This window comes from Hippoglossus stenolepis, chromosome 19, assembly GCF_022539355.2.
Source record: "Hippoglossus stenolepis isolate QCI-W04-F060 chromosome 19, HSTE1.2, whole genome shotgun sequence".
Classification (NCBI taxonomy): Eukaryota; Metazoa; Chordata; class Actinopteri; order Pleuronectiformes; family Pleuronectidae; genus Hippoglossus; species Hippoglossus stenolepis.
In genome coordinates, this window is record NC_061501.1 from 10219640 (window position 1) to 10343705 (window position 124066).

Sequence of the window (124066 nt, forward strand, 5' to 3'; positions counted from 1 at the left end):
GGATGCTGGAGGCGGGACATGACGTATTAATCCCACTGTGGAATTCAGTTTGTTTTGTTGACGCTGGTATTAGTCCTTTTCTTCAAAAGCTCTCAAATCTCATTGTGTTTCCAAGTGGACATCTTCATCAGCATCTACGTGTATGACGCGTGCTGGAAACACCATCAAAATGCCCACTCGCTCAATGTGAATTCTCCTGCTGCGTTCTCACATGGATTCACTCAGACATTTTATCAGGGTGCTGGCAGGAAAAGTTCCAGGAAATATCCTGACCAAGTGATTTGGTCATTTGTGTTCTCAGTCTACAAACCACTTCAAGGCCTGGTGATGAAGAATAAGAAAAGAAGTAGTTTTAACTTGTGGTCAAAGAGACAACTGCTTCCAGTTTCCCAGCAAGACTCGCGTGTAGACGTCATTTTAAACAGCACAGAATTACTTCTGATTACTGGGAATGACTTTGTCTTGCAGGATAGAGCAAACTGCTGATAGAAATCCTTTATGCTTTTTCATTTCTACTTTATCACTCCGCCTCCATATCTGTAATCCTCATCTCTCTGTTATCTGTTATTTCTAAAGGGCTTTGCATCAGTGCATCAAAATAAAAACGCCAGTCAGCATCATAGATGTATGATGAAGAATAAAATGTTCTGTGGGACAGATGTGAAAGAAAAAGCAACTTTTTTGTGGCTATTGTGCCCACAGCTTGTAAACTCCCTCAAAGTTCAACTCCAAGTGCATGAGGTCTCATGGGTGTCAGCCCGGGCAGAAGCGTTATTAATATTTCATTTTGAGGCTAAATCTCTCTTTGAACATTATAGGGGAAGGCGAGGTTGGTTGGCCCTGGAATTTGGCCTCACATTGAATTTTGAAGTCATAAATGGATGTTTCAAGACTGCAGAGCGGGTGGCACTTTAAAGGACCCGGGAGGACAATAAATCATTTGGTCACACGTCAGTGCCCGAGTGTCTCGGGATCAAAGCGCTCTCTCAGCATCTTTGTACCACTCAGCTACTCAAGTGAGAAGTGCGAGGAGAGATAGAGAGAGAACTTCAGTGTGGGAATGTTTATCTATGTGCTGTATAATCCAGTTGTGATGCCACAGAGGGATCTGAGAGAAGGCTATGACAGTTCCGCCTCACTTAAATTGCAACAATTCACCCTGGTAGAGTGAAAATACGAGAACCAGAGAAACAAAACATCTGTGCTAATATGTAGGAAAGCATTGTTGCATTCCTTTGCACTGTGCCAACAACTAGATATCTTGTTTCAAACCATCTATATGGGAATATTACAAAATGTGCACAATAATATCTGCGTTTGCATGAGGCTCCTATGATTTCAGTGCACGTGGCTCAAGTTAATAATGTTGCTGCCAATATATTTCTTCCATTAGTGATCTGCTGTCGATCTGGTTGTCAGTGAAAAAATAAATACACTCATGGTTTATCAATATGTGTATCTCATCTGATCCCTCGTGTATTAACTGTTACTGATTATTTGTGGTAGACAAATCCAAAGCTTGTTAGAGACAGCCCTCTTGTGGTCATATTATATACTGCAACAACTCTGAACCTCAGCAGAGAAACGACAGATTGATTGATTATGTCCACTTTTTCATCTTGATTAGAGAAGAGATTGGAAATAAAGACATTTTAAAAGACTTTAAAATGATCAACTGGATGTCAGATCACATAACTCTGACTTATCTGACTATTGTCATGTTTACAAACCCCGACAGTAACGCTAGACTGATCAATGATTATTTAAGATTAAACTTTTTAAAATGTATGTAAATTGGTCAAAGCTTCCTTTCCCACAAACTTTACACTTTACTGAGGGAATCTATCCAGTATGGAATGAGGTGGTAGATTTTCTCAATGTCTTCCTGTGTCCTTGGATCAGGTAGATTGTGACTGGCATGGAATCATCATCAAAATAAACAAATAAAACAACTGGACATCTTTTTATTATCTTTAACATAAATTAATCAGAAAAAGCAGTTTTTACATGTAATACAAGGGGTTTGGTGTATTTGTTAGTATCCCAATGGATTTTGGGCACTATATAAAATGTATACAACATTTCATTATCTCTGTCAAGGAGGTTATGTTTTCTCCCGTATGTTTGCTGTTGGTTGGTTTATTTGTTTATAAGCAAGATTACACAAAAACTACTGGAGGGATTACCAGTAAGATTGGTGGAATAATGCAGTGTGGGTCAGGAAAAGAATCCATTCAATATTGGTGCAGATCCAGATTAGGGCGCAGATCCATTAATTTTGTTTCCACTTTCAAGTGGGTGCAATTTGGTGGAGATTGATTGAATTGAAGGGGACTATTGGCCCTTGGTGGAAGTACGCGCTCTACTGAGTGCACTCCTAGTAACATCATTTAGATGATTGGGGCATAAATTCTTTCTTTACTCACCTCAACTGGCCAAGGCAGATGGTCGCCCACATCGAGTCTGGTTCCACTTGAGGTTTCCTCCTGTTAAGAAAATAGTATTTTTCTCTCCACAGTTGCTGCTCATTATAGGATCTGTTGGGTTTCTCTATAGTTTTGCACCTTACTATGTAAAGTGGCATGACATAATGTATGTTATGATTTAGCACTATATCTCAATTCATATTTTATATGCAAATATAGTTATGACATTAGTTGAATGGAGTGTGGAGCACAATATTTCGTTTTGTAGTACAGTACATCCATAAAGTCTCAGGTTACTTAACACAATTACTTCAAGAAAGTGTTAGTACTTAAAGGTTCAGTGTGTAGAATTTAGTGGTCAAGTTGCATATTGCAGCTGAACACCCCTCAACTCACCCTCCCCTTCCAAACATGACAGAGAACCTGTGGTAGCCTTCAGTTGTCATAAAAACTCAAAAGGTGCTTAGTTTGTCCAGTATGGGCTACTGTAAAAAAAAAACATGGCCAACCACCCACTCCGGATGTGAATATAATGTATTTAAATATAAAGGTGCATATTCATACAATTAGGATAAAACACAATAGTGAAAACATCACTAGGATTATTTTATATTAAATGACTGCCAATAGATCCCTTTCACCTACATCTTACCCACTGGACCTTTAAGGGACCAGCATACATGAAGACAGTCATGAGATCTAACATTTATTTATTATTTATTATTTATTAGAACATAGATGTGTTCAGTGGTTGGGCCTCAGTGGGACTGCTACAGGGGGTGGAGGTGTGGGAGGCCAGGGCCGTGTTGTCACTGGGTGTGTGGTCACTTTGACCCCGTGTGCTGAGCGGACTTCACCATTGTCCCTCTCTGAAAAGTCTTTAAAACCGCCTGGTATTTCTCGTTCATCTTCTGCAACGCGGGCTCGTAACCGTCACACTGAACCTTGAGCATCCTCATGTCCGCCACCAGCCGGTTTTTCTCCTGCACAAGACGCGTGAGCTGCAGCCGCTGGAGGTCCCTGGCTCTCTGGGCCGTCACCAGGGCCTGGGCCAAGGCGGTGGCCTCCCGCCTGTACTCGTCCCTCTCCCGCCGGGCGTGTTTCAGCTCCGTGTCCAGCCGCTGGTTGTCGGTGTAGACGCCGGGCACCACGCCGACCCGCCCTGCGTCCACCAGCCCCTTCTTCTCCATCTCATTCCACTCGGCCTGGAAACACTCGAGGGTTTGTGTCATACCTGCGTGAAGGAGGAAGTTGCGTAAAAAGTCATCCACGGCTTCCGGTCGGCGTGTGTTGCCAGTAGCGACGGGCCGAGCGTTGGCCTCTGCCTGGGTTTGAATGGCTTTCAACGTCGCTTCTAGATCTTCCTCCCCCTCTGTCAGACTCCAGTCGTCTTCCAGAGAAACTTCTTCATACTGAAAGTCCTCCTCGCTGTCGATGGGAGCTCCCCCGCCATCTTTCTTAGTGTTTTTCTTAGCTGCGCTCATCGTTTCAGTGGGCAAGCTCCAATAGTGGCAGCGGGAGCTCGTATAGGGACTTCCGGTGTCACCAGAAACTCCCACTGATGTGTAAAGGCATCTGCCTTTGTGGCCACAATGTTTAAAGGCATCTGCCTCAGTTGCCACACTGTTTGGGGTCAGCTGTCACAGGTGCTAGCTGCCGCGGCAGGTGCCCTAATGCAGCCTGGCAGCAGTGTGATTTCAAGTTTCAGTTCTATGACACAAAACATAGGCGAGGCATAACAGCATTTAAGCTGAATCGGTACAAATATGACAAATAAATCAGATATAAACGAGCATGTTTCACAATGCAAGTGGAGAAATAAAGATCAATTATTCTTGGTGCTCAGAACAGTAACACGCTGATAAACATTCATAAACTACGTATAAACCTCCCTGAATATGTCACAAACAGCGGTGTAACTGTAACAGCTGCCTTGACACATCAGTGGCAGTTTCTATTGCCACCGGAAGTGCCTCTACGACCTCGCTGTCACTCCATGCTTTCACGTCCACATCTAGAGAGTTTGGTGTTACCATGGTGACGGTCACCGCGAGATCTCACCACTTCTCGTTCCCTCTCGTTCGTCCTCAAACAATCATGGCGGACTACCGAGGGGCGCCCTTGGCCACTCTGCCCAAAACACTGGACCCCAACGAGTATTTCAACGTTTCCCCGGAGCAGAGACGATCTGAGCAGCAGCGAGCGGCGCTACGAGCCAACCTGAAGAGACAGTACCAGACACAGCTCAACAGCCCGCTCAGGAAAGAGCTCATCGTGAGTAGCTAGCGGTGTTACCCTTGAAAAGAGTCCAGGCTAATGGCTCCAATGCTAGCGGTAGCATGTGAGGGGAACAGTCGCTCAGACCAAAACTACACACGCTACAGTGGACTTGTTTATTTCACTGCTTGTGTTTAATTCCTGTGCGAGGGTTTGTGCAAACAATGACACCCGCAACCATCTTATTTAGACAAAAACTGCGCACTGACGCTAGCTAGCTAACACTGATCAGACCCACTGTGACACCTTTCATCAATAAAGACCTCAGGTCAACTTCTGAAAATAAGTAATATTATGTATAATGTTATTTGCAGTTTAACTGTATTATACAGTATATTATAAATGCCATTTATCTTTCCTTATCTGCCAATGCTACATTACGGAGAACAAAGTACTTACCCTACAATATTCGTAAAGTGCTGCAGCGTTACTAATACACGCTGTAAAAGTTAATGCACCATAAAGTACATTGCAGTATTTAAATGGAATGGAACATCGCCGTCATCATTTGAAACATCATTTCAAAAGCCACTGTTGATATTTGTTAAGTTCTCACCTCCAGACCCTGCAGGTTAATTTACCCGTTTCCACCTCCCTGGCTGTTTCCACCAGTATAATGCAAGTAATGAGCTGATTTCAGTCTTAAGTGACATTCGCATTGTGTAACTGTGCATCGAGCACTAACACAATTCCACTTTGCCTGAAATATCGACCTTGTTTCAAGAACTATACACAGTGTAATTCTGCCTCTGTATGCTCTGAGTATACCGTTGCATGTCTGTAGTATAAGGTTGAGATTTTGACTTCTTTCAGTCATTTTTCCGTAGTCAGCATAGAGAGATGTTTAAGTTTTCCTGTGTCAAATTCTTTTTATTTTGTATCTTGTATATTTCTGCAACTGTTTGACCTTTCTCTATTGCTAAGAATTAGTTTATGCAGGTAAATCATTTAAATTTAAACTTCATTGCATTGTTTTGTCTCCACAGGAAGACCCCGCGCTGACACGCTGGGTGTATGCACGCGCCAACCCCTACCTGCACTTCAAGCCCACGTACAAGACGTCTCTGATGGGTGCCATGTGTGGAGTGGTGCCTCTCTTCGTCCTCTACTACGTCTTCAAGACCGACAGGGTATGAGACAAGATGCAGTGGTCTATCTTGGCTTGATTATCTGAGTTCATGTTTTTGGCACATGTTTTCACAAACAAACATTCACTAGTTCTGGGGATATAATTAAATTACTGATAGTTTAGAGAAAGATTTATTGACAGTTTGGGTCCGGCTTGCTGTTTTTAGGCTGTATAGAGACCAAGCAACAGAACAGAGCCAAATTTAGATGTAGACAAAAAAGAAGAAGAAACATTTCTATTCATGTATTGTTGTGGTTAAAGTCCTTTTTCTCAGGGGCCACCATTGTGCTGAAGGCATCTTCGTTTGCAATCAATACTGCTTTCTTCATTTCATTGCATCTATCTGCTGTTAAATCGATATTACTCGGTAGCAAACTGGGTCATCAAGAATTTTACTTGATCTAATGCAGCGAACAACAGACTTGGTACATGTTACAGCTCTAAAAATCTGTTTTATGAGGGAAACTCAAACAATGATATTACCATTTAGAAGAATATTTATTTCTAAGAGAATACCTAAAATGTGATACTTTGTCATGAATGGCATCATAGACATGTGAAAAGCTTTTTTAGTTATGGATTGGGTACTCATTATTTCCTTGTAGGTGCACAGTTGATCTTGCTTTTCTTTTTTTGTCACCGTTCCATTCGCAATAGAAATTAGTTTTTTCATTTGAAATGGTGCCTGCTTTCATTTTCCTCCCCATTGTCATGGAGATTCCCCCTCGCAATCCTCTCCAATAGAATCTCCAGCCAGAAAGTGGTGCAATTGTCACACTGCTGAGCGATCATGTTCATCTCCCCCTCTCCGCTGGGAAGAAGGGAAAAAAACTGCTTGAAAGTCATACGATGCTTGCTTATAAATGTGTGTTTGAGAAAATGTCAGGAAGGTGAAGAGGGTGAGGGTGATATAACTTTGTCACTATGGAAACTGAACTAACCCATCATCTGTTTGTCGTCTGGTTTACAGGACAGGAAGGAGAGGATGATTAAGGCTGGGACCCTGGAGCGCAAGTTCAGTTTGTCATCATGAGCTTCGATGTATCGAGACCTGTATGTTCTAGTGAGGATTTCAATGCGTGTAATTATTATTAACTAAATAAAACTATATTGTCAAAAATAAACATGGTGCTTTTATTACTGAGGGGAAGAATCTGCTGCCGACATTCATCAGGTTTCTTTTTGCAGTTTTGGTAAAATTTTACGATTAAGGGTTTTCTTCCATTGTCTTATACAACTAAAACTGTTTCAGTTTGTGTTCAGTAGCCTGATTCTTCTACCTTCTCCCATCTATATAATGTCTAACAATCAATATCAAGTGGAGCTAGCTGATATACACACAAGCCCAAGTTATTGTATAACGGTGATGCAACAAGTCTAAATCTACAGTGACAGATGTACTCACTTTTGTTGCATTAATATACTTTGGATCTTGTATTTACAATGTAGTCTATACAATGAAGTTTGTATTTAATTATACATATAATTAAACAATCAGTTTTAAAGAGACACTTCAACACTAACCAGTAAACGGACTGTATTTATATAGCACTTCTCCAGTCTTGACGTGCTTTACAGTACAAATCACATTCTCACACATCACTTACATATCTGTATATCTATTAGCCACCATAAATTACTGGTCATACCAGAACAGCAAAACCTGTGTGTGTGTTGAAGTGAGAAGAGTTTCTTTATTTAGCATGAATTTATCTTTTTATTTTTAAGAAGAACAATGTGTTATGTCACGGCCTCTCTAATGTAAAATTCAGTTTTTCACTTTACAAAGGTTTTCATGATTTCTTTAAGCTCCAAACTGTTCAGGTAAAGGAGATACACGAAACACATTCATGTGCAGCATGGCTGACGCAGGCAGAAACAATTTAAACACCCCATTTTTCCATCCAACATAACAAATCGCACAGGTTTTATTTTTTATTGTGCAACCCCAATCATAGTTGTTTGTATAAAATAAATGTCTAAATTACATGGCATGGTTTTTCATTCCTCCTGTATTTCCAATCAATACATCTGATCAAATAACACAAAGAAAGCCAAGGATTGCAGGTAGTTACATAAAATTTTGCTTTAACAGCTGTATTTGGTAAGATTTTCCCTTGTCTACTTCTTGCTGGGCTTCCAGTTGGGGTTAAAGTGGCTGCGGAGATGTTCCCAGCATTGGTAGTAGCTCTTGTCGAGCCTCTGACACGTCTGTAGACCCCACTTGGTCACTGCCATACTGAAGGACGACTCAAACATGAAAGCCTGAAGGAAGGAAAAGCCACATATTATCTCACAGATTTTACAGAACAAACAATTCTTAATATCCAATTAATCTGCCCTGGTTAAAATTGAAACTTTATATATTTCTTTTTTACCATGGTGCCCTCAGCCACCCTCTCAGGCTTGAGTTCTGCAGTGCTGCTCTTCTCGAAGCATTCGGCGTCAGGGCCGTGAGGGGTCATCATGCTGTGCAGGCTTGCGCCTCCTGGCTGGAAACCCTCCTCTTTGGCCTCATAGTGGCCTTTGATCAGACCCATGAATTCACTCATGCAGTTACCTGAAGTCACAAGAACACAGCACTGAGCTGGGAACAAGTGGTGACTCTGTTCACCACTAGGTGGCGTTATAGATCTGTGGTGAAACCAGACCAACTGCACTGTGGTGGGGCCTCAGTTGGATACAAGTCATGCAGCAGGAGTGCATCACCTAGAGACTGGTTGGGTAAATACAGATGTTAGCTTATGGTTAATTACAAAATTAGCCAATCTCGGTAGAATTTGAAAGACAATTCAAATCCTGTCACATCCAAACAACCCAGCTCTAAAAAGAATTCTTCTTCTCCCTGGAAAAATGTGCACAAGCCAAGCCTGTTTAGAGTTGAAGTGAGGCCTGTGTGTGTTTCTTACGGTGATAGTACGGTGGACGTAAGGTGTGGTCGGACACACCCCACCGAGGGGGGAAGATGACAAAGTCAGCAATGGCCACCCCCGGTCGTGTGGATTTGGCAGTCAGCACAGTAAAGATGGATGGATCCTGTAGGAAGATTACAATGTACCAAAATATGTGATGTTTTGAGATGATGCTCACAGATTGTAGTGTGCATACATTAAAAGCAAGAAATGAAGTCAAAAATTAACAATATACAATATGTTTATACTAAAAAGCCCTGGTATTGTGTCAGTGTCCTCACCGCGTGGTCGAACGCCACACAGTTGATCACCATGAAGTTCTTCAGGTCGTATTTGTAAGGCGTGTAGTTCCCGTGCCAGGCGACCACGTTGAAAGGAGAGAAATCCTACGTGAGGAACGCGAAAACAAAACAAATAAGACGAGTCTGCCCGAGCAACAAACACAAAGGACTTCAAATTGAGCTTTTCACTGGGAAGAAAAAAGGAACAATGAATAATTTCTTTGAAATCTTAAATTCCCAGAGAGTACTTCTTGACATAAAGAGAGAAAAGAAACGGTCATAATGAAAAGGGTTGATTGTGAAAAAGAGGGTGTGCTTCTTTCATTCTTCGTTTTCTTTCATTCCCCCCGTTCCTTTGCGATACGAGGCTCCAGGTATTACAGGGTAATTGGCCTCACAATCAAACTTTCCCAAACTTTGAGCATTTTGCTGTAACAGTGGGCGCAGAGATATTTCTTTGTCTTGATTGTTAAAACCACAGCAATTTTATATAGTTTCTCTGTTCTGGTAATGTCACTGCGAAAGAAAAAGACATTCAACAGGAGCTCTAAAATCAATATAGTTCATTACAACTCAAGCTGCCTCGTGGCTGACCTCCGTGCTCCCTACACACACATGAGCAGGTGACACACACTGACAAAAAAACACGTACACACATATTCATGCATAGACTTGTGCATAAGTAAATTCACAAATAACCAATAAACACACAAATACACACACACACATACACACACTCAATTTACAGCAGTTGCCATAACAAAAAAAGGTCTTTGGGGGAACCCAGTGAAGGTAATTTCTTGGACATTCATCTGCGGTAACTCCACTACATTCGATTAAAATGACGGGGAAAATGGAGGAGAGCGAGCACTGGCACACACATGCACACAAAACACAAACATATTGGCCCAGTCAAGCAAATAATAAGTTAATTTGAGCAATTTCAGCGCGCTGCAGGGGAACAAAACAGCAGGAGCAGACGGGAGGAGCAGCAGCAGCAGCAGCAGCAGCAGCAGCATCTTCCCTGAGATGAGGCTTGTGTCCTCCCTCCACCTTATTTTCATACCCCTGTGGCCCCACCATCCAGGCTCGGGGACCGGTGGACACCAGGAAGAGCATGTCACCTCTGACCTCCAGCACATAACGGGGGAAGATGCTCAACCAGAGATGAAAAGTGTTTGTTTTGCAACAGAAAAAATCTGTATCTCACCCTTGTGTACTTCCAACGATGAATAATAACAGTGTGGCTTGACACGGTTTCTACGGTTACAACCCCCCCCAACCCTCCGCCCCTGACGAACCTCTCCTCCCACCTCCTCTTTGTCTCAAAAACCTCCTGGCAGACGTGATGTGTCGATCCAATTATGCACCGAACAGGACATTTTCTGTTGAGGGAGGATCGCTCCCCGAGAGAAATCTAGTGAAATTAATGCTTAACTTGTAAAAGGTTTTTCCTACAAAGTAAAGCTTCACAGGGAACACTGTGTGTAACTCCAGAATGCCTTAACTAATTACCAGTGATTAAGACTCATGAGGGAGTTGAGGCGGAAACCTGCTGAACAGATAACAGCCAACGCTGCCATATTAAATCATAAGGGACGGTAACATCGGCAGGAGCGGCTAATGGATTATATGCTTCACTTGGGCAGTTTCCTGTTAGTCCCTGTTGCGCTTCGATGGTGTTTACTGAAGCAGACGCAAACTTAAATAGGGTAAATAGGGTAAATATGCCACATGTGTGGGCCACTGTCATGCAGCCTCTGTGCATATGTGTGAGTGCACTAACACACAAAGTGAAATGTCAGTGAGAGGAAGCACCTGTTGGCAGGCAAAGAGCTTCCCCTGGTACTTGTTGATGACGGAGAAACCTGTGGCCACCGTGCGATCCTCATAACAAGCAACTGGACACAGGAAATCTCTGGGGTTGGCCAGACCATTGGCTCCTGCAAAACACACAAACAGTTACACACAAGGACACGCACACACAGAACTAGAATGTGTCTGAAATAACTCCTGCGCTACTGTATTTACGTAGTCCAGCATTTCATTTCAAAGGCCGAACTCCAAATAGGAAATGTATGCATTATATGGTGCCCCTTCAAAATACCAAGAAGGTAGTTATGAGGCCACGTGCGCTAACACATGAGCAACGTTTGACAGAAAATGGATCCACTGCATAGCTGTCAGTGATTTTGCTGAATGATGATGATGATTAGACTTTTTACTGCTGTCTATTGAGTAATATTATGGATGGTCTATTATATAGGGGGTAATGGATGAGCAAATGAGGAAGTGATTTCTGATACAGCCCTCATGCTAGTGGCTCTGTCAGGGTATAATTAGGCGTATGAGCAAGCTAATATTATCACAGGTCTGTGGCTTACTGTGTTCACCAGTTCAATTTGCTTGCTAGCATATTAGCATGCTAACATTTCGTTATTAAGTACAGCTAAGACTGATGATCAATAGTTCTGCAGGAATTTGATCATAAATCAGACATTTGGGCAAATAAAAATAAACATTTAACCTGATGATGGAGCTGAATAAAAAAGTCACAAGAATCCCCAAGGTGAATATAATTCATTGTGAGTGCAACATGAATGTTTTACCCACATTTCAGAGCAATCGATCCGGTAGTTGTTGAAATATTTATAGTTTTGACCATATAAGTGGTGGATCAACAGACCAGATAAGGGGATGGACTAATCCAGACTATAAGATGTTGCAGGAGTGGTGGCGTCATACAAACACACACCTATGGGTCCCAGGTCAGGGAGTTCATAGTGGGCTCCATACACCTCCAGTATGTAACCTCTGGTTTCTCCAAACACGTCCACGCTGAAGCGCATCCCTTGCTGGAGAGGATACATGAGAAGAGGAGGAGAGAGGAGGAAATTTAAATGTCTGTGCTGATGTCGCCAATCCTGAAGATCAGACTTTCTGCAGCTCAAATCTCTCTAATTTTATTTATTATTAACACTTACATAGAAAGAAACCAGATTTAACATTGGCAGCATGTCAATTATATTTGTATATATAGAACAGAAACATATGATGAGAGTGTGGGAATATAAATAAAAATAAAAGCAGGGGTACATACATTTACATTAAATAATGTATTTGATTTTAAGGTCACTTTGAAAAAGTACCAAACTATGTCTTTCTAAATATGGTATATTATTTGGCGTGGGGGCAGACACTATGGTAGATTTCTATAAAAAACTGTATAAATGAAAAAACATGGCGCTCACCTGGATGACACAGATCTCGTTCGGCTCCACCATCATCTTCCCAAACTCCGTAGTGATCAGGATCTCTCCCTGCTGCGGGACTAGAGACAAACAGACAAAAGAGAGCGATGGAGAAAAGACAATCTGAGGCAGGAGAAGGACCGAGGATTGAGCTATCATTGTTCTTGTGATAAATAACAGTGAAAACATCAACAGCCCTTTTCCTCACCAATCAGAAAGTCTCCATCTGAGTTGTTGAAGCACCTGCAACAGGAGGAAAAAATGTTTTTTTTAGTTTTTGCCGATATGAGAAAATACATCTATATCTCACACAATCGGCTCATTTGCACACAAACACACACTCACCTGTCGACCATGGAAGTGTTGCAGGTGTACACGTGGATGCCAATGCCATTGCGAGATTTGGTATCTCCAGCACCACAGAGAGTGTGCAGACCCTGCGAGATACACACAGCCACAATCAATCAACTGACATTATGTGATTAAAGAATAATATTAGGAATAAAAAAGATTTGAACTTACAGCCACGAAGTCCACTTTCTTGTCTGTAGGTTTGGGAATGGTGAATGGAAGCCATCGCAGCTGGGAGAGAAACCTCGGAGTCAGAATCTACTTCTACAGTAAATACAGACAATTTAAACAAATACATCCTTTTGGCTGAAGTATTAAAGGCCCCGAAAACACGTTTCCCCAATTAGTTCAATTCAGTTTAGTTTATTTAGGCCAACAAAAGATATTTTAAACAAAGGATTTGTTACAAAAAAGCAAGGCAATAACTTTACAAAAAATGAATAATTCAGTAGAGGAGATAAAACTTGTATTAGACTTATTAGACTCTTAACTTGAGCCGTGAGTTCCCAAATAAATACCATATTCCTATTTTTAGGGTACGATGTTATTAGCAGCAGGCAATTTGATTAGCATAAAGACAGAAAATAGGGGAATACAATCAGTATCTGTTAAGATAACAAAATCTCACTTTTAGTCATTAATTAACACATAATATCTTTGTTTACTTCTTCCAAAATCTGAGCCAAGCAGTGTGTATCATGCTGTTTTCCTGTTTCCTATAAATTAAGAAGGACTCAATGATCAGGGCCTCCTCCTGTTCAGCCTTGATGTACCTGGTTAGGATCAGGCTCCACTTCATCCCAGTTCTCTGACAGATTCCCACAAGGCACTGCGGTAAAAGGCTTGTGTTTGACGGATGGGATGATGCGGTACAACCAGCTGGAGAAAGAAAAAAGGACCAGTATTAAGTTATTTCACGTGTACTGTGCATGGGCTGGTTTTCCTGTCAGAGACAGAGGGGTACCTCCTCTTATTGGCTGGTCGGGGGCAGGTGAAAGCAGAGCCAGAGATCTGCTCAGCGTAGAGGCCGTAGGGACAAACCTGAGGATTGTTCTGTAGAGACACAACACACACACACAACACACAGTGTATTCAGACAGGATGTTAATGGTATAAACTGTGTGTTATGGATTGTGTAGTATTATCTACAGCTCATGTGTGACCAAGGGAGGTTTTGCCCTTCTTTAATCTACTATAAATGCACATAGGGTACATTTTTGACTTGCCTGGTCAGCCTCTATTGCAGTTCCATTGTAGTTATATAAGTGTGGTTCGTCAAATGATGATGGATGTAAAAAGAAAAATCTAAATACAGCTGAATAAACAATACTATATATCTTTATTTAATTTTTCCTTTGAAACCAGGAGGAATCACTAGCCTTTGGTTGGTGTCACCCCTCCTAACGCTTATGGTGTTGCATTAAGTATTTGTGCAGTTCACCTAAGCACAAAATCTATAATAAACTATTGGATTAATAACAAAAATTAGCACAGTGTGTTTGTGTGTGCATAAGCTATATACCTGTCCCTCGGGTAACGATCCAGGACAGCGAGGGTCTTCAGAGGAGAACTCGTTCCCGAAACCGCTCATGTACTGAAACAGACAGACAAACATTTAACACTCCCGGCAAGTGAAAATGAAAACAAAAGAAAACTCACCATGCGGCCTCATTGTAATGCAGGATAAATGTGTTCATGCTGGTTATAATTAAATCTGAAGGCTTGTCATTAGGCCTTGTCTTTTTGTTAATTGTTGTCATATTGATTCACATTAGATCTATGATAAAACAAACTGCAGTCACGCCAAATTTCTCCCCTTGTAGTCATCCATTGCTTTTGTGCTATTGTGTTACAGAAGCAGACTAATTATGCTAAAATCCTCCACAGCACAATTTGATCAATACTTCAATTATGACAAGATTATTATTCCGCTATTCTCCTCTGATGACACTGATCACCAGCCCCCGCAGTGTTCCCTGCCTCTGGGAAACATGAACTTGGCAAGAAGGTAAAGAAATCTTGCTGAGTCACTGTTAGTCTGCAGAAAGCTCACACACACACACACACAGGCTACTTAATAGGTTCCATATGTGTGGGTTTTGAGTGTAGGGTGCCTAAAAACATTTAGAAAGCTCCAGTGTTTAGAGAGTGGTGTGTAAAGTAGGATTTTGCTGAACTTGCGCTGTTAAATCGAGTTAGGGTGTAGAAAAAAGCTTTTTCCCAACTTTTATATAGATATAAAGACATATTGTTTAATTAAGCTCCTTCTTAAAATATAATACAACAACATATTTACCCAATATTATAAATCTAAGATATAAGCATGAATAACTTTAAGTACAACAGGTCACTCAGCTGCTTCAGAGATGGTTTCCACCGTAAAAACAATGAAAACAAACCCACTGTAAACCAGTATATAAATGGTTTGTATATATGTGGAAGCCAATAGCAGAACATAATGAGAATATAACGTTTTAAATGGTTTTATATTTTTGTTCTACTGATAAAACCCCCCACTAAAATACGTTTGTGCTGCTTTTGAGGCATCCTGCACCACATCTGGGCAGCTGCTGAATGCAGCCCTCTGATTGGTCAGACTGAACACCTCCCTTCAGTCAGCCGGTATGTCTCTGTTTAGTAAGTATATGTAAGTTATCACGGTTTAATTGTGCACGTCTGGTGCAAAGTATGCATTAACAGTTTAAATACAACTTTTGCTTTATTTTCCAAACATTTAACCCCAGGATATTTGCATGTTCATATAGTCAGATTCTTGGTTTGTGGGGTTTTAGGTCTAAACTCTGGAGAATGAGCTTTTCTAAAGCTGCAAGTAGTTTTAAACAAACAAAATGCAGCCTTACCTTGAGTCCAGCCATTGTCTTGTCTGTTTAAGCGTCCTCGCAAAAGTAATTTAGCAATTTTGTGTGACTCCTAATGCATCCCCCCTTGGACTAAAGTCCACTGCAGAAAGAGTGCATGCTGGTATGAAGTGAGCTCAAAAGGGGGCTGGATTTATACTCTTTCCTCAGTCTGGTTGTAATTAAGCATTGACAGACTGGGTGACGCAGCAGCAGCAGCAGCAGCAGCAGCAGCAGCGGCGGCGGGGTGTCCAGCAGCGGAGGGGAGAGGACAGAGAGGATGGCCCAACTGTGAGCAAACAAGCACCAGTGTCACTGGTCACTGACAAAATAAACAAGGACGAAGGCTGCAAGAAAAAAAGTTGTAGGTGCAACACAGGTAACAAATATAGGACACACAGAATAAATGAAGCAAAAATACTGAAGACATCTCATAGGTAATGGTGTCTGTCAATACAAACAGTCTGCACTAGCTGCAGTGGTAGAAGAAGTATTCAGAAACTTTACTTTGGTAAAAGTACTGCATTCAAAACCTTACTTAACGAAAAGTGTGCAAGTATTATCAGCAAAGTATACTTTAACTATGAAAAGTAAAATCACAGTGCAGTGAAAGGTTTTACTAGTGATATTTCTGTGTATGTTGCATTTTACTACAAGATTGAGCTCATTTGAAATACTTCATGTACTGTAGAGTAGTTTAATCCACATCAGTGCATCATATTCTGTAAGATCATCATAAGTCTGTGAGAACAATGTATCTCGAAAATTGAACCCGTATTCAGCCCTGTGACGATGCATTTTATAGTTAATAAAGAGGCTTTTTAAAGAGTTGAACACATTTAGGACCAGTCCATCCTTCAGTTGATCCCAAACAGTGAACATCAACACATGTGGTTTACATTGTCATTTGAAAAGTAACTAAAGCTGTCAGACAAATGTAGTTGAGTAAAAAGTATTTCCTTCTGAGATGTGGTGGAGTAGAAGTAGAAATAACACTAATGTAAAGTACAAGTGCCTCAAATATGTACTTAGTTAGAGTACTTGAGTAGATGTACTTTAGTTACTGTCCACCACTGACTAGATGATAGATTATCATAAATAATGTATTATATTCTCTCAGTGAAATATTAGTTAATAGGTCTATGAAGGTTATAATGAAGTAAGGAAAAACCAGCAGACTATAAACTGGTAAAATGCCAGCAGACAGTATTTGTCTGCATTATACTATCACTATAGTGACAGTCACCCCGGTCAAACTGTGGTGGCCTCACATGCTCTGCTTGAGCAAACAACTGTGTCGTGCACATCCTCACGTCCTTCAAAGAAAACATCTCAGCAAAAGAGTCTTTAGAAAAGAGTAGCCATAAATTCCAAACTTGCGAAAGCTTAAGTTTTATTCATTCATTTTTTTTTTTTTAATAAACTCTATAATATCCCAAATTGGCAGGGGCGGATCCAGAGTCAGGGCCAGGGGGGCAACGGCCCCAGCTGTACTCTGGTAAACTACACTTACCAATGATATATGAGTATTTCTTGATAATGCTATAGAACAAAGAGGAATAACTTAAATGTGCACCTTACTCAATCAGAAATTGTGCATGGACATACAGTGTAATTGGCCCAAAATTGCCCCAGATTAAGAAAAATCCTTGATGCCACTGCAAATTTGTAATGGGTGTTTATTTTTGTAGAATACAGGGCGTGCATGCCACCAACCGGCAGGCTGGGGACATCATCTCTCTGGATTTAATGCACCACCAGTTGATCAGATTGTCCATAATCGCATCTCTTATGCTTCACACATGCTGCGTGACTGTTTTATTAGAAGCGAGTTATCATTCAGCTGCATTATTAATTGACTTCTCTTTAAAAACTAGCACAATCCACAGACACAACCTCTGCATGCTGCAGTGAGCAATCCCCTCTTGGTATGAACAACAGCAAAGGCTTCCAAAGAGGCCCTATACATTACTTTAAGCAAAATTTATTCAGCTCATTTCTTGAAAATAGATGTCCAAAACGATGGGTACCTAATGTCCCCCATGCAGCATGTATCAAAAAGAATCAATTTCACCTTCTCTCATTCTTGGCTCGCTTCCCCCTCTTGTCTATTTCTTTTCTTTTTGGGAGGTGTTGGGGAAGGGTAAATGATGGCAATTCTCATAGCGAGGCGCAAATAAACTCGCCGCAGCAGAAGTAACTGTTCTCCGGCGAGGCGTGCAGGCAGGCCCGGGCCCCCCGCTGACAGCCAGTCAAGGTGCTGTGCCAAAGACGAGAAAACCCAATGGCAGGAAAATATCACGTCCCGGTCTCCGGAAATTGATCTGCTCCTTGTATGGAGAAAGAAAATGAGCGATTTTAATTTCATCCCCGAGTCTGATGATAGAATTCTAGAGTAGCCTATTTGGGTCCGATCTGGGCGGCGTCTGTGCGTTTTAGGAGAGGCAGGAATAGCTGGAGACGGTGGAGACAGTTATATATCTATGCATGCGTGAGTGGGCCGTAAATGCTTTGTTATTAGATGCCTGCTGAACTCAATGGCTTGATGGTAAATGGTACACTCACCTGGCAGAGTCTATCCCCCATATGCATAAACAGGAAATCTGTCTCTCCCTGTGTGTCTCCCTCACACACACACAGTAAACTGTTGTGGGATGACATCTTTAGCCTTTCATAGTAGATGGTGGACACAATTTCACAACATGAAACACACATAATGTTACAGTATGTGCTGTTTTTTGTGCCGTCTGACCTGTGTGGGTTTAGCATGGGTGTGCCAGGGGGTTCAACACGATCAACATAAGGTACTGAAGCTTCCGACAGGCACCATAGCATCTGCAATGCATTACTATACAGTGGTATGGAGGATCGAAACTGCCAACATTTTAAACAAAGAAAGAAATATTTGAATGACAGAATAATATATAAATAAGCAAGTAAATGCAAAAAATAAATACTTGAACAAATGTAAAATTGTATGTTCTCTATAGTCAGAAAGTGAATATGATTTAATTTATGTTAAACTTTTTGTTCCTTGATGACAAAGGTGTAGTGTATAGGTCTATGTGCTGGTACTGAGCTGCTAATAGTCTCTGTCCAGTTTAATTTCTGTTGCATACCATAATAATGCAGATGACAGTCGAGCGCCGTCCTCATCCACTCCCTGCAGAGGCCCAGGAAAGACGAAGCTGTAACCGATCCAGGTTTTAGAGTTGAGCCCAACTTCCTAATTAACATACAGACACAGAAATACAGGTATAATTACAAAATGTAGAAATACAAAAAACATAAATATACAAATAAATATATAACTATATAAATAAATGAATGAATAAATGTAGGAAAACACGTTTTACTTATTTATTTCTACATGTTATTATCGTTTTTTTATTTCTCTATTTATTTTGGTATAGTCGCTCCTCTATACAGCAGACTTTACAAACAAACCTTTAAAGGTTAGAGTCACAGTGGCTAAACGGTGCTTCGACCAGAACCAGGGCAGTGCATCATATCTATACACACATGCACACATGCACGCGCGCACACACACACACACACACACACACACACACACACACACACACACACACACATATACTGTATATCTCAAGTGTACTTCTGATTAAATTAATCAGGCAGTAGCAAGTAGCAACAACTAATTAGCGTGTTCTTACACACTCCTGCTTTTGTTTCTCCGCGGTAATGAGATTCCGTCGGCTTCTCTTTACTCGTCGCAGAGCTGAGAGCAAAGCAGATGTCAGACATTCTCTTATAGGCAGAAAACATCACATAATACAGTATAGATGGATGTTGCACCGACACAAGACACGAGATTGAGTCTTTTGTTCGTCTGCTCATATCAGATCAAATTAAACCACATCGGCAATCCGAAAAATTGGCAGAAGTGCGATTTGTTCCCTTGAGCTGCACATTTTGATGAAGACGCAGAGAACAACAAATATCAAAACTTAACTTTGTGAAGGACATGAGTGCAGATGACACCTGAATTGTCATCGCCTGCCCTCATCTTGTGTATCACTGGAGGCTAACTGCTGTATTTGGATGTCACATCTAACAGGAAATGGCTTGGATTCGTGTATTTTGTAATTATAGCCCTGTTACCCACTGTCGCACTTTAATGTTAAATGACTCCTGACATGATCCATCCAGAGCCAGAGCCCCACACACACACACACACACACACACACACACACACACACACACACACACACACACACACACACACACGTCTGACAGCTCCATTTAACGCTGATTAGATTTGCAAGGACATGTAGTATACCCTCACTATGTCTCCCTACTCTCTCCCTGTCTCTCCGTGAGTAGGTTGAGTATCTCCTGAATCCTATCTGTCGCCGTAATGTTATGCAAATGGTTTAATATGAAGATAAAAGACTGTTGCAGCGTGTGGCGCTCTCCTGGTTCACAGCCTCGTGTTTCCAGGACGATAACTCTGGCGACGAGGGCACTATTTGGGAGTCATTAAATGATGGCCTTCCTGACATGCACCCGCTCACCACCGCCGCCACCCGCCCTGAGTTGGCCATTAAAGCGGCCCACACCCACACCAAGAACCGCACACACACACACACACACGCACACACACACACAGTACAGACGCCTTTTAGCGCCAGCTCCCAGTTTCTTACACATCACAGTGTCACAGAATAGAAAATTACACTCTCCTCCCACAGAGAAAATTGCTTTGGAATTGCTTGGTTATAAAGATGTGCTTTAAAGAGAGGGGGTGCATGCAATAAAAAAAAGGACACACACAAACACAATTACTTAAGCACTCTGAGGACAATTCTTACAAGTTAATCAGAGGATTTACCAATTATTGATGTCAAAAGGATTTTGCTGCATATCTCTTCTGTGGCCTATGTTTATGCATGTGTTTGTGATTTGCATTCAAGGTGTTTAGTATGCATTTGTCTTTGTTGTTGTGCTGAATAATGGCCGAGCATATACACATGGATGGCAATCTCCAAATGAGTTGTTTTCTGCACAGCCCCTGTACTGGTTTACGTAGCTTTTCAAGTAGCTTGGGTTGTAACTGTAGCTGTTTGGGAGTATGTCCAGATGAGTTATTAAACAAAGCGAGACATAACAGCCCCAAACATTAAGGCTGAGGAAGGTAAAATAATAATTCCATGCACCACAGGAGAGACACAAGACGTATCAGCATCAAGAGACAAGAGAAGCGTGACTGAGAGGAAAGTGAGAATATACAAAGTAGAAAATGGTAGAGAAGACAGAAAGAGGCAGAGCACAGATAGAAGATTAAAATAAATCAGGGAGGACAGTGGATGGATGAGGCACAATGAGACTTAGTAGCTTCACGAGAGCCAAATGGCCCCTATAGCAGAGAGCGTGTGAAGAGGATGTTTGTACTGGAAAGCCGACAAAACCAAAACACATTTAACTGCACAGTTGGTAAAACTGTTGAACAAAACTTTAGCCTATTATGTCAAAGAAATGTCAATTTTTTCTCTTTTCAGCTTTTTCAATTTGCAGTAAGTGCAAAACTAAGAAACATTTTGAAACAAGCCACTGCAGCACTGCAGTAACTTCATACTTTATATTATTCTGTGGGCTCTGTTGCACTTATTGCAGCAGTGTCAGCTTATGTAGACAGTATTTAAAGATGGACGACATGACTGGCACCCAAAAGTGATGCCAAAGCGTTTGGATCGCCACCCGGTGGCTGGTTGCAGTACAGCTCATAAATCCTGCTTTTCTCCATGTTAGTGGGTGGGACCTAACTAAAAAGTCAAAGTACTCATCAAATAGGTTTTCTCAAAGATGGCCTCTGTCTTTTGTACACTTTTCTCGTACACTTTTAATTTGTTATTTGTTGCTTTGAAAACAGGATGAAACGTTATGATTGACAGCTGAGACTGACTCACGATTGGTCGAGCATGTGTATCAGTGGGACCTTCAATCACTACTGCACAGATACTGACTCCAAATCTGCAAAATGGCAGTGTTTGTATCTGGGATATTTGGGCTTCATTTCTGTATAGTAATTTCTGGAGTCATTTAAAAACATTTGACGTCAGTGCTTAGTTACTGCTCTGTCTTTGTAGGACAGTGTAGGTCATTCACGGTCCTTGCCAAATACCAACATAACAATCTATTTTGAAAGACTGAGCCTCTACTACCTGTAAGAAGTAAATTGCTGTAAAATTGTTGATAAAAAGTCGCTCATGCAGCTGCATTTATTGTACGTGGATTAAAGGGGCAGGTTTGAAAAGTAAAAGCAACAACATGGTTTTCAAATCATCCACAAACTAAGCGATTCCTTCTGTCAGTTAATTAACAAAACACAGAGTCGTGAATATCTTTGTATTCATCTCTGCAACCTGTTACTCTCTGGAGTTGGACGCTGTGGTGGCATGCGGTAGTGAACATAAAATGCCCGGTGAGCAGGTAATGAGTCATAGTGAGCCCCAATTGTCTGCCTATAGGATATTCTGTCCCACTGTCTCCGTCTGGACCCGGCCCAGCAACTCACCAGACACCTCATCACAAATAGAATTAGCTCCCCGGACAGAACCAAAATGAGATTGGCTGGATGTTTGGCTGGAAGCGTAATGGCATTGGGGTGCTGGTGGTGTTTTCCTTGCAGGGGACCCAAAGGGCCGGAGTGTGTATCAGTTCAGACACTTCGTATGGTGCCAGTTATACTATTCACCCCTCCCTATGAAGCATGTGGACAGGTGGTGAGGATGCCTCCTCTAAATCTGTAGTTTAGCTTGGTAGTTTTGAGGAGTAGTCTGAGATGTGAAGAGGGAAACTTGAGGTGAATGGTCTTTGGACGAGGAATGGGTGTGTTCAGCATCAGAGGGCGAGGAGGGTGGGTTTATATCTGTGTGGTTTTCTCATCCAAGTGTGTGTTTGCCTGGTGCAAGAGTGCGACTGATGTTATATCAATCTGGGCGATGATTGTGTGTGTATTTTGGCGTGTATGTGCACATGTGTAGAGCTCCGTTGCTGTGTATGTGTGTGTCCGTCCCCAGCACCATCATTAGGTCGCAGGCAGTCCCAGTGTTGGGGGTGTAGCTCGGCTGCTCCTGCTCCTCTCAGGCCAATTTAGGGGGAGAAAAGCACTTCGATCCTGGCCTGCAAGTCTGAGGGTCCCCAGCGGGAGGCAGCGCAGCCCTGCAATCTATATTGGATTTATTCCTTTCCCATCTACAGGCCCCACACACCCCACCGAGAGGAAGTCTCAACTGCACTCTCTGTCCCCTAAGACAATATGTTATGGTACACACATGAGTACACATAATCGTGTAAACACACACATGCGGACACACTTTGGGAGGCACACACACCTGAGTCTATCTTCAGGGCACACTCCCCCACAGCAAGGAAGTTACACAGGCACACTTTCTGTCCCTGTGGGAGTTGCACTGAGGTCAAGATACTCTGAGGTTCGTGAGAGAGAGAGAGAGAGAGACACACACACACACACACAGACAGACAAACAGAAAGAAAAGAGGATCATCCAAGCTGTTGAGTTATTTGAAGCTGACCATTGTTTCTCTCTTAGAAAATATTGTTCTGATTTCCAAAGGCCAAGGTACAAAATGCATTTTTATCACATTAAAACAAGAAAAAAGAATTTACATAAAACTCAGACAAGGTCAGGGAGAAACGAGCTTCTTAATTTAGTCTAATCAACTGTCATTTGCATCGCGCCATTTGCGCAAGGTATTGCCACTAACTGAATAAATGGACTTCTTCAGACTCAAGGGGGGGCACTCCGGCTTTGATAAGCTGGCAACATAACTGATTTGCATATATTACTTTGATTATCTCATTACTGGGATGATTCTTGCGGAATTTTTGACACTCGCGCAATCGAATTAAAATGAAGGCACGCAATCAATAAAAGGGCAACGCGGCTGAGACAACACACCGCGCCCCAGGTTTGCATGGTCAACTTGTGGTGATGATGATGATGAAGCTGGGGATGATGATGGTGGTTATGATGATGATGTGGCAGATGACGGTGATGGCCATGATGATGATGATGATGATGATGATGACCTCTTCAGCTCACGAGGTCCCAGACTCCGCGGTGGGTTCACAAGAGCATCGGGCTCTCGATTCCTGCGATCAAAGCAGTAATCAGTGGAGACAATGGGGGCCGCGAAATTGCCGCCTTCGTTCGGGTGACCTCTGCACCTGCCATGAATCCAAGAGTGGCCCGCAGGCGGCTCATGATCCCCCCCCCCCAACAATCGATAAAAGAGCTCACATCTTTTCGTCCGACTCAACCCATCTGAAAATGATGAAAGCATGCGTAAAAAAGCGCGCACGCCTCTGATAATCTTGCAGTGCGGTAGCCACAATAACCTGATAACACTGTTGGGGAGCGGGCGAGGCCATGAGGGCCATCACTCCGGCTGCAGCTCCAAGGTGTGATCAGGGTATCATCTGTCACCAAAACCATCACCTGGAATCATGAGTGACACTAAGTAGCCCACGAGATATATATCATTTGGCTTAATACAGTTCTCGGTGTTCTACAATCTTCAAAGCCTCCAATGAATTATGACAAGAGGCTCGTTTGTGGCCACACACAATTTGCTTGAGGGATTTTGGCTGCAGCTCCAAGGTGTGATCAGGGATCATCTGCCGCCCAAAACCTTCAAACCTGGACTCATGAGTGACACTAAATAGCCTTTACGGAATGCATCGTTTGGTTTATTTTACTTCTTCCGAAATTATGCCTAATGTCCTTTGTGTTCTGATCTTCAAAACCCTCCAATACATTATGACAAGTGGCTCATTTGTTGCCACACACGATTTGCTCTCGGGGAAGAAGATTTGGAGACTCCTAATAGACTCTAACCAGAGCAGAGGCACACGTCCATGTTTTAAATCCGTGGTGCAAATAATTACAGGCCTTGGAAATTGATTTCCCTGCGACCTTCTCCGGCACACGAGGCCCCCCGAATCCCCCTGGTAAGCTACTTCTGCTGAAGCATTAAGTCATTAATTATTTTCCTTACATAAGGACAAATTATCGAGTCAGTTGAACGAAATTAGAACCCTTTGTTTCTGATCAGACCGCATTACCGCTGGAAATTACGGATGATGGCTGCGTGCGCGCTCGGCTTTGTTGTTTCGATCATCGCCTGTCGCTCTGAACCCGCGCTAACAAAGTCATTAAATTGACTCCCTCTCGCTCTCATTATGCGGGCTGTTAATAACCGCTAATTAACTTTGCTTACGCGCGCCTTAAAAGCCTGCCCCCCACCCCCCCACCAACACACACACTCCCCCCTCTCTCCTTCCCGTCTTTTTCCTGCTCGGCCTCTCAAGCTGAGAGCAAGTGTCCAATTATGTCAGAGCGCGACGACGGATGGAGGATGAGTCGTCGAGCCAGTTGATGCGTGTGAGGTGGCAGATATTTACACGTGTTGCATTTGGAACAAACTTGCATGAACACATATTATTTCCTGCATGTGCAAATGCATGATATCTGGTATACACGTGGATTGGGTGCATTCCTTCCAATGACTTCTCCAAAACGAACGTGCGTAAAAGAGTAGCCGATTAAGCAAGAGGCATTGGGTGGCGAAGATGACCCCCTCGTCCTATGATGCGTTCAGGTGCATGGTTCTATACATTATAATTACTCGGCCTCACCTGTTGAAGCAGTGTGCTATTCCAACCAGGAGATGGCGCCAATTGAATGACCTGCACGGTGAAAGGAACCTGCTGGTCCTAAATCAACGGAGCACTGTGGCCTTGGCCTGAGAGCAGAGACATGGAGCCGGAAGAGAGGAGATATAAGTTACATGACCTGTGGGAAACTAGAGATGTGCGCACACTGTGACTTTTCAATGCACAAATACACAAATGGCGAGCATGGCACTAAAAGGGACTTCGAGGGTAAAGAAATGCACCGTGGCTCAGTATAAGAATTGCGCATATGAGGATATTAGGTCTGTGCAGTTAGGATGTTATGAAAACACAGGGGAGGCGGCGGGGGAGGATGGCGGCCTCTCGCCGTCATCTCCTCACCTGCGCGTCAAATAGACGGCAAATTGAAAATGTGAAAATTGCGCTCGAGGCTATTCCGGCCCCCACTAATGTATGCGCGTAATTAGTGCATTTAAACAAAGCGCACGCGGGTGTCCTGCTGGCTGAAATGGCTGCTGACATCTCCTTTTCCACAGGGTTAATAACAGTGTGCGGATAAATGAATCAAATCGTGCCCCCCCAAATTACAGAGCGTCTCTAAATACTCGTCTGTATTACGCACGTCTGTTCGTGAGCGCGCAGGGGGAGAAAGAGAAAGGCATAACATTTTGTATTGTTATTACACTCATTACGTTGATTTGCGCGCAAGTAAACAAGCTCGGAAGTTTGTGACACGACTAGAAAAAAGTTGCAGATGCACTAGTCCTATGAGTCCTGCTTATTATATATAAATACATAAGGAAAAACAATATAATTTTTGTATTGTCTTGTAACAACTCAGACCTCATGATGGAGCAAATCTGCAAAATATTCATTCATAAACATGATTATCTTATTTAATGTTTTTTATGATACGTCTAAAGTGTATTTTTTAACATTTTGCACGTTATTAAATATAAATAATATAAATAATAATGAAAACAAGAGCTTAACTGTCGGATCTACCTCCACTAGATTACCAAGCGGCCTGTACCTTTACTAAACCTTACAGATATGTTGCTCTCGTGTCCCACAAAAAAAGTTACTGCGTCAGACAACCCAAAGAAAATAAAAGAATAACTTTCTGGACATATATATTTTATTGTTATTTTTCGTTTGCCGCATGTGGCCCGGGCGGATACATGGCGGAGGGGAGGAAGAGGGGAGAAAGGGAGCGAGGGGGGAGACAGAAGGAGAGAGTAAATTGCAGCTTGCTGAAGTTTTTGGATTGAATTCTGAAAATGATCCTTTTAACAGTGATGGGCTCTGAGGCGAGGATAGGGGTCACGCCATTCACAGCGGGTTAAATAGACTTTCATTTAAAATTACATTCTCGATCCATCTCTCCATCTCTCTCTCTCTCTCTCTGTCTCTCTCTACAGCAAGGCGGAGTCCCCCTGCGTGCGTGCGTGCGTGCGTGCGTGCCGTGCCCCCGGCTCCCCGCGTCTCATCACCGCCGCGCCAGCCTCACTTTTTAAGTCAATCCGCAACTCCAGCATAGAGCAGGCGAATGATGGGAGAGGAGGGGAGACAGTGGGGAGACAGACACATACAAAATCACACATTAACCGTATTAATGCTTTATTTTATGTCTCTAATTGAAATGCTGCAGCTTGAAACTGTTAAAAAAAAAAATCCTCATCCTAGTTTGGATATTTCTGTTTCTGTGTGACTCGGTGTCTGACAGGGTTTTTTCACAGGTGCTCTCTGGGGTTGAGCACAAACCCCGAGCCAGATTTTTTTATTTTCCATCTCGGCACAAGGATTCAACACAGTGTTAATAACCTGAGAGACATTATTTTAACCTGACCAGAATAAATGTTTTGTCCTTGTAGGAAAAAAACACCATGATTTATTATTATTATTATTATTAAATAATCACAAAAGCATTGCCCTGTTCTTTTTAATGGCAGAGGATGGATTGTTATTATTATTACTACAGGTAGCAGTAGTAATAATGATTTACAACAAAGTAATACAAATAACATGAGATAAAATAGTGGCAGCAAAAAGGGTGGAATAAATGTGGAATTGATTAATTGTTTATAAGCAATATTAGCAGTTATTAGCCTATTGTTAATGCTGATGTATTACATTAGGCTATAATACTGTATGCCACTGACATGAAGGCCCATGGGCATGAATACATTTGTCCTTTTCTCCAACTAACATAAAAAAAAGACACTAAACATGTGTCTGTTTAGTCCCAGGAAGACATGGAAGGGACACCCTGAAACTGAAGCAGCTAAATTTAATTTAACCATTATTTATTGTAATATTTACAACACCATGATAAAATGTTCTATATATTAATAAAATTTATTTTATTATTTTGTAGCTTGGCCAAAAAAAAGGATCTGTGCTGTTTATTGTATTTGTACTAACCCTATATTTTTGCATTTTCCCCTGCACTGGTCTGACTGTGTTGCCAAAACCCTGTTTATATTATTTAATAATTTCACTCAAGTGGAGAAGATTTTCAATGGATCTTTTAAATCTTAATAATGTTACACAAAACACATATGTCAGAGTAAAATATAAATCAAACTAACAGACGGTAAAAGCTGCTTTAAGTTGCTTTGCTTGTACAACTTTATTTTCTGGAGTTCGTTCCACGAGGCGAAGGGAAAGAAACTCCATGTCACGTTTTGTTGTCCTTCCCTCAAATTAACTTTAATGTAAAATATATAAAGCCGCCTCGCGCTGCCTCTCTCCCCGCATACACACACACACGAGCCAATCAGGCGCGCGGTGACAGCCTCCACGTTTACGCAGAGCACAGCGCACGGAGCGGAGCAGCGCGAGGCACACCGGAGCGCAGCGCGAGGCGGAGGAGTCAGCTGTCTGTCATCAGCTGAGAGAGAGAGAGAGAGAGGGAGAGGGAGAGGGAGAGAGAGAGAGAGAGAGAGAGAGAGAGAGAGAGAGAGAGAGAGAGAGAGAAAGAAAAGAGAAGAGAGAAGAAGAGAGGAGAAGAGAGGACAGGAGGGAGGAGTAAACGCTCCGGGTTCAAACTGACACACCGGCCTGACAGAGAAGAAGACCAGAAGAATAAGGGACAGACGAGCGCAAGAAAAGAAAGAGAGAGAGAGAGAGAGAGAGAGAGAGAGAGAGAAGGGGAGAGAAAGTGACAGGCGTTACCGAAACCAGACGAACCAAAGCGTCGACATGAACGGCCAGTTCGAGGAAGACATCTACGACCGGGGAGAGAGGAAGAGCAGCAAGTCCCCGACGCTGCTCTCCTCTTACTGCATAGAGAGCATACTGGGCCGCCGCAGCCCCTGTAAGGTCAGGCTGATCGGAGCGCAAAGTTTGACGGGTCTGCCCGGCAGAGGAGAGCTCGACAAACCGGCGGACGGTAAGTTCCCTCTGCACTGGTTTATTGGAAACACTGTGGAAGGTGAACATGTAGACGTAACAAGGAGCTTCCGTCCGTAATTCCATGCGTAAAAGTGTGTGGTTAGCTTTATGTCTCCAGAGGAGTTTCTTTGCAAAGCCAGAAAGTCAAGAGAATAATCTCATCAGTTTCATAATCGTTGGCTCACAGGCCTGAATGTTGTCTCGTGGTATTTGTTAAGTCTGATGAAAATGTTTAAAAGCATATGGAAGTTGCGAATTTAAAGGATTTGCTCTGCTCTTCCCAGCCATGTTGTTATTCAGTATTTTGATATCCCTGCCATGCTTCCCTCTCAGGGCCAACTAAAGACCCCCTGTCTCTCAGCGCTGACATCCACCTGCCACCAAAGCTCCGCCGGCTGTACGGGCCCGGCGGCAAGTACCTCCACGACCACGCAGCGAAGCTGGACAGAGAGCGGCTGCTCCTGGAGCAGGCCAGCGACAGCCTCAAGATCAGCCAGGCGCCCCAGGTGAGCATCAGCCGCAGCAAGTCCTACCGGGAGAACGCGTCCCTGAGCCGGGGAGAGGGCGACCAGAGCCCCGTGGAGGGCTCGGAGGACGGCAGCCTGGGGCTGGTGGAGCTCGGCCCACTGAAGTTCGAGGAGGACGCGGCGGGAAAGGAGGAGGAGAGCTGTGCGGACGCGGCGAGGCTGTCCCCGAAGGACGAGGAAAGGGAGAGCTTGAACGCCGGGGATGGGGACGTGAGGGACGGGGAGGACAGCGTGTGTCTTTCGGCGGGCAGTGACTCGGAGGAAGGGATGCTGAAACGGAAGCAGAGAAGATACAGGACTACGTTCACCAGTTACCAGCTGGAGGAGCTGGAGAGAGCTTTCCAGAAGACACACTACCCCGACGTGTTCACCAGGTAAGAGAAACTGAGATAGTAAAATATAGTAGTCACATTATTATTATCATTATTATTTTAAAAATGTATATTATTATTATTGTATTTATTATTATTGTTGTTATTAGTATAGCTATACAGTTTAATGCAAGTGCATATAAAACGCAGGTAGGCTTTACATTTTTCAAAATAAATTAGTCTACAATAATACTTTCTCATGACAAATTATTATTATTAGAATTATAACAAGGTTTGGCTTTAAATGAAACTCCCCAAAATGCAAAAAGACAAACATGCTATTTATTCTCTTATATTTTCCGTAATTGAAGGTGATAATTAATTGCATTTATTTTTAAATTAACACCTCCCAGGCCAATAACTTTTGCCCCCAGTAATTCCACACGTGTGTAACAGGACTCTGCGCCGATCACACCTCATAAAATGCCCCAACAGAAAAAAACCCGTGTCTTGCACAAGTGAGCACAATGGGCCTGGAAGTGCTCACACAATGGAGGATCTTTTTTTTGTTGCTACACCTGAATGATGCATGACAGCGAGATTATTCTCAGGGAGGATAATTAACCGGTGCAGCTCAGGTTAGCTGATGCCGTACATGATACTGAATACATGCTGGAAAAAAAAAATGTCAGGGCCTAACTTCAAACCCAAGGGGCAGGTGTAAACACAACACACACACACACGCACGCACACACACACGAGCACACACACACACACACACACACTCACACACAACACACACACACACACACACACACACGCACACAGTGAACTAGAGGGCTCCCTATGATATATTTCAGAAAATTATTATTATTACTATTAATAGAAATTTTATATTTATAGAACATAAAAACAAAATAAATAAAATCCACTTATAAATAAATAACGTGTAGATGTTTGGCTCCTCTTTACGCACAAATAATAATAAAAAAAAGGCTTCTCTAAATCTACAGGACACAAGTACCTACATTTTCTATTTCTTTCTCTTTTTTTAACCTTTGGGATTATTCATATTTTCCAATTGATTTACTTTAAGACGACTCGCGGCTGTAATTTTGCACCGCAAGCCCATCTCTGCAGCTGAAGGCAGCGCCAATTGCTTTGTGGCAGGCTAGTTTGGATGTCATTATTTCAAACCATTATGTTGTTACAGTGACAGGCCCGGGCTAAGGGAGAAGGGAAAAAAAATCCAACAATCACTAAGGCCTATTTCTACCCATCCGTGACAGGGGAAAATAGAATATGGCCGTGGCGTCTTTCTGCAGTTCATACCAGGGAGGAGAGGGAGGGAAAGAAAATCAAGCCTATTTTGGTCGTCTGTTGACAGTGAACAATAGGAGGGGACAAAACAGAAATTCTTCCAAACGTTGGCCTGTAACCTTGAATCTTTTCTTCCCCTTGCCTTTTCTCTCTTCTCCTCTTTCTTTTTTTTTTTTTGACTATTCTTTTCAGAGAGGAGCTCGCAATGCGCCTGGATCTCACCGAGGCCCGCGTCCAAGTAAGTGTCTTGTTTATCTTGTATCCGAACAGCGATGCCTTGTAAATCAATTTTTTTTTTTTTAAATGCAGCATCCTCATAATGTTTTATACGTGGAGGAAAATGTCCCTGGCGCACTTTGGCGCTGCGTAATAGCCGGTGATATGCGTCACTGATTGAGGATCAGCGATTACGGGCCAATTCGAGGCGGTAATTTATTACAGTAAAAACGTGTTAAATGGCCCCAGCCGCCGCATATGGGGAGGGTCCTTTCCTGTTATTGGATGTTATTACGCGCGGACGAGGGAACGTTTTAGTGGCAATTAAGCGGATTCATAAAAAGCTCACTTAGCGCACGGAGCAAACACTGTCCATGTTCCCTGGGACGTTTGGATTCCCATCAGAGGGGACAGAGTGTGTGTGTGTGTGTGTGTGAGGGTGAGACAGAGTAAAAGGATGTGTGAGAGAGGGAGGGGGAGAGAGAGGGGAGGGATAATGCTATTTGATTTCCCATTATGTGATTGCAATAGACCTGCATTGATCCGATGCTTTGCACTTGGGAGCGAATGAGAGACCATTAAAGGTGTTTGCTCCCCTCCCTCCCTCCCTCCCTCCCTCCATCCCTCGCCTCCCTGGCACTGAAAGCGTGGCCCTGCATGTCGAAAGCCCGGGCTCATAACCAGAGAGACAAGTCAAACACGGCGGAAAAGCTCCGGGGAGGTTATGGCCGACGGTAAAACAACAGATGTCTCTTTAAGGGGCCGTAGGTGAACAAATCACTTAACGGGCGCCATCAGGAGGTGATAAAAACTCATAAATTCCCGAGGGGCTGTGTAATGCTAAACAGCCCTCTGGGAATAATGTGTGTGGAGTGTGAGAGAGAGAGAGAGTGTGTGTGTGTGTGTGTGTGTGTGTGTGTGTGTGTGTGTGTGTGTGTGTGTGTGTGTGTGTGTGTGTGTGTGTGTGTGTGTGGTGCGCGGTCCCTGTCGCTCAAGCTGGCTCCGTTCAATCACTTCCCCTCGTGTTGACATTTTGCTCATTGTGCGCGCCCCCGTGCTTCAGCAGAGCAAACTGTCCAGCGGCGGATGCGTGGGAAAGTTAAATAGTCGCTCCGGTGGAAGTCGCTCGTTCTGCGGCGTCTCCAAGAAGAATTTAATTTAAAGCGCATTAATTGTTATTGGAGCCAATGTTCTGCGGATCTTTTGTTAACACAGCTCTTAATTATCTCTCCCCCCACCCCCACCCCACCCGCCCACCCAGAGGACAACCCACCACCACCACCCCCCCATCCTTTAATTAGACATTTAAAGGATTTACCTTCACAAGTCATTACCGTTGACTTTCCGCCTGTTGGCCACCACCTGAACTACACGGTTATTACCAAGTGCAGTGACACAGCATTCAAAGTCTGATCAGAGTCTGCTCATGTGAATTTCAATGAAACACTGCTGGAGAATAATGCCAAAAATTATATCAAGATAAAGAAAAAAAAAAAAACATAGAAAATTATCACGATAAATGATCGGTCATTTATTGCGATGATTATAAATATTGTGTTTTTATTTATTTTTTAGGTTTTTTATCACCCCACATAGTAGAGGTTTAATGACTAATTAGTGATGAAAATTTTGATTTGTAAAAATGGGCTGTACAAATACAATTTGATTTGAAATGTCACATGATTATTTCTTTTTAAACTTTTGCTCTGTAGTGAATGATAAACACTTGATAAACAGCAAAACATTTTACAAATCTATAGAGCAAAAAGTTTTTGCATGGTGCATCAGAAATAAATCTATATATATTGAACCTTTCTTATATTGCTTTTTATAATTATTGATATTGTTTTATTGCCCAGTCCTATAGCGAGCAGGACAGGGGGTTCGAGCATAAGCTATTTTTATCCGTCTTTTCTTTTTTTATCTTCTTCACTTTATTGGGAAAAGTGATAATCTGCTCCTATTTTTTTCCTTCAACTTTGTATTTATTTGGCAAAGTTAAACATACAAATTTTAAGATACTGCTTCCATGTCCCTTCCTCCTAATTTACAGCCCCCCTCCAGCTTTACGTTTATCTATGCAGATGCATGTTCAAACTCTACAACACATTGCTCATATTAATCAACATTATCATCTTTGTGTGCCCCTCAAGGTGTGGTTCCAGAACCGCAGGGCCAAGTGGAGGAAACGCGAGAAGGCCGGGGTGCAGGGCCACCCGTCGGGCCTGCCCTTCCCAGGCTCCCTGACGGGGGGCCACCCTCTTAGCCACTACCTGGACGGAGGCCCCTTTCCTCCCCATCCCCACCCGGCCCTGGAGTCCGCCTGGACGGCTGCTGCAGCAGCGGCCGCGGCTTTCCCGGGCCTGGCACCGCCACACAATGGCGCCGCCCCACCCCTGGCCACCCAGCTCGGCCTGGGCACTTTCCTGGGCACGGCTGCAATGTTTCGCCACCCTGCCTTCATCGGACCCACTTTTGGCAGGTGAGCTTCACCACAGGACCTGATATCTGATGTATATATTTACATCCCGACTGCACTGATCTGGACTTGTCAGACACATTTATCCCTGTGTTTTCAGTTAAATAACTACAATTTTGTAGTCAAGCACATGTGCAGAACAATGCACGGCAGTAACCGAGCTCCAAATATACTCCCAACACATCTATACACTACAATGACTGATGGTAATCTTCATTCACACTGAATTAGACTACTGTTTCTCTCAGTGTCTGATTATAAATATGCTATAGTGTTAACCGTTCACAGTGGTGTGTAATCACTCTGTCAGACGCCTTAGTAAATTAACAAAACGTCTGATCCTGCCAGACAAGCTGCGAGGAAGGGTGGCACCGCACACTGCATGTGCCACAATTAGCTTCTCATTTGCTTTCCTCTGTTATGCAGCTTTATTAACCTTGTCGTCTCTGCGTTATCTTTTATATTGAGAAGTTGACATGTAATTGATGCCATAAATCTAGGTCGGGAGAATTTTAAAAGAAGCAGATGAACTTAAGCGCAAATAAAAGGCATCAAGGGACAGTGGAACTCTTAATCATCAGTTAATTGGTTTCTCCTCCGACTGCAGATCGTATTTTGCTCACTAATGAGGCTGTGTTATTTTTTGGCTGAATTATTTAACCCTGAATCTTAGGAAATACGTGTGTTATATTCCAGGCTCTTCTCCAGTATGGGTCCCCTGACCAGTGCTTCCACTGCTGCAGCTCTCCTCCGCCAGCCCGCCCCTCCCGTGGAGAACCCCTCCCACGCGGGGCCCGTCCTCCCCGACCCTTCCGCTTCCTCCTCTTCCTCCTCCTCTTCCTCAGCGGATCGCCGGGCCTCCAGTATCGCTGCGCTCCGCCTCAAGGCCAAGGAACACTCGGCTCAGCTCACCCAGCTTAACATCCTGCCCGCCGGAGCCTCGGGGAAGGAGGTGTGCTGAACACTCCCAACACCAGCCCTCGGCCCCCCCCACCCCCCCTGTCCCGGGCTTGCGTCCCATTCCATGACACCCCTGCTATGTCCCCCTTGTCAAAAAAACCCTTCATACCTCTGGAGGAAGCTGTCTCCTTGTCTCCCTGTGTTCAACCATCCCCCTGTTACCTCATGTGTCCCCAACAAAATAGCATGACCAAATTCAAAAGAGCACCGGCTGAGAAAAGTGTGTGTGTGTGTAGTACAACATTGGTTAACCCATAGCACGAGAAGACGAAAATTAGCATAAAAATATTTCTATTAATTATTCTTTCACACAAACTGAAATTAGCTCCTCTGTCATTTCACTTGAGCTATAATATATAGATTGCCCATGAAATGTTGTTCTACATGGATAGAAAACAAAACACAAAGCACAACATCAGTGGAGGAATGTAACAAAGTACACTGACGTTAAGTTTGAATTTAAAGTACTTGTTGGATGCCACTTTATCTTTCACCATAGTTCAGTGGAAAATGATCTAAACTCCACTACATCATTTTACAAATTATTTAATTTTAATTAATATTTCCGCACAAAATATATCTGATGTCGGGCCTTGTTATAGCTGGAACGAACAGTTCACGCTATTCTTAAATGAATGCCTCAGTAATTACAATAACTCTGTATTGTATTGCTGTAAAATTAAAACTATTTAATAGTTAATACTAAATAATAATAAGTTAATTTTACCCATGACATTTGTGTACATCCACTTCAGGAAATATCTCAAATCAGGAACTTTTGGTATTTTACTGTGTAATCTGACTACTTTTACTTCAGGATCTGTCATCACACACACACACACACACACACACACACACACACACACACACACACACACACACACACACACACACACACACACACACACACACACACACACACACACACACACACACACACAGAGCTGAAGATCCGCCAGGGAAAGCCGAGACTTTATAAAAAAAAAAAAAAAAGGATTCTTCTCGTGCCACTTCACACGTGCACAGCTCGAGTGCTCGACATTAAACACTGCTCTGCTTACTCTGTATGCATGGACGTGGGCTGAGCCGGCCTGCGTCTGTAATAAAGGTGAGTTGGAGGAAGTACCCCCCCCCCCAGAGCCAAAGGAAACCTGTCCATAGACCTTCCATAGCCTTCTCTCGACGAGCCTGACTCCTTGACGCTCTGCACGCCAGTCCCACAGTGACACTCAATACATATACACACATATATATATGTATCAAAGATGTGTACGGCTCTTTGACTGCAACAGCGGTGATATTCCTGCTGTTTCCGAGTCAGGACGTGCGAGCAGACTTGAGACTGATGTGTCTCCTACTGACGTGACTGTACATATTGTGTAAAGAAAAAAAAGAAACAGAGGGGGAAAAGTACAGGGAGAAAAAAAAAGGATGATTTTCAAAACAAGGTCGTGTATATCTGAGGGAGACCGTGTTTTGATAATTTGCACTCGGTGTAGTGTTTTAATGAATGTTGCCCTGTGTAGAATTTCACCTGTGTTTATGAATTATTATTATTATTATTATTATTATTAGGTTTTTAGAGAATTATTTATGTCAACTCTTTCCCCCCCTGCCCCAACGTGAGGAACTGAGTGAAGGACAGTTTTTCTGTTTTCTTTATAAGTGATTGTAAGTTTCCTGGTTTATTAATGCTAATTTGAAAATAAATAACATTGGTAAAATGAGTTATCTTTTATTATTTCAAATTCCTTTAGGACTGACATATAGGCCCTGAACCAGGAAAAAATAAGCAATGTGAAATAGAATATTATAGAACTATTAATAAAAGGTGTTATGAAGAAAATGTGCTTTTCTTTGCTTTATGTTTTTCGTGTTTTCCAAATATAAAGAGCTTACTTAAAGGGACTTTCTATAAATGAAATATAAATAATCTTGACTACAGGAATGTGAAGTATCTATATGTTCTTGCAGCTTCAGTAACAGGTTGTGATGCTCAGGACACCTGCAGAGCAGCTTACATGCATCATTTTGTCACCGCCTCCCCCTGAACAAGGGGGAACATGCATTACAGCTGCATAATCCAGTGCACTGCATGCGTCTATATCCTCCTCAGCGGAGTTGACAAAATACTGACCATATATTCATGAGCTTAATCCCCCCAACATGAGAAACGTACGACAAAGGGAGAGGGGTTTTCAATTAGATCGCCCACTTTATCTGTGGGTGAGAGCTGGGGGGTTGAGGCGGGGGGGGCGTCACAAAAGTTTCCTTTAAGACCCTTTAAAGGCGCTAAATTGGTCTTAACATCTGTAATGCAGTGTCGGTGGAAGCGAGTCCCCCCTTTGTTATTAATGAAGTAACAAACCACTTCATCAGACGGCGCACACTCTCTCTCTCTCTCTCACACTCACAGAGTTAATTCCCTCATCACCCCCCCAATCCTCCTCCTTTCTCTCTCCATTGGGTCTCACCACTGATGCAGCACCATTACAGCAATCAATGGTTATTCTCCTGCGTTTGACCCATCCATGGTGCCCGGCCAAATCGCGTGAAATTACCCCGCGGATTAGACTAGTCCCCTCCTTTTTTTATTGTCTGCATTTGAGAAAAACGGCCTTCTCCTCCTCTTAATTCCCTCAGATCCCTCGTTTTTGTCTTATATATGTGAATCCACAGGTCTCATACCTGCTAATCATTTCATTTACTCCCGAAATGATGAGGGGACAGATGGAGAGATACATGAATTAATCCTGACGCACACACGGCAAACACACTCAGACTCAAAAAGCCACAGAGCTGCTCTTTGGAGCATAATGCGAAAATAAAATGAGGAGGAGAAAAAAAAGGGAAAAGATAAAAACCAATTTTCCCCTGTGTGCACAGACCACCATCCACCATGTTTTAAAAAAACCTATTCTTTAGCTCAAGCTCAGTGGAGCGTGCACGTATGTTTTTCTGTGTATAGGGTTTTTTCTCCTCCTGTATAGGGTTTTGATGAGATTGTCTGGGCCCGGGGAGTTTTAATCTTATTGTGAATATAACTAATGAATGGCAAACCAATTTGTCCCTAATATCTGGGGAATGCCTGGAGGCGGATGACCTGCTGGGAGCGGGGCTTAAACTTTCTTTTGCGGCGCAAAAAGGCGAGAAGATTGAAATGCTGTGGCAGGAGGGGTGGAGGGGCCAGCTCACGGATTTGCAGCCACACTTGATGATGGTGCATGCTCTTTCATTCAGGACAGGGCCTGCACTTGCGTATATAGGCTCCATGAATGACCATCATAATGAGTGTTGATATTAGGGTCAACACAGTCCAATCATTTCCCTTCAAATTGGTTCCAAAAAGAAGAAGAAATCTACATTCTTTGAACAGTTTTGTTCAGTGTAAACACCCTAGTTTCTCACTAGTTAATCCAGGTGTCCAGAATAAAATAAAATAAAAAAGTCCTCCCGCTGACTTTTGCCCGTGTTCATTCCCCACATTTACATCCCTGCTCCTTCCCCCCCCCAGCTGCTGGATGTGATTTGGCCCCTGATTTGCTACCTGGCCTCCTTTCTCTCCACCACGTCCCCGCCGGAGAGAATAGGCCCAATCACTCCACAGCCTCAGTCAGGATCAGTTCTCACTCAGTCTCCGGGAGAGGAGCTCTAAAAAGCTGCTTTGATGAACACCTCCCCTCCCTCCCTCATTCCCCTCCAACCACCCCCCCTCCCTCACCAGGACCTGAATAGCGGGGGCCATGGCACTCCGCTCCCCCCTCTCGGATCGCCCCTTAATTCCCCGTCTCTCTTGCTCTCATCCAATTAGCTCAGTGTATTAAGCGGTTTATCGTCTCATAACCGCCTATTCAGCTCCAACAAGGGAGACACTTTGCAATGGGACCGGCTCTCCTTTTGACACCCCTCTCTGGTGCTTGTATGTTCCGCCGCGCCATGAATAACAGGGACAGAATAGGGGCCTAATTCCCTCATCAAAGCCTACCTTGTCCATCGCTGGTCAAAACGACAAGCAATAAAGCTTAACGCGACAATACAAAGAGACTTGTTCGACCTTATTAGCTTAGCAGGGTCGAATTAATGCGGGGACTCAATTTGACTGGGTCCGCTCCAAGCCGAGAGGACAAAACGGGGCCCTCACTTTCAAAAAACCTGCAGCCCGGGTGCAGTGGGAATAGCAGGCCTCCATGTGCACTTCCTCTGTGATTCCGAGGTTGATTACGTCTCAAGGAAAACAGAGCAAAAATATAAAATAAAAAAAGAAACTAAGCAACTGTGGGGAGAAGTAGTGGAGCTGATATGATTTAATAAATATGTAAAGTTATAAGCAATTGGCTGTAAATGCACCAAGACGCTTCCTCCCTCACACAGCCCTGTTCTATCTATTGCATAGTGAATCATGGTTTAAGTGTTCAGCCCACTTAAGGTTGCCTTCACAAGTCACAGCGGTTTGAAGTGATTTGTGAGGCGTGCAGTGTTTATGGAAATGCACACCGCAGGATGGAGTAAAAAAAAAAAACAGCCTTTTTGCTGTATTAACACAAAGGAGAATTCTTGGAGAAAGATGGTGAAACACGTCACGAGGCAGGAAACTTTAACTGCATACAGTATTTAGAAAGTGCGGAGGAATATGACAACATTTCCACATGAGATAAACGTAGAATATTTGGCAATGTCAACACTTGTGTATCTGTGTTGGGAAATACGAGTGAGCACTGCTGATTAATGGCAATATTGATTTCAAAAGTATTTAATTCCCCAGATTAAGTTTTTTATATTTCCCACAGAATGAACTATAGCATGATACTGTGACTTGAAATGACTTGCACTATAAAACAGGACTGTTTCTATACCATTAACTCAGAGAAATAGCTTAAATCTCTCATTAGAAATACAAAGTAGAAGCAAAGCAAAAGCCACAAAAATCACATCAGTATTTTTAAGGGACAAAACGTGATGGTCGCCGTTTTTCATCCAGCAAAGAAACAACTGAAACCAAAGCCACATGAGCTCAGTCACTACTACAAAAGTCGTGAATCTTTGAAAAGAACTCGCAAAGATATACTTCAGTCTTTAAATCTTTAAAAAAAAGGATCTTATCTCTCAGGGAACTACAGTTTTGCTGCATTAGTCAGAATTTACAGCAGCAGGTCACTTTAATAAACTAGAGTATTTATGTTAATGGTAAATAAAGGAACGGGTCATGTTTCACAGGTTATGGACAATGAAATTATCTTTAACACATAAGAATGAGCTGTATCAGGCTCTAGACATGTTAGTGGAATCAATTCACTGAAACTTTTGCTTTGTTGACGATAAGAAATGTATTATAATTTTTTTTTTAAATATGGTTATAAATAAAGCTCAAAGATTCTTGATGTACCGACCAAGATGCACCAATTCTAAATAATCAGTTATTTGATTGATTTTCCCCATCGTCTTCCTTAATAGATTTCACTTTCATGGCACGTTAAGTGTATTACAGTGAGTAGTTGTAACACAGGAAACATGAGGACATCCCATCTGTCAGCGGTGCAAAAAAAATAACAAGATTAACACTTTATCCATTTAGCTTTTTTATTGAAGTTTCAGTATCAAAAAGATTTTCATCAATATCAAAAACACCCAACATGGAATATTCTAGTTATTACAACAAAAAAAAAATCATTACACAAACCCTACTGAGCAATATGAACTGGACACATGGAAAATTACACACATTAAAGCACAATCTGCACAGAGAGGAGGGGGCCGGGGGGGTAGAAGTGAGGAGTGAAATGGATGAAATGACATCAGTTAAACAGAGGCAGCGGAGGAGAAGGAGATGAGCTGTTCGATATGGAGACAAAAGAGCGAGGGAGCAGCGCGTGTGGCCTCCTTCACCCCGTCACTCCCTGCATCCTCCTCGCTTCTTCCTTTCATCTTCTGATCCGACACACGGGAGCGTGCACGCGCGCTCACACATGCACGCTCGCACATGCACGCTCGCACATGCACGCTCGCACATGCACGCTCGCACACTCACATTCGGGGATGAATGGTGGTAATCAGAACAAGTGTCCGATCGCTGCAGGCATCCAGTGGTCTTAGTGGCCAGAGTCACTATCATTGGCTAATTAGCGGCTTTTGGAGGACGCTGGCTGCTCCGAGAATAAGTCATTTTTTACACGCACTCGCATTCACACACACATCTGGACACAGCCAGCCTCCACACACACACAATAGACTGTCATTTAAGTATGATTGCTGCTCCCCCCTTTAGCGGCAGAGTGATGGGGTCAAGCCACAAGAGCGTGCGTGTGTGTGTGTGTGCGTGTACCGAGTGCCTATGTGTGGTAGAGGAGAAAGGTGTGATTTGATTTTAAGCCATACAACAAGCCCATTAGGTCCAGGGAGGGTGATATGAAGGTCAGAGCCCAAAATCATTCATACCGGCTATCATCAAACCCCCCCAAAAAAAGCGTAGAGAACACATGTGGATGAATGTGCGAATGTCCAGCTCCGAGTCAGACGTCAAGGCCGCCTGGTGGTGGTGGTGGTCTTTGCAGATGTGTGTGTGTATTGTTTTACTTGAGGGTGGAGAAGGCCTGGAAGAGTTTGGCCAGGTTAATCTCCGAGTAGCCGCTGGTGGCCAAGGCTTTGTCCGACACTTCCTTCAGCCTGCGATACACTTCCTTCTCCTTCATCCACCGGGAAAGAAGAACTGCAGGAGAAGAGAGGAAAGAGGAGTTACCACTGCCGGAGCTCAACAGAAGATCAACAAGCTCCTCAAACGTGGGGACATCCATACGACTTCGCTTTCATTTAGAAAATGCATCAAACCTGCTTCGGAGTTTAAGAGCCACTAAAACAGAGAAGTTTGGAAATGCTGCAGGCCCCGTTCTATTTTGTAGCAATCGGTCGTGTTGATGTTGTTTCTAACACATGAAGGAGTGAAGCTACTTTGTTCTTCTCTCTGCTTTCCTTTATATCGCTTTTGACTTTCGTTGATTTTGTGGATAGGTCGACCTCTCGCCTCTCAAAATGTTCCTGTTGATGTGAACGTGACTGACCTGGACAATTCATTTCCCCGGACATCTTCCACAGGATCATGTATAGTATGTCCAGCCAGTGGAGCACATACCCAGCATCTTTGTCTCCTCATTAACCAACACTGAGCGTTTCTCGCTGAACTTGAGAGCCAACAGATCTAATGCTATCTGCCAGTATTCCTATCACTCTGAGGGCCTGGAGACGTCGCACAGAATTGGACTGATGGGTCGATGACGGGCGCGCGCGCACGCACGCACGCACGCACGCACGCACGCACGCACACGCACACACACACACACACACACACACACACGATCATGAGATCGATAGAAAAGCCCAACGAGCGCATGGAGTCAATATCTTGTCCCTGTTATCCCTTCAGGTGGGCCGTAATAAAGCCAGAGAGAAGACTGAGAGCTGACTATCGTGGGCTGGGTGGCCACTGAAATCAAATCTTTTCAACATTATACTGAGCGTCAAGTGTAGATGAAGTATCATGAAACCAAGTAATAACACACTATCAAACCAAAAGCATGCGGCAAAGCAGCCACATCTGGAATAACAGTGAGCTGACAGGAGGTCAAGAATAACAGGAAAGTGGAAATAATTGTTTTGCAGTGATTTGATTTCACAGCTAATTCCTTCTCATTTATATTTATCATGAACTGGATTTTAAAAAACGTTTTTATTTCAAATAAATTCAAAAAGACCCCAAATCTCATTGAGAGGGTTTGTTTTTCCACGATTTCTGATGCAGAAAAACAAATATCATATAAAATGGAACCAGTGAATGAATAATTAATCAAGTGATCAGTTCATTGTTTCAGGAGTGAAAGCAACAGTCAACCTTAAAAGACAAAATTATTTTATTTTCTAGATTTACTGATTCTATTTGGATGCATGTCTGTGATTTATTGAGATGACACGCTGTATATAAACACATGAGAGCGCACACAATCATACACACGCACACACACACACACACACACAGTCCATATGGCCAGTTGTCATGTCCTCGCCATCTCCGTAGCCCTATCTCCTGTCTTCCTGTCCATTACATTAGTGGCTGCTGGATAAATACCAACCCACCGACTGCCCAAGGGAACAAAGGTTAGATACACAAAGATCAACAGTGTCTCTCACTCTCACTCACACACGCACACGCACACGCACACAGACACACGCACACGCACACACACAGTCAATTGATGGTAGTTAAACACCTATAAAAGCACACTAAACCAAAGTCATGGCGACTAAAAAACATCCACGTGACAAACTAATCACACATGCATGCACTTGTACTCTCACACACACACACACACACACAGGAGATGGTGTGGTTGACTTAAACGTCAGCAGCAACTATTACCAGATAATCCCCATGTTAGCGAGGACAGGGATGGAGGGAGAGAAGGTGGGAGAGGAGAGGCAGCAAAAGACAAACTAGTCTATTTATCTGGGGAATAGAAGGGAGTGATGATGCATGATCAAGCGAAAGCAATCATGTCATCATTTCTGAAAGGTAGGAGAAAATAATTCTCCCCCTCCTCTCCTCTTCCTCACTCCTTTCTCTTTTTCCACCTCAATCACTGTGTGGCGAACAGATAAAAGAATGATTTAAGAGTCACAGAGAGGAAAAGAAAGAGGGAGAGACCTCGCAGCGAGTCGGAGCACAGTGGGGAGTGTAGTTCAAATAAATAGCCTCCCTTAAAAAGCTAGTAAGAGGCAGGAGGAGAGAAGAGAGGGGAGACAGTGTTGTTGGGAAAAGGCCGAGACATGGAAGAAACAGGAGGAGAGGAAAAGGAGAGAAAGAGATGCAAATGAAAGATGGAAAACGCCGTGCTGGTAGAAAGCATACTGTGGAGGAAAATGCAGCTTTAGGGGAAAATGCAGCTTCAGGGGAAAACTTTGCGTGATTAGCAGCACGGGACAGAAAATCGGTGGCGCGGATTCCACGTTTCCCACTGTCTCACACACATATTTCACAAAGACTCACACGCACATGTGCACAGTGAGTGTATCAGGGGTTATCTCTCCTCTAACTAGGTGTTGCCACACACTCATGCACACTGGCGATGCTGGGCACGAGTAGATCGGGGCTCTGCACGCTCTAACTAGGTGTAAATACAATAACAAGCCTGTAATTAAGTGAGCATGATGAAGTTAATGGAGATCGGCCATTCCGTCGGCCGCCTCCATGAATATTCTATTAGGCTGGTGGCGACGGGCAGCTGGAATAGCAGTTAATTTAATCACCACTCGGAGCACGGGGAAACTTCTTTGTGTGAGTGTAATTGCACAGAATGAATAATTGATTTGACAATCGCACCCGCAGATTTTGCCACCCCGCTTTGTATCGCCGGAGAAAGGGAGGGTGGAAGATGAGGAGAGAGAGAGAGAGAGAGAGAGAGAGAGATGGAAGAAAATGGAGAGTAAAGCGAGGGAAAGGAGGAGAAGAGAAAGAAGAGAGAGGGAGAGGAGTGGGAGGGTAGACAAGGACCAAATGCGGAGCGCTGAGAGGTGGCAGGGAAGCTGTCGGTAAATGGATCATTAGAAAAGCGCGGCTCAAGGACAATTTATATTTTATCAATGCGGCGAAATTACGTTATTGCTCACACATGCAATCATACTGCCCACACTCAAGACGGAGACCTGGAGGGGAGGAGTGACGGAGGGAAGAGAAAAGGCAACAGATAGAGCGAGGAAAGGAGAGAGGGGGGAGATGAAAAGGGAGAGCAGGGGGGAGACGGAGAGAAGAAAGGTGGCTTGAAATGATTTGAAAGTCATTGATACGGGATGTTCCCAGCAAAGGAACGGACAGCATGTTTATTTCATAGCGTGTGTGTGTGTGTGCGTATAATCTATTAGAGATCTCCTGGAGCGGGTGAAATTACCTCCATGTTTTACTCAGTCGCAGCAATCAAGCACAAAAATGCAATGTACATGTAGATAAGACAGACACACAAACACTGTGGCACTGCGCACACGCGCACACGCACACACACGCACGCTATTCTGTGTAAAGCTATTTTACTTTAATGTGCTTTATTGTGTATGTTCCGAACACATGTAAACACACACGCTCTGAGTGGCTCTGCGATACATAAATAACCAGATATGATCGAGACTGAATGACGGCACGAGTATTCCAGTATAACATGGCGCTCCTTTACCTGAGGCTTTGGTAAACAACAGTAAGTGTGAACATTATAAAGGATAAGGCTGCCATGTTTCTTTGTTAATAAATCCTTTCAAAGAACCAACACGTTTAGTTTGTATCTCAATTCTCTTCTTGTCCTCAGCTTTAAGCCCTATGAGGATGCATATGTTTAGATAGAGTAACATCAGAGCAAATCCACTTTTTGAGTGACTAAAACACATGTACAGTCACCTTACTGTGAACTTTTTGTATTTACTATCTGATGATCCAGGTCCTGTTTTGTAGTTTTCATTGTCCACATGAAATATATAAAATACGCAATGTACCCTGGACACTGGGGTTTGTTGACATAGGGAAAATCTGTTTAATTCAGGTAACATTCTTTTTTTATTCCAGAATTCCAAAAGTCATAAACCAAGACCTCTGATTGCATGCATCAACTACTATTGATCTCAAATGCTTCCAATTAAAACTTATATCCACTCGCACCTCGTCCACCCGTCTCTTCTAGTGGACACTGCTGCAGCTTGGTCGTTCACTACAGAACATTATCACCACATACAGGAAGTCAAATCGGTGTTGCAAATCACTATAGGCCCCACAGAGATACTGGTCTGTGCACAGAGTCAAGTCAGGTGTATAGGATTGTATGTCTCCTCCCTGTAATCGGAGCAGTGTGGCCCCTGGGTGTGTAATGCAGTAATATGGGGTATTACTGCCCCAGGACTGAGGGATAACACCGTAAACCTATATTTTATAGCAGCATGAGAATGTGTATACATGCATTCTCCTCTGCCCGATGAATCCATCTGTGTGTGTGTGTGTTGGATTAATCACTTGCTGTAGACAGTGTTGCAGCACGGGGCTCACAGATATCAATGTGAAGCATTATGAGTGACACAGTGACCTACACCTGCCCTATAAGCTCACATGCTTTGTTCAGGGGTGAAAACACTTGCGGGCTCAAATATCTCACTCTCAGTTTTGCAAATTGCGAAATCAAACCAGTGAATCTCGGTATCAGCCATATTTATGTAAATAAAACAATCAAAACGAGAGTTATGAATGTTTAAGTTCACTCTGATGAACTACAATTGCATGTTTCCATTTACAGTGATTATAAAACCAAATTGTAACGTTTGAATTGTGTCCATATGATATATGAGCTCATGAATCTTAAAGGCTTCGGTCAAAGGGTTGTTGTTGTTATTGTTGTTGTTGTTGAAACTGACCTGTGGTTCTGCCACATAAACTTTTATTTATTTATTTTTTTGTAAAATAATAAGTTTCACCCTTTTAAGGCCAATGTAGGTTGTGCTAAATGAAACATGATAAATAGAATCAGGAAAAGTCTGCGGGAATTTGCACTTTTTAATTGGTCAATCAACCAATCTGAGAAGGCAGAGTCCAGAGTATCTTGTTGTCTGCAATGCACCAAACTCAGAGATATTCAAACTGTAACATACCTATCTAATAAATCAAAAATCTACATCTGTCTGTATGTAGAATGAGTCCTGCAGCCGGTCTTTAGATGCTGTGGCTCAACCACTGCAGGTCACTTCTACAGTTTCAGAAAGAAAAGCTGCAACCAGCGTCATCACAGGCCAAATAAACAGCCCATTCCAAACAGGCCGGTTTAAAATGATCACTGCACTCGTCCCTCATTTATTTTGAGAGCTCTCTAACCCAAAAAGTTGGCGACAGTACATGTGAGGTGTGTTTTGTTTCAGAATGTCATCAGTGGACCAGTAGATGCCTGCTGCCACAAACTTAAACTGCTCCACAACCATCAACCATGTGTGTTCGCTGTGCATTCTACATGTACACTAAACTGTGAACACACATGTCCAGGGCTGCAAGACCAAGTGAAGATTGCATTGTGTATTGTACTGTATCGTTTTGAAGGGAACAGATAAGCCAGACACTCAAGAAGAGAAAGTGCAGACTGGATCACAAACACTGCAAAGCCAAGGAACATAAAGAAAGGAGAGTGAAGAATTGATTGGGGATGATTTCTCAAATCTTGGAAAAGGCAGAAATAAAAGAAGGCAAAAATGGAGGCTATAATCATGTTAGTACTCCTTCCATTCCCTCCTCCACAACAGGCCAATCCCTCTATTTCAGCTCCCTCCATCTTCTGAGTGGTCATCTGTTGATTACACAATATATTTACCTCTGCTGTCTTACTCTTTCGCTGCCTCGTTCAGGTCCAGCCCAGCGCGCACACTTTGCACCATTCAGGCATACATAAATAACATACATACATAAATATTTAATCAAATAAATAAATCACTCGGCCTAGCGGCCCTTTCTAATCAAGTGACATCAATCAGTGAGAACTATGGGTAAAGAGGCCTTGTAGCTGACGCCTACTGAGCGCGCCCAGAGCGCTGGAGTAGCGTCTATTTGAGTCCAAGGGGGGAAATATACGCTCCATGTCCCATTATAGGAGAAGGGCTATCCTTTCGTCAGCGCGCCCATTACTCCCCCTATCATTTCCCCAAATCTAAAACCTGTTTTCAATCAACACAGCCAAACGAGTGCCTGTCCAAGAGAGGGAGAGAGAGAGAGAGAGAAATGAGAGAGAGAGCAAAGCAGCGAAAGCGGCAGAGATGGACAGTGAGGGTCGGGGTAGAGGGAGAGCAATGGAGGGCTCTTTCCGTCTTTCTTCCAGTGATTGGAGCGTTTTGCATTCTGTATGTGTGTGTGATTGAATCCGTCTCCTAAATTAGGGCTGTCGAGTCGAGGAGCTGAATGTCCTTAACCCCCTCCCCGTATCCAATGGCCATACTCTGTTACTTGTGTGCTGAGCATGTCACATCATCGGTGAATAATGTAAGTGCAGCCTGGGTAAAAGGTTTACGTTGAGCCATTGATTGCTAATGCTATGTTGTATGCCTATTTGCGAGGAAGCATTGTTAAGGCATCAAAATTCAAACTTCCGACAGTCACACTGGTAACTTGATATTAATTCCAAAGGAGGAATCATAAAGAAATGGCAAGAAATGAATAACCTATAATATAATTTTTAAAATATAGGTCTGGTTTTACAGCTACTACAGTGAAAAATTTATCCTGCAAGACAAAGTTAAAGACTGAAAGTTGAGACGGAACACAACAGTACAGTGACATGTATGATGTGTGTGTGTGTGGTCTTACTTTTCTCATCACCCTGTAGGACTTTGGTAACGGCATAGTCCCAGTCAAAGATGAATCTGTAGAAGCAGAGCTGGTTGTAAAGGGCCTTCTCGGAGTACTGTAGAGAAAACACACACAAACACAGTTCATATTAAAACAATTTCCTAATCTTCCATCTTGACATTATCTCCATTCTTTGGAAGTGTTGGACCTGGGTCAGTTACATGTAGTGTAAATGTGACGTTCACTCCATATCGTAAAGACCAGAAATTCAAGCATCAAAAAGATGGGAAATGAATGTTCGTGTGAACCTTGTATTTCCAAGTCAAATCTTGACATCTTTAACACATTGCATGAAATCCATCTGACTGATCTTGATGGGAGGTAACGTGAGGCCTGATCTGACGGAGTGTAATTCACTGAGAGCAGATAAACTTATTTTTAGAACATTATTTTAACTGTGGATTGGTCACATGGCCAGACCCCAAGCTCGGTGGGGAATGGGAGGTATCATCCTAATGGAATAAGTCATGTAGCGCTAAATGTATCTGTCAGTTAATCAAATGAATCAACATCTTAATCTAGAACCTCAAATGTTGTGTTCTCGACAATTGATCGAAACATGAAACACCCGCAGACGTCATCTTAGGCCTTTCTCACATATTATAGAAAAAAGAAATATATTTTGTCAATTAATTGAATAATGAAAACTTGGAATCAAAATGGAAAGCAGTTTTTGTTCTCCTGATTCAGGCGACATGGTGTAAATACAGCATCTGTCTCGCGTCTACTCTCTGATCATGTTCAACAGAAACACACGATGTGTGAACTGTATCCAACAAGTGGTGACACACCAACACTTCTACCATCCCTGTATTTCCTGTTTGTATAAGAAGGTTATTAGTTTCTATTATAATCATTTGTGAGCGGAGTCAGGATCGTGACGGGGTGTAAAAGCATCCAAAACAGATGAATAAACCCGGTTTACCACCTGAAGAAACATGCTGATTGAACGTGACTCCGCGAACGTGCACCCTGCTCGTAGGACTCTACCTCCCTGACAACATTTCCTTTCCTCTGTGTGACACGCTAAAGCAAGAAAACAAATTTGCTTGCTTTGTTAATCTCCACTGCAATTAACTGGAGCCACACGACAGCCTGCCAGAGGGAGAGAGGGAGAGAGAGACGAGGAGGAGGAGGAGGAGGATGAGCGAGACAGAGAGGTGGGAGGGAAAATAAACGAGAAGAAAAAAAAAAAGAGAGAAAATGGTAAAGATACAGAAAGAAGTGAGAGATGAAGAGAGTCAGACAGTGAGAAGGAGAGAGAGAAAGAAAAGAGGGGATCGGGCCTGAAATACCCTCCCTCATAATAGTTTGTTGTGATAAGCCATTGTGAGAGAGGTATGCGAACAGCCGAGGCTGTCAATTTGATTAGCCATTATACTGCATGTTTAATTGCAGTTATTGGCTCGTCATTTCCCTGCTATGCTGGAGAGGGCACGCTAAGCCCCGACCCCACACTGCCATCAGGTGTGCGCCGAGTGCTTTATTATTACCACCAGGAAGAATCCCCCCAATTCGTGTGTGTGTGTGAGAGAGTGTGTGTGTGTGTGTGAGTGAAGTGAATTTGTGTGTGCCCATTATACCTGCCAATCGGCAATGTGCGTAATTGTAATTTCAGTTTTTACTACTGCGGCATAATCAAGTGGCAAGAGCATCTAATGCAACTAAATGGAAACTATGTGATGTGCGAACATGAGTGAGTGAGTTAATGTGTGTGTGTGGGTGTGTGGGTGTGTGTTAAATGGCGCAGTATGGCTGCCCACATGGCACACACAGCTGTTGACCATTGATGCACTGCCTAGTCAACAAACCAAACCATGCGCATCCCATAATGGAGCCTCGGTTACGGTTGCCAAGGTTGAACAAGCCCAGTCGGCACAGACACCGCAACACCGCTTGTTCCTCTTGAAAATAACAACACACGGAGAGCACACATGCATGTGCACACGCTCGCACTCGGCGCACGGGCACATTCAAACAATATAAAGCTGATTGTGGGCGGGCCCCTTTGCTGCAAACTGATTGACAGGTGTCAGAAAGGCGTGGCTAAAATTTTACAGGGTTGTTATTGAATTTAGAGCCCCTCAACCCCACCTCACTCCCTCACTCACACACACACACACACACACACACACACACACACACACACACACACACACACACACACACACACACACACACACACACACACACACACACACACACACACACACACACACACACACACACACACACACACACACACACACACACACGCCTACCTCGTCATTCAGCTCGGTGCTTTGTTCCTGCACTGACACCATTTCAATTTGCTCCACAAATCTGCAGCATTTTCAGCCTGACTGCCTAAGGAGCAAACCAGCTGTGAAATTGCCTCTCTCTCGGAGCGTAAGGCCCCCTGCACCCCCACCTTGTGCCCCCTTGCTCCTTTGCCTCCCTGCTCCCCGACTGACTCCCCCCTACGGGCACGCACACACACAGACCCGGTCCTGTTGCATGAACACAGTTAGGCTAAAAGGAAGAGGGAGATTTGTGCACGTGTGTGAGAGTAGAAAGACGCCGTGGAGACAGGATGTATAGAATAAAGGGAAAGTAAAGCATAAGAAAAGGCGGCTAAATCATACAAATTGATCCAAATCACAGAGCAACAGAGTCTAAAACGGCTCGCACAATAAAACGAGCACTCAAGTCTTCCTCCGAGTCTTAAAAACACCTGCCTCTATCTTTTAGGAAGACGCACACAAAGACGCACATCCAACCGCCAGCGAGGTTTTGCGCACTATACTGTCACTCGGGTATATCACTGCAGCAGTTAGAAAAGCTAGACACACAATATGTCTGCGAGAACGTAAGAAAAGTACAGGAGGCCAAACAGAGTTCATAGAGGATGGAAAGTGTGCAGCTGCTGACAGACTACAACCATTCAATCCCTTGACATAGATACGACTTAGAGGGAAATATCGGCACGGGTGACACAAACAAGGCCTCGGCGTTACGCACTTTTCCCTAAATACTGTTCTCCAGCTAGGATGCAAACACGCGCCGTAAATACCGAAGCCACAATATCCCGAGCCCTCGCACAACCGCAGCTGCAGAAAGAGAGAGGGTGTGAGAAAAGAGAGGGAGACGGAGAAACAAACATACATTTTGCCTCAGCTGTGAGGCCACGAGGCTTTGAAACTCTTGAGCTTTTTAGATGCGATGAGCATTATTGCCGGTTGTGGTAGTCACGCCGATCAGCTTCACAAGACACCATAATGAGTCAATATATGTAAATCTTTACTAGGCAAACACGGCAGGAAACAAAGGCATTTAACTGGTGCTCTCGCCCGCAAGCCTCCAACGATTCAGCACCGGTAATTTCTCCCCATTGAAAGGCATAATTGCCTGCTATTTGAAGATATTCATGCTCAATTTTTGAAATTAATTTCAATTGGGGGGAAATGTAGAAATGTCAGCTCCAGTGAAAGGGATTTGATTTCAATTATCCTCACTCAAAGGACTGTGATTTCCAAATACACTTAAGCAAAATTATGACAAGAATTTTTGTTCGGCAAAATTCAGTGTTTAAAGAGCGATTAGGCGATAATGGGGCAGCTTTGAGCTGGCAGTGAATGCAGCCGTCTCCCTCTGAAAGGCACTCAATTATCTCTGATTGCTCCCGCTATAATGTATCAAATAGAGATACCTGCTATTGCCGTAATTTGTGTGAAAATTAACATGCTGCAATTTCCACTAGAGGGAAAAAGGGAGCTCTAATGGGCGCCTGAGCGTACATCAATAAAACGAGAAGAGAAAAAGAGAGAGAGACAGAAAGGGAGGGTGAGAGGAGGAGAGAGAGAGCGAGCGAGCCAGGAGAAGAGAGAATGAGTGGAAGAGCTAAGGAGGGAGGGAGGGTGGGGAAAGAGAATGAAAAGAAAGGAGCAGGGGAAGAAAGCATTGAATAAAAAGGGGGAAAGAAAAGGAAAGTTGGGACAAAGATTTGAGACAGGGTGAGAAAAAAATATATATATATAGTCCATTTGAGCTAAGCGCTGTGGAGGGAGGGAGAGACGAAGAGCAAGGGAGAGAAAGAAATTTAATTTACTGAAAATATTACAAATTGCACCTGTGCATAACTCCCCAAAATTACCAACCAATCAAGGCAGAGTGCCTATTACTCTCCCATTACATGGAGATCAGATCACGCTCTGAATCTGTGTCCAGAGAGAAAGGGAGGGAGGGAGCGAGCGAGGGAGGGAGGAAAAGAAAGAGGCAGAGAGGGAGAGACGGATGGAAGAGGAGAGCGGCAGCACCCACAGCGATGGTAAATGTAGCATGATGCGCGAGAGGGAAAGGGAAAGCAGAGTTAAACAAGAAGAAGTGCCTTCACAGAGGCTCTGGCACAAACAAGCAAATTTAGCGTAGCATACGCAAAGACAAAACCCTGCATGCCTCTCTGGCTACGGCTGATATTAGCTCCATAATCTGCAATGAAAGGGAAAGCAGCCAAAACAGAGCCTCTGGCTGGATGCACAGAAATATCATGGAAGTTCTAACAAACCAAAAAAAACTTTAATAAATGTATCTATAAAAAGAAAGACAACCTCTCAGCAGGGGCGTGTGGAAGCATCATCATCGTCTCTACTTGTTTGAGTCACAGTCGATCTACCACCAGCTCAAAAAGCCATGAATGGCCTCTTGAGTACTTTACATAATTGGCAGCAATTTAATATGTAAGCTGCAGGGCTATTAATCTCCATTCAATAGCTTGATTCAGACAACAGTGTTACCTAACACTGAAAAAATGAAAGTTATGTTAATGCTGATTTCATTAAAATACTCAAAAGGCATTTATATTTAACTTTTTCTTCTTTTTTCTCCTATTCCACATTTCATTGATTGACTGCTACTTTTGAAATGTAATATTATACTAAATATTTAAACAAGAATTTTTCATTAAAAATAAACAATTACATTTTAACACATGTAGCTGCTTCACCAGGTCGAAGTATCTTCCGTCTGTGGCTGCACAGTTTGACACCAACAGATATTAGGGGTTGTTTCTGTCAACACTGATGGATAACGGTAGGAAATTCAGGACACCCAGAAGAAAAATATATTCTGCATTCCAGCCCCAAATCATCAATTTCAAAACTCGCTCTGTGCTTAAATGTCCCATGAGTTGAATTTATGACACAAGCATCACAGAAACCAATTCAGTGGATGAACACGATGCTGTTTTTTGCCAACTTCTCATACCATCTGTAAAAGTCGAGTCAGTATATTGTCATGTACTGAGATGCTTCAGCCAGATGGTAGGACCGCCCCACAAGAAGAGACACAAGAAAGAAGGTGCTGAGCCTGACCACTGCACACGTACAGGTACCCGTTGATGGCCTTGGATACTAAAGCTGTTTTCAGACATATACTTCGGAAAATATCGGATAAAATGGGTCCAGACATTCTCTGGAGTTTGCCTTTCACATATGAGGAAGGCAGCAGGAGATCGTCTGAGTCGTTCCCAACAACAGGAAAATGTCCGGAACATGCCCATTCACGGACATTTTGCTGGGGGTCTTGCAGGAAATGTTCCAGAAAACCAACTCAAACTTTCGTGTTCTCACATACAAGCAGCTTATTTGATACTTACCCCACTGATTTGAGGGAGATACGTGTATTTGTGTGTTTAATTACTTCTTTAAACCATTTATATTGAATTTAGATTATACATTTTTTCCTATTTTCTACCTTTATGCAAAGTACCTAGTGGCCTTTGCTAGGTAAGTCTCGTGTCATAATCGTTATCTGGGTTCAATAGATGTATATAAAAGACTGTATAATGATAGAGCAGGGAGTCGAGCAGTGTGGCAGAGACCAGGTAAAATAAGGACAGGCTACAGGTTTTTAGAGTAGAGAAAGGGTGCATGAGTGAGCACAGAGAGTTAAATGTTTTATTCAGCCCGCAGGTTGAAAGTGCCACGGCCCTCAGACACAGCAATGGCCGCGTAAGTGGCTACAGAGACAGCAGAAATTGGCCTTCTGGTTTACAACATGTCGCCACAGAGCCAGGCACAGCAAAGCAGCCAGTGGGGACAGACAGGAGCAGAGCATGCAGGGTAAAAAGAAAAAAAACTGACAAGAGTGAGTTAAGGCCAGGATTTAGACAGAACAGTACGGGAGAACAAAAAAAAAAGAAAAGAAACGTCATTCTCAAATTGAAAGGGAGAGTGTTTCTCTTAAATCCAGTGGTCAAGCTAACAAAGTGTTCATAAGGCAGAGGCTGGACAGACAGATGCTTTTAATGGTTCGACTACCATTCAGCTCTTAGTGCCTACGCACATGTGAGGGGAAAGTGTGTGTGTGCACGGACGCACCATCACACACACACATACACACGGAAGACAAAGATAAGATCGATGTTATTGGTGCGTATACGTGGTGTAATCTGATCCTAATGAGCAGAGATGTACAGAGACTATATGACAGAGACTTCAGCTCTATAGCACCATCACCTGGTCAAATCATACAGAATGCAGAGCGTGTCTTAAACAAGAGTTTTGTGGTGTGCGTTTCTTTGGTCCAATAAGAGGATGCATAACTATGCAAGTGTGTGTGTGTGTGTGTGTGTGTGTGTGTGTGTGTGTGTGTGTGTGTGTGTGTGTGTGTGTGTGTGTGTGTGTGTGTGTGTGTGTGTGTGTGTGTGTGTGTGTGTGTGTGTGTGATTACCTCAGGTCTGAGCGTCGCCCTGGTGCAGGCGGGGCAGATGGGTCCGTGGCGGGAGAAGGCGATGGGTAAACGTCTGGTCCTGTTCTGACAGGTCAGGTCCTCACACACCAGCCAGCCCTTTCAGAGACATATGATGACATATGATTGTATTAACTGTGACACATCCAACATTAAACAATAGAAACATAAATGGCAACTGCTTTCATGATTGGTTGATGTATTTCCAATGAAAACTGCAAACATTCTGTGTTACAGGGTTTTCTCACATTCTACAAACCATTAATCAGGACAGATAAGTTACTGCATGTGACCACCAAGGCTGAATGTCCACTCCATCATCATATTGCCTCAACTTATTGAGATCAGATATGAACACACAGGTTTTCTGCAAACTGTTTACATTACATTCAGGCAATTCATATAATTGTGAGAAACAAACCAAAAGATTAGAACATTATGTCAATCAACTGACTACAGATCAAGGAGAATATCAATATGAAGCACAAATCTAAAGAGACACAGCAAATTTTTCAAAGTTTCCTCACTGTAGAGTAACTGAATAAAGTTAACGCCCTAGAAATATTTATTTTAATTCACAGAATCTGGATCATTATCCAGATCTGCACCAAATTACGCCTGTAATTCAAGACATTTCATGAAAAATTCACAAAAGGTCAAACAGAACCCCATCGCGTGGTTTTTAAAGAAAGAGAAATTATTTTCCTGGATCCACTCCCTTGATCGAATATGCTCCAAACCTTAATGACGTCTTCCTTGGCACAGACCCCACCGTTACGCCAAGTTTCAAGAAAATCAGTATACAAGTTTTTGCGTAATCCTGCTAAAAGTCAGACAAACTGACACAAAATTGAACACATCCTTGACCTTAAAGGCTCCATTCTCACTTATAAAGCCATGAGCATTCTGGTCTCTATTCTGGTTTCGGCTGCTCTGAAGAAAATATAAAACACAGAAATTTAAAAAAAAGTTTTTAAATACTCTCTGACCCATCCGTCAATTTCCATTCTCGCAGCACTTTGAAATAACTTTGAATTCCAGCTGTTTCCTGTCCAAAGGGACCCCTGATGTAAATATCTCACAACATGCGTCAGAAGAAGACGTTCACAGCAGCTTTTACTCCCCTGCATGATTGCTTAGTTATATCACACGTGTTCGTGTGGGTGTTTATATTGTCAATAAAAGGTGCTCTTAAAAATTGACAAAAAGAAAAAAAAAAAACTTTTGATGCCTTGAAGACACTTTAAAAACTGTTTCTGGTAATGAAAAAATGCTGCTGAAAATTGTTGCTTCCATTTAGCTGCTATAATTCGGCACAACACAGTGACAAGAAAAGTACTCGGGAGTAAGAAAAACAGGAGCCGTAAAACAAAAACAAGTGCGAGCGACGGGCAAAGAAAGAGGGATAAGAACAGAGGTTAACATCTGACTTCACATCGCGCCGGCCTCACTCAATCACTCTTTACGTTTCAATGTAACTTCAGCTGCCGTGCGTCGCCGCCCTGCTCTGGGAGTGCTTGTCAGACGGGCAGAGCAGCGGACAGCCAAAACGGCAGTAGTTAGGACCCCCCGGGGTGAGGTAGTGACCCTGGGCAGGTGCTGTGGTATAACCCTCTCAATCTCCCTGTATTCTTCCAGAGCCCTCCTCCCTCCTGCTTCTTATGCCCTGTCATTACTAAGGGGGGTTTAAAGGGGAGGGGGGTTAATGCCCAACTAATGACAGAGGATAAGACCCACCGCTATCAAAGCTTTTGAGTCCATCCTCCATCCATCTTTCCTTCCTTCCTTCCATTCACTGCACCTGTCCCTCCATCCACGTCCCCCTCACGCACAACGTTTCTCCGATTGATTTTTACGTTTGCCTTTGTCTCGTCTCTGGATTAGTTTTGAGCAGCAGCTAAAAAAAATAAATAAACGATTCGAGAGATCATTTCTTTCTTTTCAACCAACTCTACAGTGTGTAATTTGTTTTCCACTGTGAAAGAACCTGCAAGAACCTTTGATAGTAAGAACTAGGACAAAGTGTCGCTGGTTACATGAGGAATCTGTTTACACTGTACGTGGCTTTTTAAAATGACTTTTCAAAGACAAACAAACATTTTACACTAAAATCAGCAGGTTTTTTTAAACGCAGGTAAGCCCGCTGCCAGTGGAGGCGTTTTCAATGATGAAACCAACATGAAACCAACATGTCGGAAACTGGAAACACAACAGAAGAAAGCACCAGGGACACCAGTGACCATGTTACGGTGGTTACATCTTTCACTTCCAAATCAGGCACATTGATGAATCTTGCCTCTTTCAGTCAGTAAACTTACATGGGGACAGTGAGTGAGCAGCAATTTTTTATTCCCGCCACTGAATCTCAAATGGACTGAGGTCTGTTGTCACTCAATAATAAAACAATAATTGTATTAAATCGATTCTTCGGACTTTACATTGGGGCTTTTTGTTTTCATGCATTATATATTTCTGCTACTTTCATGCTCATAAGAGCAGCTTGCTCCATTTATCTGGATTTGTTCAACACATTTTCCACAATCCGAAGAGTTTAATGATCTTTAATGATCCAATATGTCTCGTCTATTAAGCAATGTAAAGACAAACCTCATGTCTTATAATGAAATTTTAGTACGTTTTTCTGTGTTTTTACCAAACTAAAACAAGAGTAGGCGGGAAGAGGAGTGCTTCATTTCATCTACAGGCTCACACACACACACACGCTCGCACGCTGTCAATCCCTTCCAAATGAAAACCAAACACACACGTATGTCCCAAATCAATTAGAAAGTCCCAGAGTTCACAGTTATACCCACAAATCCGAGCTCGGGGACTAATTATCTAAACACCTACACCAAGCTTGTGCAAAGAGCTGAGCTTCATGGGAAATGAGACCGCGCCACTGTCTCTGATAAAGACACGTCCGGGACAATGGCTCGTAGTGGTGACAGATAAGGAGTCCGAGAGATGCTGTTTGACCTTCATCGTTTTTTACGTGTATTTCTTGTGACACAAGCCTTGGTACACACTGCTGTTCCCATGACACACCACACGCACACACACCAATCACTGTGGACACAAAAATATTAATCGCTTCCTATTCTCCTGCATTAAGTTGAATTACTGACACAAATCAAAGACTCAAGTGGCAAATACACACACAACTGAGAAGGCTAAAAGCAGGAAAATCTACCCACAATGCCACTCTGCTCTGCGACTGACCCAAAACCCACCCACACACACCAAAAATAAAAAAATAAGTTAGGATTAAGTGCAGCAGATGTGTGCGAGCTGCACAGAAAGGATTAAAAACAAGAAGCACACATGAGGAGCGAGGCAGAAAGAACAAAAAAAAAGAAAGAAACCTAATTGAGGCATTTCGCTGGAGCAAGGGTGGGGGTGTACAGTTGGACGCGAGAGAATAAAGGCTCATAATTACATAATTATAGCAGTGGATATCTGACACATTGAATGTAGACGTCAAATGAGTTCCACATAATTTAACCAAACAGAGGCAAGACCAGGCCACGACAGAGCCCACCAGGAAATATACCTTCTCTCTCTGCCTCTCTGCGATGGTCTGTACCTTTTTTTATTTACACTCGTCTTTTCCAAAGTCTTCCTGCTGTTGCATTCAAACAGTTTAGGCTCTGATACTTAAACCTCCTCGTATTTCTGTGGTTCTATCAGGAAACTAAAGAGGTGTATTTGCAAATGTTGCTTCTTTGGACTTGGTGCTGTGGTTTTTAAACTCCTGAACTCCTTTTTCCGGTACCATTGGGTCATACTTATTTAATGAATCATGGCAAGGTATTGTTTGTAAGGGGTGCAACCATAGACTGTATGTAATAATAAAGATGGACAACATTTCTTCACTTACCCACTATACTCTGTATGAAGCCAAATATTCCGGTTGCACATTTGGAGCAGAGTCGGCGTAGTAGTGATCAGGGGAAGGAGCCACGGTATTGAGGTCCCGCCGATACACGCATTTGACCAATAGCAAGTAATTCTCAGCTAAGTCTCAACAAATAACTAAAATTAAACCCAACTTACAGGAAAAATGTGCACTTTAAGAAACATCAGTGTGATAAGAACTACCTAAAACATGTACTTAGACTGTTTTCTTTAGAACATGACAAAATAACTTTTAAATGAAGTAAATATTTCAGCACCATTTTTAAATCAATGGGAAGCCTCTCTGACGTGAGTCCTGTTACACACACACACACACACACACACACACACACACACACACACACACACACACACACACACACACACACACACACACACACACACACACACACACACACACACACACACACACACACACACACAAGCTCTACAACTGGTTTCATCAGTCAACACTTCCAGCTCTAACGTGAATGGACCTAAAATCGGTCTACTTCACAAACACTCTCACACGCACGCACGCACACACACACACTCACGGAGTGAATAAAGCTCAAACGGTTCCACTTTGTACCTCCTCCGCTTAATCAAAGCTTCTCTATTCAACAATTTGACCTTTTGTTCAAAACAGGATTATCACCTTCTCTGGTCTTCATTCACCCTTTCTCTCTCCCTCCCCCTTTCTTCTCTTGCCCCTCAGACCGTTTCCAGGGGCGACCCACATGACGAGGGTAATTGCAATAATTTGTTAAATGCCATGGCAACGGTGGTTAGACGGGAGGAGTTTAAAAAAGAAAAAAGAGAAAGAAGAATTGGGTGGTTCAGGAAACAAGCAAATCTCTCATTTTGCCCAAGACAGTGGGATGAGAGGATGAAAGGATGACAACAGTGTGTTTATGAGAGAGAGAGAGACACACACACACACAGTGGGAGGGAGAGAGAGAGAGAGTAAGTGAACAAGTGTTTGCCCATTCTCAGGGTGCTGGTTTATTGATAATGGTGGGGATGGGGAGGACATTACTAATGATTAATGTCTCTGTGGTCCAAGCTTAGGACGCCAACACACGCACGCACACACACACACACACACACACACACACACACACACACACACACACACACACACACACACACACACACACACACACACACACACACACACACACACACACACACACACACACACACACACACACACACACACACACAGAGAGAGAGAGAGAGGTGCAGAGCTTTCACTCTATCTGGCCAGACAAACAGCTCTATTTGAACTCTCCCTCGGCCTGAAAGGAATCCTTAATTACACAATATTACCCCTCTTCATTGCCCTGCTGTGTGTGCGCTGTGTCCACTGCTGTTCAGCCTCCACTGGTGTGTGTGTGAGTGTGTGTGTTGCTGTGTGAGGTGTAAGTATTCAGCGGTAGCAGCTGTTTCACACATCGTGACAAAGGGGTTGAGGGGGACTCGCTCCCCACACATTCACCGCACTAATTGATTTCTGTTCAGCACTGTGGGAGAGTAACCCTGACACACACACGCACACACTTTTACAGACAGTGCATTCCACTCACAAGACCAAGGTGTTAGAAGCTACCAGGAGGGAGAGAGTGCTCGACAGACAACACAGGAATCCAGTTGAATTCACTCTCGAGATGCTCGTCAGGAGCAGTGACAACACATCCTCTCTTTCTACTCTCGCAAACATCTAGAGTAAAACACACACAGAGAGAGAGAGAGAGAGAGAGAGAGAGAGAGAGAGAGAGAGAGAGAGAGAGAGAGAGAGAGAGAGAGAGAGAGAGAGAGAGAGAGAGAGAGAACCGGTCTCCGCAATAACCCACTGAACTCACATCCATGTGCCTGGATCAACATTGAGTCCTCTGCAACAACGTAGTTAAAACACCGCATTGCGTCGCAATCTATGGGACAAACGCTCCCGTCTGCAGGAGCGTGTGATTGTCTGCTCGCCTTTGGCCCTCAGTTTAAATACGCGTCTCATAAACTCCAGAGTGAACCAAACAAACACAAAGCAAACTGTAAGCACTGCACAGGTCCAAAGAAGCGCTGAGTGCGAAGTGAGCGCAGGTCAGTGGGGCAGCGAGGACATGAGGCAGGGTAATACAGCACGGTACAAAGACACCGGACATGCACTGTGTTCCTGCCCCGAAGCAGAAGCTCTGTGGTTGTTTATGATTAAATCTTCAAGCCAAGACTAGCTCACACACGATTGACACAAATCTACTTGATCTTTTAAGTCAACTATGCTAAATTTGCTGTATTTTTAGTTTTCGCTGATTCTCTACTAACCCAGTTTCCCCCGACGTGATTTAATCATTTCACTTTACCATCTACTGAAAGAGCACACGTGAAACTTGGTATTCAAAGTAAAAAAAAACCCACCCATTTAAGTGTTTTCATGGATCATGCTGCTACAAATCTGTCTGCCGTTGTTTTTTTATATTTTAAGAGCATAATGTGCTCTTTGGTGGAAATGTCAGTGCAGTTTCCTGCTGAGGTTCCCTTCATTTTTGGTCCCACATTTTTTTGATAGCTTCTCTTAGCGTCACTGCATCTGTTGCATCCCCCATTGTGTTAAATACAGTCCAACACTTTCATAAACACTTAGCGAAAGGTCAATTTTCACAAGTGCTAAATATTTCATTACATACGGCTCCGTTTGTCTGAACACTTGAATTAATCTATTTAAGAATGCGTTGATAGACACTGATATGCAAACATCCTCAACGTTTGATCGAGCACAAATAAAGCAGTTTTTGGACGGACTAAAATGTACCTTGAGAAAGGGAAAAAACTGAAGAGACTCTGGCCAGCTGCACTCTTCTCGTCTATCAAGCTGCAGTATTAGATACCAAATGAAAACTAAATGAAGTGGCCCTGCAGGCGGTCAGAGCTCATGCATGCAACCTGCCACAAGAACAGAGGAATACTCACAGAGTAGTATTTTTTGATGTAGCGACGGATGTCTAGTAGCAGTTTGTTGCTAATGTTGACGGTGAAGTCGACGGGGCGGCTCCCACAGGGGTTGTGACAACATCGCATTAAGCTGGGCTCCAACTTTAAACCCTGCAAAAGAGAAAACTGCACATGTCACATCTGAGAAAAGCGACAGATCGATCCACAAGCACTTTATATATGTCATCATCTTTAGTCACATTCAAAATAGAGATCCAGAAGAGAATACATCTTCATGCAGCGGTAAACAGTACATTTAGACAGCCTACACAAATTATCCTTTTATTAACTTGTTTATATTTTTTCAGTTAAGTAATTTTTTCCATAATCTTCGCTCCATATCCCAAAATAAAAAAGTGAAAACAGAACATTTTTGAATTCTTTGCAAATCTATGAAAAATGTGAAATATCACATTGACATAAGTATTCAGACACTTTGCTACGAGACTTGAAATGTATCTCAGGTGCCTCCCATTTCTCCTGATCATCCGTATGTTTCCACACACTGATGTCAGCATGTGGTAAATTCAGTTGACTGGACATATTTTGGAAAGGCAAACGTGACAGGAGCAGCATCAAGCTGTGAGGGCGTTTTCTGGCCGCAGTGACAGGGAGACCGGTCAGGTTTAAACAGAGCAGAGCACAGCGATATTCTTGGCCAGAGCGCTGAGGACCCCAGACTGGGCCAAAGGTTCAACTTCCAACAGGTTAATGACCCTAGGAGCAGCTAAGGGCCCTGACATGTATCCAATTGAATGTCTCTGGGAAGATGTGAAAATCTGTGTCCACCAGTGGTTTCCTCAGAGTTTGAGAGGATCTGCGGACAGAAATTGGAGAAAATCCCAATATCTAGTTGTACAAAGTGGCTTCATACCTATGAAGACATGAGGACTTTTGTTTTTGCTTGGTCATTATGGGGTAGCGAGAGTAGATAAGGTTAGGGTGAAACAAAAGATGAAGGGCTAAACTCTTTTCTCTGAATGCGCTGTATGAAAAAGCCTACACACGATGGAGTCTGTGTAGCAGGAGGCATTTACTACAGTCTCAGTACAGTAATTAAAATCTGTCTCCCATCAGTGCTGCATCCTGTGCATAAACATTACTGTATCTGCATAGGGATTCATCACAGCTGCATTTTTAACTCTATGCTGAGAAAAAGCAGTTATGCAACATAGGAAACGTCGCCATTAATTTTAAACCTGCACAAAGAGCGTGTCAAGCGGGAGGTGTAAAGGCTTAAAACACCTCTGGGAGCAGTAATACTGTAACCTGAAGCAAACGGGTCAACGTGAACTCACTCCTCCTGAATTGTCCACTTGACAGCAAGACTTATAGTTCATGCAATGAAAAAAAATAAAAGTAACCAGAGTACATAACAATTACACTAAATATAACAGCTTTAAACACTTGCTCCCTTCAACCTGAGCTCCATTTAACTGTCGCATTGATAGCAGCAAAAAAAGGTTTCTGCAGCGAAGTCAATGACACCACATGTCTGTGTGACCCCCCTCACTCAGCCACACGCTGACTTTCTTTGTTTGCTTAAATCATTTCCTTTCTGGGAAAAAAAATAATTTTAGACAAGTTTGACTCATTGAGTAAATTCACACATTAAACACCATTGCAGGCTACATCCTAAAAACAGTCTTGAGTGTCTACATCATCGTTTCCAAACATCTCAGTTTCTGCCCGTCCAGATTAAATCGCAGCCGCGGGGTTTTCAAACTAAAACGGGGCCAGGAGCTTTTCCAAACTTCTCTAGACCTCCAGAGAAGTGTGAACATCAGAGGTAGCCATAGCACAGTGCATGTGTTTTCAAATGAAAACTTAGTGTGTGCATGCAGCCCCTGTCTCTTCTCCACTTCTTCATGTTTTATTTTCTTTCCGGCCTGGAACAGCCTCCCTTCTTCTCTCTCCATGGTATCCTCCCTTTCCACTCCTTTATCTCACTCGTTTCATTCCAAACTTGAATTTGACAAATGCACTCCCCCTCCTAAGCAAGTTGCAACCATCACTTACTCAGCCAGTTGTTTTGCTATTTAAGTTATTTTAATTAAATGCAACATTTAATAAAAAACACCCTACGTAGTTTCTTCCTGTCAGGAGAGACAAGCTCAAAACAATCCAGGGAAGTACCTTTTAGAATTCTTCACTTCTCTACATGTCATATAAATCCAATCCAGCTGTCATCTTAACACACCCTTCTGTAAAACAATTTGAAAAGGTTTACAGTGTCAGCTGTCTACCTGAACTGTTCCCATCCCCGTCTTTGCTCTGATAATGTGTAGCTTTCATGTGGGACACCCAACGCTCTGTTAAAACTGAACTCAGGGAAATCCCTGGAGTTCCAGACAAATTTCTTACTCTCCTCCTCCTTAGTTAATCTTTTCATACCCCCATCAAACAACTTTCCTCCTCTGTCTGTCCTCCATCATCCATCACCACCTCCTCCAACCATCTCTGGCTTCGTGTCAGTGCTGGAGTCAAGGCCCATCTGTCCTCCCCTCTCATTGAGCTGTTAGACCATGTTCACAACCCTAATTAACTTACTGTCTTATCAGTTTCTGTGTGTGTTTGTGCGTGTGCATCTTTGCGTGCATACCAGCCTCTGACGCGCGGAGGAGAATTAACACCAGTAATCAGTCAAATCCCGGTAAGTTTAGTCTAAAAATTGGAAAAATGTAAACAACACTAACCTATCTGACATAACAAGTCATTTGTTTCCTCGCTGACAAGAATTTGATCCAAACTGAATCAAATAAGAAACATTTCTGTATGGTTCTTGTGCAAGTTTCTGCTGAAGTGTATCATGATATCATCCTTTTATGGAAAGTGTGTGTGTGTAAAACTCCTTTTTTAAAATTTAATGCAAGTTCTCCGGGCCAGCAGAGGACAGAGGGTTGTCAGTTTTATTAGTGTCTTCCAGACGAGAAAAAGCTGCATGCCCTGCTCCTCATTAGAAGCTGATAACACACACACACGACCTTGGCCTGACAAATGGTCGGAGATCAGTGTGTGTGTGTGTGTGTGAGAGTCCATAGAACAGCAGGGGTTAAAGGAAAGGCTTTTCAAGTTGTGGAGTCCAAACAATGCCAATGAAAACAGAGTCGGTATTGGAGCCAGGCAGCTGTCTAAAAATACAGACACAGACACAATATAGAGGATGACTACGGCATGAATCCTTCATGGGAAGTTTGAGTGAAATGCCTTCGGAAAAACACTGTTCTTCCACTCTCATACTTTCTATCTGTGTCTCTAGTGATTAATCCATTACAATCCATAAGTGATAGAAGCAATATTTTCTTTTTTGTCTTACTGTGCATCTGTGAGATTCTTTTGCTTCCGCACATCTCTGACTTTAATGGGGTCCTCAGATCTGCAGAAGATTCTAATGGTGTAAATCATCTGGAACTTATTTTCCCCTATTTGGTTGTTAGGTCATGACGTGTTGTATCCGTTTCCGTGTCCAAGCTCTGGTATTTGCAAGATGCCGCAGTGCTGTATCACTGGCTGTAATTGTGGGTCTCAGATGGTAGAATAGACTTGGCTGAGCAGCACAGAAGCAAAAACTGTGCGAAGACCGAAATTAGGTAGATTAAATCACATCAGGTGTTCTCTTTCTCGCCTGGACATTTTTTGAAAGTGAAATCATTCCTTATTTACGCCTCACTTCAAATGACGTTATGGCAAATTAATTCACAGGTTCGGACATTGTTGTTTGCTAGTGACCTGAAGGTTTGGACCCAGATGTGGAGATCACATTAAGCGCAACATCAAATTTAAGAATGAGATGGGATAATGTAAACTCGTACCTCAGTACTTCTTTCCTAGTCTGGGCTTTTGGTGTTTGAGATAAATCAAAAAAGATGACGGAGGTATAAGTGGGATGCAACTTTTCAAAACTTTCAGAAGGTACAAAAGACAGTTTTGAAATTCATAGTTTAGGAATCATGGAATAAAATGGGACAGGTTGAACCGTTGGGGGACTTGCGTAATGTCTGTTTACTTACAGCTCCTTCAAAGACGTTGTCGTAGGTGTTGTCAGTGCCACACTCTGGGCAGGTGAAAGTGAACCTCTCACAGTCTTTGTAGCGCTCTTCATCAGTCAGCTGGACCGGAGCTCCCAGCGTGCCGTCAGCCTCCTCCTCTCTCTGGTGCTGCTGCTGAGCCCGGAACTGGCTGGGGTCCAGACCTGACGAGGACAACGGCATTTATAAATCTACAGTAATTTGAACAAATGTTTATGGACAGACTGGGCCGATGAGAGACGAGGAAAATAGAGCCGGCATCTGAGCCAAACCACTTTTATGACCATTAAACAACAATGAGACATCTATTTTGTACTTTTATTGGACCATTGCGATATCGGGCATGACATCGTTCCTATGTTTGGATGTCTCAGCTGTCAATGGACCATTAAACATCGGAATTAGAATTCTAATGCTAACATATAAAGAGAGATTAGTAGCAACACACTGAAGTATCTGTACCGCACAAATACTTGAAAGGACAGAGTGTATTTATAAAAGAGCAAGAGAAATGAATTGTGTTTAAACTTTAAATGTAAATTCAGTTATGTCATTTATTCCGTTGCTTTTTGCAAGTTGAAGTCAAAACTTTTCACTCAAAACTTTCGCCCCCGTGTTTTTAAAGACATAAAGAAACCTGATAAACTTTGAATCATGATCTAGCACCTGAGTGATGACGGGCCGCCCACTCTCAATACAATTAAAGCCTTTTACAGTTTCTCATAACCTGTAATTAACCTACCCAGCCACGTGGCTATGAGCACGCTGTCAATGCCCTCAATGGGGTCACAGATGCGAGACACCACAGGGTGGATCTGCTGGGCCAGGTAGTACTGAGTGTCCAGACTGAGACCCTCCTGCTTCTGGAGTTGCTCTAAAGCGTAGGCTCTTTGACTGGCTGCGAGTGTGGAGCCATCCTGGGGGATAAAAACAAGATACGCAGTGGTTTCAGTGGTAGATTGTACCTCACACTGTAGGTTCGTACACACAGAAGTATCCGTGGAACCTCAAATACAGGTGTTCACGATCAGGTAAATGATAAAACCCCTGAAACAAATTCTGAACCAGTGTCTTCAAGGAACATATTCACATCTCTTTTGTATGCACACACCTTACAGATGATGTAAGAGACTGTATCTCCAGCTTTGACCCGTCCGCCCTGAGAGTTCATCCATAGAGCCACGTGGACGTGAGGGAGGCTCTTCTTGTCTGGATAGTCCTGAGGATCTTTAGTCAGTGCCTGAAGGAGGAGGAGAAAGGACAAAAATTACCATCAAGAGGAGACAATACAGTAAGGATGGCTTCCTATAGGCAGAGCCTCACTTGAGTTGTGTTGATTTGTTCCCACATTCACATGACAGAGTGTTTTTTAAGAAAGTCCTCACCTTGTTTATCTCATACTGGTTCAGAGGTATGGTTCCATCTGCTACCTTCTCTCCCGTCTCCACCAGGTGTTTCTGGATGTTCTCCACAATGATGTCACGGCTCAGGTCCGACAAGATCTGACCAATCACATAGCTGGGAGAGGAGAAAAGAGGATTTTATCATGCAGAGGGAGTATTTCTGCTGTAATGTTTAATAAATAGATCGTCAAATGGCAACTGGGTTTGGCTCCAGCTCCCCCCACGACCCTCAAAGGATAAGTGATATAGACAATGGATGGATGGATGCCTATTAAAGTTTGGTATATCCAACGTACTTTCCACATTCCTTGGCCAGGTCACACCAATCTCTGCGGACAATATCCAACCCTTTGAGCTCCTGCTTGACGGTGTACTGTCCTTCGCCGTGATTCTCCACAACCAAGGCTGCGTATTTCTTCTTCTTCAGCAGTAAGAGGGACTTAAACACGCCGTCGATGTCAATCTCCAGCAGTTTGTAGAGCTTGTTCACTTCGGCTTTTACCTGGAAGTAATGAACATAAGAAATGTAAATTTTTATAGATTGCCGGGTAGATATGTGGCGAAAACAATGAGTCACAGTCAAAGACATTCACAAACGGACCTTATTGCCGAGTTTGAACACCTCCTCCAAAGACCGGCTGTTGGTGTTGATCATAATTGAGTCCGTGTCTCCGTAGATGACTTCCAGATTCATCTAGGTCACAAGCGATTAAAGGTTTTAGGTCATATTGCTCCAAACCCTTTTCAGTGAACAACAATTGAAGGCTTGTTGATATCTCACCTTCTGAACCAGGTCTTTTGTGTTCATCAGAATCTAAAAAGAGAAAAGCAAACACAACAGCATGAATGGATGTAAATGTCAACTACAAAATGCATTGCAGCAAATACACAGTAAACAAACAAACAAAGATTATGTTTCTATGTTATTTGTTGGGTGATTGTGTGTGTGTGTGTGTGTGTGTGTGTGTGTGTGTGTGTGTGAGTGGTGTGTATGCATGAATTTGTGTGGACATGAGAGCAGAGCAGGTGACTTGCTTTTAAATGGGGGATAATTGGCGAAGAGGGCAATTATGAGAGTGTGCTGTGACAGGAGTCTTTTCAATCCCCCCCCCCCCACACACACACTTCTTAATGACTCGTAATGGCCTTTATCACCCGCAGAGAGAGTGACAGACAAATAAGAGAATTCTGTTAACGCAGGTTGTCCACCGCGTGTGTGTGTGTGTGTGTGTGTGTGTGTGTGTGTGTGTGTGTGTGTGTGTGTGTGTGTGTGTGTGTGTGTGTGTGAAAGAGGGAGAGATCTGAGCAGCAGAGGGATCCTAACAGGTGGGGGCCCAGAGGAGTGGAGAGTTGGGTGGGGGCTCTGGGTCGCTAATCTGGGGGGTCGGAGGGACGGAACGCAGTGTGACCTGTCACCAGCAATCTGCTCCTCAATCAACCACAGCCGCATATATACACACCCCGACTCGCACTGTGCTCAGCGTCGGGACAAGGACGTGGCTATTTCAGAGTGTCAGGAGGGGGCGGGGTTAGGCAGCAATGGAATTGTGTGGGGGGGGGACGGCGTTCCACTGAAACCAGAGTGGGACTCCAGCATGCTTTATGGGCTGCTCGATACTGCTGTACGGCAAGGGGGGGGTTTGACTCATTCACAGAACAGCCATCTCCATTAGGGACTGCAGTCAAGGTCAAGGTCTCACCACAAACACACACACACAGATTTTGGCCTGAGCACATACACCCTGAAATGTGCTGCTAAGCTTTTATGCAGACGAATCGACTAAACTGACTCACACTGGTTTAGGAGAGGAAGACGAGGAGGGAAAGAAGGATATGAAATAATTCTCAGGACTTAGTAAGATTGAGGGTACATGTCGATAATTCTTAAAACCAAATGCGACTCTACCGCTGTAATTTGTGACGTCTAATATGATGGTTTTACCGACATTTTCAGTGAAAAGATTACTACATTTTAGTGAAGCTTTCAAATCATGTATGAAAATGCTTTTTCCTTCCAGGTGTAAATTTAGATCACGGCTACTTTTCGTAGATGTAAGAGTATTTTATTCAACATCTAGAAATAAGAAGAAGAGAGGTAGATAAATAGAAGGGACTGAGCGAAAAAAAGGAACAGAAGAGAATCCATATTTGACCGAATGCAGAATCCTTAATTTTTCCACATTTTGTTATGCTGCATCCTTTTTTTCTCCTTAAATTAAATTAAATTAAATCAGAATTTAAGAATTGTTTGCTAACTTATTGACAAGGACTAGTATTCAGACACTTTGATATGAGACTTGAAATTAATCTTAGGTGCCTTTCGTTTCGCTAGATTCACTTTAACTCTCTTCATACCTGCAGTAAACATCTATCTCAGGTGCTTTGATCACAAGTGGACAACTCTAAATAGAGGTGTGAAGGTACCAAAGATGTTTTGTAGTCTGTGGCTACATTCTCTGAGCTGAATGCAAATGCGTTGTGGACCACATACTGTATGAGGGACCACCTACTCATCTGACATCCTCCGACCCTAATTGATTTTCGACCGGTTGCCAAACTAAGGCCATGGGGTTGAAAGAGCTAATTCGAGCAAGAGGGGGAGAAAGGTCTTGGTAACAGAGGTGACCAAGAACCAGATGGTCACTGTGACTGAGCCCCTGTGTGGAGATGGGAAAAACATCCAGCCTGTAGCAGACTCATTCAAAAAAAATGCAGTCGCATCTTTAAAGTCATGATCCAAGAATCCAATGATACTAATTAAATTCTATCTCATAGAATGCATAGACAATTGATGAGACTTCAGATTCACAGATCTGTTACATAGGCCAGACGTCCTGGACTGAGACATCACACCTCGACCAACGCAGCCCCTTGTATTGTTTTAAAGCAGGGTTCAGTCTCAACGCCCCTTCTACTTTGTTATCTCATATATTGAATTTGAAAATCTATGTTAAAATTAACTCTTTATGATGAGAAATCTCTCTTCAGTATTTCCTTTTCACGTTGATGAGCAGTCAGAGAGAAGTGGTTTAAGGAGAGCGAGACAGAAGAGGAGGATCTGAGGAAAAACAAAAGACGGAGAAACAAAAGCAAAGTGCACAGAAGTGATGGATAGAGAGATGTAGAGAAGACAGAGTGAGAGCAAAGTGCGGCGAGAAGGGAGGATGAGTGAGGTGAGAAGGTGTTGATGTAATTGATGTGTGGACTCATTTAGACAGGTTTTCCATATGCTGTCACTTCCAGCAGGACAAACTGCATCAAGGAATGAACCATGTGAAAGACAAGTCATTTGACCATGACGCTGGAATGTGTGCAACTGCTGGTGTGTGTGTGCGTGTGCGTGTGTGTGTGTGTATATGTATGTGTGCGTGCGCTCATCTTTATACACATACCAACCACACAGATATTATATGGACCAATGCAAACACATATCCCCGGGGGTAGAAAGAGTGTGTATGTTTTCCCTCTGATGACTGCACCAGTCACCACAGTGAATTCCTCTCATACCGAAAAAACTGAAAAGGCCTGAGAGAGAACTTGTTAAGACACTAATAGTGTCATTGTCTTCTGTAAAACAGCTGCTTGTTTCATATTCGCATTAGTCAATCAACCAATTAGTTGCCTGACAGGAAATGAAACTGCAAGGGGTGGCCAATTAAAATTTCAGACATATCACTGCTTACGGTTGCCTACATGGACAAATATGAAAACTTCATGTTCAGTGTTTATTTCCTTAAACATAAAACGTAAGATATGAAGTTAATCACTTTTTATGTTTATGTCCATGTCAAGTTAACATTTAATTACATTTCTTTTTCAAACTTAGGAATCACTGAAACATTTTTTAAAACACATTTATTGCCCGATATGTCTATATCTGAGGTATTTTACAGAAATGTACTTTTTTGAAGGACTGGCACTGAACAATAAAGAAACGTAAGACAAGGAGGGAGAACAGGAAGATGTCTTTTCTCTAGCATGCACCATTGTACTAATGAAAAACAAGCCTGTCGTTATATTTATTTAGGTTTGTTTCGTTAACTACTTCATTAAAACTAATTGCATCAAGAAAACGATAAACAATTAGGGAGCTGCTGTACCTGTAGTTTGGTTAATTTGGTGTGGACAGAAGAGAAGAATTATCCTGGTTTGACATCCTCCCTCATGATATCAACATGGAACCATGTGGGTTTGTTAAAATCATTGCTTCCTTGACAATCAAATATCAATTTGATAGTAGTTGAGGGTTTGAATTTTCTGTATTATCACACATTCCCCATGATAAAATATTGTGGTCTGTTTTGCTTTCACACCACAAACAACAATACGTGTGTTTGGAAGAATAAACGTTTTTAACAGTTAACTCTGTCTCACACCAGCCAGGAGGAAAATATCCTTACATGCCCTTTATACCTTCTAGATTATGTGATAGTAACACTAGTCAGAGCAGCAGCCTCACCAGTTTTGGGCCAAACACACAAGTGTAGTGGACTCTGGATTTAAACCGATTTGCATTGTTTTACAGTTGAAATTAATAATTCCCATTTAGAAAAAACACAATGCATCCAACAATCCGCCTCGTTTCTTGGGGAAACCCACTTTAGGGCACCTGCTCCTGCCAGTGTTGGAAAAATATGTAGTTGGGCACAAGTCCATGATATAAAACAGATCTCTTCCAGTCTGTGCATAAACCCAAATCTAGACTTTCAGGAGAGATTAGCGAAACGGATTAGATTTGATATTTTCCAGAGCCATTAAGCAACAGGAGAAATCTGCATTTGCCCGATGGCTTTTTTCACAGCTTGCAAATTTGTGCTTTTAACCATGTCTCATGTCTTTGCATGTGCACCTGTGTGCCCATTAGCCGGGAGTTATTGCACCCTGTCATTCTAATTGATAAGTGGTTCAGCCTCGTTGTGATATCCGCCTTTTCACAGCTGTTGTTCAGCGATTCGTTGGCCTCATCTATTAGGCATCTACGTGTTTTGTTGTCATGTCGCTCTCATATATTCTTTTATTTCAATCCACTTCCAACACCTCTGCAACAAAATCTCTTTTCTTTTGCCAAGTTGACATTTCAAATAATATTAGTCGTAATTGACCTGTTTGGCTGAGTGACAAATTGTTTAAATAGGGAGAGGAAGCAATAAAGATGATACAGACAAAATGAAAAGAGGAGAAAAGGGCATCCACGTCCACCCTCGGTCTCCCATTCTGACCCCACCCACCCACACCCCACACACACACACACACACACACACACACACACACACACACACACACACGCTGATCAGCAGATCAGAGGCGGCATGTTAAACCTCAGTGTGGCAGAGGGCCCTTGTAAAAAGAGCCTGGGGCACCAGTGACGATTGTTTTGAAAAGCACTCAGCTGAAAAGCATTTTGGGATGACAGTCGGCCGACTGAAATAGCACCTGTGGAGGAACACACCACTGTCAGAGCTCAGGAGCCGTTGTACGCACAACACGTACACGACGCGCATGAGTATGCACGCACAGACAAATCACTCTCTCACTAACACGATGTCACAAAAAAAGATGCAGGAGATTTGAATAAAGAAAATGCACGATTGCAAACACGCACGCACACACACACACACACACACACACCTGCCCTGGCAGATGCCATGGCTGTGTCCTCATAGCTGCTGCAGGGAGGGTCAATCTGTTTTAAAGCTGCGTCTGATTTAACACAACCGGTGCAGATCCCGAATGCTGGCATTCATCGAAAATGACTAGACAGTGACAACAATCCAATTAAAAATATGATACTTCCAATAGTTTCAGTTTTAAATGTCCTAGAATGCTTGTATTTTTGCCATTGACCAATTACGGAAACTAATTTGTCAGACGACCCAAATCTTGTTTTAAAAAAGTAAAATATGATGTGAAGGAACTTCCTGCAATAATATATGTGATCAAGAACTCAAATGTCTTTGCAGATGTGCGCTGTAACAGCTGCTGTTATCTCCTTCTCTCTTTATGATTGTTTATATTAAGACCGCCGACTCTCTTCATACAGTCTTACCCAAGTTTTGTGTGGGTGGTTTAACAGGTTAGTGATGTTTTGAGTCTGTTGTGGGGACCTGTCAGTGTCATAATTGGAAACGTTCAGTTTTCTGGTCCATGACACTTTTCATAATCAATTTACATCGATGAACATGTTTCGCATCCACAGATCGAAGTTCTTCTCCAGTTTGGAATTATAAAGTTCTGAGTCGTGGACTCTCTCATCTGTGTTTTTGCCTCTTTGCCGTGTGGAAGAAAGGCTCAAAGTGCCATTAATGACAAAAGCATTCTCCAGCACAACAAAATGAATAGAAAATTCTTTGAAACGATAGACGTTACAAAATATATATCATCCCATCACCTAGACTTATTTATAGACTTTAAAGGGCTAAAACTGTCAAAAGAGGCCTATTTCTCCTCTGCAAAAATTCTCTTAACATTTATAATCAGTCGGGAAATTTCCTTAAAATATGCATCAGTGGCTTTAAAATATGGTAATTAAGGCTTTAACGCCAAACCAAATGAAACTTGAAGCTCCACGCTGTGACATCTTCCTGATGCATTTACCATCCATGCAATGAAGTGAAGATCAGAGCATCAAGTCTATCAGGTCATAAATCAAGAAACTTAAAGATTTCAATAGAACTGTACATGTGCACCACTTCTGTGCCAGGTCAGCTTAAACCATTTACTAATTATCCTCTTATCCAGCCCTATCAGTAGCCCTGATAAAGACAGCAGATGTCAGATCAATCCATTATCAATTATAATCCCTGTCATTAGCCCAGTCTCACATGGCCTCATTAGTAGGTGTTACCAAAGTCGCAGTTTGGATTCTGAAACCCTGTCCTGTCCACTGTCAGCCCTCACAGACAAGCTAATGTAGCCAAAATAGCAGCGACGCTCCCATGTGACTATTTGTTAAGTCCCCGCCTATCAAGAGCAAAGCCAGCTCTTTAAGCGGACTACAGGACCATGGAAACATGCAGCCCTCATTTCCCCAGACACGAGCGTGTACACATGCATGTGCAGACACACCATTGTAAGGGGGGGGGGGCTTATGTATTCTTACGTCTAATTTAGGAAAATGTAAAAAAAAGTGACCCCAGTGATTCTGGGACAGCAGCGGCGATTGAAACCCTGCATTAAAGAAACAAGGGCAACAATATTTCCTTGCACAACCATCGCAGCCTGTAGTCGAGCAGACGGACGCGCAGACATGATGGGGGTGGTCGAGGTATTCCTGTGTCCGAGACGGGTAAAATGATTTGTGGTTCTTGGGACGAGAAGAATGAAACGCTACCTAAAAGGGGGACAACAATATTTACTCAGACTTCATTACACCCGCATACACACGTACAAATAGAGGTTTAACCTCAACCAAACTTTGACCTCTCCACACCCTCTGCTCTGTCACCCAAGCCCACTTCTATTCTTCACTCTGCATGCCGTCCAATAATGTCAACTACGAGCTCCTGTCAGGCTGTTTTTAAACACAAGGACAGAGACTCAATTACAGGAGAATGGCCATCGGGAGTCATCCTCCATCCACACACACCTGCTAATGGTTGTCAGGTTTGCTGGCAAAAGGGTCAAAAGTCAAACCAATCTGCGTTCCGCAACAATCAGCGGCTTCCACCAGCCTGTTGTTAACATCACTCGTTTAGAGGACATAAACACCAACACACACGCACACATTTTGTTTGTGGTGACAAGGGAAGGTTCGTGATTTTTTAAAACAAAATCATGGTGGTGTGGCAGCTGTTGTGGTGCCCTTGACTGGTAACAGACACCCCTGTTTGCTGTGGCAAGTAATATTAGGCCCCAGGATGTGAAATTAACACCAATAACCTGCCAATAACCACAAATAACCAGGCAATAACCAGCTAAATGCAGCAGAGTTTTTCCTTCATGATTCTAAATCTAGCCACAGATTCTACAAGTTAACACGAAGAATCTGGAGGCAGGGAGCCTTGTGGTTTCTGATTAGACCAATTATGTTTAAGAAGATTTTGGCTGAGCGCAGGTAAACAGTCCATGTGGAGAGCTAAAGAGGTGGAACACATCCAGTGAAATGCATTGGTTAATGTTATTTATATTTATCTGCATTCATATGCAGCTAGAGATTAGCCCCAAAATATTGTCTGGATCTAAACAAATCTGCAAAAAGTATTGTTGTTTGTGTTTTGTGTAGAGAAACCTTTGACTTGTGTGATAAAAGAAACTACTCAATGTATAGAGCCTTGGTCCGGATATCCGCCCTCTACTCCAGAAGCCCCAAAAGAATAACCCCATTGCCCCCAGAGGCTGATTCGTTATCAGACAATAGACGATGGGCTCCATTATTAGACACTTATAGAAAATCCTCTTTATCCCGTGTCAGGTGAAACCGTGGGATGATGTCAGGGAGTCAGCAGCCACTCTTCAGTGGACAGTGAGTCTTACTGGTGTGACAAATGCATCTTTCAGCCTATTGAACATACACATGTGTGCGAGTTGTCTGTGAGTCATAGATGTGTTCCTCTGCACCCAACCGTTCTCTGGCGAACATACAAAAGAACCCAAAATAACGCAGAGGGGTTGAGGGGGACATCAATCTGTGGTGAACCCTCGCCTGTGTAATCCTAAACCTTCACCTTCCTCTTAATACCCATCATCCCCCCCTTAATACCCACACATACCAGGACAGAGGAGGGCCACAACAAATGGTCTCCCCGACAAAGGGCAGAGTTCGGCCAGTAGCACTTGTGCACATTCACGGATGGGCATTAACACACAGTCAAAGACACACACACACACACAGAGAGACACACACGGATAAAAGACATACTCAAGGAACTTGTATATGAGTCGTGGGGAAGGGGGTAAGTGGGGGTTTTCCGCTCTTAACTTGGCAAATCTGATCAGAAGAGCCACAGCCAAGGGTCTGTCATCCCCTTCTGAGCCTTCCCGTCTGAAACCCGCCGCGGGCTGACACACCACTGTGGTCCCTGGCCTGACCCGTTGTGCCACAGGGGGTTAAGGCCTCAATTTAAAATGAGAGTGAGAGAAAGGTGAGAGCTAAGCCAAGAACACACGCGCATTCAGCCGAACACTCGTCCATACAGATGAAGGGAATGCGGCGAGGGGCGGGGAGGGTGGATTTATGTCGGCTACCGAGTAGTGGTTAGTGCGCGTGTTACAATTATAAATATAAAAAGCCTCTTAAATCATGATATGAAAGTTGAGTGCAAATGTGACGATTAAAATGGGGGCGGGGGTGCAAATGGCAATACCCACAAATACACTAGAAACCCGGCTATAAATGCCAGCTGGCCTCCCTGGCTCGCCGCAGTCGGAAACTACCAAGAACCACTTGGCTGGCGGTCATTAAACTTCAGCGCCCGATACAGAGTCAATAAAACAGCTCAGTTTTGTTCAAAGTGTTGAACCAAACCACCTCCAGGGTACGTGTGATAAGTGATGGCTCATGTACTGGGAGCACTTCACGTTCTAAATCCACATTCTAAAAAGATTTATTTTAGTTTTGTCCGTCCAGATCAGGAAAACAATGACGCCGAAGCCTCATGAAACTATAAACCAGGATTTGATACTTGGTAGAATCATGTAAATGTAATTCAATGTAAAAACATTAATAGATGTTGTCACTAATTTGAACAGTTGAATCACAGATATGTACAAATTTAACTTAATTCTAGGAGTTTAATTATTAATTGTCTTAAATTAACTTCAACAACACATTATTTAGAGAGGTGTCCCTGTCCCTGGTTGTGTTGAGGCTGTGATCTACATACAGCCAGAGGTAAAAATAGATGCATCATAGATACAAAGTAAACAAAACTCTAACATTGTGCAAAGTGGATTCTCCCGCTACCTCAGCAAGTCGGTGCTGTGAACCGTGTGCACACCGTGACTTCAGATGTGACTGATAACCTTACGATGCACGTGTCTCCAATCATGTCATTTCACTCGCCACTGTGTGCAACTTACCAGGGAAGTGAAGTCCTAATGGAATACAGTTAGTTTACAGAGGCCTCAGCACACTGGGAAGGTTATTTCTAATAAAACCTAAAAAGACTGGTGGTGTTTAATATCACAGAATTACCTACTAAAGCAACCAGAGCTGAAATATTCCACAATACGTTCCTGTTTCAGTTACATTTCCTCAAACTACAATGTCTCAAAATTTAAGGGAATTATTCAGCTTTTTTAATTTAAGAAGTGAAACAGCAAAGGTCTGGGACTGAGGTAGTTTTGTTGTTCTCATTGGATTTGTTGAAAATAATAAAAATCCAGAAAATTGCCAACTTGTTCTTTTAACAAATCACTTTCCTGGGAAAGTCTTTACACATTTCATGATTTGATCCCAAACTTTTACCACTTACAAACCCTAACTTTATTTTAGAAGCTAATTATTATTTTGGTTGAAGTTTTACAAAAGATTATTTCAGCAATCTATATCTTGAGAATTGGGAAAAATCGCTACATATTTGTTGAGTCCTTAATCTTAAAGGAAGTTTTTTAACTGACATGAGAATTAAATTACATTTTCTTTTGTGCCATTTACAAACTGATTTAAATTATGTTTCCAAATTATTTGGTTTAACACAACTGCACAAACAATGTGCAAAAATCTCACCATTTCAGATGATGAGAGAGAAACTCACTTCCTGTTTATGCTTCTTAGAGGAAATTAAGCAAGAAGGAGGTGAAGTGTAATTAACACATGCACCTCTGGCAGTCTGGGGTGAGAGAAACTCCCACCTGTACCAGCAAATAAAAAACACACCTTTTACAATGTAGCTCTGTCAGCCTAACAAGCATGACTGCAGGCACAAACTGACTGACAAAAACACACACACACACACACACACACACACACACACACACACACACACACACAGCTGCCCTGCCCTCCATTAGGGAACACAATGAGTGTGTAAAGGGATCTTAATGAAGGAGTCCCCTGAGGCAAAGCCTGACGCCTCTGCTGAGGATGTGTACTGTTAGAGCTCATTAAAAGAACATGAGTACAACCACTGACGAGGTGGGAGAGAGAGAGAGAGTGTGCGTGGTGCTCGGTTACAATACCAGGTTTAGCCGTTTATGTCATGCAGCACACACGCCGCTTCGCACCAGTTTATCGAGCGCGCACGCCCACGTTGTTCCATTCGTGCGTGTTGACCGGAGTCATTACACAAACAGACTTTACATGGGGAGAGTGAGTGTTCAGAGTGTGTGTGTGTGTGGTATTTTGTTACTGGAAAACACTCACACAGGACTATTGATATCACAGACACGAGAGCAGGCCTCTTATTCTGACAAAATGAACTTGAAGAAGGATTAATCATATTTAGAGGAGGGAAGGGCGAGAGAGGAAGAAATTATTTAGTGGAGAGAGAGAGCGAATGACAAATGTGAGACAGGAGAAAAAGAAAAAAAGAAACACGAGATGAGGAAGAAAAAGTCTGGAACAAAATGGAACAGAGGAGGGAGCCGTGCATGTGTGGATTCTGATGTAGCAGTGCCACCTTGTGGATAAGAATTGAACTGTTTTGACTTCTACTGCACTCTACTGTTGATTAATTGTGAAGACCAGAGATTTAAATCACAGTCTGAGTGTATGAGCTTTTGTAAGATCTGCTCTGTGTTTAACCATAAGCTTATGTACTTATACAACAGACATATTGCACTTGTATAGAATTAGTCTATATTTTATTGTACATACATACATACATACATACATACATACATATATATATATATATATATTTCTATTTATCGTATGTATTTTGGATTCTGTTTCTATTCCTATGTTATTTCTTAGCATGTTTTCCCTTGAGCTACTATTTTTAGTGCTGCTGTGTCAAATTGAATTTGTCCTACAGGGATCAATAACTATATGTCTTATCTTCTTTTAGTTCAGCTTGTTTATGTGCATTTGCTTTCAGAGGCATGACAATTAAAGACTTTGGCATCTGTAATGGCCACAGTCCTTAATCAATGTGCATATGTGTGTGTGTCAGTGTTCCACTCACCTCTCGACCCTTGTGTGTGACCAGGGCAGCGAGTGGCTTGGCGTAGAAACGGCTGAAGCTGAATCCCAGGCAGCCGTACATGCTGTTAGCCGTCAGCTTCAGAGCCTTCTGACGGATGTCGTACTGAGGAACCGTTAACCAGAGTTATGTTTGGCCAAACAGATACAAGCCGACGCACATCTCAAAGTCATAATCTTATTCATCCAAGAGAATGACGCCATCGAACATCAATCAACTAGCGGACAAACCTCGTTCTATACCTCCCATACTCATTTGTTCTGCTATAGCAAGATAATCACACATGCTCTGTCTAGAAAACAGCGAGAGTGACAGTGTCATGTGTATGTTTGTGTTTGACTGTATGAATAATTGCATGTGTACCTGCAGGTAAAGGTCCGGGTTGATGTCTTGCTGTTTCATCAGCTGTTTCACTTGTTTTCTCCGCTCAACCAGCTTCCTGATTTCCTTTGGCAGGATTCCCATTTCCAGGGTGGAATCTGGAACCTCGGGAATCTCCTCTGGCTCGTTCACCTAGAACCACGACAACAGGAATTAAAACAGAGAAAGGAAATGGAGGCTGGTGACATGGATCTTGAGCCACCCACGTGTTTGCATGAATAAATCATGTGTAGTAAACATGTGAAGAAGTAACTGACAGACCTCGTTCTTCTTCCGGGTGTTGTGAGCTTCCCTCTGCACAGTGGTGAAGCAGATGTTGAACTCCTGGATGATTGAGGGATACAGGCTGTTGAAGTCGAGCAGCAGCACAAACTTATCATAGAAACCTAAAGAAAAGAGATGGAGGGCGGTTACAGAAAGAAGAAAACACACAGATACATAAGAGCAACAAAAATTTGCAAAGATTTCCAACATGTTCTTACCAACTTTAGGATCCAGCACTAGACCTCCAGCATAGGCTGCCTTCTTCTTCCGCTTGTTTTTCCCTGCATCCATATCATCCTCTCCATCGACCTGGGACAGAGGAACAAAAAGGGGAAAAAGGCAAGAAAGCCTGGTCACATGATTGTACATTGAAAAAGAGAAATCTGTGTGTTTGTGCGTCTCTACCATCGCCAGCTGGGCCTTTTTGAAGGAGGGTTTGTCCGGGACGATGTAATTTTTCTCATGGAAGGCATGAAGCAACAGGAACTCATTCCTCTCAGAGCGACCGCCCATCAAAGTACGAGACTGCAGAGAGAAGCAGGAAGAAAATCAGGTGATTGGAAAAGGAAAAGAAAAAACTTATATACCAGACTTAAGCCAGAAGTAAACTTTAGCAGTGATGGATCTTTTTTTCTTTCCAAAATTCTCTCCGTAAAATACATGGCTTGATCACAACAAACAGAAACTAAGTTTTAGAAAAGGCTTTAAGTCTAAAATCGTTTCTAATCATTCACAAGAACAAAGTCTTTCTTATGTCACAAACTCTTCTGCTTCTGACTGCACATAAAAAACAAAACAAAAGTTGCCGACTAAAGTTTTTAAACCTCTGCGACTATCTATCCTTCTGTCTTTTGTCACGAACATTTCAAATAATAATGTTGATGGTACAGACGTTTTCACTTTGTGGGGCCAAATATTCTCTCAAGCTCATCCCTCAATGATTTAAGGTAGAGGTATTTTAAGTGTGTCTGCTTTTTGGATGTTAACTTCAAGACTGTGAAGTGCAATGTTAACTGTTATCTCATTGAGTTACTAATAGTCTGGTGTGATGAAATCAGAAATATGAAACAGTTTTGCTGAATGTTACCATGACATTGCCGGCGATGTTGGTGATCTGCAGAGCCAGCGGCAGCACGTTGAGCTCACACATGATCTGGAGGATCAGCTTGGCGTCCGTCCATGTCAACTCCAACAGGTAGAGCAGGTGAGGAGAGTCACTGACAAACACAAAACTCACAGTTTAGGATGCACAAACAAAAATAATGTTTGTAGAAGAAGATATTTACATTAAACGTCCCTTTAAACGTATTCACCTGTAGAGGTTTTTGATCTCTTCCTGCGGGATGGTGACTCTCTCCGTCTTCAGCACCTGTGCAGTCAGCTCAGTCAGGTGATAACTTTTACAGCGAATCAGCTCCTTGGCTGAGATCTCCACATCGCACACTAGTCGGCCACATGTTGCGCTCTTCTCTGCAAAGGAACCACGACCCTGCAAGAATACAGGCCACAAAAACACATAAACACAAGCACATACAACATATGAAATGATTAGTGATGTGAAGAACGGTAAAGAAATACAACAACAGCCTCTATTACTTGGGATTTTAGTTTTTCTTACACCTAATTTGGGCATATTTGACCTCCGAAGGCGTCCAATCTTAGACCAGTGCGGAACCTTGCACACGTTGATCCTCTGCAGAAGCACTTCCAGGTCAAAACCAAAGATGTCATGGCCCTACAGGAAATAGAAGGGCACCACGGTGATGAAGCATTTCACCCATTTCCTGTGCATCTTATGTTCCTATATCCCAGTGTCTTCTACTCACCACCAGCACATCAGGGTCAATCTTGTGCATCTTGGCCAAGAAGAAGCCGAGCAGAGTTCGCTCTGTGGCAGCTATCTCCACCTTCCCATTCTAACAGAGGGAGGGAGACACTCAATGTTCAGCATTCACACAGACCACGGAGAGGAGCCATAGTGCAGACAATATTCCCTACATCAAGTCAAAAGAAACCTGTACATTGAAATCTAAAATACTGAAATAAAGGCCACTCACCTTCTTCCTGATCGCCTCTTTGAAGTCGTACGGGAAGATACAGTCTCCTGGTTTACTGACCACTGAAAAAACAATAACAATCATTTCTACACGTTCATCATTTTTAGACTCACTTGTCGACTGAGCTTCTGATTAGTATTCAACATGTTCAACCGTAGGACATACTGGCTGCAGAATAAAATGTAAATCTGATGTTTATGACATATTTATGTGACTGAATATGATTAAATTCCCATACATTTCCATTTCATACACAATTCTGTGCAATTCTATAAATAAATAAAAAACAGCAAATTTGAATAACTCACCACAGAAGTGGTTCTGGTAGGGAGGTTGAGGTGCAGATTTATCCATATGGAACTCATAGTGAACGAGCGCAGCCAGAGACACAATCTGCAGAAGAACAATTATATCATCACGTCCTTGCTCACTTTATATTTCAGTCTGTTTACAGCCACAGCAATAAATAACACTGTTAAATAATAACATGATATACTACAATAATTAATCCATCATACAGTTCCTGCTAAAAGCGGGAACTGACAATGCTCTGACCTCATTGTGGTGTGTCTTGGTGTTCTGGATCGTCTTGAGGCTGATGGACATGACAGTGATGGGCGGAGGAGTCAAGTCTTTAACCACAGAGACCAGGTCACTTCTCAGGGCCAGAGCTTCCACCTTACACCAGCTCACCGGCTGGCTCAACAGCTCTAACACACACACACACACACACACACACACACACACACACACACACACACACACACACACACACACACACACACACACACACACACACACACACACACACACACACACACACACACACACACACACACACACACACACACACACACACACACACAGAGGAGACGTTAAATTGGCAATTTTCATAGGAGATTCCAAATTTATTGTAAAATCCAGAGAAAACATTTCCTACTCTGATGACCTGGAGTATATTTTACTTGTTACGTGCATAATCCCTTTTAAACAACAAAATGCAGGTAACGATCGATCTTTGAAACATGGGCCACATTTCTAGATATCCTTCTTACGTGGAGTCTTGATGTCGAGCCAGCAAGGCCCTCTGATCTTCCTGCTGAGGAGGAAGTGCTCCAGACTGGAGGTGTTGGTACCGAAAATGTGGGAAAAGGTTGCCCCCTTCAGGTCAGTAGGCAGCGCAGGAAACTCAGCCTACAAGAAAACAAATTCCCCACACAGATAAATGTGTTACTAGGAGAAAACCATGGACAATCTGGGGAAGGTGGATACGTGTGCATGTGTCTACTCACAGAATATCTGACTTCCAGGTATTCGCACTGACTGGGCACATCAGGAATTTCAAAGGAGTAGTTCCTGTCCACTTTCTGCAGAGAGACAAACACAGAAACCACAAACAAGTCAGACAAGCCACCCACCAGAAAAATACTATTATGCTATATCTAAGGTTGGAACCAACCTTGGACTTGAACTTCATAATCCTGAACTTCTCAGAGAGCTCGTTTAACTCCTGGTAAACGTCCATCATTCCGACAGGAGTATCCGACACCTCCCCAGTCTTAGGATTTACTTTCTGTTGATTAAAGTTAGAAGAAAAAACAAGTTAATAAAAAGGTGTTAAAGTGATCACACACACATTTTACAAGTAGAAACACAGTAGAAAAAAAATCTAGTTTCATCCTACATCTGTACTTTGCATGGAAAATGAATTATAATTATTTTAGATTCCAAAACTATAAAACTTTATAGTGTAATAAAAGTTCTGTAATTAAACTTAAAGGCAACTGACTGAGAATCTAAACAAGTGGTCTTACTCATTACAGTAATAAGAGGTAAAATACGTAGATGAAGTGTACATACAGACAGAAATATAATTTTTACAAGGTCGTGATTCACTATAAAATCTGTTCAGAGTTTTCTAACAATCCATTAAGTATCAGCGGCAGAGCCTGGTTGTTCTGTTCCTGAAAACCTAACGATCGTTCTATCTTTTTCCATTTGAACTTCCCCCTGTCGGAAAACAGCAACTCTAACCTTCCTATAAGAGTGAGATTAGCGGCCATGTGACAGAACAGGAGACCTACGTATTCCCGAGGCAGCAGGTACATGGTCCGCTCGATGTTCTTGACAGAAACGCAGCAGCTGACGTGAGACTTTGCAGATTCGATCCACACTTTTCCAAACAGGTACACCACACCTAGCGAAATGAAAATATCAGCAGGTGCTTCACAGCGATAGTGTCCTCTCTACATATTTTCCCTTCAAGTGTAAGTTTGACTCACCTGGCTTACTGTACGGCTCTTCAAATGCATCCAACCAATAGAAACGGAAAACCTGCTCCCCGTCTGGCCCCTCCGCTAGGGGGAGTTTGCTGGAGTCGACCTGTACCTCTGCTTGAGCCTCGGTGACTCCGCCCTCCTCCTCTTGTCCCCAGGAGCCTCCGATCCTGCTCGACCTGGAAATGGACAGAGGAACAAAGATGTTAAAACTCAAGCTCATTAGTGAATCCCTCCCATGTTAGCAACAGCACATAATTCACTTTATGCATTTATTATACATGAAGGATTCGGTGTCTCTAATGTGTGGAAAACTGAAAAAACTGAGGCAGAAAAATCTCATCCAGGTCTTGAACAGACACATCGAAGGCAGATAAAAACGTACATGAGGACAGGATCCGGACACTCTGCTTTGGGCTCCACTTTCACTGCAGCCACCGCTCCGACTTTAGATCCAGGCTCAGCATCCTCAGTAACTACAGGCTTCTGCTCCTCCAGTCCAACCTCCATCGGCTCATCGAAGTCCACACCATCAAACGCCAGAGAGTCATTTACTAAGAGACAAGTCGCCATAAAAGATAAGAGTGAGCTCTTTTTCTATAAGGAGACAAACAGAGTAAAAGTTTGTACAACTGTGTCTCTGTCTTCCTCACCTTCCTCATCATCCAGCTCCTTCACCCGCTGCTTCTCTGAAGGAAGAGCAGGTTTGGAGGGAGGAGGAACAGCTGATGTCCTTGGGCTCGGGTGAGAAAGCGGCGGGCGGATCACTTTGGACTTTAACCCTGTAGCTGAGGGTGACTCCTGGTGACAAAACATTATATGTTTAAAATATTTTCAAAACAATGACAGAAAATGTTGACGGATTGAAGAATACCTTTGGCATTTGAGGTTTGATGGAAAACGGATTCAAGGGTGATCCAAGAGACTTCTTTTTCTTCAGAGTCACCACAGGCAGAGCTGCCAAAGGACTTGGTTTCTAGGAAGACAGATTAAAAACTGATTTAAAAAGCAAACATGACAATATATCAGATTAAACATGGACAAAAAAGAGGAGTAAAGGTCGGCTATTAAAAAAAGTTACCATCACTACGCAAGAAATGAGGCAAAACCATATTAACCGACATGTGAAATCCTGTATATTGAATGACTTCTTCACCTCAAAAGGTTGAGATTCTTCTGTGTTTTACTGAGACATGACAGAGGGGCATGGAAGACTCCCCCTAATTGAATTATGCCCGAATTAAGTGTTTGGATCCATGGGATTTATCATCTTTCTGTCATGTTTTTCACTGTTTTTATATATATTTATATCACTTTTTATCTATTGTGTATTTCTACTTTCTGGTGTCTAGTGTCATTTACACACCATGGCCTGCTCGCGAATCATTAATCTTAAAATCTATATTTTTAGCAACCACTTGATAAATTATGGGAGACATCAAACTCAATACTGCTGTCAAAGTATCTCTATAAAGAAAGCACAATTAATTATGTTCTGTTTGCTAGATGGTGTGTTACTAACCTCAGAGTGCAGGTCCTGTAGGATGTCTCCTAATAAGTCATCTTTGGAAAGGTCCACGTCTTTCTGCAACAGACAAAATTACAATCCTGATCAATGCATGAACAAATAAAGGAGCAAGAATTGGTGTCAGTGACTTCTCCTGTTCCATTTTTGTGTTTTCACTTCCACCGAAACGTAAAACTAGAATTAATGCCATGCAGTTGTATGTATGCCTCTACCAGGCAAAAGTGTTGCAGGAAATATGATCACAACCTCCCTCTCTGTTCTTAAGTTATGGTTAAATAATGGCCAGAAAAAAAGAACATTACAAAGTTACTGTGAAGTTGACCTTTGACTGTGTTGACATTGATTCTTAAAAATATGTCATAATTTACACATAAATTCTTGGGTTGTGGCCAAAAATGTGCTTTGTGAGGACAGAGTGACCTTTAACAAACAAAATCTATTGTGTTCATCTTTTAATCAAAATGAATGTTTGTGACAAATTTGAAGAAATTATCTCGAGTAGTTCCTGTGAAAGTAATGGTTCAGAAAATCAACATAAAGACTTGAGGAAAATTGTAAAAGAAGCAGTTACTAAAAACAGTCAATGACACAAACAGAAACACACCTCAGCCGGTCGCTTGACATTACTGTTCATGAAGAGGCTCTTAATGGTGTTGGGCTTAGAGACGGCAGCTTTCGTCACATTTTTCTTTGAGCCGGCTCCTTTAGCACCTGCTTTTCCTGCAAACACAAAAAAATGTATTTACACACCTAAACTGTCCATTGTCCAACTCCCACTCTCAAAGAAATACATAAAACTAATGTCTGATGCAGTCTTAGTTCACCTTTTTTGTTTTCCACTACGTCATCATCCAAATCGTCATCGAAGATTTCTCGTCCGTCCTCCACATATCCTGTTCCATCTGGGTGAAGAGAAGTGTTATAAGACCTCTTCATCACACATATATTCCTGCAGTGAATAAAGAGACTGACACTCACCATCATCAATAATCCAGTCATCCTCTTGTCGCTCTCGTACCATCTTTGAGTACTGATCCTCGTCCACCTCCTCGTAAACACTGGTGAACTCCTCCACCTGGAAAACATTATCATTGGCTTAACATCTATTAAACAAGCAAACCCGAGTAAATATTAAATCCTGAAGCACTTTTCTCTGTCAAGATTATGAATATTAAATTGCTTGTTCATCCTATAAAATGTGCTGAACAGGGCTGTTCACTGTCGTGGGGTAAAGGTTTTTTAGGGTTTAGTATTTGTGTGCCCTGAACCAAACAAATTATTTACTTGTCACATACCAGCAGTTGTTTTTAGAGATAGTGACTGATGTTTACTAATGCTACAAAACTATCACCCTCTGTAGCACCGGTGCTATGTGCAAAAAAAGTTAATGCACAGCCCTTCTAAACACACCACCTTGTATGTTTCAATAAACTATGAATGGATCAAAACTTGTGAAAGAGCTCCCGCACAAAGTCTAACTTGCAATCAGAGATTTATTATGTTACGTTCGGTACTAATCCTTCATCTGGTTCCAAACCGTTGCATAACAAATCTCTGATGGCAAGTTAGACAACATGCTGGAGCTCTTTCACAAGTTTTGATCTACTCGTCCCTCTGAGATTCAGCTGTCCCACGAAATGATTTTCAGAAGCATTTTTTATATAAAATATGAAGGAAAAGTAATTCACATTTAAGGAGTTCAAACGAGCCAAGATGTTGGAATTTTTTCCCTTAAAATTGGTGATCATTCTTTTGTTAATTGACAATTTCCTTGTGGAAATGACATTTTGGGGAAAGACCTGCTGATTGGTTGATACCAAGTCAGTAAAGATGTGTTCTTGGATCCTAACAAGTCAGAGGATGCAGCTCTGAGGTCTCACCCCCTGCTAACTCATTCCACACACAGTAACACACAGACTGTTTGCTACCCGGGGTCCTTACTTCATATTTGACCTTCTCCCCCTTCTTGGCCTTCTTCAGCTGCTCCAGCGCAGACTTCCTGCCCAACTTCTCCTTCTTCTCCCGCCGGGAACGAGACCTGGCCAGACCGCAGGAGTCCCCTCCATCCTCTGAGGACAGGAGCACGTCACCATGACAACACGGCAGGTGTCCAACATGACAGTTTGATTTAACACCGACTGCACTGCACGACCTGGTTTCTCTTTTAACTCATATTACCTGAACAATAAACACATCTGAATGGATAGTTAGTGATATTTAAACAATGGTTGCTTGATCAATTAATGGTAAATTGTCCTATTCATCCCAGGGCCTCGTGTGGAAGATGTCAAAACAGTAGATGTTAGCAGAACTAGCTTACAATGTGTTTAAAGCCTAAACGTCTATTGCTAACTGTTAGCATGTTTGCAACGTTATAGACACAAGCCCTGCTAAAGGCTAAAGCATGTTCCCTCTGCTGGTGTGATAGTGATAGCTAGCAGGTGTGTTAGCTAACTCCTTCGCTCCCCTCCGAGCCAGTCCGCCAAAGTTAGCTCCCAAACAAAGCGATGCGGCCACTCACCGGCGCCCTGAGCCTCCGTGTCTTTGTCGGGGTTGGACACCGGAGCCATGGGTGTAGGTTCTTGTTGTCTGACAGCAGCTGGTGAGCACCGGAGAGTCGGTCGGTGGGAAAGACGGTCAGTCAACACAACAGGACGATCACCCGCCAATTTACCTTCCCGGGGAAAGTCATATGCAGGAAATGACATCACGGCGCTGCCAGCCAATGGGATTATATAATTTCTGGCCTATCGGGGGCAGTGTTGTACAGTGTAAGAGTCGTGTTTGTATCACTCGATCCAAAGACATGTTAACAAGAGAGAACAGTGTGTTACACTATAATCATTACATAGAAAACATAATGTAATGTACATTCTACATACAGGCTATAACTTCAATGTGGTATATACATAATAATATATAATATATAATATTCATAATAGCAGTATATGTGTGCATCATGGTAAACACATCTCAGCAACTATCCTCAAATTAGATTTTTCAAATTAGGATCAGGCCACGTGGTTCTCCATCTTTTCAGTGTCTGTGCCTGTGTATCCCTATAAAGTTCGTTTCCATGGCGACCAGGCGGGACTATGGAGGGCACAATGGCTTCCTGTCCCAGATTGGGGCCACACAGTAACTACAGTGAACAATGAAAACACAAAGGCCGGTTTGTCCTTCGTCCCCACAGCATATTTTAGCCTCTTGATGCCATTACATCACAATAATAATCCATATCTAACCCTAATAGCCTCATAACATATAGTGGGTTAATGCTCACATCACCATCATGATCATATTTGTGGCTTTAGAAGCAAATAGTTATTAGAGCATGTTCTGCAGCCTAAGAACTATTTTGGTGTGTTCTCTCAAATGCATCATTGTTCTTATAGTTTTTTTTTTTTACTGTGCAGAAGACGTGATCACTTCTCAGGATGAGGCTACAAGGTGCAGGTTGCATGAGTTATGTCCTCCACATGGGTGCAGCACAGTAGACAGAGGGTCTGCTGTGTCCACAGTGGTCGCAGCTGACCAGTTGCTGGTGAGCAGCTGACCTGACCGGACTGGGACAGACGGACCGCAGCCGCTCCGCTGCACTTTGGAATTAAACCCCAGACGGGCTCCAGCCTCGGACTCTCCCGCGAACCAGACGGAAAAAGCGAAGAGGACAACACAGATCAGCACTGGTGGTTTTGACACTGTCTGGTGTTTGGACAGGATGGTGAAGCAGCGACGCGTCAGAGCGCATTCCGGCTGCGCAGCTGTTGCGCCTCTTTGTTGCAGAAGGGGACCACCGAAGGTAAACACGCATCCTCCGCACGAAAAAGCATGGAAACCCCTTTTCATTGTGTGTTTTAATGATGCTACAGTAGAAAGTTTGCGGAGAAGCATTTGAGAAAATTAGTTTGAGTAGTTTCAAGCATTGGAAACATCACAGTTTAATTCATGTGCCAATTCGCACACATATATAGGCTGGATCTGTATATTAAACTGTGTGTGAACTCAAACTACAACTTTAACTCGATGCAACAACTGATAAACATGTCAACACAGTACATTCACCTGTTTCCTAGACCTTCAATGTTTCATTTGTAACTTGAAAAGCACATTGAAACTGTGTTTTGAAAGATGCAATATGAAGTTTATTATTATTTGTATTATTGTAAGTGAGTTTACAACTGAAGGTACAGGTTAAGATATCCAAGGCCTTAATATGTATATGTATCCTCTGCAGAATACTCTGTCAGCATACACCATGTCAGAATACACCATGTCAGAAATCAATACTAATCAACAATAATCACTAGTTCACTCTTAGTACATGTTACATCTACAACAATCGGACCATGTCCCTGGTCAGTGGACACTGGGTGATGCTGGGGAACAGCCTCTCACTGATGGTGCCATGGACCACTCCCCCAATCCCCGCCGCTGCCTGAGCTGCCGGGTCGCTGGAGCTCTTCTCTGATTGGTCCTCTCCCGCAGCTCTCTCCTCTTTCCGTCGCCATGGAGAGAGCTCATCAGTCTGCGAGCGAGCAGAGATCGTCTATCGACACAGCAACTCCCTGCACTGTGTAATCTGACCCGTGCGAAACAAGCGGCACATCCCAATGCTTTGTTTTTTCTCAGGTGGTTAGTGATGCCGATGTGGTGGTTTTCTGACAGATCTGACTGATCACTCCAGATCAACTTAAGGGCCTTATTGCACATCCACAACATGACACAAATACACAAACCCCAAATCAAATCACACTGGCACTGGTATGACAATTTGTTGTGCTAAAAAAGAAAACAGTCAGAGTGAGACCTCTTTGCGGCCTCCTTCTCTCTGCAGCAGGGGCATCAGAGAGAAGGAGGAGGAGAAGAAGAAGGGAGGAGGTAGAGGGGGGGAGGACAGACAGAGAGTCAGAGCAGAGAGTGGGCGGGGCGAACGGATGAAGGAGAAAGAGGCAGAGAGAGTAGAGAGTAGAGAGGCCGCATCGTTGCACTGATGCTGAGTCACATCGCTGAGGGACCACAGAGTCTTTGGAAATAATGGAGGAGCTCGAGCACACCTGCCCGCATCCTCGGACGGTAGGGTCGTCTGTGTGAAATGTGTGTTTCCCTGTGTATGGACGTCTTGTGGTGTGTACAGAGTGTGAGAGAGGCAGACAAAGAAAGGCTCCTCATCCCCACCCCCCACCCCTGTTATGAAACAGATCTCCTACAGCAAGTGGCCGAGGGAGATGTTCAGACTGCTGAGTGGACATTGTGTGTGTGTGTGTGAGAGAGAATGGACGTCCTGCTGAAAGGACTTTGCAGCAGAATGGACAGAAATCCTCCTTCTCTCTCCTCCTCTGTTGTTCTGTCCTCACGCTTGTCTCCATCTTCTGTCCTCCCTCCATCCTCTCTGTGCTCGTGCAGTCTCATCTCTGCTGCTGTCTGCTTCTCTCATGCATTTTTAGGGGGGGGGCTTTAATCTTTCTCATGCCAGATGTTCTTTGCTCGTCCAAGAGTTGGTTTGACCGAGCGGCCTCTAACCAGCCCTCCTAACAGGCCCGTGTGCTGCTGGTTGTTAGTGTTTAAGCTGCACCATCTGCTCTGTGCTAAATGTTTGTAAGCTCCCCCGGGTTTTCACCCACCATGCCCGAGGAATCATGGAGGTGACGAGGACGCTCCCTCAGCATATTGCTGTTGTGGTTGCAGCTCTAATGGCTCCAACTCGTGTGCAAACGGACGGGGCAGTGCAGAGAAGATGAAGACATGCTAGCAAAATGTCTTTGCAATTTAAAAGGTCAGGGAAAGAGTGTGCAGGTAAAATTGGAGGTAGACACCACAGGGGGAGTCACACATATGTGCCAAATATTAAAAATCAATGCCTCCCGTCTATTCCTCTTGCTGCCCCAACTCTTTACCTGCCTTATTTTATATGTGCTGCTTCTTTTGACAGACATTTACATGCATAACCATTAAAATCAACTTGTCTCCAGACCTCTTAATTTCAGCGATTCATATAATAAAGCGAAAAGAATACAATTATTATTATATGCAACTATTTAATTCTACAAATAAGTTTTAATGATGTGGTTGATTCATTGTTGTAGCGTGTTACAGTTATTCCTTGTGTTTAGTTGACATTGGCTTTGACACAGACCTTACTGCCATATGTGTAATAGTAACAATACTGAGTATACAGTCTACCAACATTTTCTTTTCCATTAAATATATGTTCCATGTCTTCTAACCTTATCAAAAGACGATGCAAATGACACAATATGGAACTATCAAGCTTCGTTTTTATACCAAATGAAGATACTTCACTCAGCCGAGCGTACACCCCCGCTAAGGCCCAACAGTCCCTTTAAATTCAATCAAGCTGCACCAGATTGCTCACACTCATAGATATCAGTCCCCCTAAATATGCCTGATGTTTTTCATCAAGATCCCTTAATTATCATCTGGGAAATATGGTGAAAATGTATCAATGGACAGGGTGAAAACACAACCTCACGGTGCTGTATGTTATCCTATAGTGCAGGTCTCTTTCACCATTAAAAGGTTTTAGGACAAATAAATATCATAGAAAACTCAGAATAATGTCCAACCATCATTGGCGTGACAGTCTCCTGACAAAATAGTCCTGAAAAACGTTGCAGTTGTGTGTAACGCCTTGATTCATGGGCACAGACTACGTTCAGGAAATGTTGCTGTTGAACTTTCACATGTCATTTTTCAAAACAGTGATAATTCACCTCTGTTCCAAAGGTGTGGTTCTACAAATACAATCTCAACGCTCCCCGTATAGCTAGAGGCCACTTGAGCTTATGTACAGTAAGAAATGTTTGTCTGCCCTTCAGCGTTTAGAGCTCACCACTGATTTGATATTTACCAAAGAACAACACCTTCCTGCGTTTCTGTCTCCATTACCTCGGCCTGTTTCAGACGGTGCTCATGAAACTGTCTCTGGTTTTGTTGTTGCTCCGAGACGATATTTCTGACGTCATTTGCCCCCGAGACTGGATCTCTTTCCATTTTTTCCTCCTCCTCTTACACTCCCACGTCTTTCGGCTCTGTACCGACTCTAACTGTGTTTTATTGGTGTGAATGAGATTCATCTTAGTATTCCCTGCAGTCAACAGATGGCACACGGAAACACATTTTCTGTCAGGCTCACACTGCAGCACTTTAACCTTGAGCTGGTGCTAACAGTGTTGTCCTTCTTATCTCAAATGTCCTTCCTGGCTCTGTCCTGTCTTTCCTTGTGTCCTGCTGTCTGTCATCATTCCTCCATCTGCTTCATCGAAGATTTAATTATCTAAAAATTATAATTGTTTTCCCTCTGATCAATTCACCGCGAGGTCACCTACATTCTGACCACATGATTCTTATTCTTCTCTTTGTATTTGAGTTTATTCCTGTGAGGCAGATCCATAACTCTGTCCTTACTGTCTGTCACACAATACACACACACACACACACACACACACACTGATCAATAACACTGAGTGCAGCTCTGAATTCAATCGGCCCAACATGGAGCCGGCATGAGCTGTGGTCAGTTACTTAATGGAGGTTACTGTATCTGAAATGAGGCTGGAAACAGAGGCCTGCCGCTCACTGGGATGGGCAGCCATGTTTCTTTTGAACAAATAATACATGGTTTTGTATTAATTTATTTCAAATATATGCAATAACAGTATTTGTAATATATATGTTGTAATAGCCTTTTGGAAAACATCATCGCCATCATCTTCAGAAATCTCCTCTGTACTTGTATCCATCTAAATCTCAGGGTTTGTCTGTTCTCCTTTGTTCCAGACGCTGACCGAGCCGGCCATCTTTGCCAGGGAGGCCAGTTGTGACTGCCGCGCCCCTCATGAGAAACTCACCATTGCTCAGGCCCGTAGAGGGACCCCAGGTTGACCTCTTCTCTTTCATGCTCATATTTAACACAATACTCACAATTCTTCCTTCCTGGAAATACATTTGTCTCCAAAACAACTGCTACTATACTGCATCTGCAAAGTAATACAGCTCCTTCCACTAGTTTGTCTACTTCTTTATTAAAGACTGATATAGTAAGGTATATTAATACTTGTGAATTGTAGAAATCTAGCAAATTATATTATATTATATATTATAACTAGTTACGGGGAGAACATGTAAACTCCACACAGAAAGACCAGCGTGCTGCTAATAATTATATCAGTATAATAAAAAAAGCCCTAATGGTCCATTGTGATGCACAAACCCAATAATCACCTGTAATCTCCTGGATAGAGAGTTGATACATTTCAATTAATACCATTTACCTGGTATATAATGTTGTCAATACACAATAAGATGTGCCGAAAGTTGGGTGAGCATTCCTGCAGAAGCAATATTATGCATATGTCAAAGAAATCTGTATAAAATAAATTAGTTTTGCTGTCTTGTGTTTTCAGTGGACCGACCGGTCAGAGTCTACGCAGACGGCATCTTTGACCTGTTCCACTCTGGGCATGCTCGTGCTCTCATGCAGGCCAAGAACCTCTTCCCCAACACCTACCTTATAGTTGGAGGTAATACAGATATGAATAACAAATGCAAACACACACTCAAACACGGCACGATGAAATGCCACAGTGAAAAATAACCCATTCAGATTTGTCTAACTCGTGTGATTTCTATGTGTTTTGTGGGATTTCCCTTATTGTGTGTTTGGAACAGTGTGCAGTGATGAGCTGACCCATAAGTACAAGGGTTTCACCGTCATGACGGAGTACGAACGGTACGAAGCGCTGAGACACTGTCGCTACGTCGACGAGGTTTTGAGAGACGCACCCTGGACTCTCACACCCGAGTTCCTGGAGAAACACAAGGTGCATATGATAAAACACATTGTGTGTGTGTTCACCACCAACTCCTTTATCATGTATGTTGACTGACATGTATGAGACCTACTGTGTGTTAAACCCGGGTTTTATGTTCACCTCATGTCAGTTTTCTGCCACATTCTACGTCTCCTGTGATTGTTTCTCAGATCGATTTTGTGGCTCATGATGATATCCCATACTCCTCAGCAGGAAGCGAGGATGTTTATAAACACATCAAGGAGGCAGGTCAGTGCTCCAGAAAGTTGAGGCTGTGACAACTCTGCAGATTTCTCCTTTCAGTTTTCAAACTGAGTGTATTTCTGCGTGTGTGTGTGTACACCAGGGATGTTCGTGCCGACACAGAGGACAGAGGGAATCTCAACGTCTGACATAATCACCAGGATTGTCCGAGACTATGACGTCTACGCCCGACGAAACCTGCAACGTGGCTACACGGCCAAGGAGCTCAACGTCAGTTACATCAATGTACGTTCACTGATCATGCAACCATTATGTTGTAATGCAGAACATCACAATTAAACGTTTAGTTCGGTTACATTAATCATATTACTATATTTCTATAGCACTTTTCTAGTCCTGATCACCACTCAAAGAGCTTTACAGTACAGTTTTGCCATTCAACCCATTCACAGTGCAGCACTTCCTCTGTCGCACATCTCTCATACACTGCCGACATCATTTTGGGGTTCAGTGTCTTGCCCAAGGACACTTCGGCACTCTGAATGGAGGATCTAAATATTGACCTTCTGGGTAGAAGACTACCCGCTCTACTCCCTGAGCCACAGTCACCCACATAATGTACTTTTTTTTTATTGAATTTGAAGAAAATATTTCTGTCTAACTTTTGTAATCATCCTACACTGACTACCAATCATTTCATAGATTTTTTAGGAGATGTAATCAAACATCTGCTTGTCTATATATAAACAATCAAATATATTTTTTGTTTAAATCATATCATTTTAGAATATAGCACCATCTAGTGTTATATTCTAAAATGATATGGAGGAATCATATCAGGCTCAAGTTTTTTCTGCATCAAGATCATGTTGGTGTAATTTTTTTGATTTGCGACTGAAAGGAAACATGTTTCTTTTCCATAACATTACATGAAATATGCAGCGAAACACCAACCAGTCCCCAACAAGTTTAACTGAGTCAGGATGCAATGAAAACATTTCTTCAAGAGATTCAACTTTATATGTTTCCTCACCATTTGATCCGCTCAGGAGAAAAAGTACCGACTGCAGAACCAGGTGGATCGCATGAAGGAGAAGGTTCGCACCGTTGAGGAGAAGAGTAAACACTTCGTTTACCGTGTGGAGGAGAAGAGTCACGACCTCATCCAGAAGTGGGAGGAGAAATCCAGAGAATTCATCGGTAACTTCTTAGAACTTTTTGGACCAGATGGAACTTGGGTAAATAACTCTACCAAGGCCCCACTCATCATCATCATCATATAGACTGTTATCACTGTGAATATATTTATTTAATTCCCACCCTCACCCCAAGTAGTAACAGTACTTTTTCCCTCGCTAGAAACAGGTGTTCCAGGAACGCAGCGGCCGAATGCTGTCCTACGCTCTGTCCCCCAGGGGGTCGCCCTGCAACAGCCCCCCCCGCGAACTGTCCCCCCTTCGCTCGCCCTCGCCCCCGTCTCCCCCCTTACGCTGGCACAGCGCACGGCCCTCGCCCCCGAACTCCCCGAAAGGAGCGTCGGCGTCCATAAGCAGCATGAGTGAAGGTGATGAAGATGAGAAGTAGATGGACTGCTGAACACACTCCCATGCACACGCACACAAACACTTCACTCCTGAGAACTGCTCACACACACACACACACACACACACAGACACACAGTAACCCACTAACACAAACACATCTATACTCTACACTAGAAACACTGGCTGCACAGGGTGGTCATGGGAGATGTGGTTCTGAACTGCAGAGCTAAGAAGCCATCACTATCTCTGTTGTCTGGGCAACCAAGGAGACAGAAGGAAGACGAAGAAAGAAGGAGCAGAGGATATATGTACACACATATCAAGGCCCAGAATCCTTTGCAGCACCTTTTGAAGAGGATTTGCTTTGGATTGGCCAGCACTGATAGAGACAAACAATGGCCTGCTCATAATATCCCTTCACTGCTTTTGTCATGTTCTGTTTAGTTTAGTGTTTGCTTAGGAAGATGCAGAGAAAGACGTCTTTTGTAACTGCTGTTATCACCGGATGTGAAAAGGCACAAAGTTACACAATCTCTGTGTCTGACATTCAGGCGAACAGGTCACGTGAAGTGACGGGAACTGGATTCATTCATCACTGTGTAACTTTGTGCTCGTTGAACTCGGAGTTTAGGGATTAATGAAAAAGTTGACGCAGCCCCTAGAATAGCAGAGAAGCGGAGAACCTGTTGACACACGGACACATAGTTAGTGCTTGTTTGCAGCATTTCACACGGTGGCTGAGACGTCTCACACAAGCACATTAAGGGGAAACACAAATGCAAAAGCCACAACACAAATACAAAAGCCACACAAAGGAAGTGAGCGACAACAGATGTTGACAATGAAACAAGCAGAGTTGCTTAACGCGGTCAAGTCGTCGCTTGTCTGCCGCCGCTTAAAATGTGATGCTGGTCCATCTGAGGAGTTACGGTTCGGGTGCTTGACTTTTCGCAGTTGTGTTTTCTGCTCATGTGATTGTGTGATACGTCTCGGCCACCGTAACTTCATCATAAATGCTGGGTAAAAGAACTCGTGGATTTTATGTAATGTAACAAAAGTGATTCACAATATTAAATACCCTTGATTTATTTATTCCCACGCAGCAATATGGATCAGTGAACTGCACCTAATCTGTGAAATGCCTGTTAGTTAGTCTCACTGGGTTGTGATCAGGCAGAAGAAACAGTAGCTTCTTGAATGTAAACAGTCATTGAGACCACACACCGAAAGAATAAATAGAATCTCATTTGTACCCACATGCTTCCTCCACACCACAGCCACTCACACTCATCATGAATTGCAGTAACTTCATAGAGACACACTCTTTCTCCATAGTATTTTTTGGACAATTTTCCATCTTCTAGCAGTCAATGTTTAGCAGGCATTTCGTCGCTCTTTGGAATATGATGTCAGCTGTGAAATAAAAACTGGCGAACCTGGAGAAGCAGCCTTTCCTCCAGAACTCTGACAATACTTGAAATATTCAATATTTGAAGCCCTCCAGGTGAACTGAAGCTGGAGCCTCACCCCGAGTGTTTTCTTTTGCTGTATGAACGACCCCCTATACTCTGGTCTGTATCAGAGCAGACTTCTCTTCCTCTTTAACAATACAATACAATACAATACCCTCATGCAATGTAGAGAACTTACTGTCCTGTACGCACTACATGTTAATCTGCACTATATGTACAAACTTTGAGAATGTGTCTTTTTTTATCTTTTAAATTTTAATGTTCAAACAGCTTGATATGTAAATAAAACAAAAGCGTACAACTGCATGACAGTATTGCAGTATTTGCTCTTTTTTAAGATGACACAAGGTAAACTAGAATTACTGCAGTCTCATGCCTCTGCCAACCAGGGCAGTTTCAGTCCACACACACATGGTACATGTTCTTTAGTCTTAACGACTCTTTACAGTACAGATTTGCCAATAAACCATTCACACTTCGGATCATACACACAATTAGGGTTTCAAGGAATTTGGAATGCAGAATCGAGGAAACTGGGATCGAACTGCCGATCTTCTGGTTAGTGGACGACCCCCACATACTTGAGGTTACCGTGGCCTATGATCTCTGAAATCGAATCGGTTCATCTTTTGGTCCAAGTGACAACTGGTCAACATCTGAAGAAATCCCCAAAAGGCAGATTTGGGATATAATGTTCAAGAGGCCAAAGACACTGTGACCTTAACCTTTGAGCACCAAATCCAGATCAGTTCATCCGTGAGTCTTAGTGAACATTTGTCAAATTTGAAAGGACTTACGCTTTCAACAAGAACAAAGAAGGGTTTTGCGAGGTCACAATGACCTTGACTTTTGACCAGATGGTCCTGATCTATCACGTTCATGAGAACATGAGGTCACCTTGACCTTTGACAAACAAACTTCAACCAGTTAATCTTGAGGTCCAAATGAATGTTTGCACCAAATTTGCAGAAACTCCCTCCAGGTGTTCTTGAGATATCGTGTTCACAATGGGACGTATGGACGGACAGACAACTGGTAAACAAGACGCCTCTGGCCGTCGCTGGCACAGACACACAAAAAAACCTCACAGATTACACACAACAGCGATTTTGTTTATTGTCAGATTTGACAGTAGGTATTGTAAGTTGGTATCATGCTGAAACACATTGTTAGACTGCTCCCACACCTTGTTCGTTGTTTGTGTTGATGTTGCAATATTTGCACATCTTTGCATGACTGCCTCCACACTGAGGAGCTCATGCAAAAACACTAACAATATTTTAAGCTTGGAGGTACAGTAGGATTGAAAACAGAGCGATCACTCCACACTGGCTGCATATACAGTGTAGACATTATTCTTAGTTATATATATATATGTATATAAACAATATTTTCTATAACACAATAGGTACAGACAGTCTTTCTTAAGGTTGTCAACGACTGAAGCTGGAAGATCCTCCTGATGACGACGACCACACATTACAGGCGGTGAACTGAGGCCTTTGAATGAACGGGGGCGGCCGTCTCTAACCTATCGAACAACACTTCCTTTACAGCGGGTTGGACACCGAGCGTCGCTCAGTGGCAGGTTTACAAAGGCATTGGCAGTGATGGAATTACAGTGTGGCAGAACAGCGAAGGAGCTACAGAGTGAGGAAACAGTCCATAGCGAAGAGTCTCTCAAAAGTCTTCATCTAAAATCCTTTCTTTTCACATCGGATACATGGAGCTGAAGGAGACGAGAAAAGAGAGTCACTTAAAACAACATTGGGTTTTAACAAATGGGTTCAGGTTTGGGTCAAGCTGAATTTGGTATTTTTCTGTAGCTTTTTAAAGATGACAGCACAAACCTGGGATCTGATCTAATCATAATAAACCCTCACTTAAAAAATCTTAAAATACAGTTGAATTTGTTTTTAAAAGGTATTTGAAAGAAAATATATTAGACTTATCAAAGTGCACTCATACAGTTCCTGAACATGATTCTCGTGACTTGTGATTGGATGTTATGTTTCAGTACCCACAGATGCTTCAGCGGTCGAGAGCTCAGCTCCTCGAACCACATTCTCTTCAGTGCTGCTTAACTTCCTATAGCATAGAAATAAACAAAAAAGCAATCAATAAAAACTGATAAGTTATCATAAAAAAAAGTAACCCTGTTCCAATATCAAAGATTGAAGGTCCCAAAAAAACGTGCGCGAATAAATAAAAACCTGTCACTGACGAATTTCTTCTGCATTTTAGCTGAATTCCTCTACATCATTTTCACTCTTGATTATAAAACAAAAGTACATTTTCAAAAAAAGCTTTGTTTAAACTCATTCATAGAAACCATTAGGATTAGTAATACTACATGAGAAACACAAGGCGGACTGCAAGAAGCGTTGGTAAGTCCAAGCTGAGGTTGTGTATCCAGGTCTGGAATGTTTGCAGGAGGAAATGCAGTGAGGATGAAAGGTAATGACGTTATCCCACGTTTATCGTTTCTCATGAGATGCATCAGGTCCGTTCCCTCTCTTCTGTGAGGATTCATTCAATTCATCATGCTGGTGTGGCTGAAGCTACTTGACAGTCAAAGCTGGCGTTGCGGCGGTTCAGGAACATCCCGGCGGATGCACTGTTCATCATTAGCAGGCGTTAAATCAAGGTGCAGCTCGCTCGTGGGCAAGCGGGGTCAGTATTGCTGATTAACTTTATTGGTGGGTGGTTGAATAACATCTGGGAGTTGAGTAGTAACAAGATAAAAATACCGTCACTCCTACTATTCTCTTTAAAAAATCATTTATATTGTATCTATCTAGAAGTAAGGCTTTCTCTCAGTGACATTAAATAAAAATCCTGATTACTAGATCTTTAAAAACAAGGTGGACGCCTGTTCCAATGCTTCCTAAATGTAAATTAAATAGAGTGCAACCAAAACAAGACTATGCAAATGACACACTGGCCTGAGCGTGCATAGAGTCAAAAGTATAATTAAACCTCCCTCTTTTTCCTGTGTGCACTGAAACTCGAACCCCCTGACTCCACTTGTGTTTGAGTGGGAGACGCAGAAAACAAGCCTTCACTGACACTGAGAAAGACCCTCGATCAGCAGGGCTCGGCCCATTCAGCCTCGCGAAGCAGCGGCCTGGTCAGCAAAGCAGACTATGTGGGAGAGATAACAGTGATGCAGGGAATTTCGGTTGAAGTAATGGTCACAGTCTAACCCCATTTATAAATGAACACATATAGGTTCTTTATAAATGGGATTAAACAGTGTGGATCCATAATTTGGAAGAGTTTGATTTTAAAGTCCAACGATAACAACGAACCGCTACTCTGATGAAGCTCATTGCCTTTGGGTACAGATTTAAGCCGAGGTCTTCCATCTTTTACAAAGATTTAACCACTGGAATGTAAAAGCCAGTCTGATCCTAGACCAAGCTTCTACCCAAGGGCAACATTTCATCGTACATGCTCGAGGCAGAGTGCAGAGGGCTGGGCTAGCGGGAGCGAGGCGGAGTTATCTATTGGCTTTGTATTTGGACTTGCTGGCATCGCGTGGCTCCTTGCTGGGGTTGCTCCAGTCGTCGGCCTCGGGGCTGGTCTTGTAGTGCCGCCACGCTGACTTGTTGAAGACGGGCAGGCGCTCGAAGGACTCACTGGACAGGGCCTTTAAATGGAGGAACACAACAGCCAATGAGAAGTCATTTAAGTATTTAAGTTACGATTACAAAGAGATTTCTGCCCTGGTTGATTTGACTGAATAAAGAGCATTACAACAATCTAGGTGACAAAATACAAAACGCATGGGTCATTGTTCACGTGTGAATTAAAACTTAACTCAAAAATAATAAACAGTTCTTTGCTTCCCACTTGTTTTGTGGTACCAGACTTCCAAGTGTCTCTGTTAACTTGTAAATGATAATAAGGACCAGTGCATCAGAGTCATTTAACACTTCAGATAAATATAAGTGATTGTCATCTGTATACAAAGGATAAATCACACCATGACCAACAAGCAAAATGATAACGGATCAAGAATTGAACCCTGTGGAATACCAACAAAATAAAAAGTATCACGCTTTCTAAAGTCATGGTCGCTCAGGCTAATAAAACAGAGCTACTTCGATTTTCACATCTAGAAGTATCCATTGTGTCCATTACTACTATAACAGATATTTTTTTCATTATTCTGTGTCTTATTGTAAAGCCAGATTTCAATTTTAATGATACGCAGCAACTCATCCAAGTGTTTTATTTTCTAATTGCACTGTTGCATTTCCACAGCAGTTTTCAATCATGACCTCACTTTTGCACATTGTTGTGGTAGATTGTTACCAGTGGGTCTTGTTTTAACTTTAGACATCCTCCCAAACTTTATGCAATACTAAGCTAAGGAAATTGCCTCTTGGCTGTAAGAGTATATGTAACAGACAGATATGAAAACAGTATTAATCTCCTCATCTTAAACTGAATAAGTATATCTCCCAAAATATTCAACTACTACTTTAAACTCTGAGTATCATGTCTTGCGAATTGAGAAAAGTCATTCCAACCTTTGCCCTTTGTGACTTTCTTATTTTACCTTCAGATAGATGACAGCATCCGTGCCAACGCCCTCCATGGAGTAGAGCTTCAGATCCCCCTGGAAATATCGGGCATAGAGCCTTGAAATGGGTAGACCGTAGCCAAAGCCAGCCTGGACAGGGGAGGAAAAGAAGAGGCAGACTTAAATTTTCCCCAGTTGTCATCCCATATAAATGTCTGAGCTGAAATGGTCACCGGGGTCAATATTGGTTTGATTTTATGCGAGTGTGTACCAGGGGAACAGCTCCTGGCTCCAGGCTGGGCGTCGGGGCAGTGGAGTACATGTAGTTAAACAGACGGTCTATCTTCCTGAGAGGAACTCCTCCCCCACTGTCACTGATCTGAGGAACAGAAAAACCAGGCAAACACACCGTTTAAACATCACAACATGCTTTGCACGAGGAGGTCCTGCATTCATTTGTATCTGATTTACCTTTACGGATAGATCCTCTTTACCCAGAGTGACTTTTGCCTTTACAGGTGGTAATCCCTCTTTGCTGTTCTCATGGAGCTCCACGGTGGCTCTCATCGAGTTCTGCAAACGCCGACAGAATTAATTAACCCAGCTCAGCACCAGTCCTCATAGAATTATAGTCACATTACAGTTTAATTACATTTAAAGAGCGCTGAACTGGTTAGGTTAACTGCACTCAATGCTGCACGGCTCACCTTGAACAGCTCGAACAGCATGTGGAACAGATGAGAGGGAACGTACACGGCCTGGATGGGCTTTTTAGGGGCCTTCACTGGAGGAAAAGAATATGAGGGGTGTTAGAGGACAAAACCCACACACAAATGCATACACAAATACACACAAACACTAAAATGCTAGTCTTGTGAAGTTAATGAGACGGTACACATTGTAATCATTACAGGAGTAAACGTGGAGCTGCACCCACAAGCTCTAAGTAGCCTCTGTAACATGGCGTAATAGCTGTGTGACAGATTAGAGGGAGATATGGTTAAACTCGTAGGATTTTAGCATGAAAGTAAACGCTTGTTTCTTACTGTTGAACTCTTCGATCTTGAGCTCAGGAGCAGCCAGGTAGTACTTCTCACACAGCATTTTGGCTGTGTCGTAGGCATCTGACAGAAGAGAGCGAAACAACAGGAGTCAGGGCAGGACAAGCTGAGAAATGTTCACTGTTTACATTTAGATTCCTCTTTTAGCTTCCGTTCATTCCCGGGTCATTGAGAGTGCGGCTACTGAAAAACACTATCACTGTGTAAGCAAGCCACTAAGCAGAGATGTTCATGGATTTATGTTTGATTTATGACACTGTTGAGAATGTGATAATAAACATAGCTAACCTTGTTCCCATAAGACCGATGCAATTATCTTAACTCAAATAACTAAATATCCCCACAGATGAAATATACACATATTGGCTGCAGCTCAAACTCTGACTTGATTCTTTCAGCATTGTTTGTAACTATAACATTTTATATTATTGTATTTTTTGAATTATACGGCACTTTTCAAATTACTGATACAGAGTTAGAAACAACATTATAAACATTTCATGACTAATGCCATTAAGATCAGGGAATAAAATAATAAAACAGACAAGGCATGCAGGTAATAAAATGGTGTGGTAGGATTAATAAAAGGATAAAAGGCCTTATTTAAGATGTGTTTTATTTAAAACACATCTTTATAATTATATAATCATGTGAAAAACTTTTGCAGGGATGCACTGTTACAGCAAAAATTATGTAACAAAGTAAGCCGATAACATATAGTCCAAGAATAATAAGATACATATAAAGAATGTAATAAAATATGTATTTACAAATAAATATACAATAATAAAATAAGAGTACTTATAAATACATGATAAGAGCAAGTAAATATATAATAATACATAAATAAATATATGACAGTCAAAGGCTGAATACTATTACATTTTGTACAGTGGACATACACACATGTCGATAGAAAGAGAAAGAGACAGATAACTTTGACCCTCTCTGACTCACCACTGACGACTTCAGCCACGCTGCAGTTGGGGTCGATACTGCCGATGTGTTTTGGATGAGCGGGGTTGGTGTCATTCCCAAACAGCAGAGCTGAACATAAACACATGGAAATAAAAGGTCAGCTGCAGAGACGGGTCATGAAGAAAAAAGTGAAGCGGCTAGTGAGATGTTCTTCAGGACTCACTGTGCTGGTTGATGAGCATGCGGAACGAGATGCGATTGGTGTAAAAGCGGTCGAGGAAATACTGGATATTGCTGCTGATGAAGGGGTCGAAGCCAAACTTCTCCTTGTACTCGATGACTCCCTGCGCCATAGTGGGAACCACGTCGTTGTGACGGTTACGGATCTCGATCAAGAGCTCCAGGAAGCTAAAGACAGAAAATCGAAATCCATCAATATGTTAACAAAACAATCAATGGTTGATATTCTTAAACTGCTTTACGACTTGCACTGGATTATGGACATTTTGCTGAAACTACCCAGATATGTGATAACGCTTATGTCTGAATTAGTTGCTACAGACATTTTCGGGAACTTTTCCTTCCAGCCTGGTAAAATGCCTCCTGCTGCTCGACCCAGACGTCATCCCTTTACTGAACTCTCCTGCTAGGTTCTTCAAATGTGGAAGACAATCTCAGGTAAATGTACGGACCCAATTTTCCAAACATTTTCCAGAGTTTGTGTCTGAAAACGGCTTTAGATCGACTGTGAGGTAATGCACTGATAATTGTGTAAGAAAATAAATCACCAGGACAAACATTACAACATTTTTCTACGAAGGGATTTTCCTTTCTGAAAATGAGGAACCAGATAAATACGACTCATAATGAACATTTATTTTTAACTATTCTTTGAAACTAAACTACTGTTGCTGCTCTTACCTGTGTAGAGTTTACCATTTCTGCATCCTATTATCTGGCTGCAATTAGGTTAAAACACATTAAATATACTACAGTTACATGTACAATGTGCAACTTCTGCCCCTTAACAATAACAAAAGACCTTGTTTGATGACATTGGGAAGCAGTGTGGGATCATGGGAGTTGTTGTCTTCACCATCATCGCCACTGAAAATCTACCTGACACGATTCGGTCGCGAATCATATTCATGTTGGAAAGAAGAAACAGCCCACTTGGCTAACTGGCTAGCAGGTTCTCCAATAGGAAATATCTGAATTGTCTTTTTAATTCCTTGTTTGGACGAGTATCAAGCTTAAGATCACTGTCCTTACAATCCAGTGAACTCTGGGAAACATGTTTTCTAAACAGGCTTATTCAAAATCCCACCTGTGTTCCTCAGCCATGTGTGGCTGTTCATCACATGGCGTTCTTATAGTATAAATACACAGCGTTACCTGTGCAGTCAGCAGAGATCTGTGTGTACTAAGGGGATTAGCTGCAGTGGAGGAGGAACATGTAAACATTAAGCCAGTGTACAACAGCTGGTTGTACCGAAATGATATACAGTGTTTTCTTTAACCAATCATTAATCACTCACTCATTCAGAGCGCGAGGGTCCTCCGCTTTTCGATTCTCGTAATCCAGCAACTCCACAAAACTCTGCATGTACCTGATAAAGCAAGTAAAGAGGTCAAAGGGCGACGTTTACAAAAGCTCCTTATCACAGACTCCATTATAAACTTTATTATCTGGAAGCCTTACGAAGAACATAACTGAAAGAGGTGTCTCACCACTTCTGCACCAGCCTGACGGAGGGCTGGCCCAGCAGCTTGTCAGGCAGCAGGTTGACTTCTCTCATGGTGTTGGCCAGGCGCACGGGCAGCTCCTTACGCAGGAACATGTAGGAGGTTTTCTCACATGCATTGTTCCGGCCTGAGAGAGAGAGAGTAGGACGAGTTTCACGTAAATACAATATTTTTAATAAGTTTCTGGTTGTTTGGTTGATTGAATTTGACTGGACTGCCGGGTCTTGGCGGAGGTGTGAGCTCTACTGAGTGCCACTCTAGTTTGTCATATGAAAACAACCATTCATGCCAGGCAGCTGGAGGCTGTGGTGGGTGTCGATATCCAACCTTTAACATGACACCTTAAATTTGCTATCTGCAGAAACAAAATTACTCTGCACCAACATCAGCCAGAGCTATACAAGGAAATCAGAAATAAAGTACAGAGGGGGAGTCGTGGAAAGGTTAGCAGGATCTGTGGTTCTACATCCAAACAGGAAAAACTGAATTACACTGATAAAATCTTTAATGGTTTTCTTGAAACTAACTAATTGAAAGCCAGCGTAGCATTTTTAACATCCTTTTACTCCACTTAATTTAATTCACAGTGTGCAACATGCTCCGGTCTCATGCTTCCCTCTCACGCAGAAGCATGTGAAGCCTATTAACCCTCAGCAGAGAACCACTGGACACCGTGGAAGTCTGTGGGGAGAAGCAGTTCAGGTTCTTATAATCAAAAAGTGACACAATGGTAAAGTCTCAGGCTGCACAAAGGAACAATTGCAGGGGTAGCGGAAACCCTTTGTGCTGATGTCTGTGATCCACCTCGAGACTCCCACACAGACGAGACAGTAAGATATGTCACCCTGTGTTATTGTATCATAGGGGTGAAAGAACTCGATGATCAGGCAGAACGACAGGAAGCCTCCTTTCACCTCAGCTCAAAGGAAAAACCTTCACCTGATTCAGCAAATGTAGAGGGAGCCTTGTAAATCATAAAACCGGGAAGTGAAAACAGCAAACACTGACTCAGCCCTGGAATCACACACTCCTGGGATGACGGCCCATTTTCAAAACACACCAGAATCTTTTTAATATATATGTAGAGAAAGGTGTATATCATATACATATTCTATGTATTTTCTTTTCTTTTGATTTTATTCCCTATTATTAATTCTATTTTATACTTTCACATGATTTTCTTGTCTACCTGGTTTTTGACTATCTGCTGCTGTAATAATAAGGGAATTTCCCTGGTAGGTTTATCTTATCTTATCAATTCCCACTGAAAAGTTAATGGTTGAGTCAATGGTTAATGATACCAGCATTAAAAAAATGCCTGGTCTAGCCTCAGCAAGTCCGCAGAAAATCTATGCACCGATCTGATACCATGTCTGTAAAGTATGCGGGTGTCACCCAGATAAAACAACAATTTTCTTTTCCCATAAAGCACTTCTTCTTCGCCGCTCTGCTCCACTGCAGCAGTTGTCAGTGGCCGTACGGCACTGACAAGCGAAGAAGTGATCTCCGCTGGTGCACTGTTAACAGCTATTTAAAGGAAGTAATTGTTGTGTTTTTCCAACACATATTCATTAATCCGTGTTCTTTTTCAGCAATGACTGTCAAACTAGATTAAAAAAAGAAGTTCAAAGGCATTCATCCTCTGTATGGATTTGTTTTTCAAAGGGTTTAACCTGAGCCAGGGCATGATATGAATCACCACTTTCATACAGGGTTAGTAAGAAAGAGCTGTTATATATGCATATAAAGATTTGTTGTATGAGTTGTAATTTACACCTACGCCAAGGAGGTCATGTTTACGTTTGTTTGTCTGTTAGTCAGCAGGATTACGGAAAAAACTACTTGTTGAAAGGATGAGATATGTCAGAGAAGAACCCACTAAATTTTGCTATTTCATTTAGCAACAGAATAATTCTTGGATCTTAAAAAAAAAAGGTGACTAATGTTTAAGTGTGTGTGAAATTTGGTTCCATTGAGTTTAAATGTGGTTTAACACACAAATAGGGTCATCCTATGGTGGAGGAAGGTAGTTCTGGTTTTAAATGCCCTGGTTTTCAGACTGGTTCTCTGTATCGGCCGATACAGAGAATGTTATCGAGGCATCTCAAGTGCAGCAAACACTTCCTGTGTTTCCTCTCATGTCCAATCCGCAGCTGTGAGAGCAAAATTGCGTCAGAGAGACAGACGACTGTGTTAATCAGAAGATGGATTAGGAAAAGCCTTGAGTGCAGCCGCTGAATTAATAACTGTGGTGTTGCACTGTCAGGTCTCTTGTCCGCCGGCCACAGTTGGTGACTCAACAAATGTGTGTGCACACCCAGAAAACATGAGCCTTCAGGTAACTTCTGAGAACCACAGCGATGGAAAGGCACATGAAGTCCTGTTGTTGAGCGATGAAGAAAAGGGGAATGTTGAGCAGGGTTCACCCTCCACACATGCAGGACCTGGCTGCATCCTGCATCCTGCACACACACACACACACAGGGCTGTCATCCATCCACAGTGTGTGTGTGTGTGTGGGTGTGCTGTCATGGCTGAAAGTAAACCCCACAGTGAAAAGGGCAGATCTGACCCAGCAGAAAGCGTAAGGTTTCATGGCACCTGGCAGCACAAGACGTCCAACTCTATTAATAAACACAGTGACACATCAAATCCAGAGCGGAGACTCTCAAGAGGAACAACAGGGCCACTTGTTTACCTCGGGATGACACTCACCGAAATCCAGGAACTGCTTGATGGAGAGCGGGGACGGGGAGAACCGGGAGTAATACTCGATTTTGGGGTTGGCGTTTTTCAGCAGGGACGCGAAGACCCTCATTTTTGCAAAGTGTGCAGGTGACGTGTGCGGGTTTAGCTGCGAGAAAGACCCTCGGGAGGAGGAAGAGTAGAAAACACGCGACACGACCGTTTCATCCCAGGTGTTGTTGACTGGCGCACACGCAGACAGGGCTCCTCTCCCGGCGGCGTCCACATGTGTCCCAAACCCGCGGGGCTCCGGCGGACACCACACCACGATGGACAAACGTCCATAAGGTTACATGACACGGTGCAGACGCTGTGGACTCAGCCGCGAGTCCGTCTTCATCACTGGACTTTCAGTTCTGCTCAGACACCCGAGGAGCCTGCTGGGAGAAAACACACACACTTCCGGTTAACGTGTTTCAAAATAAGACGCAGCCGGTCAAATGTGGCAGGGCTAAGCATCTGAGAGCTGGTGTGTTAGCACTTTCTACTAATGAGACGTTATACAGTGTTTACAAGCTGTTTTAGTCCAACTAGTAGATTCAAATAAATAACTTATTTTTGCGTAGATCGATTGTAAGCCATTATGCAAAATGTAACAGACAGACAGAGAAACTATAAAGAAGCATAAAATTACCACAAAGAGAAACAACATAACAACTAAATGGTTCAAAACAACCACAAATAAATAAAAAAACAACACAAAGAGACACATAACCACAAAGAAATTAAAAAAACAATGACAAAGAGATACAAAACAACCACAAAGTTTAACACAAGCTGTATCTTTTTTGTCTGAAGATTTACACAAAATGTGATACAACTTTTTGAAATCGAGGAAGATAGAGACAACAGATGCCAACCAACTGCAACATCAGTCCAAAAACAACTATTGTATACAATCCTATTGCATGAGAAGATGTCATCTGTAGTTTTAATATCACATATTTGTAAACAACTTAACATTCAGAACTGTGGCCCTCACATACATTTTTATTTTTCATTTCTGGATAGTTAATATTTATACTTTTAGATTAATTATTTGAGAAAACTTATTAAACAAAAAACAGCAACTGTTGCTCAGAGAGTGACGTTGCAGTCGAAACAACAACACGTTTTATTTTTGAAAGATCTCCTCCAAGTTTCCGGTGTGTCTGGTCTAACTTGACGTCATTGGCCAACACGTAGATTCGAAGAGTCTCCACTCAACCGCACTTGGCACAGGCCTGTTGATGCACTGCGGGGATTGGTCCAAAACACGGAAGTGAGCCACAGCAGCAACCTGATTGGTCGATAGGCGTGTCAATCATCGTGGTTTAGCTTGCCTTGTTTACCTGCAGCTGGTCACTGACACACTGAGTTATATAAATGTAACAAGTAAAAAATACACACATAGAATACTGCATATTGCAATTGGTAATAAAACATACTTTTATACTTTATTTTAGTATTTGATGTGAATGTTTTCACTCTGTATTAAAACACTGTGTCAGTCATCTGCTGCAGTTAATTACAATTAGGCTCCACTCACATTTTAGTTTCTACCGCCACCTAGCGGCAGAAGATTGAGAATATGCATTTTCAGATGGACAACTGTGATCGTCATATTCCAGAGGTTTCAACACAGACAAGCAGATGTGCGATAATAATGAATTTGAAAAAATGTAGTTTAATATAATAAATGCCCTTTATTTCACAGAGAAGTTGACAGAAAGGGCTGAGTAATTAAATATTGATTCAACTTTAATTCATGTCCAATTGGATAAGTTACTCTATTTCATTACCATTGCATCTGGAGTATTCCACTTAGACCACAGCACATATATACGCTAAACATGCTTGAATGTAAAATGTCAACATTAATTCATATATGAATTTTTTGTCACCTTGAAATCTACTACTTCCAAGCTTTAAACAACCCAACACATAATTAATGGCTAATAAAAAAAGTTGTACTGTAGTTAATGTAGCAATTCATTATGTAGTATTTTGTTATTAGTAGTATTTTGTTATTTTATTAGGTATTTAGTTAATTTGATTTAGTTTTGTTGGGGCTGAGCAGCCTTATATACACCACAGGTTTATACAGGCATATGTATGCAGAGGTAGATGGAAAACCAGCACAGGAGTTTTTATGTTTCATATTGAAGAACTAACTGCAAAGCCTAAAACAAAATTAAGTTTCTTTTCTAAACAAGCAGCGTTTCTGTTTTAACACGACTGCAGATTGTACAGATTTTAATCCTTAGACCAGAGGTCTTCAACAGGGGGTCCGCGACCCCTAGGGGGTCCGCGGAGGTACTGCAGGGGGATTGCGAAATTTTTGGTTGATTAGACAATTTTAAATATTTTTTAAATTAAAACAAAAAAATTCCACAAATTTAAATGTCTTTAAATACACATTAACATGAATCCAACATGTTGTAGCGAACGGATAAATGGAGGCAGAAGACGTTATCTTTCAGTCAGCAATGCACACATTCAGCGACACACAATAATAAAAACATGAATATATGAATCTGTGTATTATTTGAATAGCTTAGTATTGAATGCACACTAACAGGGTAGCTATGTTTATACATGGCACTAGGCCCAGTTTAATATAAAACACTATTTTATACAATATATATAGTAGGGGGTCCCTGCTTCATCTCTCCATCAGTTTGGGGGTCCTTGGCCTGAAAAACGTTGAAGACCCCTGCCCTAGACAATGTAAAACTATGTTAACTGATGTTTTATACATTTATATTATAAAGGCTAAAATGATAAATGCTCCTTTTTTTAAATGTCTGTTTTATCACTGCTATACATACATTATTGTACTTCTTTGTGTTCTTTTTACTGTATTGCAATTCATTCAACGAACAACCACAACATTAGTTTGTATATAATTCATATTTATTCATATTTTCTTATATATTCTCTTAATCAGATAAATGCATGACAATAAAAATATCTCTCTCTCTCACACACACACACACATTCACACACACACACACACACACACACACACTCAGTTCTCATGCAGACTCCGGTACTACGACCATCTTGGTGTTTTCACAGTTGTCATCTTTTTCTTCAGGTACAGGATCGTACGGTCGTCGATACAGCAGCCGCGTTACCAAGGTGATGATGAACATCTCCAGGATCAACAGCTGCTGACTCATCACTGTGGGGCAGGAAGTACAGGAAGTCAATGTGGTGACGAGGGGAATACAATCAAAAACAGGACTTTAAGGATGGATGGATTCATTTTTGATCAAACAGATGAACACATGGATGGAGGGACTGGTTGTGTGGATGGATGTTGACTCACTGTATCCTCTGGATACCGCAGAGAAAGGAGGTGCACAGGCGATGGTGCCATTCATGGCCAAGATGTTGATGATGGCTGACTGCAACTGGCTCAGGATCAGCACCAGCTATACACACATACACACACACAGTTAACCCTGACAAACAAAAGGCTGCTGGAAAATCTTGTAAAAAAAACTAATGAAAGCCCTATAGCCTGACATGTTATTAGAAGGAGTGTTTACTTACAGCCAGTCATATATATTGAGGAGTACACGCAGATACTGTCCGTCATGAAGTGTGCAAACAGCTGTTTGTGTGCATGCATGCTTCCCCTGTGCCTTACCTGGTACATGGCGTACTTGGGGATGATCTTGATCGTCCGCAGGGTCGTTCTCAGGTGCATGAAAAGGATCGCTACAGGCCACAGGGCTGTGATCGTCAAGATGCCCACGAATGGGTTGATCCAAATGGCGGCTCCGGTGATCTTCAACTGAAAATGGAGTCAGGCACACACACAATCACACAGTTATCTGACTGTCTCAATGACTTCAGAGAACATTGCACTGACTTGCATTGATTTCCTAGAGACTAATTCTAACCTTAACCATACTTACTACTAGTCTAACTCTTACCTCAACCTCAACGTAAAACCTGTCTTCGCCTTTAAGTTTTAAGAATTATGTTATGGGGACTTGATTTTTGTCCCCATAAGAAAGACAAGTACCCATAATGTGACTGTGGAAGTAGATTTAGGTCCTGACAACATGAGTAATACCTGGACCACACACACTCCATGAAATCCATAGATTTGTCCATATATATATATTCTAATATAAATATGATATATGAAGATAAAAATGTATCTTTGCATTTGCACATAATACAATTATACTGAAGGCAAATCATGACTATAATTTTCCTACACAAAAAGGTTCAACCGGAGCAATTAAGTCTAATATAGTAAATTCAGATTTTTATAGACACCAAAGATGAAAAGCAAACAAGATAAACAATGTGTGTTTATGAGTCCTCAGTTACCTGCAAAATAATTGGAAAATAAATACCAAAAACAATTTAGGGATATGATAGCACGAAGGGATGCGGTTCAGAATTTCCATGAAATTAACTCACATCAGTCACGTTAAAGTAGCCGTTGGTCCAGAGGACAATGGAGAGGATGGTGAAGACGGTCTTCAGGAGGGCAAACTGGAAGGAGCCAAGTTTGAGCAGGAAGAGCGAGCGCCTGGAGTGGGAACAGAGGAAACTATTTCATGGCAGCCGCTGATGACAGAACGTGGGTTTAGTTTCTAAATGCATTTTTTAAAAAACGAATCAAAAGTTTCCAATCAAGGAAGGCCGCTTCGCCCTGAACCTCTCCTGGATTATTACAGCAGGATGTTTTGAACACCACAGCCTTGGGCTCATCTCTATTGGCTCATAAATGGTTTAAAATGGAAAACAATAATGTCCCACTGAGGTTCATCATCACCTGAACAGACTGCACTAGCTCCTCATAGATTTACACAACAACTAGAATCACTGCCCTGCGATTGTATGCCTCTGTCAACGAGTGCAGTTTCAGTTTGCATTCATGACGTGCGAAAAGGATTCCCTCCAGGCATTCTTAAAGGGATAGTTCACTGAAAAATGAAAATTCACTCATTCACCCGACGTTTAAACTGGAACAGGTGGATCAATAAACTGTGACACAAAGTGAGTGCAATTAGTCTTTAATCTGCTAGAAAGAAACATAACGAGACTAGTGTGATATATGCCCCCCTCCGACAGGGCTGGGTGACCAGGAGTGTGTTCAACTTGCTTTCACAGAACAGAAGCGTACATCTAATCTGAGTCCAGCCCTCGTTGGATCGCTGCGTCTACACAATCTTCAAACAAGCAAACAATGACATAAGAGAGCGCTGCCTCAGCCCTGACTCTTCAAACAACAGGTGATAAGGAGCAGCACGAGATCTGGGCTTAATTAGCAGAGCAGCGTGTTTCGGCGAGCACCTTTCAGGGATTACTCAACAATATAAGCAACATCAAAACAAATGTGCAAAACGTGCAACCGCGAGAAACATCGTCTCCTTTCATATCTCTGGTTCTGCTTTTAAATACAAACAGTTAAAAGGAATAGTCGGGACATATTGTTTGTTTTCTTGACAAGAGTTAAGACAAGAGGTTGATGCAAACTGTGTCTCAATTCAGGGGACGCATCCCTCAGAGGCTGCATTTGAAGATCGGCACAGCAACTGTTGACTAAGCTAAATTGTAAATATAAGCTGAAACAATTGGGTGCAATATTTTCCTATATTGATATTTTCACTACTGACTTTATAGTTGATACCATATATTGTATATTAAGACGGACAGCGTGAAGACCCCCCCAAAATGATGCCAAAGCATATATACGTATAAGTCATAAACCCCGCCTCCTCCATGTTAGTGGATTGGACATGGCCCCCACTGCAAAGTCAAAGTGCACGTCAAATAAGTTTTTCTTAAAGATCTTTTCTGTCATTTAAGGTAGTTCTTATCACATGTACAGTATGTCCATATATTAGTTATTTGATGCTATAAAAATGTCATGATTGACCTCACAAGCACGTTTCTATCTCCCGATCGCTACTGGGCAGACTCCAAATGCGAAAGATGGCAGGGTATGAAACCGGGATATTTTAGCTTTATTTCTGGACAGGGGGAGGAAGTGGAAACATGTCGATTGTTATTTACAGTCCATGTTTGATGCGTTTGGTACCAGAACTCTTTGAGGCTTTTTTCTAGCTGTGTCCCTGACAAAACAGAGTAATTATCCATCTGATAAATAAAAATGAATGCATATTTCATGCTTCACATTCATCATGTTGGGATCTGCCATCCAGCTCCAGACAGGATACTGCTGACAGCTGATATTCACACCCAGGGTGTTGTAAGAAAGGATTCATTTCTCATTTTACCTCTTACGGCAGCACAAAGATACTGATCATGAAAACCACCGTCTGTACATGTTTACCGTGTTATGTCGACGTGCGGCAGGCAGAGGCAGCAGCAGCAGCACGGCCCTGTGCTGATCTTCAGTTTGTGTTTCCCCGCTCGTCTTAGGAAAGCCTCATCACCGCCAACCTCCTCCACCATCATGATCAGGAACTTGAACACCACAATGGCAAAGTAACTGCGAAGAAATAAAGAACGAGGGACGAGAAGTGAGGGGGAGAGGAAGAGGAGAAGACACACGAAGGAGGACGATCAGTGGAGGAACATTACACAACAGTATCACTGACATGCAAGTTTCCCATGTGATCTTTCTCCGTGGGGCTCTGCCAGTGAAATAATACACAGCACAGCGAGAGGTGGGAAGTGAGAAAGAGAGGGAGGCAAAGAAAATCAGACCCACCAGGCAGAGGTCATATCAGTAAACATGGTGGCTCTGGGGATCCACATCCCCACACAGGACATGGTGCCGATAACCTGAGAGAGAGAAGAAGGTGGTGAAAACCATGTGAAGATACAACATGATCCGACCAGCACGTCTGCAAACTGTTTTCTCTGCTCTTCTTAGTGTCTTCATCTTACCGGCGCAGCCCCATTCACCCAGATGATCACACTCTTCTTGTTGGACGGCACTTTCTTATAGATGTAGACACATTCCTCTATGAAGAGCAGCATTGACAACGCTGCCATGAAGGTGAGGATGGCGTACAGGACTATGCCAAAGATGTCCAACTCTGGAGGGAGAGGAGAGAAATTCACACAAATAAGCTAATCTTTCAAATGTCTCATTTCAGCTGCAGGACTCAACATCATCCTGCAAAAATCCAAACCTGATATATGAACTTTGATTGTGCTAATATAAAGAAAATGGGTATTTAGGTTGCTGGGACCTTTATTAAGGACTTAACATGTTTATTTACTGTTGAAAAAAATAGTACAGCAGCTTGCTACAGGACAAGTTTTAAAAGACTTTTCACCTTCAGAAAATATTCAATGAAAATGAAAAGAATATAAATTTGAAATCGGACCGAGGATACAAAGGTCATTATCCAGAAATTGAAGCTTGACATGACATGTGAATGTGCGATTAAGAGGGTGTATGCAGTAAGTTGTTAGAGCCTTAATCAAAACCTTAAAAAAGGTTTGGCAGGTTGAATAAATTATTGCCTGATAAAAACTGGTGGCTTTAAATTAGAATATATATTTACAATCACAAGAAAAAGTGGAATGGCTCTCAGTAAAGCTAATACATCCACCAAGGCCAAACAATCATACGTGCGCATGTTTATTTCTTACAGTGGAAATATAAAAGAAAAAATCAAGAGGTTAAAAATTATCTTTTTGTCATAAAACATAGTTAAAGAGAGTGAAAACCTTCATATGATGATCTTCCCAGGCTCAGACCCCTTCCCTCCACAAAGTTTAAGGAAAATTGGTTTTGTAGTTTTTACTTAATTCTACTCACAAATAAACAACATAAAACCTCCTTGGCCGGTGGAACTAGAATTGCAATAACAGGAAAATGTGGTTAAACTCAAAACTTCTTGCGACATGAAAAAAAAAAATATTTAAAATGTATGACATAGACAACTAAAAAAAGTTTCTTTGGGCCATTGGACCTAACTGGAAATAGGAGTAGCTTCATTGTAATGGTGAGTAATGGTTATGTTACTCATCATAGATGTTGAATACACTAACTGTAAGTCGCTTTGGATAAAAGCGTCATGCAATGACATGTAATGTAATGTAATATTGACCCGTCACTTTGTTGATGCCCTGAGTTGAGTTTCTTTGATGACACGAGTCTGTAACAATCTGAGGTTGTTTTGAAGTGAATGTACAGTGCAAGTGAAAACAGCAGACTGTTGCCACTGGCATGTACAGTACATGTTGATCCTCTGACACGTGCTTATTTCCTCACGTCATGTGATATTCAAGAGCTTTGCGGTAGTCAAATATACGTTTATTTCTAAATCAGCCTGGAGGACAGAACAGAAGGGAAAGTTACTGATGGAATAAAAAAAAGCTATTGGTTGTGAATCAGCATGAGTTGTGTTCCTGAAACTTTCTGGTTGATGAGTTATTCCTGCATGTGGGTGGGATTTTGTCAGAAGAACACAGGGGACACGTATATGGGAACAATGAAATCATACAAACAGATGTCTCAGACAAAGGAATATACACCATGACCAAGCTGCACTTCTGTTCTACATGAGACAGGAAAGGTTGAGTCAAATAGTTCCAGGTCATTTATTCTCTGGAATCCAGAAGGTCATTATCGGTAATCAGTTAATCAGAAACACAAACAGTTTCACTATGACCTCTTAGTTAGTCCGGGGCTTTGATTCTTTACTGTAGGTTTGACGAGAGCTGGATATTCTACTGTGAGTGAGTGAGTGTGTGTTGGTGAATGAGTGAGCGTGTGTGTGTGTGTGAGTGAGTAAATGAGTGAGTGAGCAAGTGAGTGAGTGAGAGAATGAGTGAGCAAGCAAGATGCAAGAGAGAGTCAGTCAGTGAGCGAGCAAGAGAGTGATTGAATAAATGAGAGAGTGACTTTTACCTCTTTCAATCTTTTTATCTCTTTCATCCTGCTTGGACATTTTTAACTTTTGTCTCTGTTCAGCACGTTGAATCCACCTTTGTGTATGAAACTTGCCTTATAAATAAAACTGACTTGCCTTTCAAAATAAATTGGCAACGTTTCTATTAAAGGACAAACTTTAGAGACTTTGTTTAAAAAAAATAAAAGCACCTATCAACAAATTTAAAGACAAACTAAGTTACACACAGAGGCTCATGTCTCTCTGCATCCACTCGGCTCATTGAGAAGCCGTTTATAGCTCAGGTGGAGGCTGCTCTACGGTGGCCCTGAAGGTCAAAACACGATAAGATTTCACAATCTTTAATACTCACAAGACAAAGATTGGTTCGTAATATGGTGCCAAATGTTACTCTGTGTCACTTCCACCATATGGTTATGATGATGATGATGATCTTAGCAGACAGCTGAAGTGACCTCACTCTGCCAAGCCCCTGACAGGATGAGGTTCCCCCACCCTCTAAGTCTTTACTTTTACGGTTGATCAAACATGATCAAAAGGGGGGATTGTGAGGGAAATGTAACATTTTGATCATGCACAATGTTAATTTCCCCTTTGATTGATCATGATTGATTCTTACACAATGTAACCTTGATCATGCTGTATCCTGTACAACTGAATGAATCTTGGCCTGATTGCCTAAACTGAGGAATTGTTGCCTCGGTGTCATCAGAAGATCCTGACCTTTGACCAAAACCCTAACCCTCAACCAGAGGGGAGGAGCCAAATGTATGAAGAGAAAGAACAGCTTCCCATCGGTGTGCATATTACAAACCGACCTTTTGTCTTGTGCACCATGCTCCGAGCATTAAAGTGTGACAATACTGTAAGAGATGTGTGTCTCGTTCATGTGTCCAGGTCCAGCTCTGATAAGACAGCCCCGTCCCATTAGTCCGAATTCTTTGAGGCTTGCTCACCGGGATCCATGGCTCATTAAAAGCATCACATCAAATGAATGTCTTTTGTGGAAATATCCCCAAATGATTCCAAGCTTCTCTTCCATTGTTCAAAGGAACAGAAAAAGGAAATGACATTGAGCTTCCAGCAGGGAGTTTGGTTATGTCCAGTGACAAAGAGTGGTTCCACCCTTCCAGTAATAAGAAATGTTAGTGTTCTGTGAAATGTCTGGTCGTCGTGCTTTGACCCTCAGGGCCACCGTACAGTGCACAATGTGATAACTTTTCTGGACATTAGCTGGAGAAGCTGAGTGTTGAAACAGTCAATTGAACTTGACTCTAACCTGCCACCTCCCACCAACAAGTCCAATGTGCAAACAGAAAAAGGCTGAAACCAGGTGACACCGGGGCTGGACGATACAGTCAAGGTTTATATCAGGACACACATTTATCAGGTGACATTCATTATCATGATAAATGTCATATTATTATTTCTTTAAACTTTGAGGACTTTTGGCTGCTGAGTGGAGGTTGTGGTTTTAAACTTTTCTTCATGAGAAGAAAGTGACAAACACTCGATTAACAGCAAGTAGTAGTAGTAGTAGTAGTAAGTATTTTACAAATCTGGGGTGAATGAAATATATGATATATCTCCTGCATAAGGATTATATTTATATATATTGAACGTTGTTAATGAAAACTATATTGTGAAAAGTATTGATATTTTTTTATTGGCCAGCCCTACATATATATATGTCTAGTGACAGCTAGGGCTGTATATAATTATTAAGACGCAGGCTACTACAGTGAAATAAACAGCGATCTATTTCACCACAATTGAGAAATTAATTATTTGAATGAAAAAAATGAAGGTGCTTTGTGGATTTCACATAATTCAATGATGAAGAAGTAAAAGAAAAGCACAGTTTTAACTTTCATTTAAAGGGAACTTAATCATATAGCAGCTAAATAAATGTTTAAAAAACACATTGAAAACGAAACTTTCTGCCACGTTATGATTAAGAACAAATGAAGTAAAAAAAAATGTTGGGGTATTGCAACATCACTGAATCATCCACAAATCATCTTGAGCTTTTCATTGGAATAACGTTAAAACAAATTTGCTGCATGTTGGTGTGCTGGATTGCAAAAAATAAGTACTGAAGTAGTATTTGGATAAAATGGTCAAAATACAACAAAATATTCAAATTAAATTGCAATAATCAAAAATTAAATGGCACCTCAAACCTGTCTTGAAATTCTATTAAGGAGCACACAATTGCTAAAAACCTATCTCCCCGGGAATCATCAATATTAACAATTATCTTTTTTTAAATAATATTTTACTTAAATAGAAACACTATGACGTTTAGTGACATTAGGATTTAAGGCATGAAAATATTACTTAGCTCCATTTCTCCTAAGTGGATTTTCTCTATAAGCTCCCGTAAATGTCAGGCTCACAAGTGAAAAAGCTAAATAAATTGGATAATCCAACATTAGTAACACCAGCACCCAAGTGACATGGATTAATGGATTAGATGTATAAAAAAAAAAAGTCATTGGAACTGAGCTCTGTCTGAACATGTGGCTGTAATTTGACAGTTTATCTGGTTCTGGTCTGGAAACATATGTACAGCACATGTCAGGGCTTTGAATTGGGGCCAGGGGAGCAAAACAGAGAATAGAGCCAACGCTCCCTCTCCTTCGTTATTTACTGTAGTGTTTGCTTGGCTGCTTCTGAAAACCCTCTTTGTATAATCACATTATCGTGGCCTCCCAAAATAAATCAGGATGGACCACAGGGGGAAAACACAGACTCCCCAGAGGTTCCCAAAGCTGGGTCCAGGTCCTTCAAGGAGGAAAACAAATAAACTTTTCCAAGAATCAGTTTCACCAGTTTAGTTTTTCTCTTTTCCCAGAGGGACCAGCAAGGAGACGGCAGCCAACATGAAAATCTAACTGGATTCCTGCTAATTTCATTCTGCTGATGCGTAATCACAGCTACTCACTGACGATGATGTCGATGGCGAGAGGGGGCTTCTCCCAGCAGCTCGGGTCAATGGTTCTGTTCGATCCATTATTCATCGCTGGAGGGTGTCGACGGATTTCTCTCCACAAACAACAACTTGTGCCGCGGGTCTCTCTCGTATCCACAGACGCGGCGTGCGTAAAGTTTGCGGTGCGGACTCTCCTCTTCTCTCCAAGTGTCCAAATGAAGCGTCCTGAAACTTTCCATGGAGGGATATTATCTGTACCCCGCAAAAAACACTTGCTGCAGCCTCTAGACCCGCCCCCCCCTCCATGTCGTCACCGGCCCCTGAATAAGTGACGTAAAGAAGGACGTGGTTTGCGTCTGAACTTGTTTCAGTTTTGACTTTTATTGGTTTTCACGGAAATGTTCATCTGTTAAGAACAACGGATTTATGGAAGAACACTGGAAATGTTTTTAAAATGTTTCATCTTGCATAAATAAAAACCTGACAGAAAAAAAGGAAGGACAGAAATGTTTATTCGATTCACTTTCTTTTGTGTGTTATGTTTTTGTGGTTGTTATTTTTCATTATTGTTTTTCATTTTATCTATTTATAAATTATCATATTTGACCAAATGTATATGTGTGTATATAAGTGTGTATGCTTGCCTTTATTTCCTTATCTGAATTACCTCAATCCAATTTACTGAGTAGGAAAAACAAATGTTTGCTCCTGAACCTTTGTGAAGCCTACACAGTGTTTGATCCTAATTATATAAACTTTTAAATAAAGTAAATGAAAAATTCATTGAATCTTGTCACTCATATAAGATTGGTTATTCTTGCCATGCGTTTGTTTTTCTCTATTAAGGTGTTGTAGTGTGTTGCACACTGCTTTAATTTAATGGTAATGGTCTGTGGTTGTTTGGAAAAAGCGTGGTTGTTCATGGTATTTATTAGTTCCAGTTAACTGAGCTATAAACTACGGCCTGCTGTGAGTGCACATGTCTGTCTTTTTCTTCTCTCAGTATTTTAGGATATATTGCAAATTAAGCGGATTCTGAAGGAGCACGGCCATGGCGAGGGAATGATTTTGACCGTAGGACAAATGGGGATTCATTCATTCATATTTTTCACAGGAGAACTTCTAGATAGTAGAGTTCAGGACAGAGGACAGTCGGTTGCATGGCTTTGGGTATCTGTGTCTGAGGGCATTTCTCAGGACTGTAGCTCATTGACAAAGCCGGCACTCACATCACATGCTCCCTGGTCCCATAGCAACATGTGCAGGGTCGTCGTCATGTGAGGCATTTGCTGCTGTGGGTCCATCTGAATAAAACAGGCCTTTACTGTGATCTAGTCCATCAGTTAAATAAAAGTAGTAGAACGTCTCTCTCTCTCTCTCTCTCTCTCACTATTGTAGTAGAAAAAATAACTAAGTGTGGTTGAAAACTATTTTGTAGTTGGCAAGTAAGTTTTTGCAGACCTGTCAAAAGACTTTTATGACTTGTATACAAACTGTCCAAATGCTTTATGACCTGAGCTGTTTTATGGTCTGAACTGTGTTGACCTGAAAACTTTCAGACCCTTTTGCCACTTATTTACTCTCCAAAGAACGGAATGTATGTCTGCTTATCTCCTTAGGAAACACATGTAAATCAGTTGTTTGTGTTTAGATTCCTCTCTCTCCTGCGCCTACAGAACCAGTCTGGATTGGTTCAGAGAGACAGCCCTCAGTTCTCCTATATAAGATCCTTGCATTTGACTGTCCTGCATCTTCACTCTGAGATCCTTGTGACTCTCTGTGTTGATCCTTTCTGCAGAAAGCCCCTATTAAAATACACGTAGATAACTTTGGTGTTTCCAGCCTCTTGTATTTCCAGATTTCCATCACACTATCCTTTAACTTAACCAGTTTTTATCCTTTTTATCACTTGTGAAAAACTGCTAAGACTTTCTCGAATGTCCGTGAATTCAATTTTGCATATAAACATCAGCCTCACATCCAGGTTTTCCATGCCTGCCAGTTCAGAGAAGCCTTGTGAAGTTAATATTGCCTAAAGACATGAGCTTTTCTTTGGCTCTGAGATTAAACCTCTTTATCCCCGGGCTGCATGTTCAGACACATTTAAGGTATGATTAATAGAAGGGACAATGAAAGCCCCGGATGCACACACGTCTAGTCACACAACTCTACACACAGAGCAATATTGGCATGACGAAAGGATGAGAAGGCATGATATTTATGTGTCATGCAAAGTTACACTCTGTTGTATGTGTTCACCAGTTACAAAATGCACAGTATGATCCATCTGCGTCTGACCTCACATGACCACTGACTCATTTTAATCAAGTCTGAGCAACTGTCAGCAGATGATTCTGGTTACATCAAGCCACTCCTTAATGATTCTGTTTCAGAGGCTGCACACTCGTGTTCTGACCGGCCTGAGTTTGTTAAACTGACGGGAATGTTCCATCCCAAAAAACAAAAGAAAAAATCAACAGCACAAGATGTCTACAGGAAAATTCCTCCCAAAATGATATCAATAAAAACAGAGTTATAAAAAAAGAGTTTAAGGTAACAACTACGCAGACTGTGACGGCAGCTGTGTTGTATTTCTGATTCTCAGCTGTGCAACAGACATTCAGATTTAAGTTCATCCAGTCGCAGCCGCTGTCTATTGATCAACTCCTGATCACATCATCCTATGAGGTTTAGATACATTACTTCCTGCCAAGGTTCAATATTGACAGTGTCGGTTGATCCTGATGTCACTCTCCCAAATGTCTTTTTAATGGTTAGCGTTGCCTTTAATGAATAAAACATCCAAAGTCTCGCCTGAAGGCTGCTGCAGCCTTGGGTAGGAAAGTCACTATTTACTCTCCTTCAAAAACTGACACCGAGGTCATTAACATGGGAGTTTGTAGCTTAGATGTACACGGACACACACACACACACACACACACATACACACACACACAAACACAGGTTTTCGTAGCTAGTCACTTTGCATTGACTTCCATTCATTGTGGACAGCCTAACCAAAACCTTGTCCTTTATTTTAACCACAACCAATTTATGCCCAACCCAAACCTTAACCTAACCGCACTTCACATCTTACCACCGATCTTTACCAGGAGCTCCGAAATTAAGTTTTGCCTCCTTAGTACCAGCCTTCGGTCCCCATGAGGTCTACTGGTCCTGAAAAGGTCAGTATTTGTGCAGGTAAAGGCCCCGTAGAGGCCACAAAAACAAGTAAACACACACATTTGAAATAGTTAAAATAATTTTGTCTGGATTTAAAAAACACCAAAATACAAAAATTGATTTGCATTTTTTTTATATTTTACGTTTTTAAGTGTAAAAAAAACAAAAGAATATTTATTATAAAAAATCTAATGACTTTCCAAATGGAAGGTTCAATTTTTTTATTCTATTACCTTCAATGCATTATTGATTACTATTATTTTGCTTCATGTGGTGTTTACATAAAGTATATGTGACATTACGCTGCTCTCACCTTGGCCAGTGTGCTGCACAGATCTACAGAACACATGTGTTATAATCAGGGGCCTTAATTTGGGATTTACAAGTCAGGTACTTTTTTGAAAGAAAATTTAAGTGAAGCATGAAGGATTTCAGAGGATGAACAGAGGAGTCAATAACAGAAGTCAAGGGCCTGGGTGTCACACAGATAACAAAGAGGAAGGTTCACGTGGTTCCTGAATCCATAAGTCAGCAAAGGTTGTTGACTCTTCTAAAATACTGTGGTCATGATGCAATAAGCCTGTTTTACTTTTGTATATGTGCTTATCAAAAAGCACTTTTTATACCCTGCATAGCAACCGCAGCAGT

The 124066-nt window shown here is 42.4% G+C and overlaps 8 protein-coding genes across 17 annotated transcripts; 3 read left to right on the plus strand and 5 right to left on the minus strand.

Moving 5' to 3' along the window:
* Positions 1–2942: 2942 nt before the first annotated feature.
* Positions 2943–4159, minus strand: LOC118098628 (sperm-associated antigen 16 protein). The gene has a single exon (XM_035142638.2). The coding sequence runs from the start codon at positions 3908–3910 to the stop codon at positions 3251–3253; it is 660 nt and encodes a 219-aa protein (XP_034998529.2). The 5' UTR covers positions 3911–4159; the 3' UTR covers positions 2943–3250.
* A 318-nt stretch (positions 4160–4477) lies between these two features.
* On the plus strand, positions 4478–6956 carry ndufb4 (NADH:ubiquinone oxidoreductase subunit B4). The gene is made up of 3 exons (XM_035143019.1): positions 4478–4700; positions 5690–5833; positions 6803–6956. Exons 1-3 carry the CDS (start codon positions 4524–4526, stop codon positions 6863–6865), a joined length of 384 nt encoding a protein of 127 aa, XP_034998910.1. The 5' UTR covers positions 4478–4523; the 3' UTR covers positions 6866–6956.
* Positions 6957–7354: 398 nt separating this feature from the next.
* On the minus strand, positions 7355–15641 carry hgd (homogentisate 1,2-dioxygenase). Its single transcript, XM_035143017.2, has 14 exons — positions 15489–15641; positions 14150–14221; positions 13592–13680; positions 13401–13506; positions 12799–12858; positions 12622–12713; positions 12485–12519; positions 12277–12356; positions 11781–11880; positions 10844–10968; positions 9026–9130; positions 8742–8868; positions 8211–8392; positions 7355–8097 (listed from the first exon to the last, which is right to left on the minus strand). Exons 1-14 carry the CDS (start codon positions 15501–15503, stop codon positions 7954–7956), a joined length of 1332 nt encoding a protein of 443 aa, XP_034998908.1. The 5' UTR covers positions 15504–15641; the 3' UTR covers positions 7355–7953.
* A 12370-nt stretch (positions 15642–28011) lies between these two features.
* Positions 28012–36222, plus strand: arxa (aristaless related homeobox a). Of its 2 annotated transcripts, none has more exons than XM_035142964.2 (5): positions 28012–28557; positions 28893–29460; positions 30910–30955; positions 33087–33415; positions 34109–36222. In XM_035142964.2, exons 1-5 carry the CDS (start codon positions 28368–28370, stop codon positions 34371–34373), a joined length of 1398 nt encoding a protein of 465 aa, XP_034998855.1. In that variant the 5' UTR covers positions 28012–28367; the 3' UTR covers positions 34374–36222. The 2 variants fall into 2 exon arrangements, with proteins under 2 accessions (XP_034998855.1, XP_034998856.1); XM_035142965.2 differs by having other exon boundaries at positions 28015–28557; positions 34086–34280.
* A 3713-nt stretch (positions 36223–39935) lies between these two features.
* Positions 39936–88084, minus strand: pola1 (polymerase (DNA directed), alpha 1). The gene is made up of 37 exons (XM_035142997.2): positions 87921–88084; positions 87341–87468; positions 86378–86474; positions 86224–86301; positions 86004–86119; positions 85394–85456; positions 84746–84847; positions 84525–84672; positions 84257–84425; positions 83878–84050; positions 83680–83792; positions 83055–83168; positions 82888–82962; positions 82651–82789; positions 82151–82305; positions 81904–81988; positions 81596–81657; positions 81365–81454; positions 81157–81273; positions 80852–81027; positions 80626–80755; positions 79944–80063; positions 79757–79847; positions 79536–79660; positions 79257–79406; positions 78876–78998; positions 67592–67624; positions 67412–67504; positions 67107–67312; positions 66793–66925; positions 66519–66647; positions 66150–66324; positions 65390–65571; positions 61359–61490; positions 54477–54593; positions 47727–47823; positions 39936–41075 (listed from the first exon to the last, which is right to left on the minus strand). Exons 1-37 carry the CDS (start codon positions 87967–87969, stop codon positions 40939–40941), a joined length of 4422 nt encoding a protein of 1473 aa, XP_034998888.2. The 5' UTR covers positions 87970–88084; the 3' UTR covers positions 39936–40938.
* Positions 88085–88875: 791 nt separating this feature from the next.
* On the plus strand, positions 88876–97759 carry LOC118098377 (choline-phosphate cytidylyltransferase B). 5 transcript variants are annotated; one of them, XM_035142121.2, is made up of 8 exons: positions 88876–89201; positions 93200–93299; positions 93826–93942; positions 94091–94242; positions 94404–94482; positions 94580–94722; positions 95487–95637; positions 95797–97759. In XM_035142121.2, the coding sequence occupies exons 1-8, from the start codon at positions 89121–89123 to the stop codon at positions 95997–95999; spliced, it is 1026 nt and encodes a 341-aa protein (XP_034998012.1). In that variant the 5' UTR covers positions 88876–89120; the 3' UTR covers positions 96000–97759. The 5 variants fall into 5 exon arrangements, with proteins under 5 accessions (XP_034998012.1, XP_034998013.1, XP_034998009.1 ...); XM_035142122.2 differs by having other exon boundaries at positions 95803–97759; XM_035142118.2 differs by having other exon boundaries at positions 88884–89201; positions 95487–95675; positions 95803–97759.
* Positions 97760–98544: 785 nt separating this feature from the next.
* On the minus strand, positions 98545–108837 carry LOC118098375 (pyruvate dehydrogenase (acetyl-transferring) kinase isozyme 3, mitochondrial). Of its 5 annotated transcripts, none has more exons than XR_004694161.2 (13): positions 108425–108836; positions 105695–105836; positions 105502–105573; positions 104187–104371; positions 104003–104092; positions 103031–103108; positions 102692–102768; positions 102456–102557; positions 102256–102363; positions 102021–102134; positions 100985–101105; positions 99478–99541; positions 98545–99182 (listed from the first exon to the last, which is right to left on the minus strand). XR_004694161.2 is itself a non-coding variant. In XM_035142116.2 (12 exons), exons 1-12 carry the CDS (start codon positions 108525–108527, stop codon positions 99148–99150), a joined length of 1227 nt encoding a protein of 408 aa, XP_034998007.2. In that variant the 5' UTR covers positions 108528–108837; the 3' UTR covers positions 98545–99147. The 5 variants fall into 5 exon arrangements, 1 of the variants encoding a protein (XP_034998007.2); XR_004694162.2 differs by having other exon boundaries at positions 99474–99541; XR_004694159.2 differs by having other exon boundaries at positions 99478–101105.
* A 2494-nt stretch (positions 108838–111331) lies between these two features.
* Positions 111332–120546, minus strand: slc51a (solute carrier family 51 subunit alpha). The gene is made up of 8 exons (XM_035141908.2): positions 120248–120546; positions 115322–115473; positions 115143–115216; positions 114762–114920; positions 112880–112991; positions 112092–112238; positions 111768–111873; positions 111332–111620 (listed from the first exon to the last, which is right to left on the minus strand). The coding sequence occupies exons 1-8, from the start codon at positions 120321–120323 to the stop codon at positions 111472–111474; spliced, it is 975 nt and encodes a 324-aa protein (XP_034997799.1). The 5' UTR covers positions 120324–120546; the 3' UTR covers positions 111332–111471.
* Positions 120547–124066: the final 3520 nt, after the last annotated feature.

Coding starts and splice junctions, on each gene's coding strand:
- LOC118098628 (XM_035142638.2), bottom strand. CDS start 3,910: ATGAGCGCAGCTAAGAAAAACACTAAGAAAGATGGCGGGGGAGCTCCC.
- ndufb4 (XM_035143019.1), top strand. CDS start 4,524: ATGGCGGACTACCGAGGGGCGCCCTTGGCCACTCTGCCCAAAACACTG. Junction 4,701..5,689: donor CGCTCAGGAAAGAGCTCATC/GTGAGTAGCTAG, acceptor TTGTCTCCACAG/GAAGACCCCGCGCTGACACG. Junction 5,834..6,802: donor ACGTCTTCAAGACCGACAGG/GTATGAGACAAG, acceptor TCTGGTTTACAG/GACAGGAAGGAGAGGATGAT.
- hgd (XM_035143017.2), bottom strand. Junction 10,969..11,780: donor CCCTGACCTGGGACCCATAG/GTGTGTGTTTGT, acceptor TGTGTTTTGCAG/GAGCCAATGGTCTGGCCAAC. Junction 8,869..9,025: donor GTGTGGCGTTCGACCACGCG/GTGAGGACACTG, acceptor ATCTTCCTACAG/GATCCATCCATCTTTACTGT.
- arxa (XM_035142964.2), top strand. CDS start 28,368: ATGAACGGCCAGTTCGAGGAAGACATCTACGACCGGGGAGAGAGGAAG. Junction 29,461..30,909: donor TACCCCGACGTGTTCACCAG/GTAAGAGAAACT, acceptor TATTCTTTTCAG/AGAGGAGCTCGCAATGCGCC. Junction 30,956..33,086: donor TCACCGAGGCCCGCGTCCAA/GTAAGTGTCTTG, acceptor GTGCCCCTCAAG/GTGTGGTTCCAGAACCGCAG.
- pola1 (XM_035142997.2), bottom strand. CDS start 87,969: ATGGCTCCGGTGTCCAACCCCGACAAAGACACGGAGGCTCAGGGCGCC. Junction 67,505..67,591: donor CAAAAGACCTGGTTCAGAAG/GTGAGATATCAA, acceptor CTTGTGACCTAG/ATGAATCTGGAAGTCATCTA. Junction 66,325..66,518: donor TCTCTTACATCATCTGTAAG/GTGTGTGCATAC, acceptor TTTATCCCCCAG/GATGGCTCCACACTCGCAGC.
- LOC118098377 (XM_035142117.2), top strand. CDS start 89,121: ATGGTGAAGCAGCGACGCGTCAGAGCGCATTCCGGCTGCGCAGCTGTT. Junction 89,202..93,199: donor GCAGAAGGGGACCACCGAAG/GTAAACACGCAT, acceptor CCTTTGTTCCAG/ACGCTGACCGAGCCGGCCAT. Junction 94,243..94,403: donor AGTTCCTGGAGAAACACAAG/GTGCATATGATA, acceptor ATTGTTTCTCAG/ATCGATTTTGTGGCTCATGA.
- LOC118098375 (XM_035142116.2), bottom strand. CDS start 108,527: ATGAGGGTCTTCGCGTCCCTGCTGAAAAACGCCAACCCCAAAATCGAG. Junction 105,574..105,694: donor GTCAGGCTGGTGCAGAAGTG/GTGAGACACCTC, acceptor TTGCTTTATCAG/GTACATGCAGAGTTTTGTGG. Junction 99,183..100,984: donor CAAGGAGCCACGCGATGCCA/GCAAGTCCAAAT, acceptor CGTCTCCTTCAG/CTCCATGTATCCGATGTGAA.
- slc51a (XM_035141908.2), bottom strand. CDS start 120,323: ATGAATAATGGATCGAACAGAACCATTGACCCGAGCTGCTGGGAGAAG. Junction 112,992..114,761: donor CCGCACGTCGACATAACACG/GTAAACATGTAC, acceptor TTCCCACTCCAG/GCGCTCGCTCTTCCTGCTCA. Junction 112,239..112,879: donor GCTACTTTAACGTGACTGAT/GTGAGTTAATTT, acceptor CTCCATTTTCAG/TTGAAGATCACCGGAGCCGC.